This window comes from Panthera leo, chromosome C1, assembly GCF_018350215.1.
Source record: "Panthera leo isolate Ple1 chromosome C1, P.leo_Ple1_pat1.1, whole genome shotgun sequence".
Classification (NCBI taxonomy): domain Eukaryota; kingdom Metazoa; phylum Chordata; class Mammalia; order Carnivora; family Felidae; genus Panthera; species Panthera leo.
In genome coordinates, this window is record NC_056686.1 from 119408254 (window position 1) to 119539364 (window position 131111).

General features: G+C 46.3%; 2 protein-coding genes across 2 annotated transcripts; one reads left to right on the top strand and one right to left on the bottom strand.

Annotated features, from left to right (window-relative positions):
- The first annotated feature begins 2549 nt into the window (after positions 1–2549).
- Positions 2550–100108, top strand: CCDC93 (coiled-coil domain containing 93). Its single transcript, XM_042948498.1, has 24 exons — positions 2550–2722; positions 6918–7031; positions 8757–8851; positions 17499–17610; positions 21993–22091; positions 22888–22944; positions 32871–32971; positions 40504–40540; positions 43630–43722; positions 44061–44111; positions 44986–45072; positions 60556–60672; positions 66344–66406; positions 69901–69974; positions 71461–71542; positions 71998–72069; positions 73634–73687; positions 75140–75202; positions 77917–78025; positions 81697–81779; positions 84468–84505; positions 85898–85982; positions 90160–90273; positions 95040–100108. The coding sequence occupies exons 1-24, from the start codon at positions 2681–2683 to the stop codon at positions 95091–95093; spliced, it is 1896 nt and encodes a 631-aa protein (XP_042804432.1). The 5' UTR covers positions 2550–2680; the 3' UTR covers positions 95094–100108.
- Positions 100109–105283: 5175 nt separating this feature from the next.
- LOC122225809 (5-hydroxytryptamine receptor 5B) lies at positions 105284–119012 on the bottom strand. Its single transcript, XM_042948499.1, has 2 exons — positions 118236–119012; positions 105284–105790 (listed from the first exon to the last, which is right to left on the bottom strand). Exons 1-2 carry the CDS (start codon positions 119010–119012, stop codon positions 105458–105460), a joined length of 1110 nt encoding a protein of 369 aa, XP_042804433.1. The 3' UTR covers positions 105284–105457.
- Between the last annotated feature and the right edge of the window lie 12099 nt (positions 119013–131111).

Below are 131111 nucleotides of genomic sequence, written 5' to 3' on the forward strand. Positions count from 1 at the left end.
GATACAGAATCTGAAACAGGCTCCAGGCTCTGAGCTGTCAGCACAGAGCCCGACGCGGGGCTCGAACTCATGGACAGTGAGATCATGACCTGAACCAAAGTCGGACGCTTAACCGACCAAGCCACCCAGGTGCCCCATTTTGTTTTTAAATTTTTTTAACCATAAATAAATAATTTAAAAAAAACCTAAATTCCCCACATAATTCCAATGTGCAGCCAAATTTGAGAGCCATTGACATAGAAGGAACTCAGTACTGTTTGTTGGATGGATGAATGCTTGATAGATGAATAAAAATACATTGTGAATCAGGAATTTGGGGCACTGGTCTCAGCACTGCCACTAACGTCTGTGTGACCTCAACACCCATAGTGTCACCAGATGCCTTTAAGATCCCTTCCTGTTTCAAGACTTCATGATTCTCCTTCTTGGTCACAGCAAGTGCCCAGAGTTGGAAGGGCTGGGAGAAATGAGAACAGGATGATTCGGGCTTTACAGAAAACTTCATTTAGGATAAAGGTGAGCCTAACAGAAAACTCTTTTGTTATGGCACTCTTTTACCCAAAAAAGGAAGGCATTTTGAGGTTCCTGAGAAGCCTGCACTTACAAAACGTCACACAGCTCTGTACTGGATGTGCAGAAGAGAGAGAGAATGATTCCTAATCCCCAAAGATCCCACTAGAGAGACAAAATATGTGTATGGGTATCCTGAGCCAGGGGAGGGAGAGAGATACATTTATTGGAGCAAGTACTCACAAAACTCCTTCTCTGACATTGTCTGTTCAAGGTCCTCTCCAAAGCTGCGCTAGGGTTCCTCTCTCAAACATGGGAAGCCCAAGCTTTCTTGACTGCTGCCATGGCTGTTTTCCTGGGATCTTTAAAAAAAAAGAAAAAAAAAGGCATAATGCCAGCCCAACTCTGCTACTGTCACCCTACACAGACAGTAAAACTGGGAAAGTTAGCTGTTCATGTTTATTTAAACATTGCAAAAGCATTTCCAACAGGGAACTTGTGTGTGGCCCACCTGAGTTCTATTATTCTCCAGACCCTATTCCCTGAACTACTTTATATACAGCTATTTAGGCTTGCCTGCTATATGAGATTCTGCTACTTGTCCCTAGGCATCAGTACTTTCTAGTCATTTAACAGTGGCCACAAATTACCCATCATTCCCCCTCGTCCTATACCATCTGGAGGAAGGATGATTTTTAAATTATAAAACTAAATACATTTGGTAAGTTGAGAATGGGAGGCCTAAAGACTGAGTTTCGTTGGCTTCCCAATGGATAAGTGCAAGACGTCAGACAACTCTAAGAGAGTTCCCATCTCAACGCCTTAATTTGCACATTCAAATTTCTCATACGTGGGGGGGGGGGGGGGGGGCGGGGCGTGGCACACAGTTTTGTTACAAGTATTTGCCAACTGCATTTAAGAAGGAAATGGCCCTTCTTAGGGCCTTTCAGACGTATGTTTATTCTGTCAGGGCAAACATCAAGGAAAAAGTACAAAAAGCCCACAGAATTTCTTCAAGGAAAAACATTTACTGAGTAGTTTCTACTTTTTAAGATGTTAGGTATGCGGAGAGGAAACACACACACACACACACACACACACACACACACACACCTCTTAATCTCAAGGAGCTAGTTTCACATCTCCCACTCTTCCCTCCTCCCCCAGAAGGAATGATCTCTTCTACAGCAAGTTTTCACATGTCACCTTCTTCATCCCCGATAAATAAATAAATAAGTAAATAAGTAAATAAATGCTGGAGAAGCCATCATGAAGCAAGTGCGTAAAGTGCGGAGGGGCGGGGGGGCGGGGCGGGGCGGCTTGTGGCCCAGGAGACAACCCTTTTATATAACTGCCATCCTCTGGGACACAAAAGGGGTGCATCATGTAAGTGATGTGGCAGCTAAAATGACATCAAAACCGGAGCTACACTTTGAGATGACTTTTCCCCAAGGGAGACCCAGAACTGGGTATGTTGGGAGTGTAGGGATATTATCCCAAACCAGGTTTCCTGGAAAACAAGACGCACTAGCTGGAACCCTGGGAGCGGTCATGCAGAAGCCTTCCTTGGGGGCTCCGTTCCCTCGTCCGTATATATACAGCGAGAAGTTTGCCCGAGTGCGTTTAAATCAGGGGACACCCCGATTCAGCTAGAACTGGTCCGGTGTCTGGAATTCCCAAACGCATTCATGCTGGAATTCCCCACGAGAGTGAGGGGGCTTCCGAAGTCCCGCTCGTGAAGCGAGCGGACAGAACCCCGATTTGGGGCATCCAACGCATGTGAAAAGCAGAGAGGGAGCCCAGTGCAAAAATTCCCCGAGATGAAGGAATAGACCCTGTAATGCACCTCGGAGAAAACTGCGGAGCCCGGCGCGAAGCACCTGCGGAACACCGGTCCAGAAGCCCGGCGGGACAGCAGCTCCAGCGCCCCCGCGCGGTTCGGCCTTGCCAGGGGTGGCCCTCACGCAGGCGCAGTCGCGATGTGCTCGCGTCCCAGTGCGCATGCTCCGCGGGGCCGCCGCGCTCCCGGCCGGCGGCGGCGGCAGTGGCGGTGGCGGCGGCAGAGGAAGTTCCCGCTTTGCCTCCACCCCGGTAGCAGCTTGGCGGTCGGGGACAGCTTCCTCCGGACGCTCTGCGGGCTCTGCTGCCGCCGCACGTCTGTCACAGGACCATGGGGTTGCCGAAGGGGCCGGAGGGCCAGGGTCTCCCGGAGGTAAGGACCCCCCTCTCCCTGACAGTCCGGGTTCGTGGGAGAGGGCCGAGCCCACCGAGCGGCCGGCTGAGTGGGCCCGGGCAGCGTTTGGGGCGCCCCGCCCCCTTCCTCAGGTGTGTCCCCGGCGGGGAGCGCTGGCCCTGTGCGCCGGGGGGCCGAGCAGGTCCCCCAGCCTGGGCAGGGGCGGGGACAAACTTCAGCCGCTCCTGGGTCCCCCGGGACGGAGGCGGTCTTTCCCAGCCCAGTACCTAGCTCCACGCAGCTCCAGACGCCGCGGGGCTCGGGGTCCCGCCTCTCCCGCTCTCCCGGGCAGTGTGCCCCGACCCCTGGCGCTGCAGGGCTCGCCTCGAGGCCCGGGGCTGCTGCGCCCTGGAGTCACGAGACGCGCGCTGGGACCGTCCGGGCTCGGGTTGTGCAAAGGGCGGTGACCTTGTGGCGCCTGCCGCCGTCTCACGGGGCCCGCGGGGTCCCCACGGCCGGCCTCACCCGCCTTGGTGTGTGCAGGGAATGCCGCCCTACCCACCCCGCGCCAGACCCGGGCAGCAGAAGTTTGGAAGCAGTGCGCGCACTGGGCGGTGTGCGGGAGGCGACGTGCTGTCCAGTGGGGCCGTGGGGCCGGGCCGAGCGCCCGGCGGAAGCGTGGCTGCTTCTCCAGAGCATAGCGGGCACCTTTCCTTACAGAGGTGTTTGTTATTAAATACTCAGTCCTCCTGAGGGACAGGGCAGTCAGTGGCTTCCGGATTTCCACGTTGTCTGCGAATAAAAGGAACGTGCATTTCCTTTAGGCTGCAAGTGTCATTTAGCGAGGCGGTTTGCCAGTGTCTTTTCTCTTCCAGCTGATTTCCTCCAAAGCTAGTCTAGTTTACAAGACTCAAGAAATGAAATCCACACTGAACCTCTGTCCCCCTCCTAAGGTTCTGAAGCAGGCACTTGACAGGAGGACATCACAGCTGCCTGTAGCCAATCTTGCTTCTCTGCGTGTCCCCCCACCCACCCTACTCCCTGCCAATCCTCAGTTCTTTCATCTCATAGGTAGGGTACCCACTAATTGAGGGATCGCTGTTCCATGCATAAAAGCTGGGGATATAATATAGTGCTGGAAGGACAGACTTACCTGGCAGTGTGTGCTCCCAGTGGATAAGTCCATTTTGTTGTAATCTTAGGAAAACCTAAGAAATGTCATGTTGTCAGAACTGTATTAGGTAAAACCTTACCTGCAAATTACATTGATGGAAGGGGGAGGGGATTGCCAAGATGAGAACTGTCTTGTGATATTTGATGTTTCTTTTTTGTTACTTCTTTACTCTAGGCTCTCATCAAGTTTTTGCCTGGTCTTTTGCTGTAGACCCCTTTCTGGTTTCTCAGGTTCTACCTTGAATCCCTCCGTTTCAGTGTCCTACAGTACTACAAATGGGGGTCTTTCTAAAATAAAAAGCAACCTGGTCCTCTGTGTCCTTTGTTTAACCCTTCTCTGACTGCCAAGAGGCTGGGTCTGACTTGTCAGTTTTCCAGGAGCCTAAGACAGCTCTTGGCAATTAGGAGGCATACAGGGTAAATATAATCAAATTATTATCATTTAGTTCAAAGACCAGTACATATGAATATGGATAGTCTGTGTCATTAAACTGTCACTAATCCAGTTAATTCCTTAAATCCAATTTTCTAAACCTTTTTCTGTAGGTTTGTGAAGGATGGGAAGATAGCTAGACTTGGGCTTGCCTTCCAGCTTACATGAACTATAGTACAGGGCAATTGAAAATTTAGTGTGCCTGGTTTAAGAGCTCACAGTCATTCATCTTTATCAGAATTTTAGTTTTTTAATGGTGAGTGTATCAACCAATCTAATGGCTTTTTACACCCTCAAAAGAGGGTATTCTTTGAGTCACTGTGTGTTAGTCAGTGGCCCTTTTCCATATTGTTTCAGTGTTGATCTGTGAATTGAATGCGGAGTCTTAATTAACATTCTCCATTCAGTGTCTTGTGCCAGAAAGTTATTGCATAGGTTATTTCACAAAAATGTATATACTTCTCCATTCTGGGGGTGAGTAGATAAAAGGCATGGGCCATGCATCTGCCATGGGGTTGGCCAGCAGGTTCTCGTTAGGTACAAGTTGAGGAAGGAATGATACTCCTGGGATGAATTGTCCTCTTCTTGGAAGTGTTTTCATGATAACTGAAGATTGAACAAATGAAGGGTTCCTGTTTTACATCCTAGAAGCTATAAGAAAATACTTCTGTCATCCCATTTTTCTTTTCTACTCCATCTTTGTAAACCATATTGCTTTTCTCTTTTCTTGGGGTCTCCCTATTTATAGATGTTGCTTAACTATCCCAGATCTTTTGCAAAGGAAGAGACTGTGTGAATAATTAATATTAATTTATTTTTGCATGTCCACTAAGAATTAGGGTAACGCTTGAATAGGCTGGGCCAGGGTGGTTTGAGATTAAGAAGTAAAACGAGCAGTGGCACGAGGCTGTCACTGTCACACCCCGTATTGCAAGAGATTGTCAATCACTTTAATAATTCTTTGTTCAACTATATGTTAATATGTGAGCTCTCTCTCCTGGCAATTTGTACTTCAAAATAAACTTGAATTTCCATTATCACTGTCATGACTATGAAAACATTTCGTTAATCCGTGGCTGGCATAGGTCATGCACTTTATGTAATGATCGAGCACGTCATTCCATATTTAATTGTCCTTTGAGCCTAATGCTACTTCAGAAGAGGTGTGAACATGACTGAATAATATATGGGTCCTCTCCTAACCCAGCTAATAGCCCATTTCGAAAGACAGGCTTGTACATTAACACCAGACGTTTTACTCAGAAGAGGTTGATACTTAATTGTATGAGTGGCATGAACTATAAATGAAATAGAAATGCAGAGGAGTGACCATTTCAGGCTGCATTTGTCAGGGTTGGCGTCGAATAAGAGCTGGAATTTGAAGATGGTTTCTGGGTGGTTAGAGAGTATCAGGAGAAGGGAAGGGGTGGGAACAGTGAAGAAATGGGAATGAGCCATGCTTGAGCTTGGCCAGAGCCATGACTGGATTGTTTTGGAGGGAGGTAAAGGATGAAGCTAAAACGATAGGTTGCAGCCAAAGATCTGAATAGCCAACCAGGAACTTTGGAGTTTATCTTACAGACAGTGTGTGATGCATTAATGATAAGGGCTGGGGGATGAGCTAAGAAGGGATGATGTGAAAGCTGTGATTTAGGAAGGAGTGAGGAAAACAGATTAAGAGCAGAAAGATTGAGACAGTTGAGGCAGCTGCAGTAGTCCTGGCATGAAGTGTAAATAAAAGGGAGGGGAGGATGGCTGCGACACGCAGGGTAAAGGAAGGTTGCACAGACATTGTTGGGTGAGGGAGGAGTCAGAGGTGGGTGCCAGAATTTGAACCAGCTATATGTTGCTCATGTTTTATGTAGAGAAGTGGTTTTTTATGTTCCGCAGTCATAGAAGAGAGGGAAGGTACAGTTCATAGAAGTAGATGGAGGCAGTACTACTAGAATATTTAGATGCTTTTTAGTTATGGATCAACACCTAGGAGTGAAAGTAGGTTATAATTTAAAAAATTTAAATCAGTTCCCTATTTAAATATATTAGGTGAATTTATTATTTTTAAGGCAATCCCGTTATGCGGTAGTCAGCATCCTTTCATGTATCCAAGTTGAAAGCCTTTCTTAATTTACCTTAGAGATCAAAAAGATGATTGAAGAGAGACGTGTTTAAACTCCCTTCTTGGTTCTAGCCCCATTTGTCAGTTGCTTCTGGGACCAAGATGCACAAAAAGTTAAAACAAACAAACAAACAAAACAAAACCTTGTTTTGTCTGTAAGGAGTTTATAATTTAGTTGGGAGCCTGTGAAGTAAACCTTGTGTTACTGAACCGGGAGGTACCATGCTATCATCTTCCTTTCCCTGGATTCCTTCCCCATCCGATGAATAATCTGTACTGCCTGTGTGTGTCTTCTTCCCCCACCTGTGACGGTCAACACAGCTCATTGAGGCCCAAGGACTCTGTTCTTTGTGACTCTGGCAGCCCTGTGTCCCCATGCTTCTGCATGAACACAGTGATACAGGCAATGTCACTTGCACCTTGGCAACTAAATTGTGGCATCGGGGGATATGCCTGGTGTTCCTTTATCCTAAGGTAGCTTTTACGAGCCTATCTTTTACCTTTTGTTTTAGGTAGAAACAAGAGAAGATGAAGAACAAAATGTCAAGCTAACTGAAATTCTGGAGCTCTTGGTTGCAGCTGGGTATTTCAGGGCAAGAATTAAAGGCTTGTCACCTTTTGACAAGGTAAGAGGAAAGCTTCCTGACCCTCAGGCTGATTTTTGTTGGGATGGCATGGTTTACCAGCACAGGGAAAAGAGGAAGGGATTGTGTTTTTACTTTCTCCAGTGCTTCTCTCTCATTCAGGTTCGTTACTGGAAGTGTTCCAATTTCCTATTAAAAGAAAACACAAATGTATCAGTAGGTATGCCTTGAATTCCTTTTCTGTGTACAGACCTTTGGGAAGTGCAAAGAGGCATCAGAAATAGTTCCTCCTTTTAAAGAACTTACAGTTTGAGTGAAGAGATAAAGCTTACGTAAGATAAAATAATCTGAGCTAGTAAGGAGCTGTCCTAGGTCAGTGTGCTCACAGACAATTGCCAGCTTTTCTAAAGATGGTCAATTCTGAGTTTGGAGGAGGGAGAAGTCACTGTGGGATGAAGTGTGTTAATTCAGCAGAACCTAGAAGAATTATTATGCACAAGGCATAGTAGTGAGTGTTGAGGGCACAGAGATAAGACCAAGGCCCTGTACTCAGAGAGCCCAGCTTCTATAGAATAGGAAAGGGAGACAAGTAAAGCAACATACATAGAATAAGTGGCATGTTGCAGCAAAGGCAGCAGCCAACTGTGCACAGAAATGAAGCTTGCAGATCAGCCAGAGCAGGCCAGGACAGTTTCCTGATGGGAGAAAGTGTTGAGTGCTCCAGTGGGCCACAGTCCCAGCTCTACATAACAATCACTGTGGACTGTTTCATAATACAGACGTTGAGGCCTCACCCTTTGATATTTTGCTTAGATCTGGTCTGGGGCCTGGAATCTGTATTTTTTTTTTAAATGTTTTTATTTATTTTTGAAGGAGAGAGAGAGAGACAGAGCATGAGCAGGGGAGGAGCAGAGAGAGACAGGGAGACACAGAATCCGAAGCAGGCTCCAGGCCCTGAGCTGATAGCACAGAGCCCAATGCGGGGCTCGAACTCACGAACCGTGAGATCATTACCTGAGCTGAAGTCGGACGCTTAACCAACTGAGCCACCCAGGCGCCCCTGGAATCTGTATTTAATAGGCATCTCACATGTGTCTAAAATACAGCCAGAGATGAGAGTCACTGTTGTTTTTTCTAACATCAAGGCGTGTCTGAAAAGGATTTTGTTTTGTTTCAAAGTGTTTTTTTAGCCTTAGTCTCATTTGCATCTCTGAGAAATCCTATGAGAAAAGTGGACCAGAGATTCTCCTCTCCTTTAGATATGTGAAAAATATATATATGGAAATTAAGTAATGAACCACAAATGTCAGCCTTGCTACTCACCTGTCTGGTCTGTAAAACACATAATTCCTCTGGAATCTGGCACTTACCTGAAACTCGAGTAAGACTTCTCTTGGCTGAGAATTAATGTCCGTCTCCCTCAGTATAAAGAGGACCTATGAATGATACGTCCATTTCGTAATATAAGTCAGCTTCTCAGTCACACTAGCCACGTTTCAAGTGCTCAGTAGCCACATGTGGCTGGTAGCCACTGCATTGGACAGTACAGACACATTTTCCATCACCACGGAAAGTTTTATCGAGTGGTGCTATTTTAGATGAATTGTAGTGGACGAAGTCAGAAGGGCACATATACTCTCTCTCTAAAGAGAAATAATTTTGTAGGGTCACTGATTCTATAAAAACTACTTACATTTTTTCCTACCTTCCACTTCCCCTCTCCCCAAACCAGGAAGAGAAAACAGGTATTTTCTTTGTGTCTTGCAGGTAGTAGGAGGAATGACTTGGTGCATCACCACTTGCAACTTTGACATAGACGTTGATTTGCTCTTTCAGGAAAACTCTACAATAGGTCAAAAAATGTAAGTTACCAGGGTTTGCCATGGAAGAGGCTAAAGGGGGGGAAGGGAGCTAACTTTTGAGTGTCTGCTATGTGCCAAAAGTTGTGCTAAGACACTTTACGTGTTTTATTTTAGTTTTCATTACAACAGATATTATCATAGTTTTATAGGTAATAAAACTGAGGTTGTTAGAAGCTATGGTCACACAGCTAGCATATAAGTCATTTAATGCTCAGGCTGTTTCTAACATTATCTCTCTCTTTTTTGTTCCTAGTTTCATTGAGATATAATTTTCATGTAACACTGTATTATTTCAAGGTGTACAACAAAATGATTTGATGTATGTATGTGTATATATATATAGCAAAACGTTCATCACAGTAAGTTTAGTTAACATCCATCACCACACAGTTACAATTTTTTTTCTTGTGATACGAACTTTTATCATCTACTCTCTTAGCAACTGTCAAATATATGCTACAGCATTGCTAACTATAGTCACTGTGTTCTTCATTATATCCCCAGGACCTATCTATCTTATAACTGCAAGTACCTTTTGTGCTTTTTTGTTCCTCTTCACCCATTTCCCTCACCCCCACCTTCACTTCCGGCAACCACCAATCTGTTCTCTGAATTCAGTTGTTTTGGACTCCGCTTACAAGTGAAATAACACAGCATTTGTTTTTCTCTGATTTATTTCACTTAGCATAAATCTTATCCTCAAGGTCCATCCATGGTGCTGCAAATTATAGGATTTCCTCTTTTCTTTTATGCCTGAATAATATTCCTGGGTGTGTGTGTGTGTGTTTACATGTACACCACATCTTATTTAACCAAGGATGGACACTTAGATTATTTTCATATCTTGGTTATTGTGAGTAATGCTGCAGTGAAGATGGGGGTTCAGATACCCTCTTTGAGATACTGATTTCATTTCCTTCTGATTAATACCCAGAAATGAAATTGCTGGATCATACGGTAGTTCTGATTTAAAATTTTTTAATTTTTAATTTTTTGAGGAACCTCCATACTGTTTTCCATAGTGGCTGTACCAATTTACAATCTCACCAGCAGTGCACGAGATTCCCTTTTCTCCATAGCTTTGCCAATATTAGTTATCTCTTATCTTTTTGATGATAGCCCTTCTTTCGATTTGCATTTCTCTGATGATTACTGATGTTCAGCAACTCTCATCCTTTTTCTAATACTCTCTAATAGTTTCCAGTTGCTTCTTACTTTATCTCTTTCCAGGGGCAGCTGGGACGAATGTATTAAATTGAAGTTGAATATTGAATAGAGTGAGGAAGAGAATCTTCCCCCCTCCCCCCCGCCCTTCCCCATTGCCTCTGTGGTCATGCCTGCCATCGAGAGGAGGCAGCATGGACTCCTTGCTAGAGATTTCACCTGAGTGTCCCACCCAGTCTTCCATAGCTCACTAGGGGCTTGGTGATTTCATTAGACCACTTGGGATCCCCAGTTCTGCCCAGCCCTGCCAATGGGCAGCTGTGTGACCTTGGGCAAGTCACAGTTCCCTTATTTGTCAGGAGAGGGATTTGTGATTTCAGATCTGTGTGTATTTGTGACTTATTTCATCATTTTTCTGAAGCCTTATCCTCCTCCAGGAAAAAAACTATTCCAAATGGATTAAAGCTAGTTTACAAATACGCATATGAAGCAGTGATAGAGAAAAGGGGAAGCGAAGCAAAAGGAAAAAGAAATGGGAGTTGGGGATAAGGCTACAACATTTGTCATAGGCCACAAAATGCCTTGTTTTTCTAAGGGTGGGCCACAGATTTGGCTCTAAGCTTTCTGGCAGCCAACAAAAAAGAGAAAAACATGATGAATTACCCAATTCTGTTTCCACACAGAAGAAAAATCGGTCCCACAGAATCACCGAAATTCTTAATAATAAGACCAAAGGACATCTTTTGGCTCCTCATTAAAGAGGACGTATTGTTCTCTGTGACACTGTGCTCATCAGTGCTCAGCCATGAATAGCGGAGCTCTACATCTCCAGCATCTGTCATTCTGGGACTGTGACATCGCATCCAGTGACCTATCGGGAAAAGTCCTTCACTGGGGACAGTGTGATAGAGTCTAGGCATGTGGCTCTGCTCTCTGCTGGTCAGGCTAACTCCAGGGGTAGATTTTTATTCCTGCGTCTTTGTTTGTTTGTTTTGCTTGTATAGGTGCTACATCCATGAAGTAAAAAATTAAAATTAAAAAAAAAATTCAGATACTGCCAAAGAGCACAAAATATACAGCTGATGTCTCTCCCTGTTCCCATTGTATACCCTGGTTTTATTCCCTGGAAAGGATCATCTTTGCCTATTTAGGTTTTAGATTTTTCAGAGAGGTCACTTGTGCATCTCCAACTATGTATGTTTCATTCAAGTCTAATAAGAGGAGGAATTTAGCTCACTATACTACTCACCACATCCCCTTTGTTTCCCATTATCCAGTCTTATAATTATTATCTGTTGTCCTGTGATCACTTGTATAGCTGTAATCTACATAAGCTTCTGTTTCTTGACTCATTAATATAAGATAGTTTCTCCAAGGGGCACCTGGGTGGCTCAGTCGGTTGAGCGGCCGACTTTGGCTCAGGTCATGATCTCGCGGTCTGTGAGTTCGAGCCCCGCGTCGGGCTCTGTGCTGACAGCTTGGAGCCTGGAGCCTGTTTCAGATTCTGTGTCTCCCTCTCTCTCTGACCCTCCCCCATTCATGCTCTGTCTCTCTCTGTCTCAAAAATAAATAAACGTTAAAAAAAAAATTTTAAAGATAGTTTCTCCTGGTTCCTAGCTACTTAGGGTAAATGTTTTGGTATCTGTTTTTCCTTCTTCCTTTCAGCCTCCATCTACCATCATATCATCACTTTTACAATGTTCAGGGCATAATATTTACAATCTGTTCAATAATAATAGCAATTAAATTGTCCATGCTTAATCTACAGGTAAATTGTAAAAGTAAATTTATAAAGAGTGTTTACAATAAGAACTAAGAGTTGTGATGGTGTCAAAGAAAAGGAAATGTGATCTCCTCGATCATAATGGTGCCGTTTGATGGGAAATATTCAAAATATTACAGTCAAGAGGAATATCTTCATTTATTCATTGACTCACCAAATATTTATTGAGTCCATATTATGGGTCAGGCATTGTTCTGGGTACTTTGGTTATATTCATGAAAAATATCGTTCCCTCACAGAGCTTAGAGTCTTTTGGGGGAAGATAGACAATAAAGAACTAATTTAATAAAAAATTGAGTTATTTATGGAAGTAATATGCACTCTGAAAAAAATGAAAGCTGAAAAGGTATATGAAGAGGGACATGGTTTGGAGGCAGTTGTAACTTTAAGTCAGTGTGGCCTCATTGAGAAGGGAATATGGGAGCTAAGACTTGAGAGAAGAGGGTTCCAAGCAAAGGGGACCGCGAGCGTGAAGGCTCCAAACAGAAGCCTGCCGGGAGTGCAGTGAGGTGGGGGAGAGGGGCAATAGCAGAGGTGCAGACAAGTTAGGGGGGCCAGATCGGGTAGAGTTTTGTAGGTCAGAATAAAGACTTTGAGTTTACTCTGACTGAGATGGAAATTCTTGAAGGGTTTTGAGCAGATGAGGAACATAATCTGTTCTGTTCATAATCGGTTTTAGAAGGAACTCTCTGATTACTGATCAAAGGGGTGAAGTTGGCAGCAGGGAGATTCTTTAGCACCCTGTAGCCATGCTCACAGAAGGATGGTGGCCATGACGGGTGGCTAGCAGTTGGTGGGATTCTTCATCTATTTTGGAGGTAGAACCAACCGGATGTCATGACAGATTGGATTTGGGTGTGAGGAAGAGGGGACTCAAGAATGATTCTGAGATGTTTGGCCTGAGCCAGTGGAGTGGTCTCTATGAAAAGTCACTGAACATCAGGCACGTTGTAATTTGCCTTGTCTGTATACAGCTTACTTTTCTTGAGTTTCTGATTGCCTTTTTTTCCCCTTTTTGACCAAGAAGCACATAGCTTTACCTGTAGCTAAGATCACCCAGATTCTTTAGCTGTTTACTAACATAAATTTACTATCTTCTCGAGGACACTCTTGATTGAGGCCTCTTTCTGTTCCATTTTGAGTGATTGCTTTTTATGCCTGTGGCACCCCTGCTATGCTGGGATGTCTTTTGCATTCTTTTGATTTCAAATGCATTCTTTCTGCACCACTTTTACCATCTCCTAGATTCTGTGTATCCCTTCTTTGCAAATTCCCTTAGAGTTTTACAGTGGTCCTTAGCCCCTTTTCACCTTGGCGTCCTTGGGAATTATGATACTTTCCTGTCACTGGCAGTACTCTTAGGAGATATTGGAGCATGGTGGGTTTTATATGGATTCTTAATCCCTTGTCCATGTTTCTCGAATCTAAAAAAAACCACTGAAAACAGGTCTGTTCTTTCTAAGTGTGGATACAAAACTCATTTGGAAACAAAACATGACCTGAACCTACTTAAGACTATTTTTAGTCTTTATTGATCCCACTTACATGAATTTTCATAAGTTTTGCTGCAGAAATAATAATTTCTTCAAGTGTACAGTTTGCTCTAGATTTCACTTGGGCTCTACATAATATGTAGTATATGCCTCTTATGTCCACTAAAGTGCAAACATTTAAAAAGTTCTGAATTCTGAAACACCTATGGCCCCAAAGGGTTTGGATAAGGGGCTGAGGATGTACAGTATTATGTTCTCTGGTAAACACTTGATGTGTAGCTTTTTAAGTCCAGAGCCATGAACTGTAATTGTAGGTGAAACCGGGGCCGGGGGGTTGCATGACTGAAGACTCAGCAGACTCCTAGCAATGCATCAGACAGTGGGGTCTCTCTTACCTGTAAGGGAAATGCCATAGTCACAGGGCACCGAATTATTCAAACATCTTTTCTGTTTGGTTTTGGAATGTGTTCTGTGTTTGAGGTTCCTCTCCACAGAGTTTCTTGGTTAGATGCAATTTAGACTAAAAGTGACTTATGTTTGCAGTGTTTCAGTATGTCCCAGCTGAAACTGTGTGGTGGGTGGCCAGGTAGCACTGTCTGAGGAGGGCATGATTATCTTTCAGGCTGTTTTCTGTACATGCCCAATTGGGGCCTTTTTCTTCTTGTTGATCCCTTTTTCTTGAGGGTTTCATGAGCTTCTACCCTCTGTCTACATCCTCCTTCTACCCTCCTAGCCTGTCGTAAAGCCCCATGACTGCAGATTCCTATGTTCAGAGGTCCATAAATGAGATTTCAGGCTTATAACTGAGTTCATTTCAACAACACATGAGTAGGAGGCACCTGTGTGCAGAGCACTTGTACTTGCCTATGACTACCTAAACATCGCAACAAGTTTGAGTAAGTAGGACAGGCATTATTCCTCGTGTATGATGGGAGTATTGGACAAGAGGGACCAAATGACTTGCCAGAAGTCCCAGAGCAGGTGATGGAGCTGGAGTTTAGACCCTGGTTAATTCACTCTCTTTCAAACTGTTGGCAGTGGAGGAGGAAACTGTGTACTGAACACTCTTAAAAACTGCAGGAATCAAACCAATCACCTGTAGTGGCAAGTGGGCATTGTTAAAATCTTAGACTAAGAAACCTCACGGGGGACCTCTGCGTGGTCACTTACCCAGATTTTCAGAAAGTCAGAGGGTCTACCCTGACCTCCAGGGAAAAAGAGAGAGGGGCTGGTGGGTTTCAAGAAGTCCTCCTGATTTTTGTCCCCTACCCCAGCCTGCCTGTATGTCCCACACATCCCTCCCTTGGCCCAGGAGTGGTTCTGCCTCCAGCTGCTTCCATATGCTGTTGAGTGAGACCTCAGTCTTGGCAGTGATTTCTGGGAGGAGGGTTAAGAGGCTTGTAAACCCTGAGATGACCCACAGCATCCTTCCCTCAGGGCCTTTATGAACTGGGAAAGGAGACAGTCTCTGAGCAGTGGTCAGACACAACTTGGTCTGAAGGTAGAAGTTTGAGCTAGATGGTACTGGGGGTCTCAGCCTCTTGTTTTCAAGCTACTGACTGGTTGTTACGGACCAGTAACCCTATGCAGACTCAGATCTGTAGCCACTAGGGGGAGCTTTCCTCCTGCTGAACCAGAATGTGACTGAGAGGAAAGGCCCCATGGATATCAACAGTTAAGACTTGCCCTAAACGAGGATGCCAAGTGAGGATCATCTGTATTTGCTAAGCTTGGAGTTTAGGGAGCTGTGTCAATTAAGCACCAGTCTCTTCCCCTCACAAGTTTCAAGAAAATGAAGAAAGGCATGAGAGTCTGTCGGAGATTAAAATAAAAGATAAAGTGTATTATAGAGAGAGCCTTAGATATGCTGCCAAATGGGTTCATTAATACTTGCCTACCAAACTATCCCATTTGAGCCCCAGAAACAACTGGACAGCCATAGGCTTCCCCACTGGGACAGCCACGTACCTCATGACAGAAAAGACACTTGTATCCTGAAGTCAGACTGCTCAGAAAGGAGGGACTGCAGTAGTGGCTGAGAGGCATGTGACATTTTCCTTCCATGTCTCTGACCTTTTGGATGAGTCACACACGTGCCCACTCTGTTAGGGGTGAAAATGTTCTCCCAGAGGCTTCCCTCCTGGGAGGTAGATGTTCCCTCCTTTTGTAAATGTGTGCAGTAGAGTATCAGTCTTCTCCTCTCCATATTTTTGTCTCTTAAACCTATCAGACTTGACATTGATATTATGATTGACCTATCAGACTTGACGTTGATATTATGATCCATAATATCATTGATATTATGATCCATATTTCCTCTTAGTAGTTCTAACATTGGTGCCACCTTCTAAAGCTTCTTCCTGGGAATGAACAAAGTTTTGTAGTGTGTTCTCCAGGGACCATTCCCTGGGGAGCCATTTAGCTTTTCTCCCTGGATTTCACTTAGTTCCTACCAAGACCAAGAGGATAAAACCTACTAAGGGCAGCATAGGTAAGACAATAATTGCTCTGACCCAGGCCTTTGTTAGATGTCAGTCTTAAAAGTGTCTGTCTCTTGGGAAGGATTATGGGACTGCAGAGAGATAAAAGCATACAAGATTTCTTTGAACAAGGAACACTGTGTGAGTAGACCCACTTGCTGAATTTGAAGCATCTAGTAAGAACTAGGGACCTTGTTCACTAGGGCTTTCATCTATCAGAAAATAGTTCTCACTTGCAGACAAGGCCACAGTAGCTGCTGTAAGGGGCTAAGATTTTTTTAAAGGGTTTTAGAATAAGACTATTAACCTAACCTATCCACGTAAGCTGAGCCAGAAGCCCCCATTTCTCCATATGGCCCCACAAGGTCATGCCTGGTGACTGTCTTCTCAAGGCAGACCCACTTGGTAACCTCTGCTCTCCCCTCTTGAACCAAATCCAATTGAAGTGTAAGAAACAGGAAGCAGACAGTTGGAGGTCAAATACCAGCCAAGTAGAGAAGGAGGCTTACATCTGTGGACTTGTACACAGACCCTGCTGTCGTGCCTGCCTTAAAACTGTCCCACCCAGGCCTGGGCAGGAGCTGTGGAAACTCTCAGCAGGCGGAGGATGCTTGCCTCCTGACTGGGCTACAAGAATGCTCTCAGGCCTCGGGAAGCCCCATTCTTCCCCTTATTCCTGGACATTTCACAGGACTGAAGCAAGGTGTTGGAGAGCGTTCAGAATGCTCTTGATGAGAAGCAGAAGCGTTCTCCTCTCTGGAAAAAAAGAACAAGGACATGGTTCCCCCAAATCTAGGATTAATTTGAAAGTAGTTAAAAAAAAAAAAATTTAAAGGCTATTTTTTATTTTAAAAATACTTTTAAATTTTTTTTTTTTCAACGTTTTTTATTTATTTTTGGGACAGAGAGAGACAGAGCATGAACGGGGGAGGGGCAGAGAGAGAGGGAGACACAGAATCAGAAACAGGCTCCAGGCTCCGAGCCATCAGCCCAGAGCCTGACGCGGGGCTCGAACTCACGGACCGCGAGATCGTGACCCGGCTGAAGTCGGACGCTTAACCGACTGCGCCACCCAGGCGCCCCTAAAAATACTTTTATACCAGAGTAGAGAACTCTAAATTTTTTGTTTTAGCGTCAGGCCCCATGTTTTGTCTTACTATTGTAGGCACCCAGCACAGGGTCTGGTAATTATTTGTTTCCTGAATGATATTTAGAACAATTTTTTTTTTTTTTTTTTTTGCAAGAGAGAGAGAGAGAGAGAGAACACGCATGCGCACGGGGGAGAAGGAGAGAGAGAACAATTTTTTTAATGTGTAACCTAGTGGTTCCCAGATTTTTGGAAAAAGTAGGTCAGTAAAATGAAATGTAAAAGAACTTGGGGCACTGATGACTTTGTATTTTACAACGTAAGTATGTTAAAAAATAATAATTATTACCTCAAACATCACCATAATGTCGTAAGTAAACGATATGTTTTAATATAAAGAAGGTGGGAAGAACAAAACCGTAGAATAAAGAAAGAAAGCCGTGTTGTGGCCTTAGCCGCGTGCACACAGACACATCTGAATTGTGCCTATTTTTCTCATTTTGCAGTCAGTCGGGAGAAGCTTGGTCATGATCTGGCGTTGAGAAGCCCCAGATTCTTCTGGAATACTGCCCAGACTTGAGAGATGTCTTAAGAGCCACTTAGTGTGTTCTCACTCTTTGCTGTTGTTTTTTCCAAACAGAGCACTGTCAGAAAAAATCGTCTCAGTCCTGCCAAGGATGAAGTGTCCACACCAGCTGGAGCCCCACCAGATCCAGGGCATGGATTTTATTCACATATTTCCTGTTGTTCAGGTGAGAGCCTCTGTGTGGTTTCTTGTCCTCTGAACACCAGAATTCCTATAACGGGTCTGGCTCTTGGGCCACCTGGCCTAGATCCTGGATTTAACGGGTGTGGCGTGGAGTTGGTGGAGCAAGACGTGATGGGACTTCCTGATGTCATCCTCAGAAGTTCGCCAGTGTTCTTCCCTAGGTTCACACTGTCACCTGTTGTGACCTTTGAATGTTCCCATTAATTGCTTTTCATTGCCCTTTTGGTAAAGGTAGAACTCCAGAGCCCTCCATGTTCTGGTCCTGTCCCACTTATCCAGCCTGACTTTATTCCTTGCTTTTCTTTATTCTTTCTGTTCTAGCTCCTCTGACTTTCAGATTTCCTCATCCATCTTATGCTTCCTCCTGTCACAAGGCCTTTCCCTCAAGCTGGAAAGCTCTTACCTTTCTCTCCCTACCTGCTTAATTCATATTCATCTTTCTGATCTCAGTTCCACCCAGCCTCCTCAAGAAAGCTTCCCATGAGCCCCTAATCTAGAACAGGTTCCTTTGCTGTATCCATTCATACTGGCCATATTCCTTTCCTTTGTAGGAATCCTTCCTTACTATTGTTTGTAACCATGTATATCTGTCTGGTTATTTCTGTCCCTCCTGTCAGACTAAGCTTCTTGGGGGCAGGTGCCATGGCTGTCCTGCTCACTGTTGTGTTTTCAGCACCTGGTGGAATGTCTGGGACTGTGTAGGCAATTAGTCTTTATTTGGTGACTGGATGTCTAATGGGAGGCTAATTTCCACCGTGGCTATTTCCCAAGCTCCTGTGAGTAAGTGGCATATGCTGTACAGCCCCCTATATTCTTGCAGTCTTGTGTCTCACCCTCCCCTTCAGGCACTTCGAGAAGAGGAGGAGCAAAGGAAAGGGCCTGCTGTGTGAACAGCGCTTTGCAAATGATCCTGATAGAGTTGTTGGAAGCATCTATTATAATCCCAGTCTTATGTCTGAGGAAAGTGAGACTCAGAGCAAGTAACTGATTTACCTAAGGGCAGAGAACTGGTGAGCTGTCAAGCAGGATTCCAGTCTAAACTCCTTGTCACTAAACTTTGTGCTTTCCCACTCTGCCGTTCATGCGGTCCTTGATTCAGAAGTCTTCTAAGCCTGTGTTAAGATTATAACAGTATGGGGGCGCCTGGGTGGCTCAGTCAGCTAAGCATCTGATATCAGCTCAGGTCAGTGATCTCACAGTTGGTGGGTTCGAGCCCTGCATCGGGCTCTGTGCTGACAGCTCAGAACCTGGAGCCTGCAGCCTGCTTTGGATTCCATCTCCCTCTCTCTCTGCCCCTTCCCTGCTTGTGTTCTGTCTCTCTCATAAGTAAATGAACATTAAAAAACTAAAAAAAAGATTATAATAGTACAGGGGTTGAGAGCATGGTCTCCAGTGACTTCCTGGGTTCAAATCTTGCCTCTGCCACTTAGCTGTGTGACCCTGGGCAAATGACTTAACTTCTCATCTGTTAAATAGAAGCAATAATAGTACTTACCTGATAGGATGAGAATTAAGTACTTTAGTATGTATAAAGCACTTAGCTGAAGGACCAGCCCATCTTAGTAAGTGCTTTGTAAGTATCATATAGTTGTTTCAATTTTTGTTACTGTTATTGGGGACTTCCCCCAAACTAGACTTTCAATCAAATACCATGAAATTTGTGAACTGGAAGTTAAAACTTTAACTCAGAATTTGATCTGTAGGTTCATTAGACTTTCTGATGCAGGAGGATGATACCTGATTCCTTTTGTGAAAACAGGAGCTAGCGACCCTGTGTTGGGTATTACTGAAACTTCCACTACCACCATAATGTGAAGTTGTTGCCTTTCCCCCCAAAGCCTAAATCTCTAGTGATTAGGCCTTACTCAGCCCTATGCTAGAACTCTGAGAGCAACAAATCTGATCCAGAGAGGAAAAGGCAATGAAAGGGAAGTGATCTTCTTTCGCTATCTTAGGCATTTTGAGCATCTGAATGTTCCCTGTTGTACGTGGAATGCTGGAAGGCTTCCTCTCTGGATGTGAGAACCTAGGTTAGTGGTTACCAGATTTCTTAATTAAAGCACACATGGAGGTTGGCCTATGGTTGCCACCTGTAATTTGTCGAGCAAGAACATCTTTCAAAGTAACAACTGTCAAAGCAAACAGACTCTTAAATACAGAGAACAAACCGGTGGTTGCCAAAGGGGAAGTGGGTGGGGGATGGGCAGAATAAGTGAAGGGGATAAAGAGGTAAAGACTTCCAGTTATAAAATAGTCACGGACGTGAAAAGTACAGCAGTGGGAATACAGTCGATACTATTGTAATAACGTTGCGTGGTGACAGATGGTGACTGTACTTACTGTGGTGAGCACTGAGCAGTGTACAGAATTGCTGAATCACTATGTTGTTCACCTGAAACTAATAGAATGTTGTATATCATTTATACTTTAATGAAAAAGCCATTTTTTTAAGTGACAACTATCTTGCTTTATAGTTTCCTAAAAGAAACGCGTTTTAACCCCCCAGTCTTGGAATAAAGGACAGTCCTTTGAATGGACAGTCCCTTAAATACATGAAAGTATTATGAAAAAGTAACCACAGCTTGTAGTTTGTACCTGTTTTGCTGGAGACCGGTGAAAGAGCAGTCGTCAAGTTAGTTGTCTTGTGTGATTCTTGAGGCTCACCTCCAGGTTTGCGCTGTTTAGCACAGCTGTAGTAACGCGCTGAACGCCAGCCTAGAGAAGAAGGGATCTGACTTCAGGCCCCAGTACTTCTAGGTCACATCTTCTTCTCCCAGGCCAGACATGTGAATCCTGTGAGGGTAGGTATTTTTCTCAAATGCTAGGGACTTGGGGCAGAGCTTGGCTGTCCAAGAGGTTCCCTCCACAGCCCTTCACTCTAGGAAGTCCACTACAGCGATCGATTCTCTGAATCCTAAGACTCTCTTACCTTCCTTATCTGATCACACTTGCCAGGATCCAGCCAAATTAACAGCTCAGTGTAGATCTAATTTATGGAGGAGCATCTGAGAAAGAGACAACTTTGAAAGTCCAGAAACTGGATCTTCCCATCCAAAGGGAAGTAGAAACTGAGTTGAGCAAGGAGTCAGCCTCCATAGTTGTCCTGGGCCATGGTGCTGGATGGGGGTGCGGGAGAGAAGCTCTGAAGGCTGTGTGAGCTTCTGCCCCTGCTTCTGGGTTTTAGTCAGTGCCTGAGGCTGTTGTTTGGAGGTGGGGTGGAGTGGAGTGATGGAAATAAATGGAAGATACTAACAACAAAAGAATATCCCCCAGAGTTATTTGCAGCCACTCCTATCTTGGGCAAGTACTTCCTAAATACGTCCTTTCCTCGAGCTGGCTGCCCTCTGTGAGCAAGCATTCTGCCTATCCCTGCAGGAGCACCAGCCCATATGCCATGCGTCTGCTGTCCTAAGTAGCTAAACCTTGCCAAGTGTGCTGTGCTCCAGAAGAAATACTACTACTGTCCACAAGCTGCTTTGGGGATGTAGTAGCTCTTTCTGGAAAGAGAACGGTGACTGACAGATGGCATCCTCCCTCCATAATGTTCTTCAGTCATATAGGGACTGAATGAAGAGCCAGGGAAGAGAAGCAAAGGCTGTTTTTGTATTTTACATTCTGTCCGGTCTTCCCGTGTGGAAGAGCCTGTGAGTTGTGACAGCTTTGTGCTTGCTACCTATGGAACAAGAACAGACAAATTCTGTAGTGGCTCTGAACTTCAGGTTCAGTACAACATGGCCAGTGCCAGTTGCCATATAATGTGTGGATTAAGAGAGCAAATGCCGTGACTGCCTCACTCACCTGAAGTCTAGGTCCGGGTATTCGGCAAACCTGTACTCAAATGCGAGTATTTGAGGGATTTTTCCATCGATGAAAGAGGAGGTTGTACTAGATGTTCTCTGAGGCTCTCTTCCCTTTCCCTGGACTGTAGTACAGGCAGCACAGGGAAAGTTATGTTAAGATCTGCCACTGGAACCGGGGGGTTGTGGGGAACAACTATATTTTTGCTGTGCTTTAGTCGCAAAGTATTCTGGTCCTTGTGATTTCCTTTGCTCCCCCGGTAGCTCTGTGAGGTGAAAGAAACTGATACTCTCACCTCGACTTTGCACAGAGCGAAACTGAGGATCTGAAGTGAGGCTTTAGAGCTCCTGCATGGCCACTCTGCTCCAGATGCCCTTGGCTCTTAGCCTCTCAGACGCCCGGCTGGCTGCTTTTCACATGGGACAGCATGTGTACGTGGGTAGTTTCTCGTCACCTAGTCAGTTCAGATGTGGTGATTCGGATTGATGGGTCGTACCGTCTCTGAGTTGGCCTCGACCGCGATGGTGTTTCACCCCTGTCCTCACATGTCCTACCTCTCTTTCCCAGTGGCTGGTGAAGCGAGCTATAGAAACAAAGGAAGAAATGGGTGACTACATCCGCTCCTACTCCATTTCTCAGTTCCAAAAAACCTACAGTCTCCCCGAGGTCAGTATTCTCCTTCTCTTGTCCAACTGAGAACAGTGCACCTGCTCAGAGGCTCCCTGGGAAGGAGCAGGGGAAGCTCAGGCTCCCCATCCCTCCATGTGGCATCTCTGCCCCTACCCAGTCAGCTTTGAAAGGGGGCCTCCTGCTTCACAAGAACTGCCTCTTTAAGCAGGCACTGGGTGTAAAGCCCTGCGGTTTTGTCTCTTTCTCTCAACTTTGATACTTGATTCAGAATGTTTGTTAAATTATAAGAATGAGTATTTTTTTTTATAGCCATATAAAGCTTTTTGAGAGATCACCTAGGTGATTGCCAAGGGCGTTCCTATCATAATAGTTTAATAGCAGCCACCAGCACCACCACAGTAGTAATAACTGGTAACTATTGAATGTCTACTGCATGAATTCCCAGCCCCTTGCATGCCTACCCCTCTTTTGTCTTCACAGCCGCTCCCTGGTGTAGGCGGTGGTGGCCCCGTTTACACATGGTGAAGCTGAGGCTTAGAGGCAGCTTGCCCAGGGTTTCAGAGCTCATAAGGATTTGAGTGAGAGTGGTTCTCTTCACCAGCACACTCTGTGGGCCCCCTCACTGTCACCGGCTGTGGGGCTCTGTTTCACAGCCACCTGCAGAGGCCCTAGCTTCTTCCCACGCAGAATATATTCCAGTCTGTTAGACGATAGAGGCGTCTGCAGGCAAAGCTGTGACGAGAAGTCAGTTTGTAAGACAGGGTTCTGAAAAGTCCAGTTGAGTTCCAGTCTTCACACAGGATTTGTTTAATCGCTGTGTTTTGTCTTACAGGATGACGACTTTGTAAAAAGAAAAGAAAAGGCCATCAAGACAGTTGTTGACCTTTCAGTAAGTTCCCCTGCCCGTATTCTTCTGTGAGGGAAGGACAGGTTCATGGCCTCCCAATAGCCCTGTGATTCAAATCCCAAAACCCTTGCCAAGGTCTTCCTGGGATTGCCTAGGATTGGACCTCAGGTGTGCGTGTGAAGGAAGCCCTGCCTGCCCCCGTGCCCATATCTGGATGCCAGCATTCATGGGCAGAAAATGCCACAACCACGTCCTGTGTCCTCCTTACTTCCAGTTTTACGGGAGAAACTTTCCAGATCCAAAGCCCTTCCTTACTTGTGCCAGTGGCAGGTGTAAACTTTGAATAGCTCCAAAGAGTAGATGATGAGCTGGAGGTGGCAAATTGAGATTAGCACCCTGTGATGGCTTTGGAGAGAGCTACTCCTGAGCTTTGTGTGGGACACACGGGGATGGCCTTGGTCAACACACACATTGTATCTTAACCGTGGAATCTGCACTCGCATGCCCACTCTGCGCTTCCATGCCTGGAGAACCGTGGGATCTCTGCTTGCAAGGGCTGAGAAGAGCTTTTCAGAATATTCTGGGCCAGAGCCCAGTAGAAGCTCATCAGTGCCACCACCCCACCCCAGCCCCAGCCTTCCTACCTGAGCTGCTGGGAATGAAGCCACAATGCCTGGGGGTTTGTTTGCTTTCTTCCAAAAATAACATGTAGCGTTTTTTTACTTATTTTTTCTACTTTAAGAGTAAATGTGTGGTCTTCCAAGGTGATCACTCTAAAAAGAGTAACAATCATTTGATGACATGAAATGCTCCTTTAAAACAAGAAAGCCTTGGGACACCTGGGTGGTCCAGTTGGTTAAGTGTCCGGCTCTTGGTTTCAGCTCAGGTCATGATCTCACAGCTTCGTGAGTTCAAGCCCCAGATCAGACTCTGCACTGATGGCATGGAGACTGCTTGGATTCTCTCTCTCTCTCTCTCTCTCTCTCTGCCTCTCCCCCACTTGCGCTGTCTCTGTCTCTCCCAAAAATAAACTTTAAAAAAAAAAAAAAAGAAAGAAAGTCTTTGTCACTTTATAGTTGTAATTTGTATCTTTTTCACAATTCTATTTTGGAAATGGAAGGAGTAGAATACCATCAAGATAGTTATACACTAAAGCCAGGTACTATTTCCGGTTTCAGTGGCAGTATTAAATAATAAGAGGATATGATATGATATCAGAGTGAATTTTTTCCTGGTTATGAAATAGTCATTCAGTTTATTTTTTTATTTTTTATTTTTTTTATTTTTTTAAAGGTTGATAGAGGGGCGCCTGGGTGGCTCAGTCAGTTGGGCGTCTGACTTTGGCTTGGGTCATGACCTCATGGTCTGTGGGTTCGAGCCCCACATTGGGCTCTGTGCTGACAGCTCAGAGCCTGGAGCCTGCTTCGGATTCTGTGTCTCCCTCTCTCTCTGCCCCTCCCCTGCTCAAACTCTGTCTCTGTCTGTCTCAAAAATAAATAAACATTAAAAAAAATTAAATAAATTAAATAAAGGTTGCTAGATACAGAGGAAGAGAACCTTAATCTCACAACTCAGAAGCAGCTTCTTTTGGAGCTTAGACATATATTTCTTGCATGTTTTTAATGTGCATTTTTATACTGAATTGGAGTCCTATTTTAAATACAATTTTGTGGGCTTTTTTTTTTTTTTTTAGCTTACCAATATAGAGTTTTATAGGCAATTAAAGATTCCCCTAACTGCATTTGTCATGAAAACTAATAATCAATTTGTTGGATATGCTGTTGTTTTTTCTTGTTTTATATTATGCTTCATTTCTGGAGAGGTACAAGAACCAAGTGATGGTATTACCTCCCATACAGGGAATGGGGAGCCAGGAGCAGGAGAGGAGGGGAAATGCTCTTCTCCTTGGAAAGCCTATACTATCTGGATTTAATACCAAGTCTGTGCGTTACTTATTCAAAAACGGTAAATAAAAGTAAAATTTCCGAAATGCTTAATTGAATATCTTCTTATGTAAATCTCACTCTGAGCCCTGGGTAGAGAGTGAGAAACAGTACAGTTTTCATTCGGCATTATCACCATGAAGGAAAGGCCAGCATAGCTGTCTGTCGTCCTATCCACGAAGTTGGGCCTGTCATCATCATGCCCACTAGACATTTCAGGCCTCTGGGGACACATTCTTCCCCTCCTCTCATTTGTAGTGGAATTTTTAAAGAAAATCGTCTTCTGCTTGGTAATAGGACTGCATAGAATTGAAGGAGGTAATGATAATGACAAATACATGGTACCCAGACATTGTTATAAGCATTTATATATAACCTACGCAGTCCTGACAACAGTCCTCTGAGGTAGTAGTGTTTTTTCTTGTTTTTAACAGGCGAGGAAGCTCAGGCACAGATAGGTTACAAGTTGCACAAGGTCACATTGGTGATGATGGAGCCAGGATGCAAACCTAGTCTTGTAACTGTGGGCCTCTCGATACAGTGCTGTTGGCAGCTAATTACAAAATAATATCGAGATAAAGGAAAATGGGAAAAATTTGCAAGTCTCTTTGATAATACTCAGTTTATTTCCTTTTTTATGTGTGAATTTGCTCCTCAGTTGACTGTCCATACATTTGTAGCAGGAATGATAAAGAATTTTGATGGATGGCCAGAGCTGAACTTTGGGTTTTGTTGGTTTGCTTCTTCTCCTATCTATTGAAAATACCTCTCACTTCTGGCAGCTGTCTTCGTAGGTTTCTTAGCTGAGCTCCATTGCCATTAACTTCCATCCCTTCCACCCACCACTTCTGCAAGTGCTTCTTCACTTCCTTGCCTTGAAATGAGAGTTCCAGAAGCTTACAAGAGACTCCAGGGCTGCAGTGTCTGTCCCTGGCTTATCCTTGTGAGTCACATAAGAAATGAAGCCGCTTGCTGTTTTTCATTCACTGTCACTCTCTCTAAGGGAAATGTCTCCCTTTGCGAAGGGAATGAAGTCTTTCCTAGACTACCAGGGGTGTGGCTCTTTGCAGGTCTTGGGTTCTGACGCGTGTTTCCTTCCCTGCCCACCTTTTTGCCGGCACTGCCCTTCACATGCCTCCTCAGTTTTTCTTACCTACTCCTTATTGACGAATCTGGAATCCCAAATTTGAATTGTGAATAGTAAATTAAGGATTCAAATAAGGTCAAACAATGGGTGCCTAATTTCTGGACCCCGCCTTTTATAAAATATGTCCCTAGCCACCCTGTACTGATTGAGGGCCTTCTGTGTATTTGGCACCTAACTAGGTATCTTACAAGCATTGTGTCATTAACTCCTTACCAACAGTCAGGGAGTTACATATTATTATTTCTATATTCTTAAAATTATTTTTAATGTTGGGGCGCCTGGGTGGCTCAGTCAGTTAAGCATCCGACTTCAGCTCAGGTCATGATCTCACAGTTCGTGGGTTTGAGCCCTGCGTTGGGCTCTGTGCTGACAGCTCAGAGCCTGGAGCCTGTTTCAGATTCTGTGTCGCCCTCTCTCTCTGCCCCTCCCCCACTCGCGCTCTGTCTCTGTCTCAAAAATAAATAAACATTAAAAAAATTATTTTTAATGTTTAATTTTGAGAGAGAGAGAGAGAGAGCATGAGCGGGGGAGGAGCAGGAAAGAGGGAGAGAATCTGAAGCAGGCTCTGCGCTGTCAGTGCTAAGCCCGATGTGGGGCTCGAACTCACGAACCATGAGATCATGACCTGAGCCGAAGTCAGTTGCTCAACCAAGCCCCCAGACACCCCTATCATTGATTTGATTTTTAAAATCAGAAATTCAAAGCCAAAAGAGTTAACAAATTCCCTACATATTTGCAAAATAGGAAGAGGCAGCCACATTTTGATTTTACATCTGACTCCTCAAACACGACAGGCATGGTGCTTCTCCCGCTTCCTCTCTTCACCTGGACTCTGACTTCCCACATATTTCTGGCACCGATTTTACAGCAATGTTCCTGACTTACTTCAGGGCTCTGGGATATTATTCATGTAGGTCCCAAAGACTCAAATGTATCCAGATTGGCTGGGTGCTTTCCCATCACCTCTTCAGTCCCCTATGGGGGCATTTACTATGACTTTTCCACTAGAAGAGCCTTTGTCCATCTAGAGAATGTCTGCCAAGTGGAGACTATCATGTTGTTTTCTTTCGTCATCTACTAACATAATACCATATTCCCTCAACCAGCAGGCTTTGACATATTCGTACTTAGCTATAACCTCTTTTTAATAAATAACTATTAAAGGGCCTGGGTGGCTCAGTCGGTTGATCTTCTGACTTCTGCTCAGGTCATGATTTCGCAGTTCCTGGGTTCAAGCCCCACATCAGGTTCTGTGCTGACAGCTCAGAGCCTGGGGCCTGTTTCAGATTCTGTGTCTCCCTCTCTCTCGGCCCCTCCCTACTCGCACTCTGTCTCTCTCTGTCTCAAAAATAAATAAACATTAAAAAAATAAAAAAATAACTATTAAAATATATTTTAATATTTTTCAAAATGTTTAGCTTATTTTTATCCTTAGCCATCCTTATAGGATGCATTTGTCCTTGGTTATGTAGCCCAAATCTTTTGCATTTGTCCTTGGTTATGTAGCCCAGCCATTTTTTTGTGTATGATTTTTTTGTTTTAAAATAGCTTATTTATATTTTGTGCTGGTACCTTCATAATAATAATAGAAAATTAAGAAATGGGAAAAAATACAAAGACTAAGTCACCATGATATCACCATCCAGGGATAATTACTGACCTATATTCCAAGTAGGAAATATAAAATATGTATATCAATGGAGAGAATTAGAGTTCTCTAAAAATGGTGTTATATTTTACGTTCTGTTTTGGTTTTTGCTCAAGAATGTATAATTTTGCTTAAGAATATGTTTGCATGCCAGTAAATATACCTCCACATCATTTTTACTGGCTGTAGATTATTCATTGTGTGGTACTGATTTAACCAGCTTAGTTTGTATCTTTTTTTTTCTTTTGGCCATTATATAGGACATTCTCATAGCTAATTTTTTTCTTTTATCTTTATTAACCTAGGATACATTTCACGAAGTGGAATTGGGTCAAAGTTTATGCCTAAGGCTATTGTACCTCTTGGCAGATTGTCAGGCTGAAAGACTGCTGTGAACTTGAATTTCTGAGCTCATCACTTTGTGGTTCTCTCTCTTTGTCGTGGCCTCGTTGTTCTTCTTCCTGGGGATTGTTCCCAGTTCTTTGGCTTTCCTCTTTGAGATGTGTTCCTTTTTGGCTTCTCCATTCCTCCTTTAACTAGCTGCTTTCTAGAAGGCCTGCTGATGGTAATATTTTCAAAGCACATAAGAAAACAAAACTATTGCCACCCAGGACAGGTTACCCCTTACCACCTTCTCTTTGTCGTGTCATAACATAATCGCTCATTTGTCTCACTTCTTGTGCTCATGTGCGGCTTGCTTCCTCCTTTTCTGTGCTGTCAGCCTTCGTATTCCTGAAGTACCTGCTCTGTGCAGTGGGGTCTGTCCCTCTCTCTTAACCCTGAGTAAAGAGTACCGTGAATTTTTACCTGAAGTTCCAAGAAATGTTTACTATTCACTGAACATTTTTTGGTAATGTTTAGAATTTTGTTTGAGAATAGAGGGAACAGGGGTGGGTGGGGGGAGAAGACTCCAAGAGTTTCCAGTCTAGTTGAAAGAAAATGCTTTGCAGAACTTATCGGATCACCTAAGAGACCATGTCATTTGAAGTAACTACTCTCACGTGTTGTGTTCTACCACAGGAGATGCTGTGAGGAAGGCCTTTCCATTCAGCACGTACAATATAAATGTGGCAACATACGTAAAACAGTATTAGTACATTTTATTAATATATATTCATACGTAGGTTACAAATGTATATTTTAGCCCTTACTGTGTGTCAGATACTATTAAATAATTAAACCTCCCAATAACTCTACTTATACCTTTTTTACAGATGAAAAATTACATAGGTTAAAGTAACTTGCCCCAAGTCAGACAGGTGGTAAGTTATGGGGTTAGGGCTAAAACCTTGCTTGTGCATGTATTCACTCACTGTGTGCCAGACCACACCGTAGGAGAAGAGGTAAAAGCAGTGATGTTCCACCAGGAAAGGGTTTAAGGGAATTTGGGGTCTCATCGAGGAAAAAGATATGACCGTAAGGGGGCAGTAGCACAAATAAGCTTTATTTGAGTGATGCTTTGACAGGTTTGCTTGTAGGAGAGGGCAGTCCCTCACAGCGAGCCACTGTCCAGAGTTTTAGGCTCCAAGGCTGCATCTAGAAGGGGAAGGGAGCAAGGGAACTCCCGGGGGATCCTGGAGATTGTCTGTGTGCCTTGGCGATGTCACTCAGCACCGGCACAGGGAATATCTGCATCAGAGATCTCTGAAGGGCAGCAGTGATTTGGGGTCTTTACAGTTCCAGGGCCTATCCAATCTGTGGTTAGCAAATGCAGTTTTATGGAGTATGCAACATAGGCTGTCAGTGGCTAAAAATCTGCTCGTCTGGGCCGTGTTTAAAAGAACGGGATGCGTGAAAATTTCAGTTTGGCACTGGCACACTCCTGATCCAGTCGGTCTCGGCCTGCTGTGAGGAACACGAACCTAAGAACCAACATGCAAAAGCCGCGTTTGGCTCCTTTATTTAGTGCAGTGACCTTAGTCTTACCCAGCAAATTATATTGTTTGATTCAAGGAGCCCTGAGGTGGGATGTGTGCTGGTCCTCAAGGAGCAGAGCAGAGCTCAAGTGAAAGAGAAGAGAAAAGGAACAGAGTCTGGAGAAGACTCCACCTCCCCAGCTAACTTTCCTCCCTACAGACATGTTTCTCTCCAGAAATGGTCGCCATCCATTTGTCTCCCATTTCCTTCACCCAGTACCCAGGGGTTTTGTTCTGTCTGTTATTTTATTAACAGAATGAAAAAAAAAAATATTTGTCCCAGTTACAATAACTTTTTCTTACAGGATCTTTCAGGACATTGCCCTTGATGGTGGAGACCTCTGTGGATCCCCGTTAGGCGGAACCAGAGTTAGTCTGTGGGGCTCCTGGGCTGAGGTGTATCTGTGAGAGTTGGTCTGGGCTGGTGAGCCCTGAGATGATGTGTTCAGGTCAATAGACCCAAGACAGGAGGATGTCACTTCCTACTGGCCTGGGTGTGGCCCCCCTGGAACTGTTGACCATAGACGTTGGTGGGGGTGTCTTGCTGCCTGCTCGGTATTCCATAAAGGAGGTACCTGCCGTAACTGAGGGGGTAGTGATCAGGCCTTTGCTCCAAACACTGCCCCGGCGTTGTGCTCTTCCACTTCCCTTCCCGGCCTTTTGAAGATGACTCGGGAGTTACTTCACCCAGTGACTTACAGCCAAACCTGTAAGGTAGAAATACGTGACTCTCACAGGACAAGAGTTCTCTGCTTTACAAAAGAGTCACTTTAATATTTTAACCCGGCTCATGTGTCCTTTAGCACAGAGAACAAGGAACTGTCCAAGAGCTATTAGTTCAGTCCTCATTTTGCAGATATGGAAACAGGCCCATTGAAGGAAATCCCCAAGGTCACAGAGCCAGTGAGTGGCAAGAGACCACGCTAGACATCAGTGTTCCTGACTCCCTGTTGCTTTAAAGGGTGACTTAGCAATAGCTCTCTATAGTTGCCCTGAAATTTAGGTCATTGTCACTTAAGCAAACCACGTAATGACCCGTGTGGCAGCCTCAGGTGTATGATGGTGTCATGAGAGGACTCATTTGAGATGGCTGGAGGGTGGCAGGAATGCCCACCAGAAGCAAGTCAGTGCACTGGAAAATTCCTGGGACCAGCAGCCAGGGGACCTAGTACTGTCTCAGAGATCCTGGACAAATTATCTAACCTCTGCTTCTTCAGTAGGAAAGTGAGGGTAATGGCATCTGCCTTGCCTCCACCTCTTAGTGTAGTTATGAGATGCAAAAGGTGAGCAGTATATGACATGGTGCTTTTAAGTAGGAGGAATAATTATGCAAAGGCCAACATTGTCACTGTTTGGCAGAATAAAAGGTCCTCGTAGCTGTTGGTTTCGGTATGCTATTGTTTTGGAGTCAGCCCTTTTTTTGGAAGAATCCAATTTCCTGTCTTGGGTCATTGACTCTATCAGTGGTAACTAAGGAAGATAACAGTTAAGCTCAATTATGTAGTACTGCTATAATAGTAGAGCTCAGTGAGAATTAAATCATGGGCAGTAACTGACGTCATGTGGGTTCATTATATTTTGCATTTCCCCATAAATCTGTTTTACGTTATTCATAGCTTCCTATTCATGTCGACAGCAGGAGCAAACTAGGGATTATTTCTGGCAGCAAGTTATAAGAAAACCACTCCAGCATCATCCCAGACCCTATCCTGTTCCTTTTTTACAAAACTGTTAAGATTATATAGTATGTCTTACAAAAGAATGTTTCTCTGTGTGTTTGAAACTTCTCATAATAAAAAGTACAATACTAAAGTTAACCAGAAATATCAAGGGAGGAACGACTCTAATTGGAATAAAAATGCCACTCTATGGAGCAGCCTGCTAGTAATGCTTGTCCTAGTGATGTCCAGGTCGAGGATAGTGATGATGAGGTCTGGTGGTGGAGGAGAAAAAATCCAGGGACAAACGACTGGAATACCTTCCTTGGCATAAATATTCACCTGCTTGTGTTCAGAGGCCTGAGCATATTTTAAGATATGATTTGGCTGCCAGCTTGGCAGTCAAGGAGGACATTCATCTGGGCAAAACGCTAAATCAGGTGGGGGTAAAGACCTGCATTAATTGAGCATCTACTACATACCACGTACTTTGTTTAGGAGGCATATATGTACATATGTGTAGTTTCAGGATGTGTCCTACACAAAATAGATCTATGTTTGCTTCCACATTTGTACAAGTCAGTGAAAGTTGATAGAGCATTTTATTTTTTTTAGACACTTTTTGAGGATAAACCTCAACACGTTTATAAAGAAGATATGTATTGCTGAAGGGTTTATATCTACTCCTCTGCTATTTTAGAGTCTAAGAATTGAAATCTCCTTGACCACTTGAGGAATTTGTTTAAAGGATTCTGGGTTAACATACACACCTGTGATTGTTGAACTGGTTTGTGGCTCGGGTGGTGAAAAGGTCTGGATACGCAGTGACTAGAAAATTTGCGGTTTTGTTTTGTTTTGTTTTGTTTCTGGAAAATTTTGTTAAGGAATAAAATAGATCTGAATAGAGAGATAAACCTTGCTTCTCAAGGCAAGATTCAATATTATAAATATATCAGTTCTTTCCAAAATAATCTGTAGATTTGTTGTGATTCTGATCAAAACTCAACTGCTTTTTATTACAAACTTGACAAGTTGTTACTAGAATTCATTTGGAAGAGAAAAAGTATAAGAACAGCCGGGAAATTTGCAAAAGAACAGTGGAGACAGGATAAAGGTTCCTAAAGCAGGAGGAATAGAAGAGGGTAACACCAGTACATGGTATATATATGCATGCCATTCAGATCAGGGGAAGGCTAGACTATTAAACTGAAGATGTTGGCATTCTTAATTTTCCATTCAGGAAAAAGACTTCTGAGTAGTTTAAAAGGCTAAATATAACCCATACAAGTAACATACAAGAACTTTTTTTTTTTTTTTTTTTTTACAATCCCTGGTATAAGAAGTAAGATATAAAATGATTACGTTTGACCACATAAAGTATTAAAATGCCATAGGACAAAAGAAACCCACCAAGTGAAAACAAAGTTGAGGGGCAATATATTGAGTGGAAATACTTGCTACCTATGTGCACATCAAAGGAGCAGACTCCTTGAGGGTGGCCTCCCTGAGCACCCCCGGCTCTCCTGCAGGAGAGGGGTACAGTCGCCATCATGGGGAAAGACTAGCCTCCCTGACCGGCCGGGATGCACCCAGCAGCCGGTTCAGGAGGAGGGCCCTCTCACACTCAGTAAGTCCTCTGTCTCACCCACTCCTTAGGATGTTTACAAGCCCCGTCGGAAATACAGACGCCAACAGGGAGCAGGAGAGCTGCTGGATGAAGAATCTCGAGTCCATGCTACGCTTTTGGAATATGGCAGGTAATAAAGGGGACCCAATCTGAAGTGTCCATTTTATAAAACCATTGAAAAGAAAAGCTGAGTTGGATTGCTTCATTGAGATTAATTTGGTTGGCTTTTACCTGATTGAGTTTACCGGTTTGGGTCCGAGATTTCCATCACCAGGGACTTCTTTCCCACGCTTCTGTGGGTAGCTTCCTGACGATGGTGGAGGCCTTTTCTTTGCAGTGCCCCTCCGGAAACTTGCGTGTAACTGTGTGCCCTGTCTCTGCCCTCCTCAGAGTTGGGGGGCTGGCGGTATTTGCAGAGGCTGGGGGTGGGCCACCCGTCATACCCCTGCCATTTGTTACAATCTTTAGGTAAGCTAAAGAATCGAACGGTTATAGTAGTTTTACTCGAAGGGTTAGAATAATAGTTTTGGTTTCCTGTGAGGAATTGTCCTGAGCAGAAAGATGAAGAATTTAGAAGTATTTTGTCACTTCTTAATTATCTAATGTTTTACAAAACCAGTTGTCTTGTGTCCTCATTTTTTTACTTCAAAACTCACAAAGAAGCGCTCTCCTCGGTGAGTTTCTTGGTTGACCTTGGGTATTAACCTTCATTTATGTCCTGCGTTTTCTACTTAGGGTAGCGGACTCCTTGACGTGAGTATGTCGCCTTGTGCTTCCTTTCTTTGCCCTGGGAGTGGTTGCCGTGTGCTGCTCTGCCTGCTAGCCCAGCCGGCTCTGCCTCGAGCACCTCTCTGAGCGAACATCGGTCTCATGGCCGCCCCCTCTGGAGGGGCAGTGCTCCAGTACTAGTGCTGGAGAGAATGGGAAGGAAAGTAGGCTTCGTTGGTTTATAGACACTCCACCTTCCAAGTGGAGAAACACTTCAGAAAAACTTGCCACGCTTCTTTCCCTCTTTGTTGTTGAGGGGGTGGTGTGGTGTCCGGTCCCACTTCCTGAGGACGGAAGCCGGTCCCTTCCATTCCAAGGAAGGTGTTGTTCTGGCCCTAAGCCGGGTGTGCCGGCCGCTCCATGGCTCACCAGTTGCTGCTGTGAATGGAATTCCTCTTCTGAGTCAGGCACCACCAGACCATCCACATAGTTTGTAGGGCCCAGTATAAAATGAAAATGCAAGGCCCCTTGTTAAATAATCATTATTGATAAGGCTTAATTATTAAGAATTTCAAGACAGCAGCAACAACCAGGTGTGGGGCCCTCTCTGAGTTTTGGGCCCTGAGCAACTGGCAGGTCGCAGGCCCTGGGCACTGTGATGGGGTTTTGCAGCCATGCCCCAGTGTAGGTGGGCATGTGAGTCTGGGGGAGCCAGAGCTGGAGAGACCACCTCCCTGGGTATCACACATTCCAGAGCCAAAGAATACTCGGGAGAATACTGTGGTTTTCGTGGTTTCTGTTGTTGATACCTCCATGTTTTCCATTGTCATGGATGCTCCAAACGTTCCTGGGCGTGTAAAGGAGTCAGGGATTCAGTAAACTGTCCACCTCACCGCGACCAGGCTGATGACATTTCACCATTTTGTTTTGAAAATCCCGGTTTTAAACTGGCTCTTTCGAATGTGTTGTAGAGGGTAGTCATTCTTATCATCTGATGGCTGGGCAGCTTCAGGACATCCCTGCCCAGAGTCTGGTGGGGCTTTCTTTAGGGAAGGGAGCAATCCACAGGTTTTCTTTGTGACTCTCCTCAAACTTGGAGTAAGAAAGTGCAGAGTGTGTCCCTATCAATCTTAATTCCTGTCGGTGGGGTCAGACTGACTTCTGCGTTCTAAGCTTAGGGTAGGTATTTGATGAAGGATTTTTTTTTTTTTTTTTTTTTTTTTAGGAGAAGGATGGTTTTGCTTTCTTTTTAGCTTTCCTGATGAGGAGAGGGTGAGTTTGTGAGAGGTGGGGAAGTGGTTACGTAGGACATTCTGATGGTTTAGTTAGCTCAGTTTTCTCTTTTGAGAATGGTAAAGACAGCATTCAGAAAATTTAAACAATAACTTGCCCAAAGTCCACTGTTAACTACTATTAAGAACTATTAAGAGCCTCACACTGGGACTTGAACTCAGGTTTTGTTGGGACTCCAAAAGCGTGCCATTGTCATTACCTACAAATACTGTTTGAACCTCCAGGGGAAGTTTGGCTCCTGGTTTTAGAAAGACAAGCCCAGTCTTTGTTGTTTGGTCTGACACTGAACAAAGAGAGTGCTTATTAAAACTGATGGGGCAAACTGGAAAAAACTTAAAGCCCCAGCAAGTGTGCATTTCATGCCCCCTCCTTGGAAAGGCCCTCCCCTCCTTTCTGGCTATCAGACTTTTTCCTCGGGGGTTCTGTCAGTACCATCCCCTGCATGGAGGTCTGGCCCATTAAATGAGGATTACGTTAACAATATAAATGTGAAGAGCTTTGGATAGTTTGTCCTGTGTGGGAAACAGTAAATGTCGGTTGTTAGGCTCTGCCCTCATCATCCTCATCACCATAATCATCGTTAACAGCAGCAGTTTTCAGTTCTCAGATGCCCTTAAATATGACCCGTAGATCCAAACGCGGCTCTCCTTTCAGCTTTCCTTGTTCCCGTGTGCTCTGTACCCCACCACGAGCCCTCCCCCAAGCCTGAGAAGTCTTGCACACTCTCCCTTCCCTTCCCCAGTCAGGCAAGGCCGGGCCTTCACTGGTCCCGGGACTCACTCACCTCTATACTGTCTCTCCCTTGAGTATCAACATCGTGGCACCCCTTAATTGCTCATCCCCACCTGGGAATCCGAACCCCCATCTCTTGTCAGTGCCTCTAGTTTCCTCATTATCTCACCTTTTGAAAAGAGGGAAAGTATTTTGACTCCTGGAGTTAGAAGTTCTGAAACTCTTTGGGGTTGAAGATTACTCATTAGCTTGGGCCCACAGTGGCTTGGAGGTCAACATTCCAGCTGCTTCCACCTTTTTTTAACTCTCAGTCACTAAAATGAAGTTGAACTTTGAGCCTGGCCACCCATGCTGAAGGCCTTAAGGATGGTGTGTGCCTGCTAAAAACATGTTTGGATAGGTTTGTTTAAATGTTATGGTTTTGGAAAAACAAGACTCGTGGTTTTGATTTTACACTTAAAATTGTAAGTCTATAATATTTCAATTTTATTATAGGCCCAATCAGCTTTTAGGAGCTAAATTAAAACACCTAACCATGCTTTAAAACTGCCACTGTGGGGAAATGCATTTTATGTGCGGTATATTTGACTTTGTTTAAAAAAAAACAAAATTCAGCCGAGTACATTTGAAGATCTAATTGGCTTTATTAAGTGACTCATGAATCTGGCAGCCTCCCATCTAGCAAGTAGAGATGAGCTTCCAAGAGCTGTACAAAATGGAAGGTTTTTATAGGAAGGAAGGTAAGGCAAGAAGTTATTAGCAATCCTTAGAAAGAAAGGATTGTTTCAGGCAAGGTCACCTTCCTTTAGGGGGAAAGGAGGGAATCTTATTAAGTGGATTACCTCATCTTCTTCTGGAAGATGGGGAGAGTCCATATGACAGATTAACTCTTTGGTGCTGACCAGAAGATTCCAGACTGATTGGGTTAAAATTCCACTCCTAGAGAGGTTGAAGCTGCAGTTAAGTCTTGGTTTGTTCACAGGGGTGAGGGATTCCACCTTGGGCCCATGGTTCTCTTTTTAACAACTTGCAAGTGGAATTTGGAAGCACTACCACTAGAATACTGGTGTTGGCTTATTCCACACTATTTGAGGCCTAATTTTAGTTGCTTTGAATTATTCTGTACTTAGTAAAGGAAATATGGCATGTCTCTCCCAACCTGTTTGGATCCTCTGTGATGGTAAGGCCTGTGACCGCTCGTAGTTAAGCAAATACCTGTGAAATGAACAAACAACAGGGCCCACAGCCCTTAGTATTTAGAGCTTTTTTATGCCCTTGTTTTATTTCACATAGTTTGGTACCTGTCTTAATTTGCCCTGGGGTAGTTGTTTTTGAAGGTTAGCTTGTTTTCTAGAACTGTGATGTCCAGTGTGGTAGCTATTAGCCATATGTGGCTATTGTGCACTTGAAATATGACTAATGTGATTCAAGAACAGAATTTTAATTTTAATTAAGTAGCACTGAAAGACTCATGCTTGATTTAGTTATTGGAAAAAGTTCAAGTTTGTTTGGAATAACCTGAATGTGTGAACCTACTTATTTAAAGTTATATATTTAGCTCTCATCATATTTTTTTCGGACTATGCTGTTCTAGAAGGTGTACATCCTTGATGTTAAAGATCAAGTGTAAGGTGTAGGGTGTGAGGAAGTAAAGTGGGTGAAAAGAGACCAGAGCTGTGTTGGTGCTGACAGTGTAAGACATCAGCAGGGCTGGTTGGTCAGAGCTAACAGAGGGAAAGGCAGAAACAAATTGAAGCATGTGGCAGCACAGATCAGACTGACACTTGTGAGGCAAGGGCAGGGCAGACAGGGTGAGAGGAGAGGGAGGTGGGAGGAGAGAGCAGCATACCTATGAAAGATAAAAGAGAAGTAAATGCTTTGTAGAAATAAGTTGAAGCATCCCGTTGTTCTTTTTGAGGGGTGATAGGCCAGAAAGGGATACCATGTTCTCTTGGTGAAGCTCAAGCAACATGGAAGTCTCCCAGAAACCTCTCAACCAGTGAACATAATGAGACAGGAATTAATAGGCATCTGGGGACAGCTCTTTGTCATGGAAGCAGTGTCACCATGTCACACGGAGAAGGAGGGTTTTAGAAAAATCAGCCAGACTCTTCATTCAGCATGCATTTCTTGAGTACCTACTGTGTGCCAGGAGCTGTCCTAGGTGCTGAGGATACAAAAGCTGATGGAGCTGTCTGTGAACATTCATAGCAGCACTGTTCACGAAAAAGTGGAAACAACCCAATTGTCCATCAGCCGAGGAATAGATAAGCAAAGTGTGGTTTATCCATATAAAGGGGTATTACCTAGTCATAAAAAGCAGTGAAGTACTGATTCATACTGTAGTATGGATGGACTTTCAAAACATACTAAGTGAAGAAGCCAGTCACAAAGGGCCGCATAAGATTCCTGTAAGATTTTATAGGATATGTCCAGAATAGGCAAATCCGTAGAGATGGAAAATCGGTAAGTGGTAGCCAGGGGCTGGAGAGGGAAATTGGGACTAACTGCTAATAGATACAGAGTTTCTTTTTGAAGTGATGGGACTGTTCTGGAATTTGATAGTGGTGATGGTTGTACAAAGAGTGAATCTACTGAAAATCACTGAAGTATATAGTATCAAATGAGAAATTTTATGTTATACAAGTCATATCTCAATTTAAAAAATTATTTAAAAAAAATGAGTGAAGCACTCTGTTGAAGGAGTTCAACAGAGTTATAGGATTAGACATAATTATCGCACACTGTGAGATGAGCACGTTGATGGTGTAAACACAGAAGTGCATACCTGTGGGGCCTAACCTAGGCCTTTGGGTGGTCAGAAAGGCCTTCCCACAGCCTCTGTCTTTATGAAGGAGTAGAAGGAGCCTAGAAATCCAGTCTCCCACATTTAGTTGTTTACTGCTTCATTTGGAAAATCCATAGTTTTCAGGGGCCTTAGATGAAGGCTGTCTGCCTAAGCATGTCTTCTGCCCCAAGGGTCTGCATGAACTAAAGGCCTGGAAAACGAAGGAACACCCATGGTGCAGGATTACTTCTAGGAGAGGGAAACTTTGGTGAGACCCTCTGTTGGCCGGGGTTCACTGGGTGAGAACCTAAACCCTCTGGCCAGTTTCAACAGAAGAGGTTGACTACACGGATCCTTGGGAAGGTTTGAGAGGTGGGACCTAGGCCAAGCCAGGGTCACTCCCCAAGTAGCACATCAGAACTGGGCCTCCAAGGATGCTGCTTCTTGCCTCCACCACCAGGAAGCTAGCTAGTGGCCTGTGGAGTTAGGAAGCCGATACGACAGCTGCTGACAGAGAGACCACAACACTTCCGCCAAAATCAGAACACCACTGTGACAGCTGCTGGCCCCCAACCAGGGTATCGGTGTGACCCACAGTCATAAAACACACCCTTCATACCCTCCGTCTCTCCTCACGTAGCTGCTGCACATTCAGATCTCCAGTAAGGGCACCTGACAGGTGGAGCCTACATAGCACTCCAGGCCCTAGGTGCACAGGAGTGTAGAAAATAGAGTCTTGTTTTCCAGCCTCTGCAGTACAGGAATGTGCAATAGATATCGTGAAACCAATTCACAGGATTTGCCATAAGGTCAAAGTGTGTGGATACTCAGAGAGTGTGTGTGGATACTCAGAATTTAGCCTCAGTCTGCTGCACTTTGGGCCTACAGAGTTATGCCTAATGAGTGGGCACACTGTGCCCGGCCTGGACTCTTTCTTTGGTCTCTCTAGTTACATGACAACCTACTGCAACACCAGGTGATGCTTTGGCTTCTTGATTTCTGCATTTTCTTCCACTTATCTTTAGTTTATTTGTTCTACATTAGACATACTAAATGTAAAAGTGGCTCCCATGCCCTCTGGGAAATGGGTGCACACATGCATACAGGCGGTTGGACGTGATTGTCTCTGGGAGGTGGAGGGACGTGTACAGGTGTGGGATGGATTGGCCCAGGCAGAGTGTCCACACGTGGGGGATGCTTTGGGGAGGAGGTAGCTCGAGAGCTGAGGTGCGGGGTGTGAATAGGAAAGGAGGAGAACAGCCCAGGATGTGCAGAGCTCTGTGTCAGGCAGTGGATGCTCAGGAGGGAAGAGGCCTGCCATTGACTCATGCGGATGAGGCCACTGGAAGCCAGATAGGAGGTGGGAGGAAGAGCGGGAACACAGTGAGGCTGGAGGCCAGCGTACCGACCCAGTGACCAACACGTGGCGTCAGCATGGTGTCAGTAAGGGTAGAGCAGGAGTCTTTGATTGGTTTCTCTTAAATGGCTGCGTGTAACTTTATTTCCTTTTAAACTATTCGGAAGGTAAGTGAGGTAGGGTGTTTTGCATAATGCTTTTTGTCTTAGGTTGAATGGATTTTGCAGTGTTGCTTAACAGAAAAAAAAAAAGAGCCTAAAAATAAACTAATTTAAACTAAATTGCATTTTTGAGTTTCTTTGAATTTAAGGTTGCCTGAAGTGAACGCATAACACTGTTGACATCCTGCTTGGACTATGTTTGAGAATGAAAAATGGGCTGGACCCCAGATTCTGAATATAGCCATTAGAGAGCATGCTTAGCCCAAGCAAACACACTCACGTTTGTTTGTACAGAAAGTTTTAAGGCTTTTAGTTTAAACCGTGGATCTGAAATGGCAGCCCCTGGTTCAAAGAGTAATGGTTGCACTTTAAGAGAATACTATACTCTGCACCCTCTGAGAGTTGCCATTGGTAGTATTCACATGACAAACAGAATGGCTGGCCCTTTGTTCAAGAACAGTGGAACTTGTTTCTGGTTCAGGCACTTAAAACATTTTCTCCAGTTATTATATGGCCTAAATTTTCTTTGGTACTTTGCGTATAAAACTCCAACCAAAATGCATTTGACCAAATTTGTGTGACTTTTGAATAGTAATTGAACTCCCCTTTTTTGTGGCCTGCAGGAGATATGGATTTAGCCGCCAGAGCAAAACAGAGAAGGTAAGACAAGCATAGATGATGGGAGAGAACATTGGAGAGATGGAAGTGCCCCCCCCCACCCGCCTTTGTCTGTCTGACACTGACAGGCTGCCCGCCTAGCAAGAGTGGGATGTCCGTGCTCTGGTCGCTGGGCAGCCTGGTGCACGAGGGATGTACCAGCTGCCTTTGGCCACCGCACCTCCCTTGTATCTGCAGCCAGCCACCTTGGCAAGTCGGGGAACTTGAGGGAGCAGCCTCATCGCAGGGCTCAAAGTGAGAGGTGATTGGAAGTCATGGCCCCAAGGGCAATTCCGTGCCCTCTGATAACTCCAAAAGTGTGACAATGAAGTCCATTCCCAGGGCCCTGAGCACTCCCCATCTGATGAGAGAGACCCTAGACAGATGTGAACAGGATGCTCGCAGTGAGCTAGAACACAGCCACATATTACAGGCCTGCCCTAAGACAACCTAGTACCTAGCGTGGAGAAATCAGGTAAGTCAAGAGGGGATTTCTAACTTCACAAAGCAGTCTCAAAACTTTCTCTTAATTCATGTATTTCCTGATGATCTTCAGTTGTTGGCTGCAGGGCTGTCCTGTCAATCTTACAGTGCCAAACCTTTACTGTGTTTCAGGCCCTTTGTTCAGGGCTCTGTGTGTATTTGTTTCACTTACTTCCCTGAACATCTCTATGAGGAAGATGCTTGCTACCTTTTTTCAGAAAAGCTGAGGTCAGAAAGCTGAGGCCCAGAGAGGCTCCCTGATTTGTCCAAGATCACGCAAGCTCCTAATTTGCCACGATAAGAATCTGAACCCAGGTCTGTGTGACATCAAAGTCTCTGCCCTTAATCACTCTTTTAAATAAAGCACTAACTAATGTTGTCAGTGGCCTCTTAAAAAGCAGAGTCCTGTAGTTCAAGATCTATTGATACCATTTTTTTTCCTCATTCCCCATCAGACACTCAGATATTCTTGCATGGGACACTTACTCCCTCAGCTCTGTTCTCCTGCCACCCCTGCCTCTGTCCAGAACCCCATCCCTCAGTCCTTCCAGGAAGCCTTCCCTGGCTCCCAGCCTCCCTCTGCTTTATGTAGGAATTGTCTCAGTCAGCAGGGGGCCTGAATAGTGACCAGGAGCATGTGTTCTGAAGCCAAACTGGCTGGTTTCAAATCCCTTCACTGTGTGACTTTGGACAATGTACTTAATTGTTGTGCCTTAGTTCACAGCGTCTACAAAATAAGGGCAGTAATCGTATTGCCTCACAGCATTGTTGTGAAGGCTGAAATGTAAAGGATATAAAATCACCCATCACAGAGATATCTAATAAGCAATGGCTATTTTATCTGTAGCAGTAGTTCATTAGTAATCAGTCATGGACTGATTATGATGCCTTTTTTGTTTGTTTTCTCATTATTTATTTTTTTCCACATTTGTGTTTTTATTCAACTCAACAGTCATTTCCGCCGATGCTAGGTGTTTTCTGGAGTTGAGTAATGTCAGGTAGTGTCTGATATAGAGTAAGAATTTGATGTGTACATTCGATATGATATGTAATTTAGTCTGAAAAAACTGTCTATGCGTATGGGTATTGGATATATTAATTATGATTGGAAAAATCATGCAATGCCCATTAAATAGTATTCACTTTGGGCTTGTCTTGTCCCCTATAGATACAGGTTTCTTCCAGTATCATAAAGCAGAGCATACATATGAAGCCTTTTATAAGCTAAAATGGAGTAAAGCTAAGAAGCAGTTGCCATTCATTTATATGAAAAAAAATTTGAGTGAGTGTTCCTACACCTAAAAAAAATAACCTCTCGTAGGCTTCTCTGATACTGTGAAACATACCTCGCTAACAGGTACACAAAATAAATTGAGATGAAGCACAGATGCTCAGATACAGTTCTGAGCTCTGGCAGCTTGATGCTAAGATGCCGAGAGTCAGTCCCAGGGCGGGAGCTTGGTGGGCCACACTCACTGCCCAGGGCACGCACTGCCTCCATAATGAATGGCTCACTGCTAAACCAGCCCTGAAAACTGGTTTCACTTCCACCTTTTTTTGTAAAAGTGAAAATCCTTTTCAGATTTCTTTTGGTTAGCAACAACAGGTACTCATGTAGGTCTTCTGTGAAAGCAAAGTGGCCTAATGTGAGCTTTGAAAAGCAGGGGATACATGTGTAGATATACCTGTATAGGAGCTCACGGTGCTCCCTGGGATCAATTATGGGCATGTCGTAGAAAAGCATCCTAGCACTGGGATGGTCTGAGAAGGGTCTCTGAGACCAGTTCTCTTTTTCCACCCTAGAAGACCCCGATATCCAGAGAAGGTAAGCCTGAGGTCACCCAGCTGATGGGTGGCAGAGGTGGTATTAAAACAGGGCACTCTAGACTTCCAGCCCATGTTTGAGGAACAGCATCTAATCCGGGTGTCTTGAGTGTGGTACATTTAGAGCCTGAGGCTGGGTCCGGAGCATGAAGCTTAATCACCAAGCAAAGCAGTTTAGATCTTTATCCTTCGCACAAGAGGTTTTTAAACTTCGTTGACTGCTTCTTGGCAGTAAGAATCCTGTTTTTCATCGTGATTTCAGTACCCACGCGCAGACACCTCAAAAACAAAAGCTTCCCTTTTGTTAACAAAAGTTAACCCTTTACTACATGTAAAACACTCTGATATGTCCTGTTCTATTATTTTTGTTCAACTTATATAGATGCTGGTCATACCTGCTAAATTACTTTCATATCCCACTGATGGGTCTCAACTGGCAGTTTGAAGAAAGCACTCTGTTCAGCAGTGATTTACTCTCGAAGGCATTAAAGTAGGGGAGAGACCCTGTCAAAGTATAAGGCTGGCAAGTGTGTACGACCTGATAGGAATTTAATCAGCAAGCAGTTCAGAAATGGATATAGGCATTGGCCAAGGCCTGGAGCTCAGCCTGCTCGGTCTGTATTTGAAATCGAAGCTCAGGTCTGTGGATTTTCCACTTGTCAGGGACTGCTACACCTTTCCAGATGTGTGTGCTTTCTTTCCCAGACTCGTGCCTTGCATTGTTGTCCTTTCTCTGCTGAGTCTTCATCTCGAGTGCTCAGCTACTTTTGCATCTTCCCTTCCAGACCGAGGACAAGAAAACGACACTCCCTGCGGGGCTCTTGACTGCAGAAAGAGCCGATGCTCAGGAAGAAGATGAGCTTCAAGCTGCTGAAGAGGTGTGCGGCCCACATGAGTCCCCTGAGGCTTCTGTTTAAATCATCTGGGGAGAAATTTCCCTTTCATCCCCAGCTTTGCAAAATGGCCAGCTGCCTCCCTCAGTCACCTGCTGTTAGCTGGCCTGTCACACCCTTTCCAGTTTCCTTTTCTCACCCCCCTCCTCTCCTGCCCCTGCCCCTGCCCCTGCCCCTGCCCCTGCCCCTGCCCCGTGAGGCTCACTATAACAGATCACGTAAAACAAGCCTTGGATTGTGGCGCAGAGATCTGTTTAGACATGTTGTGGAAGTCTTATGCAGTCGGGTCCACTCACTGCTACTTCTCCCCACTCCTCTTTCAGCAGCGAATTCAGTCACTGATGACCAAGATGACCGCCATGGCGAATGAAGAGGTGAGGGGAGACTGTGTGGGGAGGGCACAGTGTGGAGGTGGGGACTTGGAACTGCCCTGCACTGTTCTGTGGGGCCTCCTTATAGAGGGACCACCTTTAAGAGAACCCTGTGTTTTCAGCACTCAGTGCTTCCTGTTTCCTTGAGATCTTTCTTTTAGGAAACTTTTTACCAATGCGTAATGTTGCTGTCCATGGGAACCTCTGTGGGGCTTGAAGGACCCTTGTGAGAGTGGAATGTCCCTGCTGAGACAGCATCCCAAGGGCTTCTGTAGAAGAGCCATGGTTCAGCCCTGCCTCTCCATAACCAACCATTCCAGAAGAGCCCTTACTTTCTGTTTTCTTCCCACACCATCTAGGTAGAAAATAGAATACTGCATTTATAGTTGGTCTGCCCAGACCTCAAGGCCTGTCCAAAAGGTTTAACCAAGGGCTTTGAAAGGATCCTTCCTTTTTAGGCCAGGGAAGGCCTATGGCAGTAAAGAGATATTTGGGGAGTTCCGAGATTCCTCTATCTCTCCCATTTGTACTTCTTTTTTCCCTGAGTCCTAAGCCCTCCAAGTTCCCTGTAGGCTCTGTCAGTGACCCATAGGAAGAGACCGTGAGATGGGGTGTGTGAGGTAAGGAATGATTTTCCAGAGGTACCCGGGGACCAGGGAGAATCTGGCACAGTTGAATAACTCAGGAGGTAGAGAGAGGGCTTAACATTTGTCCCGAGGATTGTTTTCTCCCTTCCTTGTTGATGAATGCGTAGACAAAAGCCAGAGTACTTTTCCCCCAGGGAATATTATCTGTTTTGGTGTACTACTCAGAGCATTTTCCAGTTCTGTGAAAGACAAGGCATGGCCTTACACACCCCCCATCCCTGTGATTGCAGAGCCGTCTCACCGCGAGCTCCGTGGGCCAGATCGTGGGACTCTGCTCCGCAGAGATCAAGCAGATTGTGTCTGAGTACGCGGAGAAGGTATGTGGGGGCCTGGCTGGCATCTTTGCCTCAGGTGATGCCTCAAGGATTTGTTCTCTGCCCCTACACCCTTTCGCAGCATTGATGGAGTCAAGTTGTAATTCATCAGCAACATTTGTCAAAAACATGCATGCCACGCAAAGCCAACAGCATCTGCCCGTTAGCTCAGTAAATTTTCCTCTGCAGTGCCTATTTTTCTATACGTATAAAGAGAAAACCTGTCTCTCAGAGCGATTATCGCATCTGATAAATCGATGCCGGAGGTATAGCACAGGCATTTCTCCTCTACCAGGCTTCTTATAACTTGGGCCCAGTTTGGTGATTGGGTCGAGGAATAAGCTTTGCCGCTTAGGAGACAAACCCCATAACTCAACCAAGCCCAAGGCAAAATTTTTTGTTCCACTTTATTAAAAGTGTATAGAATGAACTAAAGCCTGAAAGTCATATTTCAGTGTTAGATTTTTTTCCCTCTCCTAAGAATGGGCAGCAGGACCTTGACTATTTCAGGGAGACAGTGATTAATCATTTTGCACATAACTGATTCTGGTCTGGCGGAGATGTAGTATCGGTAAAATCAGATTTACAGGGCATTGTTTCACATCCTTCCTTCCCCAGCCGTACTCCGTCTATCCCCCTAAACCGTTGATGTCTGTTGAAGCATCCAGCTTTGCTTTCCCTGTCTCAGGAGCCTTGACGACAAATTAGTTCTGCTCTGACCCGCCGTGCAATATTCTCAAGTGATTGTGCACAGATGATGTAGTTGGGGAAGGGATGTCTCCTGAAACTGGGAGTTATGACCTACTGTAAACACAGCAGGTGGCCACCTCCCACCAAGTGAGGGGTCTTCTGAGCAGGACAGCCAATACAATGGCTTAGAATGTCTGGGGGTGGGATTCTCCTGTTTCCCCCACCCCCCCAAGTCAGTGCTTCTTTGCATGGGTTTTTAATGCAACTTTCATAGAAAGACTTTGTTGTAGATGTTGTTTGCTTTATTTGTTTGCTCTTGTTTTGTCAATATCCCCCCACCAGAGACCACCAGGAACACAACTGTCACTGAACAGTTAGGTTTATTGCTGGTGGTAGTGAGGGAGACTGCTCACCAGTGGGGAACCAAATGGCATCTCAGTAAGGAGGCATTAGGAAAAACTTACTATGGAATTCGGGCTCACTTTAGCTGATTTGAGGAAGGACCAAGAAAGTAGGACTTTGCTCTGTGTTGGATGTTTTAAGGAAGGGCAGTTCTATAAAGGAGTGTCTAAATAAATTGTATCAGTAAGATGGGAGGGATGAAAAAAATTCTAGAAAGGTGGGAACGAATCAAGGTTAAAGCTGTATGCTCCTATTAGCTGGTATAGGGGGATGTTTGGTCATGTTTGTGGTTTGAACAGTGATCAGGTTTTGTCCATGCTCAGATGTGATTACAGAGTGGTCGTGTTTTTACCTGTATCTGTAAGACCTTGTGTGATGTTGACACTCTTTGGAATTGTGTATGTTTAACACGAAGACCTAGTATGCACAGGCCGGCTCCCACAAATCAGGCTTTGCTGAGAGTGCCAGCTGGGCTCACAGATGCCAGAGGCTGCTTTTCTCTTCCTCTGTGTGTATATTCAGTTATCTATCCCAGCATAGCAGTATTACTACAAAGGTTGTAGCTTAAAACAGCACACATTCATTATCTCACAGTCACTGTGGGCTAGCAGTTGGGCACAGCTTAGCAGGGTTCTTTGTTTCAGACTCTCACAAGATTGCAGTGAAGGTGCTTCCCAGGGCTGCTGTCTCATCCAAAGCTCAACTGGGGCAGGATCTGCTTCTCAGCTCATGTGGTTGTTGGCAACATTCAGTTTCTTGCCACCTGTTGGCTGAGGTCCGCAGCTCGTGCTGGCTGTCAGCTGGAGACTTCCCTCCATTCCTTGCCACGTGGTCTTCCCCAACATTGCCCCTTGTTTCATCAAAGCCAGCGAGGGGCAGCAGCTCCTCATGGGATAAACAGTACAGCTTTATGTAGCATAGCTATCTATATGCACTCACATACATCCCATCACCTTTGCTGTGTTCTCTTGGTTAGAAGCAAGTCACAGGTCCCACCCCCACTCAAGGGAGGAGATGACACAAAGGCCTGAACACCAGGAGGCAGACACCATGGGGCTGCTGTCAGGTTGTCCACCGCAGTATGTTTGTTCTTCACTGTAATCTTACTGCCATAAATTGGGCTGACACCAGGCACTGGCAATTTATCTAAAATCCATAGCCTTCCCTTCCCTTCAGGGTTTCAGTAATGAACCCCTCGGAAGTAGAGACAGGGTTGAGGGATGCCCAAAAGGGAAGCCACCAAGAGGTACTTGAAAGAAACCCAAATTAGGCTGTGAACAGGATGGATTTTTGCTTAGTGAGGAAAGGGGACAAGATAGTTTGGGGAGGAAGGAAGAGTGAAAATGATTTTGTGACCAGGGGATGAGTCGAACAGCCTGCCTGGGACAAGTTGGAAAGTTGACAGGCATTGGGATATAAAAATGTAGTAAAACACATGTGCAGGCTTCTCTTTGTAAGGTTCACAAATTCTTATAACAGTGTAACGTGATAAATAACCCATGTGTTTCAAAGCAATTCCCTGAGGTATGTAACTCGATTTAATATGGTTCCTGTAGAGCAGCAGGGAAGAGGAATGTAAAAAAGCTCCCAGATATATAATTCATGAGTTCACATAGGCTCTTGGCCAAGGAGCACCATCCCCCTCTTTATCCAAAGGGTAACACTCTTCTCAGAAGGTGCTAGATGAGACACCAGTGTTCTTTTTGGTGCGGATGTCTAATCTGTTCCCTGCATGTTAGCATTCACTTTTATAAGGAAGGAGAGTCTGTGACTGTGATTTGCAGGCAACTAAGAAGCCTGACTATCCAAAAACCACTCCCATTCCACTGTCCCCCACTAACCTGAGCCAGAAGAAAGGGAAGGAAGCTAAGCCAGGCAAGGCTGGGCCAGGGGAGGTGCCTGGTCCCTGAAAGGGTGGGAAGGGACTCTCCCTAATGCCACATACCTACCAACCTATATACCGTTTCAACCACTTTAATACTTGACAGCCAGCTAAATCATTCCTTGGTCAGCATCTCCCTGAGCCAGAATCTTAGCACATTTTATAAATCTAGATGCACAGATCTGTCTTGGGGAATCAGAAGAATCTTTCCTGAGTGTGCCAGGTACCTTGCATACCATTATCTCATTTAATTCGCAGCAGTATGCAACCTTCTTGCCTGTAATCGTCTGCCTTCCTTCATCATTACACTCACTCACATGCAGCCGAAACTACCTGTTTATGTGTATGTGGACCACCTTTTACTCTCTCTGTAACTTTGGGGCCTTGCCAAGAGCCTGGCAGTGTTGGTGCTCAATACATAAACATGTGATATATCCATTTTGCAGATGAAGATACTAAAGATCAGAGGTCTTAAGTAACTTGTCCAGTATCTTGCAGCTGGTAAGTTCCAGATTTGCATACAGGACCATCTGACTTTGAAACCTGTCTCCTTGGCAAGGTGACGTGTTCATACGGGAAAGCGGGGAAGGCCTCCTTTGCCATCATCCTTAGTGTCTGCCTTCCAGGCTTTGCAATGACAGCCTCTTTAGCATCTTTCCTCATCCAACTGCCTACCTTGAGCTAAGTAGAGAGAAGAGGCCAGATCATGTTGGGAACTAGCCACAGAAATAGGTAAAATGAAAATGGTGTGTATGTGTGCATTGTTTTTCATGTCATTGGAAAATAACATCCTAGCCAGAAGACTGTCAACTTCTCGATGAATTTTGGACCACCGAAGGACTTATTTGTGGAAGGATTTGTTTTTCCTTAATAGGTTTTGGAAATTTTCCTTTCCAACAATTAAGAAGTTCTGACACCAGGACACCTGGGTGGCTCAGTCGGTTAAGCGTCCGACTATTGGTTTTGACTCAGGTCATGATCTCACGGTTTGTGAGTTTGAGCCCCACATCACTGTCAGCACAGAGCCTGCTTGGGATATTCTCTCTCTCTCTCTCTCTCTCTCTCTCTCTCTCTCTCTCTCTGCCCCTCCCCTGCTCGTTTTCTCTGTCTCCCTCTCAAAAATAAATAAATAAACTTTAAAAAAAAAAAAGAAGTTCTGGCACCATTGCTTCTGACCTGTTGATTATGAGGACCATTCTCTATCTTGCACTTAATCCAAAGCCTAGACTGTCTTGAAATGATATCTTTCAGGAGCACTTGTGGGGAGCTCAGGTAATTAGAGCTGGGTGTGGCCAAAAAGAGGTAATGGCCAGAGTATGGTCAGGGATGCACGTATAAAAACAGAAAGGAAAGAAAGTCTCTAGAGAATGCAGACAATCACATTTGATTAGATTTTGTCCCTTTCTACCGTGATAATTTTTATAAACAGTTTTTTTTTAATTTTAATTTTTTTTTGGAGGCTTGTGCTCATTGGTTTATTTTTTTTTTTTATTATTTTTTTACTGGTACATTGAGCTATGTATTTTTTATAAATAGAATTTATTGTCAAATTGGCCGACATACAATACCCAGTACTCATCCCAAAAAGTGCCCTCCTCAATGCCCATCACCCATTTTCCCCTCTCCCCCACCCCTTCATCTGCCCTTAGTTTGTTCTCTGTATTTAGGAGTCTCTTGTGGTTTGCCTCCCTCCCTCTCTGTTTGTTTGTAACTATTTTTTCCCCTTCCCTTCCCCCATGGTCTTCTGTTCAGTTTCTCAAGATCCACATATGATTTGAAGACATACGATATCTGTCCTTCTCTGACTGACTTATCTCACTCAGCATAATACCTTCCAGTTCTATCCATGTTGCTGCAAATGGCAGGATTTCATTCTTTCTCATTGCCAAGTAGTATTCCATTGAATATATAAACCACATCTTCTTTATCCATTCATCAGCTGATGGACATTTAGGCTCTTTCCATAATTTGGCTATTGTTGAAAGTGCTGCTATAAACATTGGGGTACGTATGCCCCTATGAATCAGCACTCCTATATCCCTTGGATAAATTCCTAGTAGTGCTGTTACTGGGTCATAGGGTGGCTCTATTTTAATTTTTTGAGGAACCTCCACACTGTTTTCCAGAGTGGCTGCACCGGTTTGCATTCCCACCAACAGTACAAGAGGGTTCCCATTTCTCCACATCCTCACCAGCATCTGTTGTTTCCTGATTTGTTCATTTTAGCCACTCTGACCAGTGTGAGGTGGTATCTCAGGGTGGCTTTGATTTGTATTGCCCTGATGAGTGACGTTGAGCCTCTTTTCATGTGTCTGTTGGCCATTTGGGGATGTCTTCTTTGGAAAAGTGTCTATTTGTGTCTTCTGCCCATTTCTTCACTGGTTTATTTTTTTTCGGGCGTTGAGTTTGGTAAGTTTTTTGGATACTAGCCCTTTATCTGATATGTCATTTGCAAATATTTTTTCCCATTCCATCAGTTGCCTTTTAGTTTTGTTGATTGTTTCTTTTGCAGTGCAGAAGCTTTTTATCTTGATGACGTCCCAATAGTTCATTTTTGCTTTTAATTCCCTTGCCTTTGGAGACGTGTTGAGTAAGAAATTGCTGCGGCTGAGGTCAGAGAGGTTTTTTTCCTGCTTTCTCTTCTAGGTTTTTGATGGTTTCCTGTCTCACATTTAGGTCTGTCATCCATTTTGAGTTTATTTTTGTGTATGGTGTAAGAAAGTGGTCTAGTTTCATTCTTCTGCATGTTGTAGTCCAGTTATCCCAGCACCATTTGCTAAAGAGACTTTTTTCCATTGGATGTTCTTTCCTGCTCTGTCAAAGATTAGTTGGCCATATGTTGTGGGTCCAGTCTTAGGTTCTCTGTTCTATTCCATTGGTCTATGCGTCTGTTTTTGTGCCAATACCATACTGTCTTGATGATTACAGCTTTGTAGAGGCTAAAGTCTGGGATTGTCATGCTTCCCGCTTTGGTTTTCTTCTTCAATTTTACTTTGGCTCTTCAGGGTCTTTTGTGGTTCCATACAAATTTTAGGATTGTTTGTTCTAGCTTTGAGAAGAATGCCAGTGCAATTTTGATTGGGATTGCAGTGAATGTGTAGATTGCTTTGGGTAGTATTGACATTTTAACAATGTTTATTCTTCCAATCCATGAGCTTGGAATGTTTTTCCTTTTCTTTGTGTCTTCTTCAATTTCCTTCATAAGCTTTCTATAGTTTTCAGCATATAGATCTTTTACATCTTTGGTTAGGTTTATTCCTAGGTATTTTATGGTTCTTGGTGTAATTGTAAATGGGATCAGTTTCTTTATTTCTCTTTCTGTTCTTTCATTATTGGTGTATAAAAATGCAACCTATTTCTGCACATTGATTTTGTACCCTGAGACTTTGCTGAATTCATGTATCAGTTCTAGCAGTCTTTTGGTGGAGTCTTTTGGGTTTTCCATGTAAAGGATCATGTCATCTGCAAGAAGTGAAAGTTTGACTTCTTCTTTGCCAATTTTGATGCCTTTTATTTCATTTTGTTGTCTGCTGATGCTAGGACTTCCAACACTATGTTAAACCACAGCAGTGAGAGTGGACATCCCTGTCGTGTTCCTGACCTTAGGGGGGAAACTCTCAGTTTTTCCCCATTGAGGATGATATTAGCTGTGGGCTTTTCATATATGGCTTTTATGATGTTTATGTATGTTCCTTCTATCCTGACTTTCTTAAGGTTTTTTTTTTATTAAGAAAGGATGTTGTATTTTGTCAAATGCTTTTTCTGCATCCATTGACAGGATCATATGGTTCTTATGTACCACGTTGATTGATTTGCAAATATTGAACCAGCCCTGCAGCCAAGGAATGAATCCCACTTGATCATGGTGAATAATTCTTTTTATATGCTGTTGAATTTGATTTGCTAGTATCTTGTTGAGAATTTTTGCATCCATGTTCATCAGGGATATTGGCCTATAGTTCTCCTTTTTTGTGGGGTCTCTGTCTGGTTTAGGAATCAAGGTGACGCTGGCTTCATAGAATGAGTCCAGTAGTTTTCCTTCCATTTCTATTTTTTGGAACAGCTTGAGAAGAATAGATATTAACTCTGCTTTAAATGTCTGGTAGAATTCTCCTGGGAAGCCATCTGGCCCAGGACTCTTATTTGTTGGGAGATTTTTGATAACTGATTCAATTTCTTCACTAGTTGTGGGTCTGTTCAAATTTTCTATTTCTTCCCATTTGAGTTTTGTCTACCATGATAATTTTTATGCCACTTGTGATGCAACAAGCAAAGAAAACTTGTCTCTTAAGTTCTGCCACTCACTAACCTGGACAGTATGCTGTGTGGGAGCCTTTTGTTTGCAAGTGATAGGAACTGTGTCCAGAATGGTATAAACAAAAGGGAGCATTTATCAGCTGTCATAACTGGGAGGTCCATGAATGCAGGGCTCCTAGAGACTCAAACAGCCTTGTCTCATCTTTCTGCCTTTGTTTCACTCTGTCTCTTTCTGCATTGTCACCTGGTGGCTTCACCACAGACTGTCAGTCTTCTCACACCCACCGCACTTCTGTGTGTAAAGTCCTAAGGATGACCTCTGTTCGACATGGTTCTGGCCTTGATTGGCAGCCGTCTGGAATGAAGAAGAATGGTGATTGTGAATCCCCACAGGAACTGTTATGAACCAGAGGATGCTGGGCACACGCAGTGGCCGGCGCCTCCTAAGCCTTCGCTCCCGGTAGGACCGCAGAGAATTTGTCTAACTAAATTGGATAGGATTGACCCAGAAGAACCCATTGTTAATATGTCATCTGCCTTGTTGAGGTAGCTGCCTTCATGTTGTTATTTCTCTACGCTGGTTTTATATCTTCAGTTAGTGCTATTCCACTTAGTTTTTTAAAACATTTACAAAGAAAAGTGGTATCATTTGGGGGATATTTTAAGTCTTCAGCTTGATTTCTTTTCTGCCGAGAACTGAGAGAATTGAGCCCCTACATGGGATGATCTCTTCTTGCAGCAAACACCTGTTGTGCACGTACTGTGTCCCAGGAAGTGTCAGGTATGGGGGCAAGGACAGAGTTATGAGAAGATGTGGACGCTGCCTTGAGAAGCTCCTAGTTAGCAGTCAACCAACCCATAAAGAGAGAAATTGCAGAAGAATATAGCCTGGTGATCTCAAGTGGATGCCAGTTGTTACTTGGTTTGTGTTGCCATTTGAAACATCAGTACACGCTCGAAGCAAATTGGTTGTTGGTATAGTTGATACTGAACTTTTTTTTCCTGGTAATAAATAGACAGAATGAGTGACTTTTTAAAACTATACCCAGTTGAGACAAAATGGAAAAGAATAGACTAAGGGGGCTGGGGACTGAGGAAAGATAGCACGCCCCAGGGGCCTTGTCAAGATTAGCAGGTCATGGGGACCTTAGCAACCAGGCGACCCTGACTACTTGTTGAAGAGTCAGGCCTGAGCTAGAACTACCGTGGTTTCTGGTAAGTGTAGATTCAAATGTTTCTAATCCCGTCATCTGGCCCCGCCACAGAACAGCATTTTTTACCATCTTCTAGCAGCACTGGCATGTAGAGTTAGGGAACAAGTATGGTATAAGGAAAGAGTTGCCTGCCCTCTTGGGAAGCTCCTGCTGTGACCACAGACAGAAAAAAGAGTTTTTTTCTAGGGGTGGATTTTTATACCCCTTCCTTCTGGACTCCCATTTCTTCACACAAGGTCACGAATGTTCGACAAATCACATCCTACATCTGTAAACTTCTGGAGGGGCAAGATTTCATCTTTGATCCCTGTATCTCAGTTGCCTAACACATAATAAATGCTCAATTGAGGCTGACAAGTGACTCTGACAAGATTCTGCCGAGACTCGCCCAGGGGCCATTCAGGGTGACTTTCCCTCCTAAGACAGACTCTTCTGAGATGTTGCGTGGATCAGTTCCTTGTAGTTTCCTTCCTAGCGCTGCTGACAGTGCCCTGTGTTGCTTGTCTCTACCTGCCTCCCAGGACTAGGATGTCTGTTGTAAGTGATGGCTGGGCTCATTGAATATCCCCAGTGCCTAACGTAATAGGGTTTTCATGAACGTTTGTGGAAGAAAAAATGGAAGGGAGGGAGAAGAAGCAACAAGAAGAGCTTTCAAAACTCTCTCTTCCTCTGTGGCACAATTTAGACTTGAGGAGTATGTGGAGGATAACCCCTTTATTTGTGGATAAGGCTTTACCTGACTGTGGACTGTGAAGGTCCAGGGGTAAGGTCTTTTTCCATGTCCCCAGTGCCTACCACTGTGCCTCATACATAACAGGGTCTGAGTGAAGGTTACGTCAGCTAAGCAAAGGAAGTTGGGATGGAGAGATTTAGAACAGTAATCAGAATCTGGAGATTAAGGAATCCTGTGAATCCGGAAAGAATAATGTTAAATATATGGGATTTCTAAAGTGTTCCACAGTCTCCTGAAATCTGCATGACTTAAAGCAATAGATAGTAACTAACAGCAACTAAAGAAGAAAAAAATTGTATCAGCTAATGAATTGTTGACCTGGTAGGATGGTCTCAAGCTGCACAGTGCAGCCCACAGTCTCAGGATCTGTATCAATTTGGATAAAGCATAGAATTTGTTTTGTCAGATTTGAACATTATTTAAAGCTAGAAAAGAAGAGATGGCTAGCACTCTGGAGAATAGAATCAACATTCAAAACTACCTTAGGTTGAAATGATGAGCCCAAACAAATTCATTTTTTAAAGAGGATAAATGTGAACTTTGATTGAATTTCAGCAAAATCAGTCATACCAATTCAGGATCAGGCGACTTGACAGTAGTTCATGGGGATAAAAGTGGGAGGTATAGGATTCTGCTCATGCATACTAAATACTAAGTGCATTCCAGGCAGATACTGCCCGCCCTGCAACCCAGAACTGTGCGTTAGACTCAGCAGTGTTACATGAATATGGGTCTTTGAAATTCACGCAATTTCATTAGTGGGAGTCAGAAATACTGAAAAGAATCTACATATCTAGTCTCATTAATAGAAGCAGAGGGGGATGAGCGAATAGCCCCATCCCATCTGCATCGCTCAGACTCCAGTGAAAAGGTCACTTGTAAGCTGGAGAATGTCTAGAGGACAGAAGCCAAGATGGGGAAGGGTATTGACACACCATTACAGGAAGGGGAGAGGAAAGAGCGATGGAGACTTCCTTGTCAGTAAATCTAACTACTATGTGAAAGAGTGATTACACTTAATCTCTGTTGCTTCAGGGAAGAATGGACATGTATGTGTTTGTGTCTCTGCAGATCTGATTCTGTTTTCTGCTGGATTTTTGCTTGTGTTTTGTACGTGCTTTCAAATTTTGATTGTGAGTTCATATTCCTTGCAAATTTACCTACAGAAATTCTTTGAAGCCTAGAGTTGAATCTCTGTTCTTTCAGAGGAGATTTGCCTTTTCGTACTGGCAAGTACCCGGAGACACCCCAGCCCAAGTCCATTGTATACATAGTCTTGGGGCGCCTGGGTGGCTGAGTCGGTTAAGCGTCCGACTTCGGCTCAGGTCATGATCTCACGGTTTGTGAGTTCAAGCCCCGCATCGGGCTCTGTGCTGACAGCTCAGAGCCTGGAGCCTGCTTTGGATTCTGTGTCTCCCTCTCTCTCTCTGCCCCTCCCCTGCTCATGCTCTGTCGCTTTCTGCCTCAAAAATAAATAAAACATTAAAAAAATTAAAACAAACAAACAAACAAACATAGTCTTGACTTGAGGGTTTTTTGGACCATACAGGTAGTGTGTGGATTTAGACACACACTGCATAAGGGCCAATCTATCACAAAAATCTGGCTGCAGACTTTTCTTTCTTCTTTCACCTATTTCAAGGTTTATGCAAAGCAATTATTGAAGTGTAAAAATCAAAGTTTGAGTTCACCTGGTGTTGACAAATACTTTCAAGAAAAAAGCCAACTGCAGTGGGTATACATACCTTCCTAGAGTTCCACTTTCACTAACTTTCGGCTTGACAGGTTTCTTACATTCTTGCTAGCTCATAGCTTTTTTAAAAGATTAAAAAATTAAGTATTTTATATTATCTGTTTACTTGTCCTCAGTAGAAGGGTTCATCAACGTGCCAGAAACTGAAGCCCATCTCTTCAGTATAGAGAACTATATCATGAGATAGGGATCTTTATTGCTGACAGCTTTGTGGCCATATTTTAGTAGGGGAAGGAGGTAACATAGGAGAGATTTCTATTTTAGGAAGAAGGTTTGTATGTAGACCTTTGGGGTCTCTTTCATTATAAAAGTATATAGTTTTAGCTAAAGTAATCACTTTTTGTTTCTCTTAGGAATTTACTATTTTGAACCAGACTAATATTATTGAATGACATTTAAATCTGGTTCCCCTAAGAGTGGAAGTTATGAATATCTATCATTTATTAGAAAACATTGAATCTGTACTAGAAGTCATCTTAATCCACACTGTGGTTTTAAAAGCACGTTCTTAATCTGAAATTGTTGAACAAAATTAGATTGGTTCTTTAGTCCTCCCTCCAGTGTAAACACAAATGGAATATTTGTAGATGATTGGCATTCTTTGAGAGATATTGCACTTTTCAAGTAGAAATCAGTTAAGATGCCCCAAGGATTTAATTTTTTCTGTGAAAGATTTACTATAAAGTTTCCTCTCCATTGGTCCAACTTTGTCTCATCCTTCCAGATCCAACATCATCATCTTCAATTTCCTTCTCACTGTGACTCTCAGTGACCAGAATGCCACATGGGCCATAATGCTCTAAAGAACTGCTTCTGCCTTTATCAGTCTCTAGATTGCTTAATAAAAAATATGTTTAAAAAATAGGCTTTCCATTGACTAGGTTAAGACTCTTTAATTCAGCTTAAGAATAAATGATTATATCTGCACAAAAATAACTTCCCATTAAACAAAGCACTTTGCATAGCACCATCACTAGACTCAAAGGCAAACGGAGGAACCCACAATTCATATGTGCTCTGAGCCTGTTCATGTGCATATATTACCCATTTTAATTGGGATGGAGAAATGTCAGATATGGAATTGGCATATAATATCCTGATATTAATGTACATTAATGCTTTGAAGATTCAAATTTAAGGGGCTGCACCTAGTGGAATCAGAAGGAACTTTCCTCTCTCTAGGTTATATAAGTTATAGGTGGGCCCATTCCACTGATTGGAGCTCATTGCTAATAAGGTGGCCCCAATCAGTGATTGGGACCAATACAGGATTCCCAAGTGGGCCAGGCCCCTTAGATTAAAGTAGTGGTTCTCAAAATTTTCAGTTTCAGGACCCTTTAAGAACTCTTAAAAACTACCGACGTCTCAATAGCTCACATATTAATGCATTTACAAATAATAGTAATAAATGCATTACATATTAACATCAAAGCAATGATACTACATGACATGTAACATCTGCGAAACTTCACAGTATAATCATGAGAATGGGAATGAACAAGATGACATTTTAGTATTATTGTGAAAAAGACATTGACCTTGACGACCCCTGGGAGAGTCAGACCATGTGGCTAAAAATTTAAATCTAGATAGAAAGGGGCACTTGGGTGGCTCAGTCAGTTGAGTGTGCAACTCTTGATTTCAGCTCAGGTCATGATCCCAGGGTCGTGGGGTCAAGCTATGCTGAGCATGGAGCCTGCTTAAGATTCTCTCTCTCTCTCTCTCTCTCTCTCTCTCTCTCTCTCTCCCCCTCTCCCTCTCCCTCTCCCTCTCCCTCTCCCTCTCCCTCTCCCTCTCCCTCTCCCTCTCTCTCCCTCTCTCTCTCTCTCCCTCTCCCTCTCCCTCTCTCTCTCTCTCCCTCTCCCTCTCCCTCTCTCTCTCTCCCTCTCCCTCTCTCTCTCTCTCTCCCTCTCCCTCTCCCTCCCTCCCTCTCTCCGTCTCTCCCTCTCTCCCTCTCTCCCTCTCTCCCTCTCTCCCTCTCTCTCTCTCTCTCTCCTTCCCCCTCTCCCTCTGCCTCTCTCTCTCTCTCTCTCTCTCTCTCTCTCTCTCTCTCAAATGAAATAAAATAGTAAAATAAATCTAGGTAGAAGGATTGTAAAATAGAGAAAGAGATAATAAACCAGCCTAGATATCTTTCCAGATATCGAGGTAGCCACTGGTTTTCCTGCAAGAAGCCTTCTCTGAAGTGAAGTCAAAGGTCTTGATTTTAAAACAAAGCTGTACGTATGCAGGTACACGGGTAAGAGGGTAAAGAAGCCAGGTTGGAGATACACTTTTCATTACCTTAGGACCTTAGCCATAAAAGCAGTTCATCAGCAGGAAAACTTGCTAAAAGTTGGAAACACCATCCAAGCCATGCCAAGGTCCAGAACAGCCCTGAATGAGTATGTGCTCGCCCCTGCAGACTGGAAGAAGTCTGGGGGATAAGTGAGACACTGATCCCCTGGAGCCTGCCTGCATAGGCCACTGGAGGAGGTCAGGATACTCCAGATAATCCTGATATCAAACATGGGGACATACCTCTGGGGTAGTTCCAGGGAACAGGGAATCCATTCTGTTTCAAATGTCAATAAATCATTAGCTAGAAGGCTTATGTAATTCTACTAGTAGAGTTAAAAGCTCTCAGGATATGCCAGAGATATGCTGGAAATCAGTGTCAAGGAATCTAAGTTGGATGGTAAAACCCAAATCTGAAAATTAACTATGAAAAAAAAAAGCTATTAAATATATATAGCAAACAAAAGTGGGCAAATAAATAACATTGTTCATCAGTGTAGAGGAGATATAATTGGTTCATAATAAATCTGTTTCTGACAAATGATTTAAAAATTGAGAGGGAGTCATCCTTCCTCCTCCCCCATTTTTTATACTCAGATAATTTTCAGAAACAGTTCCCCGTCTTTAGACTATAGGTTGCGAATCTCTTGATGTGACCAAATTAGTTGTATTTGCAAAAGTTAACTCTAGGGGCGCCTGGGTGGTTTAAGCATCCTTAAGCCTCCAAGTTTGGCCCAGGTCATGCTCTTGTGGTCCATGGGTTCGAGCCCCACATCGGGCTCTGTGCTAACAGCCCAGAGTGTGGAGCCTGCTTCAGATTCTGTGTCTCCCTCTCTCTCTCCCCCTCCCCCACTCTCCTTCTCTTTCTCTCTCTCTCAAAAGTAAATTAAAAAAAATTTTTTTTTTATTTTAAAGTTAACTCTAATTCCCAGAGATCCAGATAAGCTAGAGTATGTTAGTTGACATTTTTTTAAAATCCCTGGTTTCAAGGCTAGATATGTTGCATTACTGAGTGCTTAGTTTTTCTGTTTCTTTTATGGCCCACCAGCCCACGAGATGGAAAGTGATGGATATTCCTTACTGTTTTACGCAGCCATATCCTGCTGGTTGTTCCCCACCTCCGGAACCGTTAAGCGGCAAAAACTCATCATCTGTTAGTAGTGCTGCTGAATTATTCAGGGAAGTCCTTAACCAAAATAAATGGTGACTGTTCGTCCAATTTCTCCTCCTCCTCACTTCCCCATCTCTTTTCCCTGTGGGCAAATCTTCCAGACTTTCAAGCTTATGATCACTGCGAAAACATGCAGAGAAAATCGAATACCCAAGTAGTTGTGTTGCACTCGGGCTTAAAGTCACTGCCTAGTTTGGAACTGGGATACTTCCAGTAAAGAAGGAAATGTGGTTGAAATGGGCATTTGTTTAATAAAGCTTATCTAAGCTTTTTATGATTATCTACGAAGTATGGGAAGGACTCCTGTTGCAACAGGATCAACCTTTTAATTCGTTTGTCCTAAGGCTTCTCACTAGGATGAGGCTGCTGGTTGTATTCAGTGTCTCTACCCAGCTGCCTCCTCCTCTGTGTGGTTTCTCAGTGCCGTTGCTGCATTCACCCAGAAATCTCTCCCTTACCCACTTCGAGTCCTGACAGGTCTCTACTTCCTACACAACCTTTTTCTCCCTTCCCTTCTCACATACAATTTTAGGAATCTCCTGCTGGCCCCTCACCAACTTTCATCCCTTTCATATTTATCCTCTGTGAACACCAAAAGAATAGAAAGGGAGTGGATCCATAGGATGGAGAGAAATAAGTTGATAGGCTGTGGCTTTTCATTATAAATACTTGCAAACAGTTAAACTTTTTGACCATATACTTACAATACTTCAGTGAAAGTGAAAGTGAATCAGTTTGCCATTCTTGATAACTCCATTGTAGTCTCATGAAGATATTGATATGACTGTGTTATTCCTCTATTTAAAACCTTTTGATGGTGCCCTGTTGCCTATATGACCTACATGATACCAACATAACCACAGTTATGTATTCCTGTGCTTCTGCACACGCTGCTCCTCTGCCAGGAATGCAGACTCTGTTGGTGAGGAACCTGATCATTGTGTCAGAGTCTTCTCTGGACTGGGGTTTTGCATGGGACCCTGCCCTGGCTTGGTTTTGACAGGCTGCTCGTAGTGCTCTTCCCAGGGTGAGCAGGGATGGATCCGTCTCACGTAAACTGAGATGGGCTAACTAAATCTTTGGGCTTGCCCTCCGTGTTTCCCACAGCAGTCTGAGTTGTCAGCAGAAGAAAGTCCAGAAAAATTAGGAACCTCCCAGCTACATCGTCGGAAAGTCATTTCCTTGAACAAGCAGATTCTGCAGAAGACCAAACATCTGGAAGAGGTTGGTGGCTTTTTTTTTTTTTTTTATAATTACATTCAAGTAAAATGAAGCTATTCTTCAAGAAGGGAGAAAGCGGGGAAGGAGTGAAGATCTTCATGTTAGAATAGAAGTTCTAGAAAAGGAATTAGCCTACTACAGCCCTTAGGCCAGTTCAGCTGCCACCTGTGTTTGTAAGTCAGGTTTTATTGGAATACATGCACATCTATTTGTTTACATACTTTCTGTGCCCACTTTCAAGCTCCAGGGGCAGAACTGAGTAGTTGCTGCAGACATCACGTGTCCCAGAAAGCCCAAGATAGTTTACTTTCTGGCCTTTTCCAGATGTGGTTCATAAGGCTTAAAATATTTATCCTCTGACCCGAACTGAAAAGTTTGCCAACGTCTGTTCTAGAAGAAGGTCACATGACAAGAAGAGCATTTATTGGCTCACAAATGTTAACTGAACACTACTCTGCTAGGCCGTGGGGATGAATGAAGAACAAGTTATCCCTGCTTTTAAGGATCTTAAGATAGCAATGAGGGAACATATTCTAAACAAATACATCATACACACAACACCATTTAATTACAGCTGTGATAAGTGCTTGAAGTAGACTTCTAGAGTGATAAGATAGGGAGACTTGACCTAGCCTCAGTCACAGAGGACTCCTACTGAAAAGATGAATAGGTGTTTGCTGGGCTGGAAGGCTGCATGGGAAGTAGGTGGGGGCTTGGCTGGGAATTATTGGAACAACATGAGCTAGGACCTGGAAGAGGAAGGGTCCTGGCCAGTTTCTGTTTTGTGGCTGGAGAGTCTTAAGTGGGGCAGTTAGTTAGCAGAAGCTGATCAGACAGGACTTCCCAGGGCATGATAAGGTGAGTGGAAGCCATTGGAAGGTTTAAGGAAAGGAGTGGCATTATCAGCTTTGCATGTTTCAGAGACCATTCTATTTGTTGTGGGAGCATGAGTTCATTGGACTGACTGTTAGGTTGCTGATCCAGTAGTCCAGGCATGAGCTGTTGATGGCTTTGATGAGGTAGGGGAAATGGAGGAAACAAGTTTATTTTCAAGGGAGCTTTAGGACATGGTATTCTGTATACTTGGTGATGGATGGGACTATTTTGGAAAGACCTTCACATATTCATTCTAGAAAGTAGAGTTTGACTCAGGAACAATCAATAGAGGATAAAAAGTTGTTACATGCTTCAGTTGCATTGGCAGTACGCTTTAATTAATTAGAAAAGCACGTGTAGCAGAAGATTATGGGAATGAATACAGCTTCGTAAAGAACCATTCACCAGTAGTTCCTATAATAATTGATTTCCAAAAATGGGTGCCATTTGGCATTTTGAACTTGTACATTTTTTTATCCTTTCAAGTCTCACGTATTCAAAAGATATTAATATATCAAATGGGCTTGCTCGATCATTTTTTGTTTGAATTTGTTCTGTTAGAATTTGTTCTACCATAGCTGAACAAACAGTAGGTTGGTTTTGCCAAAATGCCTTGGATAATAAGCAAACAAGGATACAAAGATTGTGATTTGATTTCTGTTTTATTATTTAGACATTTTAACTCATAGCTCAGAGAGTATCCTCTCTACTCCTGACCCTTGCCATTATGATAAGAACCTGAGAGTGATCGGTTCAAAAAGAACTCATCACAGAATCAAGATAAGCCTGAATTAGGGATGATGCTTCTTTATCATAATGTCTTTACTCTCAGGAGGGAGATCGTTTTGAAGATACTGCAGACCCCATGAGGCAGAGTATCTCAGCATGAATGTTTGCTTTTTCTCTCCCATCTAAACTTGGGGATAAGGGGTGCTAAGTGTCATTGCAGTGGCAGTCCCGGAGCATACTCAGCTGAAGGGGCAGTCCTCTCTGACTCGGGTCTGTTTTGCAGTTGGTCCAGAACCTATGGGTACCATGCATCTGTTATTTTTCAGGCACACTGCCCGTATGTGGCAGGCTCTGTAAAGGACAGCGATAATTATTACTGCAAGTAGTGCTCTTAATGATGACCAGCACGTACAGTAGTCCCTAGCCACGTAGCTAGTCAGCTGGACGAGGAAAATGATGAAGGGAGGGAAATATTTGCCAAGGTCACTTATCACGTATGAGTTAGGGGTCTCAGATGATAAAAAGAGAGAGAGTTCCAAGGATGAAATGAAAATATAAACAGGAATGCACTTATATGAACCAAAGCCTTATGCAGACATAAGGAATAAAAGATTAGAAAGCTTCTCAGATAAGTATAGAAATGAATGTAAAGATTGAAAGCCAACATCAACACTTTCATAAACATTTTTTCTCAAAATGTTTTGAGCTATAATAATATGCCTTTTTCATTTCTAGATAATTTGCTCCACCCATTTTAATTTGGAATGTCCTATCAAAATAAACAAACAAACAAACAAACATTGTTGCCAAAGTTTAAATTTGACTTTGCTCTTTGACAAAAGGTTGCTCTTCCTAAATTTGCCCTTCTGCAAAAAGTTGTCCACCTCTGGACTTGCTGGTCTGCAGAGTTCCTTCACCTCCTAGTAGTCTCTGATTCTGTCCACCAGAAGTCACAGCATCGGCAACAAGCCTCTTGTGTGAGAATCCAGGTCTCTGGAGCGGCAGCCCCAGCTCCTTCCTCTGTCACCCTCCTGGACTGCCTCCCTGGCCACCTCACCCGGCCTTCACTCACTTCTTGGTGAGCACTGAACAGCGAGTCATAATGAGAGACCATATACTCCACATGCCTGTGTGTGAAGGTCTGCTACACACATTTTTTGTCCCTATTCGTTTTTAATAGCTTTAACCACTTTTAACAATTACAGGTTATAGTACAAGCTCACTGTAAATAAACCAAATAGTATGGAACTATATCATGAAATGAAGGTCCGCCCTCCCCCAAAATATGACAGTCCCCTCTACTCTTTGAAAAGGCCACTGTTTTTGAGAACTTTGCAAACACTTGTATATGCCCATTTACCTGGGGAGAACGGGTTGTCTGACTACAATATTCAGTTCATTTTTCACTTATTCTAAGACAGATGTCTCTCTGTCAGTAGTGATAATGGCTAATAAGGACTTTTTTACTGAGTACTTACAAAGTGCTTTTCAAACTCATTCATTCTTCTCACACAACATCCTTGTGGAAGAGGTACTATTATTTTCCTCATTTTACAAATAAGCAAACAAACACAGAGAAGTGAGGTAGTTCGGCCTGTGATCACACATCTTTCTAATGGTGAAACCAAAACTTTGACTATATAAATATACCTCATTCTTTCTAATTGACTGCATAGTGTGACGTAGCGCATGTGTAATATAATTTATTGTACCTGCCCCCATTCATGGGTATGTAGATTGTTTCAGGTTCCCCCTCTCCACTGCAAATTTATGTATCTCTTTGTACAGTCATCTTTGTGCAAATATGTAAGTATTCCTGTAAGATAGATTTTAGGAAGTAGAATTGCTGGGTCAAAAAATATATGCATTTTTTATTTTGCTAGAAGCCATCAAATTATTCACCAGTTATTTTGCCAGTTTATATTTCCACCAGTAGTATATGAGAGAACCCAAACTCCTTAAATCCAAGAACTCCTCATCCAAGGTCATGCAGGTGGAAGGCAACCCGGATATACTCTCGTGGCCTTGATGATAACCCTGGGGAGGGTTCTAGCCCAGTAGACCAATGGGAGGAGGGGCAAAAGCAAGAGAAGGAATAAAGAGCCTCTCTGGGTACAAGGGAGTGTGCTGCAGAGGCGTAGCGCTGGGACGCAGCTAGTACATAACTGAGAAGAAACCTGAGACTGAGGAAGGAAAGAGGAACCCAGAAATGGAGGTAGCCAGCTACTGAATTTAGGGGTGAGTCTAAGGTTTAATGATGAAGAAGAAAATAGGGGTAGGAGAATCATGAAGAATTCCAGTAAGATGAAGAGCTCAGCTAAGCTACTGGGACATCCTGTTTGAGAAAAGATGGTCAGATGAGCAGATGAAAAGACCTCTTATGAAATCAGTTAAAGAGGAGAGATGAGTCTTCTCTAATTAGAAAGCTGCATCTCTGCCAAGACCCAGCCTGCTTGAGTCTTTGTTGTGATGCCTTCCTTAGACTCCCCGTGAGCCAGGCTCTTTCCTTGGGCCTCCCCCAGGTCTGGCCCTGCCCCAGCTATTCTCATACTCTAATCCCCAGTTTCCTGGTCCATCTCCTTGAGTGCAGGGACTGTTCCATGTTCATCATCTCCTCCCACACACCTCATGTGAGCGGAGCATGAGGTAAATGTCAAATGGCAGCTGGTCAGGCACATGGTTGAGAGGTGGGCAGCAAGGTGGGTGAGGCAGGTGGGAAATGCCAGGAGCCCTTCCTGGAGCCACAAAAGAGCTTCAAGAGTTCAACCACTAGTGTTTCAAGAGAAAAACTTTCTCCAGAAATATTCTTCTCTACCAGTTATCAACCAGGCCAATGGAAGTTCTCATTGCACAGATGGCTCCTTTGAAAAGGGAGAAGCCAAAGCCCACCTGCTTCCCTCCTTTATCACTTTTGCTGTCTGCTTGAGTTGGCTTCTTGATAGGCCTCGTGGAAGTGTAACCATCCATCAGTCATGGAGACTAGAAGCATGATTTAGGAGTCATGATTCTGAAGGCGACATAACTGTTAATAGGTTGCTTACAGGTTCAAGGATGGGGCACGTTATTTTGAAGCAATCATTGAGACTCAGAATAAAATTTCTCATTGTTAATATGTACTCAGGTAACAGCCAAAGAGCCCGATATCATTTTCTGCCACTTCCCCTTTTCAGAGTGGAAATGTATAAACGCTCTGGGCTTTTGGTGAACGTTTTCAGATTTCTGAAAGTTCACAGACAGCACAAGGATATACCTTTTAGTAAGGGAAAGCGACATGACATTTTGCAGATGTACGTTTACAATTATGTAACTTTGAACAGTAAAGGGAATTCATTTTCTTTCTCTTAGTGTTGGAAGTCTTGAATTCTTTCTTCTATCTGAGATTGTTTGCCGGCCTGTCATAGTCTGTGCTAGAATCCTGAGTGCTGAAATGCAGTTTGTATTCTGTGAATGGGCACGCTGGTTGGTTAACCAAACTGAGTGTAGACAAACAGAAACATCAGACCTGAATTTGAATCCTGGCTTTATCAGTTAATAGCTGTGAAACTTGCCATCAAGTAACTTAACCCCTCTGAGCCTTTATTTCCTCATCTGTAAAATAAGAATAATGTCAGAGCGCCTGGGTGGCTCTGTTGGTTAAGCCTACAACTCTTGATTTAGGCTCGGGTCATTATTTCACAGTTCCTTAGATCAAGCCCCTTGCCAGGCTCTGCACCGACAGCACAGAGCTTGCTTGAGATTCTCTTTCCCTCTGTCTGTGTCTCTCTCTGCCCTCTCAAAATAAATAAATAAACATTAAAAAAATAAACTAAGAATAATGTCTTCTTCCGTTGAATTTAAGGATTCAATGATAGAACTTACGCAGAATATCTAGCGTATCACCTGACATGTAGTTGGTGCTAATTATATGAATTTTTTCTTCACTTGTTGACAGCCATTCTAAAATTCCCACATTCGCTCAGTTTAAGTGTCTTCTGAGTTTCCATTTTCCCATGTGTGAGACGGGGATCCGCCCATAGCTGTGCTGCTGTAAGGATCAAATGAGATCAGGTATTTCCTCTTTGTTTTATAGCTGCAGGCAAGTCACACCAGCCTACAAGCCAGATATGATGAAACCAAGAAAACTCTGACAGAGGTGAGTAGATTTGCAGAGCCGCTTTTGGCCTGCACCCCTAATGGAATGCCTTGTATCATCAGTCTGTGGGGAGGCATCACTGTCCACTTCTCAGGGCTCAGGGCCGTCTGGGGACATGGGACCAGCTCACAGTATGACCCCTGCAGCCAGTTTATCCACACTGTCGTGGGCCGTGAAGCATCGGGAAAGGCTTCCCGAGGAAGGCCAGCCCACTCAGCAGGGCACGGGCCACGTAGAATTTGGGGGGGCCGTGCCCAGTAAGTGGGCCCGGCTCCTCTACAAGCCCACAGATTGTAGAATAGCTTCAAAGTACTGAATTCCTTAAGAACGAGAAGGCTTCTTTTCATAAGATGAGAGAACTACAGAAGGCTGTAATTTGTTGTTCAGCATTGTTGGTTATCTTCCAGGCCGATTGGGGGGGCAGGGGGGCGGTGGGTATATTTCGAAGCACATGATGCATTTTCTACCCCAGGTTTGGAATCTGCCATCTCACATGGGCGTTTACAGTGTGGCTCACCTACTACTTGTGATGGCCTGGGAGACCAGGCCAGGAAAACAGATGCTTCTGATGCCAGCCCTGTCATGAGAGGAGTTTACATATTTCTGTCCCTCGTGTTTCCATAGAGAGCTATCCTCCTCTGGATCGGAAAAGCTCTCCTCATGGTGATTTTGGTGCTCGAGCGATAGCCACACTCTACAGGGGCCTCCTACAGGGGCCCCACCTGGTACTTTCCGAACCACATGGAAGCAGGACTGGTCTTCAACAACCTCTCTGACACTAAGGCAGTACCCCCCTCCCTTTTTTGTAATTTCACACAAAACGTGCCCGTTTAAAATTCTTATTTCTATAGCCATATGTAGCACTCAGCTCACTGCCTTGCTGTCAACCTGACGAAACTTTTTAATTCTGACCTGGGCCAGTCTCTTCAGTTATTGTCAGAACGTTTGCAAAGGGCAGGCAAAAGAACAGCAGAATGAGATTTTTTGTCATGCTTCCCAGAGAAGCCTGTGTCGCATTTGGACAGATGAGCTTTCTTCACACTGCTCTGTGACTACCTTCCTATGGGCTGGGTGGCAGACTCCTAGGGCAGAGCCCCTGCTGCTGTCTAAATGTTACTGCCACAGTCTCTGGCATGAAGTTTGCCAAGCCATGGATCAGTTTTTGTATAACCATCTGGGAGAGATTAAAGGCAAAGCATCTTGATATCAATTTCCTAAGACACTTGTATGGCTTAGGGTATAAATCCCAAGTGGCTCTAAAGGCATTTCTTTGTATTAAACACTAAATCAGGTATTTGCTGAGCTCCATGTGCTGGGAGGTAGAGGAAGTGATTTAAGTCAGTGATAGGAGATCGCCTCTTATCCTCAGGTAATAATAGCAGCCACCATCAGGATGTGCTGGCTGTGCTCTGGGCCCCTCACCTATATCAGTCCGTGGACTGTCTGTAACAACACTAGCAGCACTGTTTTCATCCCCATCGTGCAGCTGGGGACTTTACAGCTACACTGAGGATGCCGGGATTCCAGTGCTGGCTGTCGGGCACCAAAGACCTTGCTGAGAGCTCGCTCTCTCATGGGGCGGTCAAACTAAGTCCCGTCTAGGAAAATGGGAAGCCGTATAAAACCTAGCATTCAGCAACTTCTGAAGAAGCCTGGCTGGTCAGAGTCCTGAAGACCAGACCCCTGAGCAAGCAATGAACTTCACCTTTGGGCCTCTGCCTCCTTATCTGTTCAAGTCAAGGATTGGGCAAAACGAGCATTCTGACCCCTCTCACCTTTTCAGCAAAACCTGCCCTTCCAGGATAACCTGGTGGCACTGAAAACCAGGGGAGACCTGTCTTTCCAGTAAATTTAGTAAAGTAGAGAGGGCAGGGAAGGTCAAGGACAGACGACAGCCCATGACACCTGTGGGGAGGCTACGTGCTCCTGCATCACCAAGCCACCGGGTTCTGGCCTGTCCATGTTTTAATTTCAGCAGTCGCAGCTTTAATTTCCTACGTGTGAGGTTTCTTTGTAGTATGTGCAGTATTCTCTCCCACCTCTCTAAGGGCATCCATCATGTCGAAAGTTTTTCTTGATCTATAAACAATTTCTTCAGATCAAAATTGATTTGTTCAGTTTTATTTTTCTCATTTGTGGTTCTGTCTTACATGTTGGGTAATTCTTGGTGGTATGCTTATCTTTGGTTCTGAAACTTCCTATTACCGGCTGTGTGGATTCTGTATCCATTTTATGCAGCCTGCTTTGCTTTCCGTGATTGTTCTAGAAGGGTGGGTCCTACTGCTGGGTGAGATCAGCCGGTAGTATGTGATTTGGGGGGGGGCACTCCACCTTTCTCCTGGGCATTACGGATTCTGGGAGCCCGCCTGCCTCTGAGGCTTGAGCTCCAGCTCATCGTTAGGGGAGCCAGGCTTCACTGCTTAGCGCAGCTGGCTCTCCTACTGCGATGCCAGCCCTGCAGACCATCCTTCCTGTGTCTGCTGATCCCATCCAGCAGGTCTCCTCAGCCCCGCCTTTCCAGCAGCCATCTTCTTGTCCCTGCGGTACCTGCTCCCAGTTTAAACATAATTGTCTGTTTTTTCTTAGGACTTTGGCAAGAAGGGCTTGTTGCAACTTGTGCTTGGTCTTCCGTTTTCAACTAGTACCCTTAGAACTTTTTATCTTGTTTTTTTGAGTAGGTAACACATTCACACAGTTCAAAATTCAAAAAGTATAATAGTTGTATCACTGTAACCCAGCCATATAGTTACCCTCTCCAGAGGATCACCAGTTTCTTGTGAATCTTTTTACAAATACTTCATGCGTATATCCTTTTATACATGTACACATTCGATATATACATGCCTTTATACACATTGGAAACACATGGGAATCAACGTTTTGTACGTCATTTTCTAACAACTAACAGTAGATGCTAGAGGTCGTCATAAAAGAGATGCTTTTTTCTTACTCTTTTTAGCACCTTTGTATTCTATTGTATACGTGTAGACCTCATAAATGGAAATCTGAGTTTCTTTAAAATTTCTTTTTTTAAATCCTCACTCTGACTCAGAAAAAGAAAGTGAAATTACTCAAGAAGATAGATTTAACCCTACCCCTGCTGATAGCCATGACATTGGTGTTGTGGAATTTAAACCAGGTCTGTCTCTCATAGCCTATTTTACTTCCCTCTTCATACCGACCTACCGAAAGGCACCTGCCGTCGGCCTTACTTTGGCTTTCCATCTGTGTGCTGCTGTGATTTAAAGTCATTGCCAAGATTCCCTTCACCAGCAGAATGTGTCTCAATGGGTCTGGTTTTGACCGTGTCATCCTGTCCACCCCCGTCCTGTTTCTCTTGTGCACCTGTTTAATCCGTGTACAGCTGGGTCCACTGGGCTTGGCCAGCTGTCGGAAGTGGGGCACAGATGTGAGCCGGGGGAGGGAGGATGCACGCGCTCACTCTCCTGTCCCCCCCAAGTGTCTAGCAGCCATGCCTCTTTTCTGTCTCACAGTTGAAGAGCTACAGTGAGAGACTGGACAAGGAGCAAGCAGCCCTGGAGAAGATAGAATCCAAAGCTGATCCAAAGTAAGACGTTTCCGCGTGTGTTTACTTTCCCTTTGAAGAAAGTGACTCTGCCTGGTGTTTACTTTCCCTTTTCCCTGGTGTTCCCTTTGAAGAAACTGACTCTGCCACAGTGTCTGGTGGCTTATTTTGTTTGAACACAGGACTGAGGAGCTGAGGGTCTGGCCCCATGCGGGTCGGTTCGGTTCACACGCCCCATCCAGAATGTGACGACTCCCCATTGCTCCGGCACTTGCTGAGAGGCTTGGGCCGCACTGAGTTGGCCACCTCGTTCTCCTAATTCCTGTTGGGAGCAGAAGCAACACTCTTTTCATTTTGCTTTTGCTTTTTTGTTTTTCTGGTTTTTTAATTTTCATATAGTTTTTTATTTCAGAGAGAGAGCATGTGCAAGTGGGAGAGATGGGCGGGGGGGGGGGGGGGGGGGGCGGGGGGTGGTGGTGGGGGAGAGAGAATCTTAAGCCGGCTTCACACTCAGCACAGAACCCTACCTGGGGCTCGATCCCAGGACCCTGGGATCATGACCTGAGCTGAAATCAAGAGCTGGATGCTCAACCGACTGAGCCAACCAAGCGCCACCTTTGTTCTTCTGGTTTTAAAAACCAAATAATCCGTTCACAGAACAAAAAGGCATGTGGTGAAAGTCTCCCTCCCACCCGTGTCCCCAGCCACCCAGTTCTTCTCCTTGGAGTCAACCCTTGTTACCAGTTTTTTACTGGCAGCATTCCAGCCCTGCATCCTTGGGATTCAAGGTGCAGTCTTTTTTTTTTTTTTTTTTTTTTTTTTTTTTTAATCAAAGAATAGATGCTGGTTTTTTTCCTTCATTTTTATTAGTTTTTTTAATTGTCTTTAAACAATTTAAATAAAGTGTAAGACACACTGACATTTGACTTTTTTGGCACCAAAGTGTTTAGGTGCCAGGTAAAATCTCCCTGAATGATATTGTAAATCATAAAAAGCTTCAGGCACAGATTGAGCAGTCCCAGATTTGAAGGACATTTTTAGCAAAGAAGGCACAGATTACTTGGCTTTATAATTAGCAACGCTTCTTTCATGATATGGAGCAAAGTATTGTCAGATACTTGACATTTTTATTTTCAAATTAATTCTTCTAATGACCTTAAGTAATTTGTCTCCTTTTCGTGGAAATTAAAAACTGTGTGATGCCATCTATGCTCTGAATACTGTTGAGTAATTGGTACAAGTAGATGCAGTATTCTTGAAACTCATTGATGTTTCTGCAGTTGACATTTTAATTCTGCATTCTGTGATGTTTGTTTGGATGTGGCCCGATGGACTTGAGTATATAAATGAATGATAATGTCAGTTAAATGGGAGTCATTATCATTTGTGGAGAACCCATTAGACACTCTGGAGAGAGACAAAGGAAATTTAAAAGGGAGTCCCTCTTTAGCTGGGGACTTGGTTTTAGGTGTGATTCATAAAATCATAATGGCTTTCCATATGTCATTGTTTGGTCTTTTCTCTTCAGCATCCTGCAGAACCTGAGAGCACTTGTAGCCATGAATGAAAATCTGAAAAGTCAGGAACAGGAGTTTAAAGCACATTGTCGAGTAAGTGTTGCTTGATGTGAGCAGATCTTGAACCAGGACTCTTGTGAAATGTCACCACCCCTTGTGCTGTTGTGGCATCCGACTCCAGTGCAGCCGAAAACGTAGATTCATGGAGCAGTTCTGTGTCAGTTGTGTAAGATGAACGGGGCCCTATGGTGGGTACCCACCACCCTGAGGAGACTGGAAGTGAGTCACATCGGTCACTGTGTGTGTCAAACCCCCAAACTGAGAGCACAGTCTAACAAACACTGTGTTCTAATTTGTATGTATATTTAGAAGTCTTATAAAGTGTGAAAGAATAACATCATGTGAACCCAGGCCTGTCCTGTAAACCTGGGATGTCTGGGGGTCCTGTGATAAGCCCTCACTCCTGGTGGTCACTAGAGGGGTGGTGCGGGCACAAGTCCATTCGCCAGCTTGTCTGCATTTTGTAAATGTTCGTATCGCCTTTAAAGGAGGAGATGACGCGGCTGCAGCAGGAAATCGAAAACCTGAAAGCCGAGAGAGTGCCAGCTGGAGATGAAAAGGTAAATACAGGCTCGGAGGGAGTCCTCAAGACTGTTAGGTGCTGTTATGACTTATCAGCGGGAGGATTTCTGGAGGACTGACTGGCAAAGAGTCTGATGCTAATAAGGACTGACCAGTTTCCCTCAACCTGGTCCTCTGAACACATGCTTCTCCACTGTTTTCATCACAGAATTTTCTTAGATTTCCATCCCTCTCCTTAGATTTCCATCCCTCTCATTTACCCTCTGGAGGCTTCCCCCTCCACTTAGGGAAGGGGTGTTTCTAGGAACCTTCTTCAAAGAGCAACCTGTTCTCTAAATTTTGTACCAATTTACTCACTTCATCCTCTACTGCTGCCTGGGGACATGCCCTGCCCCTAAAAGGCAGCAGTAAGCAAGGAACAAGGCATAGTGTTAGAGCTCCAGCATGACTGGAGCATTGCTGGATGTCACCAGCTGGCTCTCAGGACACAGGACTTGCTCTTCTTGAAACTCATTGATGTTTCCGCAGTTGACGTTTTAATTCTGGATTCTGTGATGTTTGTTTGGATGTGGCTGGCTCTCAGGACACAGGACTTGCTCTTCTGGGGAGCCAGTGGGAATTTCCGCTGAAAGTTAAGTTAGGGGCAGCTGGGGGGCTCAGTTGGTTAAGCGTCTGGCTCTTAATGTTGGCTCAGGTCAAGATCTCACAGTTTGTGAGTTCGAGCCCCACATCGGGCTCTGCGTTGTCAGCGTGGAGCCAGCTTGGGATTCTGTCTTCCTCTCTCTCTGCCCCTCCCCTGCTCGCTCTCAGTCTCTCTCAAAAATAAAGAAAATAAATAAATAAACTTAAAAAATAATTTTTTTTATTTTTTTATTATTTTTTTTAATAATAATTTTTTTTTAAGTGAAAACACAGGCCAGAAAAAAAGTTTGTGTCTCTCACCAAGTAAGACTAGGGATTACTGGTTTTGTTTTTCCTTGTCACACTTCATTCTAAGCTCTTCCCCTGAGGCCCCAAGTGCTTACGATGCAAGACGCAGGAGCTGGTTGTCTCAGAGCCCATTGACTGCACCCTCTCCCTTTAGATCCAGTTCAGGCAGCTCAAAGCTCAAGGAGGGGAAGAGGCTGGTTCAAGCCACCCAGCACCAGTCCACGTACCCTAGCTCAGGGACCGTGCTCCTGGCTGTGCAGGATTTGTGTCTTGGAGGTGTCTCCATGCTGGCAGGATGGGACTGGCACAGGAGAGTAGCAGAATCTGGCCGTGCAGTGCAGCAGTGTTCTGGAACCTTCATCAGACAGCCAGCCTCTCTGGTTTTTCTAAAACTTTGAGGCTCAAATCGTCAGCTCAGCCACTGAGTTTGCATAAATCAGACTTTCAAGATCATATTTCTCTTCTTAGCAATCACATCTTGTTGGAGGAATTATTACATTCAAAGACAGTTGCAGTTTGTTTGTTGTGACACACATGTAAAAACAAATTAAAATCTGGGGCCCGTAGACATGGCCCATGAACTGTCCCCCACCCCTTCCTACATCCAGACCCTCAGCTTCTGTCCCATACCCCTTACTCAGGAAGGATGTTCATTACTTTTCATCATTTCAGACCCTGTCTTCTGGAGATCCACATGGTGCCCTAACCCCTGTGATGACTCATAATGTAAGTACGTACCCAATCTCAGGACTGCCATTGCCCTCCCCAGGAGTGGCCACCAGCGTTGTACCTTCCCCTGACAGTTTTCACACCTGCTTTAATTTTCACTATGACCACGTCTTGGTGTGTGGGCTCTCAGGGGCATTGCCCCATTTTACACACCTGGCCCCTCAGATGGAAGCAGGGTCTAACCAGTGATCGCCCTGAAGGCCGCCATTCTGGAGGGTTTTCTCCCAGACTTTGTTCAGGCGTTCTGTGTTTGCTCTGGTATCCCAGCTGAGAAGGCGAGAGGCCTGCCCTGGCCACACCTGCTGGTCCCAACCCACAGGCTCGGAGGGGTGGGGGTGATGCAGAGCGAGGAAACTGTCCCTATGGTACTACATTCCAAGGTCAGCACACCGTAAGGGACCAAACAGGAAATAGCCTCAGCTTTGTGTGCCAACTCCGCTACCCGAAGGCAGGGTCCGTATGTAAATGAAAGGACATGGCTTTGTTCCTATAAAACTTTATTTACAAAAATAGGCAGAGAGGTGAATTTGGCCCACAGGTTGTTAAACCAGTTTCTTGTAATTCAGTGCTGCCCAAAAGAACGTTGTGCAGTGATGACAGTGTTCTGTGTCCACACTGTTCACTCTGATAGCCACTAGCTCCTTGTGTGGCCCCTGAGCACTGGAAGCGTGGCTATCGTAATTGAGAAACTGAATTTTTTTTAAATTTCAGTTAAAGTAAATTTAAACAGCCCCATGTAGCTAGTGGCTCTCATGTTGGATAGTGTAGCTCTAAGTAGAAACGTAGAAAACAAATCCAGCGTCACTGTAAACGCAGATACCTAGAACAAGAGATTCTTTAATAATGACTTCCTTATCATTGTAGATTTTGGTGGCAGGCATAAATTGGGGGATACTCCACTTAAGAACACTAGATTTCACCTAGACCCCAGAAGAAGGAAGAATTGTAATAAAGTGATGTGAAAGAGCCTCAAGGGTCTTACATAACACAGAGACCCAGACCCTAAACTCAGCCATTGGAGAAAAGAAATTTGGGGCCTCAGAATGGAAAGATGTGACAAAAATATTCAATTTCTGGGGTATCTGGGTGGTTTAGTTGGACGTCTGACTCTTAATTTTGGCTCAGGTCATGATCCTGACCTGACTCATGGGATCGAGCCCAGCATCAAGCTCTGCACTGAGTGTGGATCTGCTGAAGATTCTCTGTCTCTCTCTCTCTCTCACTCTCTCTCTCTCTCTCTCTCTCTCCCTCTCTCTCTCCCTCTCTCTCTCTCTCTCCCTCTCTCTCCCTCTCTCTCCCTCTCCCTCTCTCTCTCTCTCTCTCCCCCTCTGCCCCTTCCCCTACTCACGCTGTCTCTAAAAAAAAAAAAAAAGTTTCACTTTCCAAAGACTTCATTGAAGAATGAAAGTTTCCTGCTCTTAGATGGTTGTGTCCTTTTCCAATTTTTAGGAAGACCTAGACAAACGGTATAATATGGAGAAAGAGAAACTTTACAAGATTCGTTTACTACAGGTAAGTGAAAGCACGAACAAAAAGATAGATAAATATACCTAACTAGGTATGAATGTCCTGTAGCAGAACTAGGAATTGTCAGTATCTAAAAACGAGGTTGGTGCTGAGGCTGCCTTCTGGAGGGTAACTACGTGGTTTAAGATAACAATAACACCTCACTTCGGTATGTTACTTTCCTTCATGTTGATTGATCCTGACCCGGGGTGGAGAGTAGGTTTTAGCCCCATTTTCTGTATGAAGAAGCTGACTCAGATCCGTTCCATGCTTGTCCAGAGTCAAGCAGCTGGTGAGTGCCAGAGCCGGCATTCAAGTTCTAGTGCTCTCGTACAGTGCCCATTTTGGCTGTCTTGTTTGATAACCTTGGAGGTTTGTAAGAAAGCCATTAAATATGGGGGAAGTAGGTTTTAGAGTTGGTCCCAAAGATAAATGGACATAATGTCAAAATTGCGTGGTAAAATCCCTTACATTGCCAGGATCTGACTCACAGAAGCTCAGAAGCCAAGACCTAACTTGTGTTGTACTTTGGCTTGGGCCTACTTCCTGTTCCTGGGAAGAGAAAGCCAGGCTCTGATGGGAATGGCCAAAGGGCTGCCGGGGCTGGTGAGCCCTCATTTCTCCTGTCTCTGGCTGTTGCTTCTTTTGCTGAGCTATTTGGTGAAATTCGGATATGTCAAATTCATCCTTAATACAAGGACACTGCTAATCTTTAAAGAAACAGAATTAAATAAAATCAGGAAAATACAGCTGCATACTTGAAAATTTGTGACTGTGTGCTTACAGTATATTCAGGGTTGCCTTAGGTCCCAGGAATAGTAAATGGGATGGCCAGTCTTCTGGGAGCTGGCTGGCTATTTGAGAACCAAGATATGTGCATATACATCAAAGTACGAGGGTGTTTATATGCAAACTGCCTATTGTGGGCAGCTGCAAACTGCCTATTGTGGGCAGCTTCAAACTAGCTAAAGGGAAGCTACCATAAAACCATAGCCCTGCTGAGGGGCTGAGCCAGAGCAGGGGCCATGGGGATGGGCAGAAATGACCTGGCACAGGAGAGACTGAGGAGCTGTATCTGATAGGACCTAGCATCAATTGGGTCAGAGAAACAGAGGAGTCATGGATGGTACTTGAATTTCTGACTCAGGCTGTAGGGTAGATACTTGTGTTATTCACTGAGTGAAAGCATTAACAAAAGGAATAGGCTTCAGGGCGTGTGTGTATAGGAGTGTTAACGAGCTTTAAAAGTTGGGGCACTCGACTAAGTAGAAATGTCCAAGAAATGATTGGATGTCAGGTCTGATGCTCAGAATAGTCTGGGCTGGAGATTTGGATGTTGGCACTGTGTAGGTGATAACCAAAGCTGTGGAAATGGGGCAAACCCTGTGTGGGGACAGGCAGAGGGAAAGAAGGAACCCAGGAGGGAAGGAAGCCAGATGGGTAAGTGCAGGGGCTTGCAGAAGCTGAGCAGGGGGCTCGGCAGAGAGAATAGTGAATTTTGCTAGAAATCAAGAAAGCTGGAAGCTGATGGTTGTCCATGAGCTGTCTCCCAGAGGAGGCCTGTGGTGACCTTGGTGAGAGCAGTACAGTGGGAGTCTGGAGAAGCCAGCTGCCATGAGGATGACCACAGGGCATGGGGGCAGCAAGAGGCGCTGAGAGGCTAGGGAAGGTGGGCTATTGTTGCAGAAGGAGGCTGAGGGCTGAAAGGTGATCAGAGCTTAGGGAAGGGCTTTTGAGGGATGAGGGACTGTAGCCTGTCTAAATGCTGGTGAGAAGGAGCCAGTAGAAAGGGAAAGGTTAAAGATGTATTAAAACAGTGAATAATTGTATCTTAAGATTCCTGGGGGGGAGAAGAGGGGAAGGGGGCGGGGACATAAGAGTCAGAGCCTGAGCACCCAGAGGGCAGGGTAGTCTTGGCCAATAGAAGCACATTTTTGCCTCTGACCAGAGCCTCAGAGACCCGACGTTGGGTGTGGTCTCCAGAGGGGCTGGTGAGCTTCTCTCCCAGAGGTTTGTATTCCCCCAGTTCTTCGAGACACACACGTGCTGTCGTGAGCAGGGCGGGCCAGAGAGAGATGGGGTGGCACAGGAGAAGGGCAGTGCCAAGAGCCTGTTAGTCCTGGACCATGAGTGGGAGTGGGGAGCAGTGTGGGAACCCAGCCACTTCCCACTGGTACTGCCTGCCAGGCCTCGGGAGCCTAAACCCTCCCCGAGCCACACAGCACCGCTGTGCCTCCCCAGGTACAGTCAGTGGCCAGTTTGGCTAACGTACCCCAAATCCATGGTAGGGAGAAAATTCTAGAAAGGTATTGGAGGAGCTTATCAACAGGCTGAGGAATTTGGAATCCATATGGAGGCAGTTCCTCATCACCTGGGAGGCCTTCCTTTCCGTACCTGTTCCGCACCTGGTGGTGGTGGAATCCACTACTCTAGAGACTTTTGGGACCTGGAGGGACGGCTGAGGGCTCTCCACAAAAGCCTTAACTACTCAGGATTTTCCTTGCCGACCCATTAACATCGTGCCTTCTCTGGTTCTAGTTCATAGCTACGCACACCTCCGTGTGTTACAAAGTAGAGGAGAGTCCGTCAGAACCTGAGATGGGGGCCTCAGGCCACAGCAGATTTTCGGGTGTGTGGCTGTGCTCAGAAGGAGATGGGGGCAGAGAGCATGTAAGACCTTTTACCAAATAGTACTGTCTCCTCCTCCCTTTTGCCTTTAGGCTCGAAGAAATCGAGAAATAGCGATTTTGCATCGCAAGATTGATGAAGTTCCCAGCCGAGCCGAGCTAATACAGTATCAGAAGAGATTTATTGAACTCTACCGCCAGAGTAGGTGCAAACAATCCTGGTGGTGGGAGGGTCAGGAGGCGAGGGTCCTGTCCTGCGGGAGCATGGTGCAGTGTGCATCACAGTGCAGTCCGTGAAAGCCACCACCAAAAGGGGCTCCGTGTCGTCACCAGGCCCACTGGGCGCTCATTCCACAAAGCTCACTGCTGAGTGACCCTTAACCCCGGGAGCAGCACTGGGGGGCTCTGCTGCCCTCTCTGTGGACAGATTGAGCTAATTGAGCTCTTAGCATGATGTTTCAAACCCGCCCTCCTCCTGGTCAGCCATCTGGCTCCACTGAGCCCCCATCCGCTTTCCAGCTTCACACGGGACAGTCAGCACCCCGCAATATAGCATCTCTGGATGAATCCTCACTCATTGTTCTTCTCTACAAACTTTCTTGCCTATGTGGTCCTTGATTTTGACAGCATTGTGTTCATCCAGTAATCTAAGACTGGGTGTCCCTCAGCCTGAACCAGTGAGCACAGCTCGTCAGGTCCAGGGTGGCCCTCAAATTGTCATTGCCTCTCTCCCACTGCGATAGCCATTCTGACTTGTGTCGTAGCTCAGCTGAACGACCACTAGCTGGTCTGTATACCCTTCCTTGAGTTCCTCACCCACCCGTCTGTCATGTCACTTCTTTCTCTGCTGACCAGTCTTCAGGAACTCCCCGGGCCAGCCTACTGAGGACAGCATCTCTCCATATTATCTCCAGATCCTTCTCAGTCTAAGTTGCTGCCTGGAGGCCCCCTTTTCCTTCTCTAGGTTCACATTCTGGCTTCCCCTGCCCACACACTACCCCTCAACACACCGTGCACTTTGACATACATCTTGGGCCTTGACTCCTCTTGTTACCTGTGCCTGGGACTCCTTCTCAGTTCTGTCAGACCCAACTCAGATCTAGTCTGTAAATGGGTCCTGGGCCATCACCCCTTCTTCTAGGTCCCCAGTCATGCATATGCCCTGGATACTTGCAGCTCAACAGATACAGAACCGAATTCAGCCTCCCTACCCCATTTCCCCTCCTGCTCACTGGGATCACTGTCTAGCCAGCCTGTACCCCCAGCCCCTTAGTCTCTGACTCCGCTGCCCTTCTGGTTCTACTTCCAAGAAACGGTCAAGTCTGTTTCTTCTGAGCCACTGCCATAGCCACCTTCTCAGCACTGCCCAGAGTCTGCACTCTTGTGTGACAGGTCTTAAACGGAAGTTGGACCATTTTACACTCTCACTTTAAAGGCTCTAATATCCAACAGCTCCCCGTAACTTGTCAGATGATCTTCAGAATCCTAAATGCACTGGTCAGAGTCTTGCATCAGGTGGGCCAGCTGCCAGCCAGCTTCCCCTGCAGCCCCTCAGTGTCTCACCCCTCTCGCAAGGGTGTCTGTGTTTTGGCCTCTGAGCTGGTCCCCAAGTCCACAACGCCACTGTCCTGCAGCTCCCACTTGGCTGGCACCATTTCTTCTTCCAAAACCTACCTCAGACGTCACCTTGGGGTGCTGGCCTTTCAAACATCCGTGCTGGTCTCAGCCAAAGCAGTGTCTTTGCTTGAGTGAGGGTTACGCTTTTTTTCACGCCTGCCCCCATCCTGATGTTTTCTGTGGTCCTCAACCATGCTTCAGCTGGCCAGAGGCAGACAGCAACACTCATAGTTAAATCTTTCCCCTTTAATTTTCTATCTCTGCCTACTTTCCAGCTTTGAACAATAATAATATTCAATAATACCTTGCATCAGTGTATTTCAGAGTAAATTTGACACTTGTTAAGGCCCTTTTGATAGGACATTTTTACACCAAAAACATTTCCAAGCAGTTGCATCAAAATATCTGTATCCTTTCCATCATTAGTATTTATCATTGTCAAATATCCGCAGCCTCCACCCAGTCTCTGATCTGAATAGAGGAAAGGTGACAGGCACATCCCTGAGCAGCAAAGCTAAAAGTTGATTGTTTGATTGATTGATTTATGGCAGCGATTTTCAACTTTGACTATCCATTCTAATCACCCGGCCCCGCCTCCAGAAAAATCTCACTTAATTGGCCAGGAGATTTTATTTATTTATTATTATTTTTTTTTAACGTTTATTTATTTTTGAGACAGGGAGAGATAGAGCATGAATGAGGGAGGGTCAGAGAGAGAGGGAGACACAGAATCGGAAACAGGCTCCAGGCTCTGAGCTGTCAGCACAGAGCCCGACACGGGGCTCGAACTCACAGACCGTGAGATCATGACCTGAGCCGAAGTCGGACGCTTAACCGACTGAGCCACCCAGGCGCCCCTGGTCAGGAGATTTTAAAAGCTCCCCAGGCTATTCTGTGTTTCAGCCAGGCTTAGAATCCCCTGTTCTAAAGCTCTTAGCAGGAATACTAGTTTATACTGAGTAGTTCATGTAATGATTTTTGTACAAATTAGACATTTCTGTGTTGGAAACATTTTTAACTACTGCCTCACAATACTTGTATCAGATTATTAACTTGTGTTTCCAGTTATGTATGGCAATATTGCCAGCCCCCACCCATCTTTGGGCTGCACAGCTTGGGGGAGAGACAGCTATCACTGGGTAATAAAGTTAAAAGTTGGCTGCGTGGCTTAAAGAACCTGGTTTCAGTGTTAGTGGCAGTTGCCCAAGGAAACCACAAGTGCCCACCAGCCTGCTCTGCCTCTCTCTCCCCTCCCCCAGTCATGCTGCTCCAGAGGGAACTTGTGTTTGGGGAGCAACTGGGAAACCAGACCCCGCTGTCATCTGGCCAGTTACCTGATCAGAATCTTAGACATCAGCATCTTTGGCTACGGCTAAATTGCAGGGCTCAGTTTAGGCCCAAAGGCTGATTGTGAATCCAGGTCTTGGGATTTTGTCTCCTGCTAGAGACAAAACTCAGAGCAATGAGGAAGGCATTTAGGCTCAGAGTCACATGGGGGGACCGCCCAAGCACCCAGCCACCGAACAGGAGGAGGAACTGGGGCAGGAACCGTCCCCACCCCCTCCACCCCACTAGCCTCCCCAGTGACCTCGTCCTCTAGTGAATACGGCCCACTCCTAGTCCTGGAATTTGGTGCTTGCCTCCTAAGTCATTCTATCAGGAAGAGTAAAGATGGAGAGGTGGGCAGAGATGCAGAGGAATTTTGTAGGAAAGGATGTTGGGAGCCTGGTAAATAAGACCTCCCCACCCCTTAGTCATGGGCCCACAAATGGGCAGAAAAGGCACTCTTACTGGCACATACTGTGCCCTAGGTCAGGCACGTCGTTCACCCAGTAGGTATTCTGGAGGACCTGCTGTGGGCCCGCACCGAGCATGGGGCTACAGAAGTGAGTAGGCTGTGGCTCCTGCTCCTGAGGGTGTGGGAAGGGAGGAAGCCACACAAACAGGAAGAGCTGGCGTGCCCTCCCACACCATGCACACCAAGCGTCCTTGCCACCGTCCCCCCAGGACCCCTCACCTGAGAAACTACCTACCCCACATGCTGACAGGTTCCTCTGGCCCCTCGTCCCAGCTGGGCCAGTCACAATGGCCAGCTACCATCCGCCTGCAGCGGCTCTGCACGGGCTCGACTCTGGGGCTTCCGCACAGATGCCCCTACAGGCCACAGTCCTGGGGGTGGCCTTCTGGGAGGAGAGGGTGCTCACGGCTGTTCTGATCCGTTTTCTTACATGTGTGCTGATGTCTTTGCATCTACAGTTTCGGCTGTGCACAAAGAAACCAAGCAGTTCTTCACTTTATATAACACCCTGGATGATAAAAAGGTTTATTTGGAAAAAGAGGTAAGAATCTGTATAAAAAGAAAGTAACTTAATCAGATGAGCAAAGACCAGGGCTGTCGACCCCAGGAAGTTTGAAGGATGCAGTCAGTGTGAGCAGAAGGGGCACACACCGCATGCCCAGTGCTGGGTTACAAAGTTAGTAACAGACACCTTGCTGCTCCTGTGGCCTGTGCCAACCTGGGACGGCTCGAGCTGTTTTGTCGTGCCCTGTGAGAAACGGGGTTCACATGGAGGGGGCCTGGGTCAGTGAGACTTTCATTTGAGTTTTAAACGAAGGAAAGGGGGCGCCTGGGTGGCTCAGTCGGTTAAGCGTCGGACTTTAGCTCAGGTCATGATGTCACAGTTTGTGGGTTCGAGCCCTGCATCAGGCTCTGTGCTGACAACCCAGAGCCTGGAGGCTGCTTGGGATTCTGTGTCTCCCTTTCTCCCTTTGCCCCTCCTCCACGTATGCTCTGTGTCTCTCTCTCTTTCAAAAACAAACATTAAAAACAAATTTTTTTTTTCAAAAAAAAAGAAGGCTAGATAAAAGAATCAGCTAAATAAAATGGGGATGTTGGGCTTATTACAGTATACACGAGGAATCTAGCTTTTTAATCATCAGGGGCCAACAGGAGTGAAAAGGCTCGCCATGGGCACAGACACCCCCTCCGCATTACTCTGACACTCAGGATTCAGGGCTCCCTCACAGTGGACAAGTGATTAGAGCAGGGTGTTCAGCTATGTTTAAAAAAAAAAAAAAAAAAAAAAAAAAAAAAAAAAAGGAACAATGTGGTCTTCGCGGTGGCAGCACAGTGGAGCAGAAAGTACACACGCTTTCCAGTCAAACAGATTTGGGTTTTAGTCTGGCCTTGTTTTCCTCACCCATAAAGAGGGCCATGCTGCCCACTTCATATGATCGTGTTGGAGACAAAACAGGAAATGACTGTGAAGTTCTTATATCTGGTGGGTCCCAGTGCATGTTAGTTCCCACCTACCGCCTCACCTCGAGGTCAACAGAATTTTTTTCCATTTCATTGTCACCTTGCAAGCTGCCCTGCCTCTTTAATAAGAGCCATACTGCAACTGCGTCTTTTTCCTGTCCCCAGATGGAGGCATGTGTAATTAGTGCCACCTTCATTGGCTATTGTCAATCAAACCAGATCAATCTCTCTCTTCCTAGAGGACGCTTCTTGAGGGAGGGGCATTGAGTTCACTTTTCCTCTGTCCGGGGGTCGTACATAGTGATGGGCACATAACAGGCATTTGAGAAATGCTTGACTGTACGAGTGGAGTGCATTTGATGGGTTTTACATCAGACCCGGGAGATAGTTCTGCCACATACCTTGGCCTTGGGGTCTTTCTACCTAGTGCGGGAAAGACTTGCCAATGAACTTAGGGGCAGGCCAGAGCCTTCTTAGAAAGCCCATCACCTTCCTCCAACAGCAGTGTTTAAAGTTGGTCCATTCTTTTTTTTTTTTTTTCTTTTCATGTTTATTTTTGAGAGAGGGAGCATGAGTGGGGGAGGTGCAGAGAGAGAGGGAGACAGAGGATCTGAAGTAGGTTCCATGCTGACAGTAGCAAGCCTGATACGGGGCTTGAACTCACGAACCGTGAGATCATGACCTGAGCTGAAGTCAGACCCTCACCCAACTGAACCACCCAGGTGCCCCTGGTCCGTTCTTTTAAAAACTAGGAGTATGCGGTGGCTGGAAGCTTTTTAATTCCAAGCCATATTCACATAGAACTTTGCATTTGGTTAAATTGTGCCTTTTATTCCAAATCCATTAAGGCCTGTGCTATGTTAGCTTTCAAACATCCCTGGGGAGTCGCAGGGACAGGAATATCATTTCCGTGTTACTAACTGAAGTCCAAGTACAATAAATCACAAGTTGAGTTAATAACACAGCCAGAAAGAAGATCTAGGGTTCTAGACCCCGAGCTCAGAGCCTTGCCCTGGACTGCAGTATTGGGGCAGAGAGAGGGTCCTGTGTGTGTGGGCTAAGGTGTTCTCCACGGGAAGGGGGCCTTGAATGATGGATTCCCACAGAGATTCTCAGAGCTGCCCAGTACCTGGCCGCATTGGGGAGCAGCAGGATGGGCGTGTCCTCACTGTGCACCCTGAATGACCCTCCGCTAAGCTGGTAGCCCTGAAAATAAAGTACAGTGTTTGGCAAGAGAGCAAGGACTGTGGCTGTAGCTGCCCAAAGAGCCCTCATGTTAGCTTAGTGTCTTCTCAGCCGGAGTTTAGGCCCTTCTGTGGCCCGTCTTCCTGCATTCCCGGAGTCCTGGACTGTCGGAAGGTAGATGCTCTGGGAAAAACTGGGGGGCTTGAGACCGTGTTGCTCTTTTTCTCATGTCCTTTTTTTTTTTTTTTTTTTTTTAATTTTTTGAGAGAGAGACAAAATGTGAGTGGGGGAGGGGCAGAGAGAGAGGGAGACACAGACTCCGAAGCAGGCTCCAGGCTCCGAGCTGTCAGCACAGAGCCCGACATGGGGCTCGAACCCACGAACTGGGAGATCATGACCTGAGCTGAAGTCAGACGCTTAACCGACTAAGCCACTCAGGCGCCCCTCTCATGTCCTTTTATTTCCAGAAACAAGGTGTGTTCCTCTCAGCAGCAGTGTCCAGAGACAAAACCGCGTGTGGTGGGGGGGGCGGTGCAGGGTCTTTCAACCTTTTGCTTACAGTCCCCCCCGCTTTCTTCCTCAGATTAGCCTGCTGAACTCAATTCATGAGAACTTCTCCCAGTAAGTACCAGCCCCCCTCCTTCCCGTCACGACCTTGGTGCCCCCTGCACTTTGTACTCCGCTCACCTTCGATTTCACAGGGGTGTGACTGAGTAAGACCGTGCTAGACATGTGGCTTTTACACTTTCCCCCTCCTGCCAAGTCCAGGTGTGTCTCAGTTCATGCGGTCTCTGCATTCTTGCAGAACTACGGTGATGTTAGAGTGAGTTTGAAAGACACCAAGGAATATCTTGGTTTGGAAAAAGTTAACTTGCAAGTAACTTGACCGCCTCACTACCGAAATCTCTTTGTATGTCACTTTTGTCTTGTTAAGATTAGATCGATACCATTTGTTCTGGGGCACGTAGAGATGCTTTAAGATTTAGATAATGAACTAATCTGATTTTTTAAAAAGATTTTTAAAACCTTATGATAGATTTTGTTTTTAAGTCAATGTGCATCTTCTAAACTACTTTATTCACATAAGAATTTTTTTTCTCCAAAAACTGTGTGGCAAGGCCTCCCGTACCCAAGTCATACCAGCCCTTAAGCATGCCCAATGGTAGCCCCAGTGCTTGCTGTCTGTAAGCACCCTTCCTTTGCTTCCAGCACAAACCTCTCTTATCCCCTGGCAGGTGACCAGTGACTAAGATCTTAATGAATTACCAACTCTAGATTTTAAGCTTCATTTCTAATTAAAAACAAATCAGTTCGGTGGTAAGATTCAGCTTCAATTAGCGAGTTATAACCCTGTGGCATTTCTAAAAATGGCGCCTTCATCATCATTTCCTGATAATTGGGAGAGGCTGCAGTGTTGAAGCGTGTTTGTGATGAGCTCTGCTCTCTGTCAGCCCATCCTTTGGAAAAATTCTCAATCCTTGCGTCCGTGTGCTCTGACCCTTCTGGTGCCATTCCCAGTGCACAACAGGAAGTGAAGGACACCAGGAAAGCCACTGGTTTAGCTGCTGCTTTTAGAAACAGGACCAGGTTTCCCAACCCCAGTTTTAGGAAGATCTCAGAATATGTCTGCCAGTCTGGAGCAGTGCCTGCAAATCCCCAGATTTCTAAAAACAAAATGGAATCCATGTCCTAGGCAGTGCATGTCATTGTCAAAGTAAAAAATGTTTTTGTTGGAAAAAAAAAAAAGTTTTTGTTGATTTTAATGATATATTGTTTTACTTTAAGGAAATACATTATCACTTAAGAAAATTGTAGAGAAAGTGACAAAAAAGATTAATATTCAGTTAAGAGATGAAGCTAATTTTTGTGCCTTCCTCGGAGTTTAGAATCTTTAACTGCTGGGGACCTGGGTGCCTCTTGGGGCATCATCTGGGTATGGGGAGGACTCCCTGACACCGCCCCCTTCCTCAGCATCCTGTGTGCGAGTCGTAACTCCGCTGATTTTTCTTTCAGAGCCATGGCCTCCCCTGCTACCCGGGAGCAGTTTTTACGTCAGATGGAACAGATTGTAGAAGGAATTAAGCAAAGTAGAATGAAGGTCAGATGGCTTTTTTCCTATAATACAACCTGGATTTCATACTGGTTTTAGAGAAGGCCCTGGGAAGAGCAGGCCTCTTCTGGTTGACCTGGGGATGTGCTCCCGATCCTGAAGACACATCTTCAGTGTCTACAGAGTGGGTTCCCACCATACCTCTGACCCTGCAGTGGGCAGGGCCAGCTCCAAAGGCAGCTGGTGTTCCAAGGCAGCTCCTAACAGTGGCTCCTGTGGACTGAATACCCACTGTGAGCTAAGCATGGTGCTATTCCTCCTAAAAGCCTTCTTAAGCAAGTAGTGTTACCCCCATTTTATAGTTGAGGAAACCCACTTTCACCAGTAGGCGAAGTATTCTCTTACCCAGAATCTCTTCTTCACTGGATCTTTGGCCTGAAATTCTACCATTAGAGATTCATTTCTTAGGATCTTGAGAGTATTTTAGTTTTCAGAAGTCCTCTATAAAAAATGCATATAATTGTCAAACTGAATTCTAAAGTGAGAGGATATTATGCCTCAGAAATCAGAAGAGAGAAGAGGAATTGATAGGTGTTGTGGGAGTTCTAGAGATAGTTACAGAGAATCATTCAGCCTGGGGCCAGTATGGGGTTTTCATCGCTTTGTGGCTGTGCACTTGGGCCATTTTGATAGTAGTAAGGAAGATTTGATGACTGTCTGGAAACCAGATGTAATTCCAGTTTTCTACTGTGATAACCAGATGAATCCTAACTAATAGTTCCAAATCTCTTACTTTTGGTCCACTTAAAAAATGGATCACACCAGAGTGGTCCTCAGGCATGGCAGTAAAACCTTCTGGGGACTTAGGTCATCTCCTCTCATGAGCTAGGAGCAAAGTGGTCCAGTGAGCCATGCCAGAATGTAAACACATGAAGGAAAGGATACCGGTAGGACTTGTCATCATAAGAACTCACAAAAAAGACATTCAAGCTGCCTGTAATCTCATCTCACAAGAGATGAACTAAGGGCAAAATATCTTTATATCCCTTTCCCTAGAGAAAGGATTAATCTCCCATTAATGACTTCAATAAAATGATGTCAGTGGAGCAAAAAATAAAATTATCACTTAGTGGCAAGACTATTCAGCCACAAAAACGAAAGCAGTCATGAGAATGTACACATACCCAATGCAAGACAGTCCCTTGATGACCTAGGGTGTAACGTAGAAGGAGGACAAAGAATCTAGCTAAGTGCAAGCCTTTCACAACCCAGATCCCAGCGTGGTGGACCTTTCCACCCTTGCCATGCTCCTCCTTGGGGAGCTGCTCTTGTCCGTAGGAAAGAACACTAGGAATTTATTGGGTTTTTTTTCCTTTGGCTTCCCCTTCCTGTTTACCAGGAGATAAGTTGTAAAGACAGGACCATGGGCAGAGAGGGCTCTCTTTTTCATGTCTGCATCCCCAGTTGCGAATACAGCACCTGACCGTGGTGGGCTTTTAAGAACTGTTTGCTGAGTGAATGATTTCATTCAGTTGACTCTAAAGGCAGTTCTTAGAGAGGGTTTGGTGCAAGTTTGAATATTGACTGGCACTTCAAATGCAAGAAGTCTGTCTTTGCAGAACAACATTCATTCAGATGCATTTCTTTTGATGTGTTTGAAAAACCATCGCTCTCCCTATCCATGGTGGTACCTGCTCAGAGTGTATGTGGCAGGGGAGTCAGTGTCCTCCCAGAGCATGGACGTCCCCAGGCACAGAACGGGCAGGTGCAGAATATACACAGAGTAGACCATAGACCAGCAGTGCCTACAAATGATAGAGAAGGTGTTTATGGTGCATCGAAGGGTTCCTGAGTAAAGAGATAGTCACATACTGGCAGGCATTTTGACCTGATCCTGAGGAGAAGTCTCTGGATTTCTGGAATACTGAGAGCAAGTGCCCAGCGTAAGAAGGGGTTCCTGACCTAGAGTGTGAAGGGGGATAGGCAAGGCATGAGAACCATGTGCTTGGGCTAGGGGTGCTAGGACAGTGTGAAAATAAAACTCAGCCCTAAGCCAGCTCCTGATTCTGAGAGCAAAGAAGACCCTTACACTTCTTACCACCAGCACTCTAGGGCATCCAGTGTAAAGACAAAACAGAGTCTTTGCTGAATGGCTATTGTAAACCAAGTGACGTGCCATTCATACAATATTTAGTCCCACATATACCTATATACACAGGTAACAAAACCTGTGATCTAGGTGATATTACCCTTATTTTGCAACTAGGGGACCTATCTTTCAAAAAGGTTAAATAACCTGCCCAGGGAAACACAAGTGACAGGAATAGGATTGCTCATTCCATTTCAGGGTTGCTACACCACCTCCCATGTGGGGTCCTGGATACACTGAAATTAAATTGATTATAGGGCCATGGTTTTTTTTTTTTTTAATGTTTTTATTTATTTTTGAGACAAAGAGAGAGCATGAGCAAGGGAGGGGCAGAGAGAGAGGGAGATGGCAGAATCTGAAGCAGGCTCCAGGCTCTGAGCTGTCAGTACAGAGCCTGATGCGGGGCTTGAACTCATGGGCTGTGAGATCATGACTTGAGCTGAAATTAGACACTCAACCAACTGAGCCACCCAGGCACCCCTGTAGGACCATGTTTATATCACTGGGACATGGTCAGTCATGGCCAGACTTTCTGCTGGAGGACAGAGCAGGCAGGAAAGGCCTGGGGTCGATCTGCCTGCTGTGCTAGTTAGGAGGTAGGGACCCAGTGGAAAAAGTGTCTGGCAGCTGTGAGAACTGGGGTCCAGCAAGTAAGAGCAGTGGGAATTGTGGTAGGAACCATTTTCATTTGGGTGGTATCAGGAAGCCTGCCAGAAGGGAGCACGGGACACACTGGGGAAGGCGGGTTACCAGACTCCAGACCTGGGCGCAGGTATGCGACAGGTGCCCACGTGCAGACCTATAGAAAGAGGAGAGCAGGGTCTCAGGATTAGGTCACCAGGAGACTTAGGAGCTGTATACATGGTCAGGAGCAGACCGGGCAGATGAATGCCCCTGTGGGGTGGGCCTTCCCCCGAGCAAGGTTGGAAAGGGCTGGGGGGGTGCACCGGGTCACACTTCACCCACGTGATCAGCCCATAGCATGGCACGGGGCTGAGTGCGGAATATGGTGCAGCCAGTTCGACGTTACCCTGTGTCAACTGTGTAATCCCTCCCAACGCGTCACTCAGAAGCTCTGTTCGGGCATCAGAAGACCAGTGAATTCATCCAGCGCGCTCTTGACCACCTGCCACCAGCCAGGCACCAGCTCACCACCATAACTTTCTGCCCAAATGTCACTTCCTCAGAGAGCGCTCCCTGACCATCCAGTCTGAGGATGCCACGCATGCTCCTCTCTGTCTCCCAACCCTGTCATTCTCTTCACAGTACTGATCACGGGTATGAATTTGCACGCGGAGCTCTGTGTAAGGTGCTTGGTTAGTGTCAGTCCCTCTAGCATGCACCCTCCGTGGGAGCAGTGACATTGCCTCGTCACCACAGCATTTAGTGCCCAGGGTGTCCACACAGTATTTGTTGAATGACAAAGCTGTTAGGTACCTTAGGAAAGTCTCTCTAACCCAAATCCAGCCTTTATTTATGAGGTCACCATCCTGGAAACAACCTTAATTGTGTGTGACTAGAAAGATGGGTGAAGTTAGCAAGGTGATCAGGAATATTGTATAGTTTTAATTGTAGGAATTGTACAATAGTGTGAGAAATACTTGTGCTAAATGAAAAGGGAACTCAGTTATTTAAATAGGAGTTTCTCAGGCTCAACACAATCAATATTTTGGACCAGGAATGACTACTCCTTGTTGTGTACGTTGTAGAATGTTTAGCAGCATCGCTGGCTCCTAGCGGCACCCCCTCATCACAGGTGTCTGTCCCCAGACATCGCCTCATGCCCTTTGGGGGGCAAAATGGCCCATGGTTGAGAACCACCAACCTGTTTGTTGTGAAACTGTAATCACACATACATACACACACAGGAACAGTTAGTGCCCAATGATAAGAAAATTGCTGATTGCAGTAGACAAGCCTCTATGTAATGTCATGCAAATAATAAATCCCAGAAGTAATGTATAGAAGGTAAATGAAGTCCACAGAAATGTTGGTAATACTCACCTTTTGGATGCTGCCAGCAGCCCTTGGTCACAATAGACCTTTTCATCACCGTTTTCTGAAATGTTTCAACAGATGGAAAAGAAGAAGCAAGAGAACAAAATGAGAAGAGACCAGTTGAATGACCAGTACTTGGAACTGTTAGAAAAACAAAGGCTGTACTTCAAGACTGTGAAAGAGTTCAAGGAGGTAAGAGGAGGGTTGGGGAGGGCATGTAAGGCTATGGGGGGGGGAGGGGGGAGGGGGAAGGGGGCACTGGGAATGGATTCTCTGGTTTTCCACTGGTCTGTAATAGCAGCTTGGCGGTGTGATCCCAACAGTAACGCACGACATCTAAGTGGTTCAGGACTGTGTAGTTCGGGGGCCCATCTTGAGTCTCGAATTGAATGTTTCAGAGACAATGATGTCTTTATTTTCATTCCTCTGACATTTAATGAGCATATCAAACTCACAAGGAAAAGCACTATCGGCCTGCATCCAGAGTCACTTGGAAACAGCAGTTGTTCTAAATTCAGGTCTGGAATAAGATGGGGAGAGACCTTGAGAAGCCTGTGGAAAGAATGAATTTTGAGCGTGGCGGGTTTGGATTCAAGCTCTACCTTTACCACTTACCAACTGTGCACTTGGCCAGTGACTTAATCCCTCCAAACCCATTTCCTCGTTGCTGGGTTCTGTTGGGTCAGGCGAGGGATGAAAGCATCTAGCACTCTGTCTGGCTCCTGTCACACCCAACACTCAACTGAATTTTGTTGGTCTCTGTCATTTCTGCCTGCATTTGGGCAGGGTTTCTCTTCATGGGTCCAGACAGAAAAGTGTTTTCCCTTTGCTTAAGAGATTTTCCAGAAAAGAGACTTCATTTTGTCACTTTCTAGGGTATCAGCCACTTCATTTTCAGGAATTCCTCCCCCCTTTCTAGCCCAAATCCATGTGGTTTCAGTGAGTTTGGAAATGGCTGAATATAGAGAAGCTAGAGGCGTAGTTGTATCCTGGTGTTTGGTCTACAGAATAAAAAATATAATCTATTCATACCAATAATTTTGTTCTATATATTTTTAGACTTTTCTCTCTTCCTTCCTTTCTATCCTTTTTCCTTTTCTACTTCTCTTTCCTTTTTTTTTTTTAATGTTCATTTATTTATTTTAAGAGAGAGAGAGAGTACATGTGAGTAAGCAGGGGAGGAGCAGAGAGAGAGAGAGAGGGAGAGAGAGAATCCCAATGCAGGACTCGATCCCAGAACCATGAGATTGTGACCTGAGCCTAAATCAAGAGTTGGACGCTTAATTGACTGAGCCACCCAGGCAACCCTCCTTCCTTTTTTTTTTTTTTTTTTTAATTTAACTTTTGGGAGCCACAACCCATAGACATTTTGAAATCTTTATACTTTCCATAAATGTTCTTCCAGCTCCTACCAGGCCCCTGGGGGTATATCAAGACCCAGTGCCTATGTCAAGGAGCTTATTTTGTGTTTGGGGGGACAGATAACAAGCTAGGAAACAGAAACCCTAGTAAACAAGTATTAACATATAAGAAGTAATTTCACTTTTTGCCAGGGGGTTGGGGGTACTAATGGAGATGGTGTGGTTAGGGAAGATCTCTCTCAGATGAAGACTTGGCCATGGGCAGAGCAGGAGTGAGACCTAAGGCCAGGCAGCATGGGAGAGTGACCGGGTGGTGAGGTGCTCTTGGTAGGAGCCCCTTGTGGTTAGCAGGGGTTGGAAGGGCTAGTGAGCTAGCGGGCAAGGATCAAATAGGACCTAGAAGAGCTCTTTTTTGCCCTTGAATGCAAATAACTCACAAAGAGAAAAGGCCCAGTGGAGAGGAATTACATTTCAAATATTGTTTGGACATGTCAGCACTGCCCTTTTGACAGCAGAAACAAAAAGCAGGTAAGTTGGGGAGGATGTGTATAAGCTGTCAAAATCAAAGCAAATAAAAGCGAAATGGAAAAGCTCAGGGCTAAAGGCTTAGGGTGACCTCCAAAGGAAACAGTTCCTTCAGATACATTAAGCATCAAGATTTCTGTCCCGGCCTCCTCAGGCACAGACACTCACATGTCAGAGGGCAAGGGAGGGTCTCTCCAAGCCAGCTGAGACTCCTAGACCATGTCCTTGCCCATGCCTATTTTCTTCGGTCCAAAGCAAGTTGGAGAGATAAAGGGGAAGGAGAATATAATATGTCCTTCAGACAGCCACATATATTTCATTTAAAGGACTTACCTTTTGGGGAAAAAAACGCATACTTTCTTGTTTTACAACATTAAAACTGATAGTATGTACTCCTTTTTTTTTTTTTTAATGTTTTACTTGGCAAAACTTTAAAATTAGTCATCGCATGTCAGTGTCCCCACATCTCGAACCTTTTCCATAAGCTCCTCTGAGGTAACCTGGCCCCTCTTGGGGCCCCCACAGGTTGAGGGGGAAGCGACAGTGGAGGCCAACTTCCCTCTAGTTCCCACCCCATCCCTTTAGCCAGGCTGATTCTGCTATGTTACATATTGCGGTACCGGTCAGATCTCATTGGCAATAGATGCACAGTTTGGGAAGGCAGACTTTCATCCCAGGGCAGAGTCTGGGATGACGAACCCTCTCTGTTCTGTCCTCTTTCTTTGTCTCTCCCCAACCTGCCTGGTCATCTACTCCTGGGTTCTAGATTCCCACCGTATCCTGGTCTCTGGCACTCATCACTTCGTGCAGAGCACAGTTATCATCGTCCAGAGCATGGCCCTTGGCCACATTACTACTTCTGCTTCATTGGATTTGGTTTCCTCCACATTCATCGAGCTCAGTGGTGCCCCTCGTCCTGACTCCCAGCCTCCTCTGGTATCGAGACCCCTGACCGTGTCCAAACTCCCACGGGCTTGCTTGCCCCAGCAGGGTTTGTTAACAGCAAGGCTGCCAGGAAACAGCACATACTCTGAAATCAGTTTAATGGCCAAATTGCATTAATTAACTACGTCCCTGAAGCACAGCCTCTCCTAAGGTCACCGACCCAAGATTTCAATTCTAGCCCAGTGCTGAGGAATGCAAACCATACATTTTCGCGAAGCTGGCTTTGAGTGCATAATTTCGAGGGGGCTAAAGTGCCATGTCTAGCACATAGTGGGCCCCATACGCTCTTCAGTAGGAAAGAAACAGAATCAAGGGAGGTATTTTCCCTTTTCTTCTAGAAAGAAATGCCTAAGGGACCCTTTCTGTATTTGCTTTGAACAGACAGATGGTGTCATTCTGTGGTTTCCCAAAAGGCCTCCAGTAGCTTGCATGAAACTTAATCAGGGCTCACACATACCAGGTACAGCCAGAGAGTTCAGGCACCGTCTGAGCGTTGTGTGGTCCCCAGAATTATCCCTGCTGGGGACCCTGCCACAGGAGCACTTGGATGCTTCTGAATTGTTTTTGCCTCATTTGAAAGTTGAAGTGGGTGACAACTGAATGTATTTAGTCATTGTTTTGTTGTTTTATCTTTTTGTTATGGAAATTTTCAAAAAATACACAGAAGTAAAGAGAGTAGTTTAATAATAAATAGTATGACTACCTGCCTGTTCTTGTTCCATACCCACCCCCGCACCCCCCACACACACACACGCACTCTGTCTTTGGCTGGAGGTTTCCTCCCCAAGCAAGTCTCAGTAACCCATTTTAAAAAGGAAAACTTTGTTCTCTAGTCCAACAAATGTTACTCAACTTCTTTCTCTTCCCACCCCCCGGGAAAAAGTAACTGCCTCCCCCTCCAGAAACATGTGCTCAAAAAGTGTTAGAGTACTCTGCTTCTGACAGAATAATTCAGCCTTACCCCAGGCCCGGAGCCCAGCTATTCCCCAGCTCTGAGGAGAAGAATAAGTACCTACAGGGGAACTGGCACTTAGTAAAAAAAGGGCCACTGCAGACATGAGCCACAACACTGCCAGAAAGAACAAAGGGCCTCTGGAGAGCTGAGAGCACATAGCCAGGCCCAGAAAGATGGAAACATTGACTCTTGGGTTCTTGGATGCAAGGGGTTGAAGGGTGAAAGAATTTCTTCCCCACAGGAGAATCCCCAGGAAGCATGGCTACTGGAGGCCTGGCCTCACTCTCAGGCCTCAGGCCTCAGCCCTCCAGCTTGTGTGTCCAGGCCCTTCCCACTACCATGTGCACCTCTCAGTTTAAACAGGGCTCCTGGTGACATGGCCAGAGGAAGGAGGGGACACTGTTTGCCAGCAGATGGAGGTATCAAGGATATCCTGAGCTATCAAGTCCAGAGGGAACAAGAGGGAAGGAGGATGCCTAGTGAGAAGTTTTGGAACGTGTTTAAGGAAGGGGGGATACAAAGCGATGCAGAGGTGACCTTGCGCCACTGGACATCAGATTCCACACACACAGGATGGCACCGGTGACCTCCCTCGGTCATCTCCCTCAGGACGTGCAGTAATGGATTTCAGACAGCTCAGTGTTAAAAGAGGAGGTGTCCCTCGATGGATTTCTCTCACCCTGTGTTCTGTGAGTTTCTTTCTTAAAGCCAAGGATATTCTTGACCTTCACTGTTGTCAGAGTAAGAACTTTGCTGTGTGTTCTGCTTGCTGTGTGAGCTGGGTCACTCCTTCGGCAGCTGGCTCCAAGGACCTTGCCCCCTTCTTATCGTAGTGGTCCAAGATTAGAACATAAAAGTGTCTGCTTTCTGCTGCTGTCCCCTTGAGCATTTCAGTGACTTCACGAAGTCTTGCGATGACTGTGCCTAATCCTCATCCAGTTCTCAGTCTGACAGCCCAGAAGCCAATTGTCATTATAGTTGTTTTGGCACTGAATCAGGTGCACGTCTCCAGGAAGTTCCGTCGTGCTGGTGGCAGCGTGCAAGGGGGCCGGTTTAGTCAGTCAGTAGCTGTCTCTCCTGGGACTGGGGGAAAGGTAGTAAGACCGTCAGGTTCACGTGGGAGCTCATGTGGTCACCACCTCTTTGCATGCCGTCTCTCTGTTCCTTTCCAGGAGGGCCGCAAGAATGAGGTGCTGCTGTCCAAGGTGAAAGCCAAGGCCTCCTGAAAACTCCCAGACGTCATCGTATGTCATTGTTTTTTGTTTTTTGGGTTTTTTTTTAATGCCATATATCAACTACAGGCTGGTGAAGTGGTTCCAAACACTACAGTAGAGAGATGCACCTCAACACTCTGGGTACTTCCTTCCTCCCATTTGCTTCCGTTTCATCTCTCTGATGCCGATGGAATCAGACAGTGTGCACCTGACGGCTTGGATAATGCCCGTCGTCCTATGAAGAAATGTGGGCCGTATTTGTTCTGTGTCAGTTCAACTTTTGTTTCTCCAGTAACATTGCACATATGAAGGTACCTGTATCTGTATGGACTCTCTGAATAAAAAGGAATTCGTTTGTTCAGCAAATGTTAATTGAGCAAGCAGTGAGAAGTAAACCCTGAGGGAAACAGATGTGTAAAACACAGGCCCTGCAGCTCGGGCGCCAGCAAGGAGCCTGGGGAGCAAACGTAGCCCGCTGGGCCCCAGAGCTTGGTCGGCTGAGATTTTTTTTTTTTTTAGTAAACAAAGGCTTTTAGCTGAACGACCAGCCCATGTGAGTGGTGGTCTTGTAGGCCCTTCACTTACCTGTGTGCCTTTTGTTCCTGCCCCCCCCAGATGGCAGCCAGCGGTCGTAATGGTGTAGCAACAAGAACGAGAGCTCAGTGGCCGCCGCTGCTTCTGTTCTTACACAGTACCCAAGTTTACTTCACCAAAAATTGCAAACAGGGGCCTCACACTGAGGACACCTAAATAAGCATGACACCTTCAGACGCTGTTTCTCTCTTGAGTCACGGCCAGATGTGGCTGGTCTTGTGCACCCCCCTCATTAAGAGCACATTCCGTGTGCGCCACATCTGGGCAGATCATGGGCGGATCACAGAGGTGAGACACAGACACACCATTCACTGAGGTCCAGAGCAGCATGTGATAGATCCCAGAGCGACTGGCCATGAAGAGAAACCAGAGGGCGCTGGACGAGGCAGAGCAGTGAGGTGTGCAGAGATCCGGGAGGCCTCGTGGAGGAGGCAGGACGTGGGCTAGGTCTGAACGGAGAGTTGCATGTTAATAGGCAGAGACAGGTGGGAAGGTCAATTTGGATAAAGTACAACTATAGTTAAAAACACGAGAGGGCGCAGGGGGAGTACAAGTGTGTTTCTTGGGAAAGGAGTGGATAGGCCCGTCTCTGCAGGAAAGGCAGGCTGGGATCAGCTTTTGGGGGCCCTTGAAGGAAGGCAGAGTGGTGGACTTGATCCTCTGAAAACGAGCAGTCCAAACCAGACACGGAGCTCCGGCTGCCCTGGCTGCCCGGGCTCTGGCAGCTCAGTCGTGTTCAGTTAACCCCGTGTGAGGTTTGCTTCATTCCACATAAACCTTGCACCCGTACTCATCAGCAGGTTTGGACCATGAAACAGAAAAGCTTACACGTGTCAGGCAGGTAGGGCATTCGGGGCAGCCTCAGGAGCACCATGTTTTAGTTCCCTAATGTATGCATTCAGCAGATGTGATGTGGACAGCCTGAATGCTCTCGCGCTGGGTGAACAACACCCGTTGGTGTCTGCGCCAGGGCAGCAAGGCCTGTGTGATGAGGCTGGAGCAACACTGTGTGATCTGACGCTGCCCTGTGCCGAGTGTGCTCTTCCCAGGCCGTGTCTGTCTCCCTCCGGCTGCTCCCTCGGCCGCGGTCATCTGCAGATTGATTTTTGCAAGGGCCCCGTGAAGCTGAAGCAAGTGACACAGCCAGAAAGCAGGTGGCTCTCTGAGGACAGGGGAGGGAGACGGCAGTTTGACTGCACATTGTTTTAGGTTCAGGGAAACATGCGTGTTTTCTTGTCGAGAAGCACGTAGACCCATCCCTGACAACGCAGGAGCAGTTATGAGATGATGTGTGCAAAGGTGATGGGAGGAGGAGTGGGTGGTATTCTGGGGTTCGGTCGCCCGCCTCTCTGCTGTCGGGGAACGTATGGCATGACTAATCCAAAGCAACTAATAATGCTTTTTAAAAACGAGGGCGTGTATTGGGCTATGTTTCCAAAAAGTTTCATTTGATTGGGTTTTGGTATGGGGGGTATCAGAAGATCTCTTTTCCCCTTTTAATTCTACAAGACCTAATACAGGTTAGTTCCTATTCCTTGGACGCTTCTGGAGTTAGACCACAGGAGCCAGTCTCGAGAACTCCATGTTTGCCACAGATGACCCACAAAGTGCAAATTGCCTTTGTGAGTAATTAGGACATTTAAGCGTGCCTTACAGCCAGGCCTTACAGGTTCAAGTGATGCCCAAGGCCCCCTTCATTTCAGAAGCGACTCAGGGGAGTTCCTCCCAGGACATCTTATGTGCCCAGAGTATGGCTGCGTATTCAGCTAAGCCCACAGACTGTTCTGGAATTAAAAAAAAAAAAAAAAGCAGCAGCAGCAGGGACACATCCTTAAGTTACTTTTATGAAATGAGGAATGAGGTTTCCCCAGGAAGCATTGAGTTGTCCCTGTTCGGCCAGAGCAGTGAGCTTGTTTGGCAGCCTTCCCAGGGCTGGCCGCCGGGTGCCCCGACCTTCTCCGTTAGCCTCTGGGTCAGGGGCTGCCCTCCCCCATGTGCATCGCACAGAGTGCACGGGGCTGCCTTGGTTTAAACCCCAAGCAGAGCTGCTGAGCAGTCCAGACTGGAGGACCACAAGGCATCATATCTCTTGTCCTTGGCCCGGATTCGGTCTCAGGGGTCAACTGATTACACTTAGAGGGAGGTGTCAAATGTTAGAGAATGCTGCCCAAACTCCACAGGAGGGTCTGTTTCCATTTTGAACAGAGAGGGCAAATTCTAAGTTAGGCCTAAGTCCTTGATAGAGCCTCAGGTATACGGTTGTAACTAGGTCCTGGTCCGTTGCCCATGTCCTGCGGGTACCCAGGTCCTGCCACTGTCTCCGGAGTCTGGCAGCAGGCCTAGAAAGCAGAGGGGCTGGTACCGAGAGCAGGCCCCTCTCAGGCCGAGGAAGCGCTCTCTGACCAACGACGTAGCTCTTGAGACCTCCCGAAACCAGGAGCAGAGGATAGGGAAGGCCTCAGGCAGCCCTCTACTACCTCACAAAGCACCGTCCCCACGACCTCAGGCTGAATATTGATGGCCCCGACCACATCTGCAGGGACCAAAGCAGACCTACTGGAAAAGGCACTTTGGGCATCAAGCAGTGGCCTGTAAACCTGTGCCGCCTCAATTCCCATCACCTGGGCATGGCCTTGTCCTGCCCTCTGTGCAGGTGACTGACGATCAGTGCACAAGGGAAGTAGACGTTCTAGCAGTAAGCTTTAACGGTTACTTTGACTGGGCCTGAGAGGCAGAGTTGGTTTGAATATGCTTTGAGGAAGAACATTAAGGAAGCACTTTATGATTTACTTGTGGCCAGTGTTGGCTTCAAGGCACAGCAGTACAGTGAAGAACCCCAGCAGGGTGAGGTGCCCGTCGTCTGTCCGTGTGGCTGGGCACGAGTCGGGGGTGCCCTATGTGAAGCGTCTTCAGAGCCCCCCAGGCCTTGTCTTAGTCCTTTTCCCCAAGTCCAGAGCATTTCTTCTAAAGCACATGGCGGCAGGCCAAAAACACTGTGTACAAAATCATGTTGTCACGGTCCCCAGTCTTCTCATGAGAAATGTGTAAAAGCATTGGGGGGATCTAGTAGCCGAACTTTGGCTCATTTGACAATGTGGGGAATACTCTGGGTTTTTCACATCAGCCTTACGTCAGTTCCTCAAAGGCACCAAGCTCACAACCTGCCCGTGGCTCTTGTCCTTGCTGTTGCCTCTGCCTGGACTGCCGTCCACCCAGGATCGCGGGCAGTGGCTTTCCCTGACGGCCCCATCCTCCACAGACCCGCTCACTGTCGGCCTGCAGCCCTGACCACGTTCTGCCCTCTCCCCTGCCATCTGTCTTGGTGGCACTGTTTGATCTCTCAGTCCTTTGCCAAGTCTGTTGCCTTCCGCCCAGAGTGGAAGAGCAGTGAAAGCCAGGACCTTGGAGTCTCCCCAGAACCTGGCTTGGGCGAATGGCCAGGAAATCCTGGTTGGATAAAAGAGCTTCTCTAAATTGTGACTTTGCATCCCTGTATTAGCAGAGTTCAGACGGAAACTTCATCTGATTTACGCTTAGTTTGAGTACAGGGAGACCATTTGATTCAGCACCTTGAGAGGATCTCTCAGAGTGTGTTTGTCATAGTCTAGCCTCGAGGCTGGGGATGACAGGGGTGTCAGGGTTTCAAACCTTTCAGAGGAATTGCCTTTCACATGTTTTCTCCCCCCATACGGTGGGAGGGAAGTAGAGGGAACATAGTAATTTGAGAGATCAGATCACGAGTAGGCTTGGCTCACGGCATGTCATGAACCTAAAGGTAACTTGACTGGTTGAAATGACTCAGCCGCATGAAGCCAACAAGTGGGGCACAGCGCTGGGATGCCGTGTTGGCAGAAGTAGCAGCCGCACAGCGTCCGTGGAGGGCAGCTGACGGTATCTATGGCAAGTGCCAACGCACACACTCTTTGAGCCAGCGATGCTGCTTCTAGGAGTGTTTCCTACGTACAAGGATTTTCACCGCAGCATTGTTTGGAATAGCAAAGAGTCGGAAACTGCCACCAACATAGGGCAATGGTTAAATAAAGTATGGTGAATCCACGCAGTGGGGTGTTCGGTTTATAAGAACAGAGTCGCTCTGTATGCACTGCCATGGGATGATCCCTAAGGTGCATGGTCAAATGGGGGAAAGGGGGCTCTTGGTGTGCTAGTGTTTGTTTTGGGAAGGGGGAAGAGGATGGAGAAAAATGTGTGTTGATGGGTGTATATGCGTGTGTGCGTGCATACACATATATCATGCACACCTGCTTGCATATGCCTCGAATATCTCTGGGAGGGTACACGCGAACCTGTCAGCCTTGCTTGCCTCTGGGGAGAGGGGTGGGAATGACTTTTCACTGTATACCTTTTGTACCTTTGGAATTTTATACCATGTACATGTATTATCTATTCAAAAAAATAAAGTTTTTAAATTTTAATTTGATTTCGTTTTCTACAAAATAGCAACACGACAGAAGATCCTTGTTGGGTAAATCTGCTCTCCTTAGGAATTTAAAGCCCTAGCCCAAAGTAATTAATCTCTCATGTTCTTGGGTCTTGGGGGAAATAGGGAAGCAAGAAGGGAGCTACCTTCTAGGTAGGACAGCTCTAGGGAGATGGTTCTACGCCAGGTGTGTGTGTGCATTGGGTGATGGGGAGGGGACAGGAACAGGGAAATGGGACCATGAAGTGGCTGTACCCTGAGAACAGGCCAGGTTGGCTGGAGGATTGCTTCTCTCTCATGAGGGTCACGGCACAGCCCCGTTCCTCTGGCTTTCGGGGTGCGAAAGATGGAGATAGCACCCATGAGTCATGGCCCAAGGGAGCCGTGCCTGCCCCCCCTGGAGACCTGCTGTGGGTGGGCTTTTCCTCACCCCTCTCTCTGGCAGAACTGATTGTGTCCAGCCCCAGGGGAGGAGTCATGACGGCCATTCTCAAATAGACTGTTTCTGTTGGCCAAGAATTTGTTTGTGATGGGCATCTAAGCCCATTTTGGCCCCATCATGCTTAGGGAGGGGAGCTTCCTGCTTGGTGGTCAGATGCATTCGGAGAGCTCGCATTCTTGCACATTGTCGGGGAAGGACAAGGTGTCTGGAGCAACCTGGGCCATCTTGAGACCGTGAGGACAGAGAAACCCCACAGACTGAGCTTGGCAGATAGAACAAGCCGGACTTCCTGAAGGCACAGCAGGCCTCTGAACCAACCTGGGGATCCCACACCCCCATATTTCGGGTTCCATGAGAAAAATAACTCCCATTCAACCAACAAATAGTTGAACTTCGACTGGGTCAGGCCCTGGGAATGCAGCAGTGGACAGAGCAGACAAAAGAACGTGCCTTCACTACCCTCCCGTGGGGGAGCCGTGCAAGGAGGGCAAACCGGGTAGGCCGTACGGCATTACTGCCTCAGCATGCTGACTGCGGCCCAAGCCTCAGGAGTGCCTGGCTCAGCCATGATGGTTGCAGTGTTACAAGGAGTTAAGGACCACCCTTACATTCTTTACCGGCTTTTCTTTCTGGAAACTTCCCCAGGGCGCCAGTTAATCTGCTGGCTACTGGAGACATCACACCTTGTCAGGGCCGGCCCAGCATCAACGTCCTGGTGCCATCCAGGCTCACCATAAATGTCACCAGAGCACCTGCTTGCAAAATGCCTCCTGTCCCTCACTGCCTGTTCCATCTGACTCTTAGCCGCCCTAATTTTCTTTTAATTCTATAAACTGCACGTTATTTTGTATGCTTCTGTTTTATTTTTGTCATGCGTAAGCCAGGTGTGGGTTCTATGGCTTAAACGCTATGGGCAGCTACGCTGCTCTGCGTGAATATTGGCAGATATTTGGAAGATAAGGTTTACGTGGTCTCGGCTTGATTCGGGGAAGAAACCATGTCTTGCATTTTCTAGATTTGTGGGCTGTTGGGTTTCAGAAGTTTGAATCGCTATTGTTTTTATGATCAAAACGTCCCATCCGGAAAAAACTTTCTCGGTTGTTTGTCTCTTCTTTCGGGTATCAGTGTTCTCAGCATTAGATAAACACCAACAAACAAACGCACGACCAGGGAGGAAGGGAGCCGCATGGACACCTGTGTGAGGGAGATGCCAGGCAGAGGGAGTTGTGAGGGGAAAGGCCTCGGGGTAGGAGCGGCTGTGTTAAAGGGGAGAAAAGTAGCATACTTTATCCATTACATATGACTACATTATAAAATAAAACCATTGGTTTAGCCACAGCCTTCCTACAAGCCTAGAACTTTGTGAAACGAGATTCTGACATGAAGACACCGTATGATACCTTAATCAGGAAATGAATCCCAACAGGGAAGAGACTAATTCCTCCTAAACACCCCCTACCCCTGTCTTAGTCGTGTTCCTCAGGCAGATTTGAAGCAGAAGAGAAACATGCTTATTAAAGAAGTTCCTGGAATGTTCATTTTAAAGCGGATACTTTGCCAATAGACTTATTTCTAATACTCTCACTAAAAGGAATTACAGGTGCATCCTTACATAAAGTCAGTCATCAACTGATCTGTTTCAGAAATCTATGCATTTTGTAATTACAGTGAGTGGTCAGGGAAGGCCTCACTAACTGAAGAGAAGATTCAAGTCTGAAAGGTCCAACAGAAGTTGCCACCAAATTAACAAGGAAACAACCTCCGTTTCCAAAGGACTCAACGTACATCATTCCTTCTGCCTGGGATGCTCCCATCATGACCCTGTGTTAAGTCAAAGCCCAGGCCAATGGAACACAATCATAAAGCATCCCACCCAGGCGTAAGAGTAAACAAAACATTCCACAAGTCCCCCGCTCCCGCACCCCCCCTCCCACAACCCTCCCTAGATCCTTCCTCTAAGGCTCCTGCCTAGAATCCAACTAGAACGATGCAGGCAGACCCACTAAAGCGTGTGCAGGTCTCATGCTGCAAAATGGGAGCCAACATGGAAACATGGAGTCCAGGCAGACTTCTGTTGGCTTCCCTTCACTGCCCCGTGCTTGGATGCAGGCAGCCCGGGGTCCACACACCGGTTCTGCCAGGTGTTCCTGTGTGACCAGATGCAGGCTACTTCCCCTCTCGGAACGTGGTTAAATGAGAACAATACCTACCTTGAAGGATACATGTAGGATTAAATGAGCATTTATATATGAAACCTACTACAACAGCAACACATGGCAGATGCCCAATAGATGGTACTCTTAAAATTATTCCCGATTGTGTGTTTTATGAAGAGAGAGACAGGGAAGAAGGTCTTTAATGCCGCCTAGTGTGATTCAGCCAAGAGGGGAAATCCCCAGTAGCCCCAAGCTTGAGCTCCAGCCTTGTAAAACACAACAATGTGCCTAGTCTTCTCTTCCCTGCCTTGGTTCACGGAGGATTTGAGGTGGCTTTTAGGAAATGCATAGAATATGAGAGGAAAATACAAATCGAACAGAAAACACCAGGATAGGGAAGCCCTAAGTAAACACTGGAATTACAGACTGGCTAGAAACATTAGACACAAATCTAGTTTGTGTAGGTTGCCAGTTCCTACACAGATTCCAAAGTTAGGCCAGAAATTTGGATCTGTTCTTCTTCCTGATCAAGGGAAAAATGCAAACAGTCAAGGAAAAGTCCTCATTATCATAAAAAAAAAAAAAATGGCCTTCACAAAGAATGGAGCAGATGACTACATTTTTATGTGAAATGCATTAACAGGTTTCATAAGACTAGTTCTTGAGGGGCGCGGGGTGGCTCAGTCAGTTAACAATCTGACTCTTGATTTCCCCTCAGATCATGATCTCATGGTTTGTGAGTTCAAGCCCCACGTCAGGGTCCGCACTGACAGCACGGAGCCTGCTTGGGATTCTCTCTGTCCCCCTCTCTGCCCCTACCTTCTCGCTCTCTCTGTCTCTCTCTCTCAATATAAGTAAATAAACTTCTAAAAAATTTAAAAAGACTATTTCTTGAAGCATCTTCCAATGAAAATAACATTCCAAAATGACTCCAAAAAGGCTGTCGTAGGGACATGCATAGCACCTGCGTGATGGGCCACTCTCCAGCGGCAAAGAAGTAGTGGGACCACAGTCTCTTCCCAGACTCCCTTTGGAAGCTCTCACCTGAACGGGGCTGACATGCAGCAAAGCTGGGACTGTGGATCGTCTGAGGTCTTACGGGCCCTCTATCGTAAAAACACTGAGTTCGGTGAACAGGTTGTTTCTGACTCATTCGATGACAGGATCTGATCTCAGTGTGAGCTATTTTTAGCCTTTTCTCACAGTGTAAATATTCATATATTTCACTGCACAGTTTGAGTAGAGACTGCTGCCCCCACCCCAGCTGGGGGTGTTATCTAATTTATGCAACACATACCATATTGCCTTTCTAACACTTAAAAAAAAATTCTAAACTCCAAAGCCTGTCTGGACCCAACGATTTTGGAAAAGGCACTGTGGACCTGTATACTCTGATAAACCCCAAAGTACCAAATCCCAAAGAGTATCTACATACCTCAGACATCTAGTGAGCCAATGGCAGAGGGGTCTGTTTTGTGTACATTGAAAAGCATAATCGGTAGGCAGCCAGCACTTCTCCAAAATCAGACGGACTGTGGCCTGCATGACTTGGTCCAGGAATCCCCCTCATCCAGGCCCTCGGACCCCTCCATTCCTGGGCAGCATTTGGTATTTTCAGGAAGGCCAAGATCCACTATGGAAGTTGGGGGGCTGTTGTATCTTAGTTCTACAGTAGGTGACCCTCTTTCAAAGGCATGTGTATGTGTGTGTGTGTGTGTGTGTGATCAATCATACATATGAATGATTCTGAGCCTAGAAATAAATGCTTCAAAAGTATTTTTATTACACATACAAATCCATATGCTGAAGAAGGTGGGAACATTTGTTACAGCTGCTCTCCCTTGTACAGAAGCAGAGAAAGGGCCCCACCGGGGTCCTCAACCCTGGCGACACGGTGAGATCACTTGGGGAGATTTAAAAAGCACTCGCGCCTGCAATTCACCATGCTCCCCCCCACCCCTGAAATGCCTGTTAAATTGGTCCAAAGAACAATCTAAGCACCCAGCAGTGAAATGCCTGTTTAATTGGTCCAAAGAACAATCTAAGCACCCAGCAGTGTCCCTCACTGATGAAAAAGAAAATCATCTGGAGAAGTCAATAACATAAATTGCCAGCCCTCTTCTCTGAAAGTCTCCTTCAGTAGATACGGCTGCACGGGACACTTCTTTTAAAAAACCAAAGTTCAGATGATTCCCGTCTCCCAGACTGGGATACACCACCTTGGAGGGTGGGGAAGAGAAGTTGAATCGGGTGGATAGAGGGTGGGAGAAGGGCTGTTTCACAAACGAGACAGTCTCCTGAGTGGACTCCCAAACAGGCCCCTGGGCTCCGTGCTGCGGGACCCCCCCCCCCCCACCGGCCCCGCTGGAGAAATAGGGTTTTATGCGAAGGAAAGGCAAGCCGGCTTGGACTCCCCTGTCAGTTTCAGCCGGTCAGCAGTCACTGCCAGGAGCTCTGTCTGAAAAGGATCCCGGGGCAGAGGTCCGCTCAGTGGACAGACTGCCGCGATCGATTGGCAGTGTCTGTCACACATCCGGAAGAGGGCACACCGCAGGCTTGCCAGACGCTTTCTGCAGAACCCTTGGCGTTGCTGCTCCTCCGGTCCAGGCCCAGCGGTGCGGCTCTCACACGTCAACACCCCGCTTGGGGGGAGAGGCTTCCAGATGACTGGGGGGGGGGGGGGGAGGCGGGGGTCCTGCCCACCGGCCCACAGCCCCCCACCTGCACATCTCTCCAGGCCCCGCGTTCATCTCTGCCTGCTGAAGAGACTCTTGAAGGCGTTGTTGTAGTTCTTGTTAAATGCCGTGTAGATCAGGGGGTTGAAGAAGGAATTGGAGTAGCCGAGCCACAAGAATATGCTTTTCCAGATGGGGGGCAGGCTGCAGGCACAGAGGGGGCTGATGAGCTCCGCCAGGAAGAAGGGGATCCAGCACAGCACAAACACGCCAATGAGAATGCCCACCATCACGGCCGCCCGCTTCTCCTTCTGCTCCCGCCACGAGTCCCCGCTCATCTGAAAGGCCACCACCGGGCAACGCGCCGTGAACACCATCTCAGCCTCGTGAGGGGCCTCCTTCACCTTGGGACAAAGGAAATGTGCCGTTAACACCGAAAACCCAACACTGGATGCTAAAGCAACGTGGGGTGGCTCCCGTGAGGCCAACCCCTCCCCCGCAGCCTCATTCAAGACCCATTTATCCATAATCCGTCACAAATGTTTGGTGAAAAGGTTCCTGAGACTGTAGGTTAAATTAAGCCCCGAAGGTTCTTCCGGGAGTGAGAGTGGCGGTCTCCACAATGTCAATATGATATAAAAAGAGAGGGAGGCAGTTAAGAGCGGGAGCCTCGTGTCAGACTCTGGCTGGAGTCCCAGCCCCACAGGCCATGTGTGAAGCTGGGTGACGAAAGTCCTCTCCCTGGTAAGGACACCATGGAGGTGAACTGGGAATGTGCTGGGTGTGCCATTCAATGCTCATGGAGTGGGCTGGGTCGGGGACTAGGACCCCAAATAGAACAGCCCTGACCCAGGCCAGGCACCAAGTTCGAAGCTGGAGAGGCAGCCTATAAACCTCAACATTGCAAGAAATTGTACAACTATGTGCTAGATGGATTCAATTCGGATTTGGGGGTACTTCTGTACTGCCTAGCTTTGGGGGCACCTAGGTGGCTCAGTCGGGTGAGTGTCCGACTCTTGGTTTCGGCTCAGGTCATGATCTCACGGTTTGTGGGTTCGAGCCCGCATCAGGCTCTGCACTGACAGCAGGGCTCCTGCTTGGGATTTTTCTCTCCCTCTCTCTCTGCCCCTCCCCAGCTTGGTGTCTCTCTCTCTCTCTCTCTGTCTCTCTCTGTCCCTCACAAAAAATAAATAAATAAGCATAAAAAGTTTTTAATTAAAAAAAAGACAGGGGCGCCTGGGTGGCTCAGTCGGTTGAGCGTCCGACTTCAGCTTAGGTCATGATCTCACAGTTTGTGGGTTCGAGCCCCGCATCAGGCTGTGTGCTGACCGCTTGCTCAGAGCCTGGAGCCTGCTTTGGATTCTGTGTCTCCTTCTCTCTCTGCCCCTCCCCCGCTCACGCTTTGTCTCACTCTGTTTCTCAAAAATAAATAAATGTAAAATAAAAATTAAAAAAAAAAAAGACAGCTGTAAATGCCTTTGTGGTAATAATTCACTACTCTTTAAGGAGTCCCCAGCACAATGTCCACCCTGTCACCCCCATCCTTTGGCTAACTCCTATTTACTTCTTAGGTCTCAGCTTAGAGGCCACCAACCCTCTCAGAGTGGCCTTTGTGACCCTCTAAACTCAATCACATTGTCATCTTCCGTAGCAATTTGTGTGACTGTGGCTATTGCATCTGCCCCGCCCCCGCCCCAGTCCAAGCTCAACAAGGGCGGGGACTGTGTCTTCTAGGACTGTGTGCCACCTGCCTGGCAGCAGCAGCCGTGCCTGGCAGGTGCTCCGGGAAACAGCTGCTGCGTTAACGAGTGACCATGACAACAGGAGGGTCCGCATCTGCATTTCCCTTCCTGCCAGGATGCTGCCAGCCGTGGCCCACCGACACTGGGGGCACCCAAGGGCGGGAGGCTTGGGAGCAAGGGTTACATCTAGCTTGGACACCGCTGGAAGCAGCTGTGGGGACAGCATCACGGCCGTGGAGCACAATACAGGGCCCACAGCCCATTTGCCGTCTGCTCTCACTGGGTTAGGATGGCCAAAGCCAAGTGCTGCAGGACCCCCCGGGGGGCCTGACCCATGCAAACCTGGGACTCCACCCTGGGAACCACCTTCGAATTCAGTGCCTTCTGCTACTTTCCCCACCACCCCCAGCTCCTTTCGTGGGAAAATCACTACACCGGCCTGGAGAGAGATCACGAAGACGTGGACAAAGAGTCCTTGCCTTTGCCAGCGCCCACCTGGCTTCCTGCCCGCTGCCTGGAGAGAGACAATGACAAGGAAAGTGATGGCAGCATGGGAACAAACAGCATTTCCCCCTCCCCGCCCTGCGCCCCCAGAGCGGCCAGCCAGAACCCCTCTAATGAGCCTTTCCAAGGTTTGCCAGCCCCCCATGGGCAGGTATGAGCCCCATGTCCCCACTCCTCTTCAGAAGAGGTGGTACTGATCGGCTGATTGCCTCTTGATGGACCATCAAGTCACCAGACAAGTCTGAGCCACAAAACGTGCCTTCCTGAAACCACCTCATGAATATTTAACTGTCTACTAGGGAGGGGATCATGTTATCAGAGCAGGAGCGGAAGTGAGAGGTGATGCGTTTGTTTCTCTCCCAAGGCGCTCCCGCTCCATCCATAATGGGCACTTTTCCAGCCACTTCTCTGCTGACCTACGCGGCCTCCCAGGGACTGGAGTCCCTCCTCTGGGTAAGGCAAGTTCTAAGTCCTTGTTATGCTGTTGAGGGAATGAAATGGGGTGAATTCAGTTCAAAGGGCTCCCGGGGGAAGAGAAACAGAAAAGGCAAGTTCACTGATCAAGGAAGTTTAAAATACCAGGCCTCCAGCGCCGCGGCCGCGGCACCACGTGGCAGAACCCGAGTCTGTCCTGCCTCAGCATCTGTTCGCTAGAAGTAAGCTCACAGCTTTCCACCTGAGCCTGCTGCACTCTGTGCAGAGAGAGAGAGAGAGAGGCTGGGAGATCCTGGAATCTTTCCAGAGACAGCTTCAAAGAAACTGAGTCAACCTGGGATGATCCTGGTTGGCAAGGGGACTGGGTAGCTTGGCTCTTCTCGTTTGAAATGAGATATCCAAAAGGGGCTAAGGGCAACTCTAGAGAAGTTACTCTAAGACAGACACGATGCTAAACGCTTGTGACGGATAACTTTAATTCATTCTCACATCAGACTTTCGAGGTATTCATTACTATTATTATCTCCATTTTGGAGTTGAAAAAACACTCTGAGAAGTTACATGCCTTGTCCAAGGTCACCCAGTTGCTTCTTATAAGAGCTGGAAGTCAGACTTGAATATCTGGACCCAGAGACCACACTCTTAATCCCTATATGTTGTTCCGCGCGTTTAGTAAACGAGATTGCTCTGAATAGGTTCCGACAGAACCTATCTTAAGGATATTTATGCCTGGAAATGTTTTCAGAACGGACATGAAGGGCTTCCTGGTGATTTCTCTGGCCACCAGCTCTGGGGCCACCCCTGAGCTTCTCCATCTCTCCTCTTTGGTCTTCTCTCTCCTCAACCTCCTCACCCCAACTTCCCTCTACACCCCTGTCTGAAAACTGACCATCTGGGCTTTAGAGGCCTCTGACCTCTGGTTAGAAATCCGCTCATGTGCAGACAAGAATACGGGCTGGTGAAAGCATACAGTCAGTGGGTCCTGCAGAAAAAGGAAAGGTGCTCTCAATACACAGAAGTTTGGGCACGTCAAATGCCATGGCCAAGGCCACGCAAGCAGGGCAAAATGCCAGACCTTCCCGGCTCTTGACGGTTGTCTGGTACGCGGCTAGGCGGTTCCACACACTGTCTTATTCAGCAATGACAGCGACCAGTAAGGAGGGGATGAGGAAACCGAGGCTCAGAGCAAGTTAGTGATTAGACAGGATTACCATCCAAGCCCCCACTTCTACATCTGTAACCGTGAAGAATCTTGTCTGTACTGTAGGCCTAGTGTGAGGATCACAATGAGGCACGGTGCATAGTAGGACCTCATAAATGTCAGCCTCCTGTCCCCTTGTTCCTTCCTTCTCCTCTAATAAAAAAAAAAAAAAAAAAATTCTAGTGGGGCACCTGGGTGGCTCAGTCGGTTAAGTGACTGACCAGCTCAGGGCATGATCTCACAGTTCATGGGATTGAGCCCCGAGTCGGGCTTTGTGCTGACAGCTCTGAGCCTGCTTCCAATTCTCTGTCCCCCCTCTCTCTTCCCATCCCCCACTCGCATCCTGAGACTTCGCCTCAGGTCATGATCTCATGGTCCGTGGGTTCGAGCCCCGCGTCAGGCTCAGTGCTGACAGCTCAGAGCCTACTTCGGATTCTGTGTCTCCCCCTCTCTCTCTGTCCCTCCTCTCTTTCTCTCAAAAATAAATTTAAAAAATTTTTTAAAAATTCCAGCTGCTGGGGCTCCTGGGTGGCTCAGTCGGTTAAGCATCCGACTTTGGCTCAGGTCATGATCTCACAGTCCATGGGTTTGAGCCCTGCATCAGGCTCAGTGCTGACAGCTCAGATCCTGGAGCCTGCTTCGGATTCTGTGTCTCTCTCTCTCTCTGCCCCTCCCCTGCTCATGCTCTGTGTCTCTCTGTCTCTCAAAAACAAATTTTAAAATTTTTAAAAAATATTCCAGCTGCCACAGAAAGAACCCACAAACATTTTTCATCCTCTAATGTTGTTAACTCAACATCCTAACAAGGAACAGGAAAGGAAAGCAGAAAGAAGCATTGTCCCAATCACTTGTGGAACAAACACCAGTTGGTGCTGTGACCCCACGGGTAGGATAAGAGTCTCCATGAGGCAGGTGTCGGGGCGGCCATGCTAATCCCAGTGGTGAATCAAGGCCTACGGCCTCTGAGCGAGGAGAGAGGGCATAGAGAGTTTCCTGGTTCGGGCTGAAGGCACCCCGGATCGTAAGTGGAATCCCCTATTTCTAACCAGAGCTCGGCAGGTCAGGACCAAGAATGCCTGGGGCTCCAGTCTCTCTGCCCCGGGGTCCACGGGGCACATCAAGCTCCCCACTGCATTTCCCAAAGGCACACCAAGGACATGACTAGCCAAAATAGCCCCTCAACGTGAACAGAAACTGTCTAGCTTGTCTGACAACCTAGAGCAGCAAATGTTCTCGGCTGCTTCTCTGGCGGAAAAAAAAAAAAAAGAAGAAAGAAAGAAAAAGAAGAAAAGAAATAAAGAAAGAAAGAAAGAAAGAAGAAAGAAAGAAAAGAAGGAAGGAAGGAAGGAAGGAAGGAGAGAGAAAAAGAAAGAAAGAAAGAAAGAAAGAAAGAAAGAAAGAAAGAAGAAAGAAAGGAGGAAGGAAGGAAGGAAGGAAGGAAGGAAGGAAGGAGAGAGAGAGAAAGAAAGAAAGAAAGAAAGAAAGAGAAAGAAAGAAGAAAGAAAGGAGGAAGGAAGGAAGGAAGGAAAGAGAGAGAAGAAAGAAAGAAAGAAAGAGAAAGAAAGAAAGAAAGAAGCAAGAAAGAAAGAAAGAAAGAAAGAAAGAAAGAAGAAAGGAGGAAGGAAGAAAGGAAGGAAGGAAAGAGAGAGAAAAAGAAAGAAAGAAAGAAAGAAAGAAAGAAAGAAAGAAAGAAAGAAAGAAGAAAGAAAGAGAAAGAAAGAAAGAACCAAGAAAGAAAGAAAGAAGGAAGGAAGGAAGGAAGAAAAAGAAATTAATGAAGTTTTCTTGTAAAAAATAAATAAAAGCAGAGCATGCTAGGCTTGAAAAAAATAACCTTTCCTTCAGTGTAATTCTATTTGTAATTGAGTATAGTTTTGCTGAGCTCTTGGGTGTGATCATAACAGAAGGTACAACTGCTATCATTCTTGTTTTTGGAGAACGTGGATTTTTGTGGAGAGGTTGGTCACTGTGGTTTGGCTAAGAATCCACTGGAGTTCATGCTGAGAAGGAGAATATAGCTCTGTTTTCAGCTCTAATATCATCTGATCTGAAGTCATCCCCCCTTTACGAGTGGATGCCAATGGAAGGGCCTCTGTTGAGGCAAGAGTTCACCCCTGAAATCCTTGGGACCCCAGGACAGAGAGGCCTGGAATGGTGGGGTGGGGAGGAGGGAAGGGGTAGAGGGAGAAATGGAGAGAAGGGAGGTTTTGCCTTTTGCACATGTATTGTCAACCCTCAGTGTTCCGATGCACCCCCCCTGGAGGCCACACCCTGATGACTACAGCCCTGCCTCAGAGAGTCACAATTCCCACTGCCCTGTAGGTTCCATCCCTCAAGAGGGCCAGCTGGGAGCAAGGCTCAGTATCACTCTTCAGAGATGGGCTTCAGGGAGCGCCCTATGCAAAATGGCTAAGTACCTACATACCTTTCTGGGCAGCAAGTCCAAAGCTTTCTTGAATTTTCAAGTCATCTGTGACCTACCAGAAGGTTAAGAACCATGGAGTTCTGATCTCAGTGTTCCACTGAGAAGCTCAACCTTCTCCAGGAACTACACGGATTTAAGAAGCAGCTCATTGCAAGGTCATTGGTGAAGACACACGGTGCCTGCACCATATTCGCCTATGCCCCCTTCATTTCCCCTTCTCCCCCTGCACTCTTCCTCAATGATCCAATCAAAGAGAAAAGAGAAACGGAAGTAGACGTACAGAGATAGAATGAATGTGATGATGTAAGGAGAACAAAGGAGAAGTTTATAGAAAGGGGAAGGCCAGGGACATTTCTAAAGGGGTCTAGAAAATGCTCCCTGGCAATTCCAAGTATTTCTGAAAACAGACTATTAGGTACCCATCTTAAAGGAATCAAACCATAAACCAGATTTTTGATTACCACTGATACGATTTGATTCATAAAATGTACTTTCCTAAAGTTAAAATAATCTTGCAGTCTGGAATGGAATGTGTTTGAGCCCACAAGTTCTTTTAATAGACAGAGTCAGAACGAGGGCGACGTCCTCTTCCCGGACCCGAGCTCTGACAAGAGCAAAAGCCCACCAGCAGCTTAGTCTTTGGGATGGTCTGGTGACAACTAAACATTGGACAAAGGACAAAAACAAAAGGGGCTCTGTGCAGATTTCAGTCACTCAAGGCTCACGTACTGTATGCTTACAGCACACAGACCTGCTTATATTAATACAGACAATTAACTTAAAGAGGCAAATATTTTATAATATAGCATTAGCTAACACTCAGATCCAAGTTGTCATAAACCCCACAGCTCAATACTACACATTTATTTTGCCTTTTGCAGTTTACAAAGTGCTTTCCCCTTTATTATCCAGTCTCTCAGGACCATTGTATTCTGGACAGACTTCTAGCAGAGCACCTGTAAGAGTTTATTCACTTTTTAATGCTATGGTTGTAGTCTACTAACACTAACCCCTGGAGAACAGAGGTCTTGCTTGCGCATTCCTTGAACCTTCGGAAGCTACCGCACTGCCTGATATATAGGTCAGCAATAGTCAATCAAGTAATTTTGAGCACCATCTGTGTGGTGCTCAATTACACAGATGGTGGTGGTTTTAAAATCTGTCCACAAGTTTCCTGACACTTCTCCAAAGGTAGAGCTTAATTCCCCTTCCGTTGAGTGTGGGCTGGAGTTGGCGACTCACTTCTAGTAAATAGAATATACGGGAAGTGATTGCCTGTAACTTCTGAGACTAGCTCATAAAAGGCATTGCAGTATCTTCCTTGCTAAGCTCTCTTGGAATAGAGGAAGCCAGCTGCCATGTTGTGACAACACTCAGGCAGCCTTATGGACACCTCCTGCTAACGGCCATGTGAGTCAGCCATCTTGGAAGGAGAGTCTCCAGCCCCGGTCAAGCCTTCGAATGACTTCTGCCCCGTCTGACATCTTGGCCACCACCACAAGAGCCCTTCGGTCCAGAAGGTCGAAGCCATTCCCAAGCCTGACCCACAGAAATGGTGAGTTATTACATGTTTGTTGTTTTACACTCCTAATACATGTTTGTTGGGCTATGTTACTCCAGCAAAAAGTAACTCTTCTGCCTAGAATGGTGAGTAATAGAAATAAAGAGGACTAAGATAAGAATTCATTATTTATAACTTACAGGGGGAATTTTAAAAAATAATAACAAAGATAATACAGCAGCTGTCATGGATGGTTTACCGTTTTCAATACTCCATATACACCATTATCTCATTTACTCTTCACAAGAATATTATGAGGCAGGCAGCAGTATTTCCTTTTTACCTAAATACAGCCTTAGATTAAGTCACTCAGCTGAAGTGCTAATAAGTCGCACACAAAGAACTGAAAATCAGGTCTCCTTGCTTCCAACTCCCATGCTCTGAACCACTGTGCATGGTCTCCCACCGCGTGTTTATTGACTGAGTGCATGAGTGAAAGGTATCACCCAGGGTGGCGTTATCACATCCCTGAGCCTCAGGCATCTTTGCCTCTGTGGGCCCTTCCCCCATTAAGAAGTATTAAAAATTACATTTTATGACTATATTATTAGAAAGACTAACATAATCGAGGCTGGACACATTATTATATATTCATTGCTGCGATATTCATTGTCCCCGTAATTTTAAAGGAAATTAAAAGTAAACCAGTTCCGTGGGCCCCAAAAAGTATGGTGCCTCCGGGTTGCGTGCCTACTTTGCCTAATGAACAATTAGACCCTGGCATCAACTTGTATACAACAATCAAACAATTGAAAAGAAAAAAACTTCTTTTTATAGAATTTGCTTATAGAATTTTATTTATTTTGAGAGCGAGAGTGGAGGAGGGACAGAGAGAGAGGGAGAGAGAGAGAGAGAGAGAGAGAGAGAGAGAGAGAGAGAATCTCAAGCAGGTTCCACTCTGTCAGTGCAGAGCTCCATGCAAGGCTCAAACCCAGAAGCTGTGAAATCATGACCTGAGCTGAGATCAAGAGTCGGATGCTTAACCGACTGAGCCACCCGGGTTCCCTGAAAAAAAGAAAAACTTTTTGATGCTACATGTTGAAAGGCAGATAAATAATCCCCATTGATTCTGCTTTTTTTCTCCTACACAGAAAGGGCACAGGGCAGTAGGAAACGATCACAACGCATGGGGGTTGCTCTGTGGGGAGCAGAATATACTGTATATGCGGTGCTCAGTCTAGAAAGCGGAAAGAAAGGATGTCAAGGTAGGAATGAAGCCTGCCTCCTGAGAGAAGCCGGCAGTGCCTCTGTGCTCAGCTGTTCTGGAACGAACAGAGTCCCGTGCACAGTTTTGAGATGCTGCTCCCATACCCCACCTTGACTGGGATACGACTGCCTCATTCCTATGAAGGTTAGATGCTGTGGGCAGTGGGGCAGCGCTCGGCAGTTAAGTCCCCAGAAGGGCACGGAGGAATGACAAAGTAGAGAACGGTGACTTGAGGTCTGCGACCAGCCTCAGCTTCTCCACTCCATAACTCTGTGGTCTTAAATGACCTAACTTTGTGGCAGCTGAGTTTTATCAACTGGAAGCTGAGGGCTGGTGGCAAAGATAGCTCTCACCAAATATCCCTAGGCTCCCCTGGATTTCACAGCCAGTGGACTGAGAACAGAACCGACATGTGTCCACTTGAGGGTAAGGCAGGTAAAAGCTGCTGTATTTCCATATATCTCTTCCCCTCTCACAGCCACCTTGGAAGCCGCCGACAGAGACTTTAGGCCAACCTGGCTGGGCCATGATGCTTAAATAAGAAGATGAAGAGAAAGCATCAAAACAGTATCCAGAAGAGGGGACTGACTTAATAACCACTGGTTTCTGTCTCTACTGTCGAAAACTGCATTTGTTCCCTCAAAGAATTAAGCCACTGCCCAGGAACTGTGGCTTGGCCCTTTCTGATAATATTTCAATGTTGGGACCTGGCCACAGAATTCCAAAGAAGAGGAGGGATGTACACAACCCTGTTACCAGAGGCCCTCAGCCTTCCTAAGTGCCTCTATCACCCACAGAAATCAGTACCGACATGTCGGAGTGCAGGAAATGGCAGGTGATAGGGGTGGGGAAGGTAGAGAGAGAGTATTCCTGGCATATTTTTTTTTAAATTTCTGTTTGGGGGTCTTAATACTAGAAAGCTTGCTCAGCAGCATTTCCCAGGCATTTGCATGAGGCCTGGCTGAAGCCTAAAGACGCAGGCCTCTCTCCAACACCCTCACATCTACAATCTCAGCATCACAGGACTCAAGACCCCCAGGCCTGGCCTAGACTGATACCAGAGAACTTGCAGCACCCAAAGCAGGGAACCGGGTTGGCAGGGGGCCCACTGCAAGTGGAAAATCACAATACTTCGCCCTGCCCCCCAGAGCTCCTCCTCCCCACCCACAGGCCACCCCGGATTGGCCAGGCTCCTGTTCACTCACTTCTTCTCCGTATCACCTGCTGGAACCGGGTCTGTCAAAAATAAACACCAAACCCCATCTTGGCAAGCCTTTCTGACGTCCATTTCACCATGATTTCTCTAGGTGCACGTTGGATTAATGTAGCTATTAAAAGTCAGCCCTACCTCGCAATCAGACAGAAAAGCTATAATCACCCCAGGCATTTCCAAAGGACCTTTCAAAGAACATCATTAATTCTGAACAAAGCTCTCCCTTACCAACACTTTCCAATTATAGTCTTGACATTCCTATTTTATACTACAAAATCTCTCTGCCATTTAATGGAGAGGGGGGAAAAAAAGCCTGCTTTTTAAAACACATATGTTTGAGTAGCCTACGTATCTGAGTTAACTTTCCAAAATTAAAACACAACTAACAATAGAAAACTCACTGTCCCTTTCCTCCCCCCCACCCCCATCGGCAGTCCTTCCTTGGCCATAGGCAGTAGCCCTCCCCCCACCCCCAACCCGCCCCCTCCACTATCCATGGTTTCAGCTTTCTGAAGTTTCAGTTATCTGAGATCAACCACAGTCTGGAAGCAGATGACCCTCTTGATTTTTCCGGGTCAACAGGAGCCTAACACTATGTCACAATGCCTACATCATCATTTCACTTCACCCCATCTGGTAGGCATTTTACCATCTCACATCATCACAAGAGGAAGGATGGGTATAGTAAAATATTCGGAGAGAGAGGCTGCATTCACACAACTTTTATTGTTATAATGTTATAATGTTCTATTTTATTATTATATATATTATGGGGCACCTGGGTGGCTCAGTCGATTAAGCATCAGACTTAAGCTCAGGTCGTGATCTTGCGGTCAGTGAGTTCAAGCCCCAGGTCGGGCTCCGTGCTGACAGCTCAGAGCCTGGAGCCTGCTTCAGATTCTGTGTCTCCCTCTCTCTCTGCCCCTCCCCCACTCATGCGCACGCTCGCGCGCGCGCACTCTCTCTCTCTTTCTCTCTCTCAAAAGATAATAAACATTAAAAAAAAATTTAGGTGTGCCTGGGTGGCTCAGTGGGTTAAGTGTCTTGACTTCAGCTCAGGTCATGATCTCACGGTTTGTGAGTTCGAGCGCTGTGTTGGGTTCTGTGCTGACAGCTCAGATCCTGGAGCCTGCTTCAGATTCTGTGTCTCCCTCTCTCTCTCTCTCTCTCTCTGCTCTCCCCCTCCCCCCCCCCAGCTCACATGGATGTGCATGCACTCTCTCTTTTGAGAAATGTTAAAAAAAAAAATGTAGGTATGTTGCTATCCCTGTGCCTAGTTTATAAATTAAAATCTATCTTAGGCATGTATAGGAAAAGACCAGTATACATGGTTCAGTGCTATCTAAGGTTTCAGGCATCCATGGGGGGCCTGAAAGGTATCCAAGCGGGGCGGGGTGGGGGGAGGGCTTGGAAGGTATTCCTGTGGACAAAGGGCAACCACTCTATTGTATTTGGGAAGGGGCAATAAGTCCTGTTTTTATTCTCCAGGACTTTGAGCCTGCCCCACCCCCCACCCCTTAACAGGGAAAGTCTGGGGCTTGCAGGGTGAGGAGGGAACTGACTCTACTAGATCCCGGACCAAAGGCAGAAAGGTCCAACTTTAACTACAAGCAGAGAAGTTCTGCGGAATGCACAGCCCTGCATCTCATTCATTTCCAGGTCCTGCCCAGTGCACACGGCCTGGCCGGACCTCGTTGATCTCTATTCTGCCGCCCCGTGTGCCTGGCACCTCACGTTCTTCATCTCATGTGATCCTTTCTCACCATGAGGTAGGAATGAACTTGTTTAAAGATATGGGAAAGAGGCCCACAGACATTAAGGAACCGCCCCCAATATCCCAGCTGAGGTTTGAACTCACGGTTCTATGTCGTTCGGAAGTCACTAGAGGAAAGCACTGAGGTTGGGGTAGTGAAAGGAAAGCGACGCTTGGGTTCTGTTTTACGCTCACTTCCCTCTTTGGCACGGAGCTGGCTGATAGAGTTGGAGATTTAGTGTCTGGACTGCAGAGCACGGATCAGGGTGTGGTGGGGACGAAAAATACAGGAATGTGCTCATCTGCGGGACGCACATTTCCAGCCCGCCGCAGTCCCGCTCTGTTTAGTCGGGACCGGGAAGCTGGCGGCTGCACGATTCACACGGAAACACACAGTCACTCCCCCGGAAAGCACCCGAGGGCGAGGCCGATCGGTGTGCCCTCACTATTGCCCCGACACGCTGCCCCTGCGAGCCCCACTCAGCTTCGTGGATTAGCGGTGGGAGCGCCCCCGCCAGCCCCAGTGTGCGGGTGGGGGAACCCCTTCCCCCGCGCGTCAGGTCCGCAGGTGGCCAACCGGTGCGCGCCTGGGGCAGGCGATGCGCCCCTCCGCGCGCGGTCCAGGAGAGCAGATGGCAAACTCCCTGTGCGCTCCAGGTGCGCTGGCGGCCAGCCTGGCGGCCAGCCTTCCGGCGCGCGCCCCAAGTGTGCAAGCTTCCGCCGCCAACTCTCCCCGTAGCCGAGCTGCGTCCCCACCCAGCGACCCCCTCCTCCAGCCCCCCCGTGCCGCAGCATGCTCGCTCCTCACCTGCACCTTGGCCGGCAGCGGCAGCACAGCCCCGCGGCGGCGGCCGAAACGGAACTTGGCCGCCTTGTAGATCTTCCAGTAGACGAAGAGCACCACGCCAAGCGGCAGGTAGAAGGCACCGCAGGTGGAGAAGACGGCGTAGGAGGGTTCCTGGCTCACCTGGCAGCGCTGGCGCCGTGGGTCGTACGCCTCGCCCCAGCCAAAGAGCAGCGGGGCCAGGGCGATGAGCGCCGAGAGCGCCCAGGTGAGCGCGATCATGAGCGCGGAGGCGCGGCGGCGGGTGCGCAGCGTGTACTGAAGGTGGCGAGTGATGGTCCAGTAGCGGTCCAGGGCGATGGCCGCCACGTTCCAGATGCTGGCGGTGCAGCACAGCACGTCGAAGGAGATCCACACGTGGCACAGGCTCCGGCCCAGCAGCCAACGTCGCCCGGCCGACAGCTCGCTCACCAGGCTCAGGGGCATCACCAGCGCGGCCACGAGTACGTCCGACACGGCCGTTGAGGCCACCAAGTTATGAGGCACACGATGGAAGGCGCGGACGCGCAGGATGGTGACCAGAACCAGCAGGTTCCACAGGAAAGTGGCCGCGATCAGCAGCACCAGCAGCGTCACCACCAGCACCGTGAAGACGGAGAAAGGCGGCTCGCGGCCGGGCAGGGCGGCCCCGCCTGGGGTCGACCCGATGACCCCGCCGGGGCTTGGGCTGAAGCTGCCGGCCTCGGATCCCAGGGGCAGGGAGACGCCGGTGGCGGCCACCGTGAGGTTAGCTGCTTCCATGGCGCGCGGCGCGCGGGATCTTGGTTTCCCGGCAGGGGACACACGCGCGCGGCCGGGGGCTCGGTGTGGACCGGGCGGGTGGGGGCGTGGAAGGGGTCGCCGCGTGCCCTGGGAGGACAGAGCGGGGTCCAGGTCGCCCCACCCTGTCCCTCTTTGGGCCGCAGCCCACGCTTTGGCTCCTCTGTCTGGAGCCCTCGTGGACCTCTTTTCCAGTGGAAGAAAAAAGAGTGGGACCCCTCTGGAGTCCAGCTCAGCTCGGCGCGCCAGTCCCTCCCACCTCTCTGCGCCGTCCCCGGGGCAACGGGCTGTCACAGGGCTGGGAATCCGGGAGCGCCGCGGAGTGTCCGCGCGCAGGGGCGGGTTTGGAGAGTTGCCCCCTCCCGCAGCCGGCCGCGGCAGGGGCCTGGCTGCAACGGGGTGGGCGGGTGGGGGTGGCCCGAGGACCCGCCAGCACCTGCCAGGCCTTCACGCAGCCTCACCGACCCCCACCCCCACCCCTCCGCCGGGCGGAGAGAACCCTAACTGCGGTTGTCTCCGGAGAAGGTTCATGATCGCGCAGCAATGCCGCAGCCACCACCTTCTCGGATCCGAGACAGAGAGACAGGCGCCCACCCTCTCTCCTGGCGAGGAGGAGTTCTGGTTTCCTCCAATGACGATCCTACGTATACCTGAACTAGGTACCGAGGTACAGACAACAGCAAGCTCCTAAAGCCGGCTCCACTCGGAGCACTTCTGACCGGCAGGGGCTTCACGGTGCCTTGAGAAGTTCACTCCGGGAAGAAAGGACGCTACTTCTAGGCAGTTTGGCAGGGGCCCCCAACGGGGAGCGTTTGCAACCTGTCCCCTGACCCCAACCCTGCCCACCAACACCTGTCCGCCGGCCTCAACCCTGCGGCCATATCTCTGTTTGTCCTTCCCTCCCTGCCCTTTGCTGTTGCTGACATCCCTGACCACACTCTATGTCTTCCAGGCTAAGGCTGGGGTTATTTTTGTTGACCTGTGAGCAAAGGTAGACACCAATTAGAAAGGTGAAATCACCCTAACCTTCCACCCCACGCCGCTCCCCATTTTCAGTCTCATGCTTTTGAATAATAGTTCAACAATAATTAAATCAACCCAGTGCGGGCACTACTTCTGTGCCCGGGAATCAAAACAGGAACACAGAGCCCAAACGGCCCCTTTTCTTTTCACCGCCGCAGAGGGACAGTCACCCGCCGGCTTCTTACTGACACCTGAGGAACAGCCTCAGGCTAAGCAGGGTGCTCAGAACAGCCAGAGTGGGCACGGCACTGAGTCAGCTCCCAGAGAGAGACTTTCTGGAAAAGTCCCCTGAGACCGTAGCAGGTGGAAGGGGTTTCTTCCCGTGAGCGGTCCACTCCTGGCACCTGGGGCAATCTTTGGGGATCCGGACCTGGCAGGGAGGACGTCCCAAGAACGTCCTTTTCCTCTGCTCTCCCTTCGCTTCATCCATTCGCTTTGTAGATGCTCTCTGCTGTCTGCATACCCTGCCTGGCGGTTCTTGCTTACACACTCAGACTTGATAGCACACTCCTAGGGCATAAAAAGCAACAGGCAAGGAAGTCAAAAACACTTACAGGCAGGGGCGCCTAGGTGGCTCAGTCGGTTGGGTGTCCGACTTCGGCTTGGGCCATGATCTGGTGGTTTGTGAGTTCAAGCCCCACGTCAGGCTCTGTGTTGACAGCTCAGAGCCTGGAGCCTGCTTTGGATTCTATGTCTCTGTCTCTCCCTGCTCATTCTCTCTCTCTCTCTCTCTCCCTCTCTCAAAAATAAACATAAAAAAAATTTTTTTTAATACAGGCATAAGTGTCAAGTGATCGATAAAATGATCAGAAATGGGCTGCTCAGTGACCACAGAGACAGAGGATGCTGGGGTCAGAGACAAGGCTTTGCACTTACTGAAGCGCAGGGAAGGGGTGTGGATATTGGACAAGATGAATGGAAAGTTGGACCTGGCAAGGGCGTGAAAGTCTGGGGTCAAGGGGACAGATATGCAGGTGTAAATGACAAGGAGCAGGGTTTGCATGTGGCCATGGAAAAAGCTGGATGCTGGGCGGTTTTGGGACAGTGCCCATGATGAGCAGAAAACGGGGACGGGCCTTTGAAATACTTTCACGATAGTCTCCCCCTTCTATTGGACAAGAGTGTAACCAAAGCAAAGACTATCAAAAATGTAAAAGCATCCGTACTGCAGCAGTCAGATGCTTGACTTGCTGTTATTCTCTTACCTTTGCGCCTACCCGCATGCATGTTTTATTAAACCTAAAATCAATTTCTTATTTGGCAGAGTTCGCTTAACGCTCTTCATGTTGCTAGATATTCTCTTCGTAGCTGTACTTTTTATACTGTGCCGTTTATTACTTGAGAGACTTTGAGCAACTTAGGCTCTGTTTCCTCATTTCCAAACCAAGGCGAATTATGCCTGTCGGGCGAGTATTAAAGGACTACAGGTAGGGGCGCCTGGGTGGCTCAGCCGGGTTTCTGCTCAGGTCACAGTCTCAGGGTTCTTGAGTCCCCAGTTCGGACTCCACACTGACAGTGAGGAGCCTGCTTGAGATTCTCTCTCCCTCTCTCTGTCCCTCCCTCGCTCTCTCTCTTTTTCTCTCTGCCTCTCTCTCTCCCTCCCTTTCTCTCCAGATTAATAAACTTTAAAAACTTTTCAAATAATAATAATAATAATAATAATAATAATAGAACTACAGTTAGAGGAAGCTGGTAGCACTGGCTTGAGTCAGGGTTCAATACAGGGTCACTGTTGCTACTATTTCACTCTGAGTTTAACCTTCCATTCCCTTCTCTTGTGATCTTTTGCTGTGGTTCCGTGTTTTTACAGTTGTGATCCCTTGAATATTTGCAACAAGAAAACTCGTCCACACAGTTTATCTCACTTGATCCTACCCGCACCCCTTTAGGCCTCATTCCCATCTGCAGATGGAGAACAGAGAGGTCTGTGGTCTTAACCTGCTGCCTCCCAGCTGGGACTCAGCTCTTCTGACTCCCTGCCCCTCCCGCCCCCGTGTCCGTGACGCCAGGCTGCCCTCCGTACACGGGACTGGGGTCCAGTCTGATTATTTTCCTTTAACTCTTTTATGAAATTTTTGTTTTTGTTTTAGAGAAAGAATGCATGAGCACGAGACGGGCAGGGGCAGAGGGAGAGAGAATCTTAAGCAGCCTCCACGCTCAGCACCAGGGCAGAGCCAGACTCTGGGCTCAATCCCGTCACCGCGAGATCATGACCTGAGCCGAAATCAGGAGTCTGACGCTACACCGAACGAGCCACCCAGGCGCCCCTAAATATTGTTTTATATAAAAAGTCTGTGTTAGAAAAGGTGCCCCCCAAACATATTTCAAAGTTACTTTCTCACTTTGGTTTCAAGAAGAGGGAACGCCTTTCGAGAGAGGGACAGACTGTAGACCTGATGGTCAGGGGAGGCCAGAGAGTGACATGGGTGCAGAGACCAGGATGGAGTGAGTGAACGAGCCTCGCCTAAGGGAAGAGCATCCCAGGGAGCGGGAACAGCACACCCACCAAAGCTCTGAGAAGAAATATGTTTGAGGGGCACCTGGGTGGCTCAGTCGGTTGATTTCTGCTCGGGTCATGACCCCAGGGTTGTGAGATCGAGCCCCGCCTCAGGCTCTGAGCTGGGCACAGAGCCTGCGTAGGATTCTCTCTCTCTCCCTCTCTCACACACCTTTTCTCTCTCTCTCTCTAAAATAATAATAAAAAAAGAAACTTAAAAAAAAAGAAATATGTGTAAGGAATGTAAAGCTTTAACGACACACAGGAACACCCTTTCTGATTAAGAAAATAAACAAAAGGAGAAAGAAATGAGCCACAAAGAATCAAAATATCACTTCAGGCAGGAAAGAGCCTTATAATTTAAAAAAGAGATTCTAGATATCCTAATTTTACCTTTTGAAGAAAGATACAAAAAATAAACTAAGTGCCTTCACATGTTGCGTTGTTAATAGCAGAGGCCTTTTCTTGGCAGTGAATAAATCTAATTTACGGAAAGCTAAATAAAAATATAAAGCATTCTCTAGCTCACTGTTCTGCTTTGTCCTCACAACACTTCATGAATTGACATCATGTTGTGTATTTCGGCGCTTTTTGTTACCTGCCTTTCCCAGAAAAATGTTAAGTTCCTCCAAGGCAGGGCGGCTTCTCACTGCTGTATCTTAACTTCTGGTTCTGCGCACGCACGTAGAAGGTGATTGGATGCATTTGAAAGGATGTCTTGAACGAATGAAGGAGGCGTTGTTGGGACAGGTGATCCAAGGGCCCTGAGCGCCGCCCCCACCCCCCCACCCCGTTCCGGTAGGACGCGCCCAGGACAGGGCCCTGCGTCACTGACCAGGCCACTTGAGAGAGTTGTGTTTGCAGCAAGGAGCCGTAACAGATGAGGTGACCTCTCCCCCTGGGCAAAGGGGATCCCCCAAGCCCAGGGTTCCTCTCCTGTAACACAGTCGCCTGCCCGTCCGGGTGTCATCACAGGCTCTTTCTACAACCCCCGTGGGATTTGGGGAGTGTGGGGAACCAGCACAAATGAACACGGAGGTCAGGCCGCAGCTTTTGCCCAGAGGAATAAAGTCCTTTGTCTCTGACCCACTGTGTCTGTCTTCTGACAACATCTGTGAACAGTTACACAGTAGCTTGTTGCTTGCAAGTAAGGTCAAGTCCCGGACCCTGCACGGTACCCGGTTCCCCACAGGCACTTTGCTTGCTGATTTTTAAATTACAACGAGCAAAATCATTTTGCCCCTTGGGGAATTTCCCTTGACATTGTTCTTCCAAATTTAATAACTGAGGCAAAAGGTAGGAACAGTATGATTGTTCTTTTTACATATTTCCAAATCGTACCTTAGAGAGATTTAATGGATTTATTGTTCTCTCGGCCTCAGCTTTGGAGAAACAAGAGAGAGAGATTGACAACCTTGCCAAAACCAATTTTTCTGTCACTAGAAGAAAACTGTTTAATTGGTGTATGATCATGTATTTTGTTTTAATTTGCCTTTCTTCGATGGCTAAGCATCCTGCATTCTCCCACATGGTGATATATTTTCTATACATCCTTGTGTGGATCTGTTCGCCCCATTTTAACTACTTTATACAGGAATCCGGGTACTGACCCTAAGAATATTGATCAATTGCAATGTAATTGGGGAGCCGATTTTCATCAGTGCTGTTGTCACATACCTTTTGCGCTGTCATTCCTCTCTTTGCATTTATTCCATCACGTCTTGTTGAAAACAGTTTTCTTTTATGGGAGAGGACACGTCGATCCTGCCTCCCTCAATGTCCTTAATTTATTCTGTCATCTTAAGTTGCTTTCCTGCCCTCTCTCGCTGCTATTAAAGTTTATGAATAGATTTAGAAATTTCTCTCTTTGATTCCTCGAGTCGTGTGTGACACAGAAGACGATGGTGTTTGGACCCTCCCATCCGCATGCTGGCCTTAATCCCGTCCAGGGAAGCCCAGCCTTGATTACTGAGAGAAAGACATGGTGTCACAAATGCAGGCCAGATGCTGTCCTGATCCTGGATCCCTTTCATCCCCCAGACAACAAAATCTATCTGATAACCAGAATACAGCAACATGTGCCAGCAGCTGATCAGAAGTATAAACAAAGTTTTCTGGTCTTGCTGGGAGAGAGAACTCACCTCCGGTGAGGAGAAGCAGAAAAGGCCTCTTGAAGGAGGCAGATTTTTTTTTTTTTAATGTTTTATTTATTTTTGAGACAGAGACAGAGCATGAGCAGGGGAGGGGCAGAGAGAGAGGGAGACACAGAATCCAAAGCAGGCTCCAGGCTCAGAGCTGTCAACACAGAGCCTGACGTGGGGCTTGAACTCACGGACCGCGAGATCATGACCTGAGCTGAAGTCGGAAGCTTAACCAACTGAGCCACCCTGACGCCCCAAAGGAGGCAGACTTTGACCTGGACATTAAGAGGCAGGAGGTTTACTGACAGAGGTGGGGGGAAGAGGAGGAGGGACTACCCATTAGGAAGAGGGTGAGCAGAGGCTTAGAGGCTAAAGAAAAAACACCGACATACCAAACACATGAGCAGATAATTGATCAGGAAGCACCCAACGTTGCCCAAATGATAGTTCCTTCCATTTTGGCTTGTCAGTTTTTGTTTTTAAAGAAAACATAGGGAAAACATTTCTGTCATCTTTTGTCAGCGGATCCTTCCATTTCTCTTTACTACTTTCATTTCTCTCCCATGATTTTGTTTCTGTGTTGCTGTTATTAAAAAGCATTCATTCTTTGATATTATTGCCCTTGTGTTCTTCCCGGTGATTTTTTAATATCATTGTATCGGGCTTTTTTTCTAGTTGTTCATTAAGTCTCAAACCAAAGTGTTACCTCCCTTGAGAAGCTGTTCTGATCTCTGCCTCTGCCACACCCCCAGACTCTGCTGGTGCCTGTGCCGGCCCTCTGGAAGCCACTCCTGGGACAGAGACACAGGAAGGAAGGAAGGAAGGAAGGAAGGAAGGAAGGAAGGAAGGAGAGAGACATTTCTGTCTCTCTACTAGTGGACTGGGTCCTTGAGGATATGGTGGGGCCTCTCCCTGCTCTTCCTCCTGGCATTACTCAGTGCCTGGTGTGGCTCCTTAACCTGCATGGAGGAAGGGAAGGAGGGAGGGAGTGAGGGAAGGAGCGAAGGAAGGAAGGAAGGAAGGAAGGAAGGAAGGAAATGAGGGAGGGGGGGAGGGAGGGAAGGAAGGAAGGAAGGAAGGAAGGAAGGAAAAAAGGAAAGGAGGGAGGGAAGGAAGGAAGGAAGGGAAGAAGGAAAGGAGGGGGGGAGGGAGGGAAGGAAGGAAGGAAGGAAGGAAGGAAGGAAAGGAGGGAAGGAAGGAAGGAAGGAAGGAAGGAAGGAAGGAAGGAAGGAAAGGAGAGAAGGAAGGAAGGAGATTCAGCTTTTATATCTGCATAAATGCATCTAAATGCATTTCACTACCTCCACCTAGGTCAGAGTTTCTCACCCTAAGCACTATTGACATTTCGGGTTAGATAACTCTTTGTTGTGTATGGCAGGGGTGGGAGAGGCTGCTGGGGGAGGGCCCTGTTGTAGGATGTCTAGCAGTGTCTCTGACCTCTACCCACTAGATGCCAGTAGCAACCCCTCAGCTGTGACAACTGAAAATGTCTCCAGACATTGCCAAATGTCCCCTGGGGGTCAAAGTTGCCGCAGGTGAGAACCACTGACTTAGGCTGATCAGATCTCTCTCTCTAGCTGGCATCTCCCCTCTGGAAAGTGCTGCTTGACCTGGCGAATTCTTAGTCCTTCTAGGTTCCCCTCCTGCGGTTTCCCAGAGAAAGCTCCTCAATGCTGGCATGGTCCCCATGTGATACCTGTATTTACAAGGAATCACACAGAAAACCACTGGCTGCAGGATCTGGCTGAAACACTGTATTGCGAGGTTAGCCACCTCCCTCCATGTGGGGGTCCTTGAGGGTTTCTCCCCTCTCTGGAGTTCCAGCAGTCTTTACACCCCTTAGCCCATTTCTGGGGTTCCAGAATGTCTACTTCCATCAGGGATAAATGTTCCTCCTCAGGCCTTGCCTTCATTCCTCCCTCATCTAGACAAATACCAGGTAAAAGCCCAGAAAAGGTACACTGCCTGAAATCAGAGTTATTCAATCTGCTGTGATGTCTGATGGGAAGCTTCAAGACGGAAATATGGGGGCACCTGGGTGGCTCAGTAGGTTAAGCGTCCGACTTCAGCTCAGGTCATGATCTCGCAGTTTGTGAGTTCGAGCCCCGCGTCAGGCTCTGTGCTGACAGCTCAGAGCCTGGAGCCTGCTTTGGATTCTGTGTCTCCCTCTCTCTCTCTGCCCCTCCCCCCCTCACGCTCTGTCTCTCTCTCAAAAATAAACAAACATAAAAAAAGAAAAGAAAATACGAAGGATGCACTGGATCCTTCCGGCTAAGGTCCCAGTGTCATTTTGCTCCTACCACAGGTGGGTTAAGCTCTTGAACAAGCATGTTTCTGCATGCACACACACCCCTCAGAAGTAAAATAAACAAAAACATTTTAAACACAGTATAGTCTAAATCCACGTTTGGAGGTATTTTTCCTCCCTGAAGGGAACATGATCAGCAGAGAAGAATTCCACACAGAGGAAAAACACTCTTTTATGGGGCCACGCAAACCGGTTTCCCTCCTTGTGCTTCCCGAACCTCTCGGTTCCAGAAAGGATTGCCCCTTTGCCTTGGCGTAACCAAAACGCTCAAAAAAAGCTGCCTGCCAGTAAAGGTGAAATTCAAGCCTCCACCTCCAGAAAACCCAAAAAGCAGCCTGCAAACTTTAAAATAGCCTTCTCTCCCCCTCACACCCACTGCTTGCCTTTATCAAGGTTTTAAAAAGCATGTAGGCTAGTCTCAGCCAGGTACCCCATTATATCTACAGTTGGAAATAAATCTAGAGACATATCCTCTACACATTAACATATGCCACCGTGTTATCTGCCTTTATAAAACTATTCTTTTTTTTAATTTTTTTTTAACGTTTTATTTATTTTTGAGACAGGGAGAGACAGAGCATGAACAGGGGAGGGTCAGAGAGAGGGAGGCACAGAATCTGAAACAGGCTTCAGGCTCTGAGCTGTCAGCACAGAGCCCGACGCGGGGCTCGAACTCACGGACCTCATGGACCGCGAGATCATGACCTGAGCCGAAGTCGGCCGCTTAACCGACTGAGCCACCCAGGCACCCCTATAAAACTATTCTTAACCACACTTCTTCATTTAGGTCTTACATTGAAATTTAATACTTTTTAAAAAGCACATTCCTCTTCTCTGCTATGAACTACTGTCATTGGTTCCCTGCCATCCAGAGATGTGCATTCTCCGTGGGGTTGCAGACGGTGGTCTTTCCCACCTCACGCTCAGGAGGAAATTGCCCTGGTTTCTGTGTTGGTCCCAGCCTCCCCACTACTGTGGCTTTTGCTTTTGAATGAAACTGGGCGAAAATAATTTCTCCAGATAAGCAATAGGCTTCTCTCCAGCTCACTATCAAAGTAATGTTAATAATCAGATGGGGATGGTGATGGGGAAGAGAAAACATGTTCCAGGAAACATCTAGGCATAATTGGCGTTTGTTTTTCCATTGTGTGGGTGTTGGAGCTAATTTGTTTGCAGGAATGTGGGGAGATAGTGCCTTAGAGTAATTGTTCCTCCTACTACTCTTGGAGTTTTAATTAGCAGATGGACTCTTTTTTTTTTTTTTTTTTTTTTTTTTTTACATGGCTGCTTTCTTTTACACCACCAAAGGTCGCTGTTTGTTATTTGTTTTTACATTTCTATGCATTCCAACCTACCTCCTTAAAAACCCCACCTTCCTTGCTAAAGCAAAAGCCTCTGGCAAAGACTGTTGGTCCAGAGCTGAAAGTTCTCCAGAGTCTATGGCGACGACAAAGAACCCCCCTGTGCAGGGACCCTGCACGGACAGGTCTCATATCAGTGTGGATCCACGGCAGGCAGGCAGCTGAAGACTCTGCTCAATTCAGCAGTCTCCGGGCTGGTTGGTCGGTTCCCACCCGAATCTTACTCCCTCAGGCTCATCTTGCCACTTGTTGGGTAAGTGGCTTCATCAGAAGTGGGGATAGAAGCAGTGTAAGGTGAGGAAGCAGAGAGCATGCATCAAAGAGAGTGGTAAGCAGTTCAAAGGAAGGCAAAATTGAGAAGGGGGGCCATAGCGAGGTCTGAAAGTACCTCCATTTCCCCTTATAGGCTGATTTACATCCCACACCCTGCTCTGAGTGGCCAGGACCAGGTGATTCAGCCCCAGATCCTGTAACTGAACTATCAGCTCTAGAATGACCAATAATTGCAAATTGGAACTCCCCCCGGAGCAAAAACCAAGAGTGCTGTAAACACAAAATGAACCCAAGAACTCCAAGGCTCTTAATTTGGAAAGGTGAATTAGGAAATGCCTCGTTGCTACAAGTATAGATTAGGAACATAGGTCAAGACAAGATGACACTTAGTAAGTTTAATGTATAGATTTATAGGACGAACACGGAGAACCATAAAGACATATGGTACCGATTGGTTGCTTGTGGGTGGATTTGAAAAAGTCATGGGTTTAAGTACAGATGCCAAGAGAAATACTTCACTCGCGGTTCTGCCTCACATTCCTGGGTGGAAACCCCAATTCTACCCACAATCCTTGGGGGCAGAGGCATTATGATTTCTGGAAGCCCCAGACTTTCATTCTGGGGGGTAGTTCCGAGACGACTTCAGATTCTTGCTGCAGTGGTTCTTATGTCCCTGCTGTGATGAGCAGCCGCTAAGCAAGCTCAGAAGTGGGAAGCAGGGAATAATGCTTTCAAGTGACCTGATCACACCCACACTGACGGGGCTCATCTCTAAGCAGACTCCCCCTGCCTCTCTCTCACTGTGATCTTCTCTTTGCTTGAGTTTGATTTCCTGTGTGGGTGGTTGGAGAGTCAGTACCACGCCTCTTCCATGGACCTTCTTTCTTGTTTATAATTTGTGATTCTAACACATTTCAGACCCACACTCTTTTATCTCGGTAAGTCTGAATCTTTTTTCTGGACTCTATAGAAAATCAGGTCTCTTACACTTTAGGCAAACTTAACTTTTTACCTCTAAAGACACCATTTGCATGCTGGATTATTTTGCTTCTATGAAATTTTTCTTTCAGTCTCTCAGGATTACAGAGAAAGCAGAGGATTCTAAACATTCCCTTTCTTTGCTTTGCGCCCTCTTTTCCTTACACCTCTCCAGATACTTTTTTTTTTTTAGTTTATTTATTTATTTTTAGAGAGAGAGCACAAGCAGAGGAGGGGCAGAGAGAGGGAGAGAGAGAATCCATGCTGAGCATGGAGACTGATGTGGGGCTTAAACTCACAAACTGAGATCATAACCTGAGCCCAAATCGAGAGTCAGATGCTTAACCGACAGAGCCATCCAGGCACCCTAACTTCAGATGCTTCTTGACCAATGACACAACCCGAGGCTAGGTTTGCCAGTTGAGTGAAGGAGCATGTGGGATCTCTGGAGCCTGAAGATGTGGATGCCATTCCCAGCTCGGCGTTGGCCAGTAGAGCACCCTTTGTTCAGGACACTTCACCGCTCTGCACAGCAGTCCTCCTGCCCCCCTGTTAAGAGAGTGACTACCTTCTCATCTTCTGCTCCAAATGACACCTGACAAGGTAGCAAGGTGGACTCTTTCTCCCTTCCTCTCTCCCTCCAATCTCCCCTTTCTTGCCTCACTTCCTCCTTAAACTATCAGAGGTGACACCCAGGTCCCCCTTGAGGACTGAAGGACTTGTTCCCCAGGTGCTGCCACAGACAGTCCTCTACCCCCAGCTCCTTCTAGAGTTGCCTCCACTGAAGGGAGTCTGTTGTCCAAAGTCACAGGCTCTTCCAGGAACAGCCTTCAGCCATGATTAGCACAGACCATAGAGTCCTGTCCCCCTTTCCCCAACTTGAGACTCAGAAGGGGCATCACACCTTCTGAACCTCCCGATGGGCTTAGCCGTGATTTAGTGGAGATTGAGGCTCAGCTGTTCCTCAGCCCAAACCTTCAGTCACCCCCAAGGGGATGTTTCCCCCTAAGTCACACCTAATAAACCTCCTGCACACTAATCACCTCTGCATCTGTGTCCTAAGGAATTCCACCTGCAACAATCGTGAGGAGGTAGGACGCAGAAGACATGATTTGATGGACAAAAGAAATACACATGAAATAGATTGGTAGCAATACGAGATGATGACTAATAAAGAGTCATGAGCTACCATTCAAACCACACATTCACAGGAAAACAACCATGGGGTGGGTGCAAAGGCTGCAGGGGAGGAGGTGTTGAAAGAGCTGTGACTTGCCCAGGGGTGGGATTTGAAAGGGGCCAGGAACGATACAGGAGGCTTTAGGTAGAGGAAATTGCCCAAGTGATTTGAGAAGAAACATCCCTAGTTTTCGAAATAGTTGTTATATGTGGGCAAAGCAGACACCCTTTTGCTGTGGGGTGGGAGGGAGTGAGCTATACGGCTTGGATAAGCTCAACTGTAGTTAGAGACTAGATTTGGAAGAACTTTGGCCGCCAGGC

Excerpts from the sequence above, each read along its gene's own strand:
- CCDC93 (XM_042948498.1), top strand. The coding sequence starts at position 2,681 with ATGGGGTTGCCGAAGGGGCCGGAGGGCCAGGGTCTCCCGGAG. Across the intron at positions 8,852-17,498 it reads TCTACAATAGGTCAAAAAAT|AGCACTGTCAGAAAAAATCG; the intron begins GTAAGTTACCAG and ends TTTTCCAAACAG. Across the intron at positions 60,673-66,343 it reads AGACCAAACATCTGGAAGAG|CTGCAGGCAAGTCACACCAG; the intron begins GTTGGTGGCTTT and ends TTTGTTTTATAG.
- LOC122225809 (XM_042948499.1), bottom strand. The coding sequence starts at position 119,012 with ATGGAAGCAGCTAACCTCACGGTGGCCGCCACCGGCGTCTCCCTGCCC. Across the intron at positions 105,791-118,235 it reads CGCTGCCGGCCAAGGTGCAG|GTGAAGGAGGCCCCTCACGA; the intron begins GTGAGGAGCGAG and ends CTTTGTCCCAAG.